This window comes from Cucurbita pepo, chromosome 12 (assembly GCF_057944985.1).
Source record: "Cucurbita pepo subsp. pepo isolate OVF chromosome 12, ASM5794498v1, whole genome shotgun sequence".
Lineage (NCBI taxonomy): Eukaryota > Viridiplantae > Streptophyta > Magnoliopsida > Cucurbitales > Cucurbitaceae > Cucurbita > Cucurbita pepo.
Window position 1 is genome coordinate 11,753,111 of NC_141809.1, and position 138,162 is coordinate 11,891,272.

At 35.9% G+C, this 138,162-nt stretch overlaps 17 protein-coding genes and 1 long non-coding RNA gene across 32 annotated transcripts; 9 read left to right on the forward strand and 9 right to left on the reverse strand.

Moving 5' to 3' along the window:
- The first annotated feature begins 1,913 nt into the window (after positions 1-1,913).
- LOC111807303 (uncharacterized) lies at positions 1,914-3,791 on the forward strand. Its single transcript, XM_023692970.2, has 6 exons — positions 1,914-2,209; positions 2,279-2,372; positions 2,457-2,524; positions 2,717-2,773; positions 3,188-3,403; positions 3,476-3,791. The coding sequence occupies exons 1-6, from the start codon at positions 2,024-2,026 to the stop codon at positions 3,542-3,544; spliced, it is 690 nt and encodes a 229-aa protein (XP_023548738.2). The 5' UTR covers positions 1,914-2,023; the 3' UTR covers positions 3,545-3,791.
- Positions 3,792-6,110: 2,319 nt separating this feature from the next.
- On the forward strand, positions 6,111-10,905 carry LOC147790008 (uncharacterized). The gene is made up of 3 exons (XR_015423157.1): positions 6,111-6,463; positions 6,690-6,762; positions 10,773-10,905. It is a non-coding gene; the product is annotated as an uncharacterized LOC147790008 (long non-coding RNA).
- Positions 10,906-11,658: 753 nt separating this feature from the next.
- Positions 11,659-13,309, forward strand: LOC111807149 (trihelix transcription factor ASIL2). Its single transcript, XM_087129033.1, has one exon. The coding sequence runs from the start codon at positions 12,046-12,048 to the stop codon at positions 13,174-13,176; it is 1,131 nt and encodes a 376-aa protein (XP_086985159.1). The 5' UTR covers positions 11,659-12,045; the 3' UTR covers positions 13,177-13,309.
- Positions 13,310-20,501: 7,192 nt separating this feature from the next.
- On the forward strand, positions 20,502-30,608 carry LOC111807650 (uncharacterized). Of its 5 annotated transcripts, none has more exons than XM_023693454.2 (12): positions 20,502-20,663; positions 20,762-20,896; positions 21,563-21,774; positions 21,861-22,037; positions 22,139-22,238; positions 22,372-22,402; positions 22,892-22,931; positions 23,416-23,568; positions 25,919-28,088; positions 28,235-29,627; positions 29,737-29,820; positions 30,123-30,608. In XM_023693454.2, exons 3-12 carry the CDS (start codon positions 21,716-21,718, stop codon positions 30,185-30,187), a joined length of 4,272 nt encoding a protein of 1,423 aa, XP_023549222.2. In that variant the 5' UTR covers positions 20,502-20,663; positions 20,762-20,896; positions 21,563-21,715; the 3' UTR covers positions 30,188-30,608. The 5 variants fall into 5 exon arrangements, with proteins under 5 accessions (XP_023549222.2, XP_086985195.1, XP_086985196.1 ...); XM_087129069.1 differs by having other exon boundaries at positions 20,507-20,688; XM_087129070.1 differs by having other exon boundaries at positions 20,507-20,896; positions 21,530-21,774.
- Positions 30,609-32,086: 1,478 nt separating this feature from the next.
- Positions 32,087-39,305, forward strand: LOC111807580 (ABC transporter B family member 19). Its single transcript, XM_023693362.2, has 9 exons — positions 32,087-33,363; positions 33,892-33,946; positions 34,026-34,201; positions 34,286-34,450; positions 35,062-35,357; positions 35,482-35,798; positions 35,985-36,208; positions 36,385-38,286; positions 38,866-39,305. The coding sequence occupies exons 1-9, from the start codon at positions 32,497-32,499 to the stop codon at positions 39,214-39,216; spliced, it is 4,353 nt and encodes a 1,450-aa protein (XP_023549130.2). The 5' UTR covers positions 32,087-32,496; the 3' UTR covers positions 39,217-39,305.
- Positions 39,306-40,184: 879 nt separating this feature from the next.
- Positions 40,185-44,464, forward strand: LOC111807604 (25.3 kDa vesicle transport protein SEC22-1). The gene is made up of 6 exons (XM_023693398.2): positions 40,185-40,374; positions 41,221-41,431; positions 41,973-42,133; positions 42,241-42,387; positions 42,716-42,792; positions 44,048-44,464. Exons 2-6 carry the CDS (start codon positions 41,244-41,246, stop codon positions 44,129-44,131), a joined length of 657 nt encoding a protein of 218 aa, XP_023549166.1. The 5' UTR covers positions 40,185-40,374; positions 41,221-41,243; the 3' UTR covers positions 44,132-44,464.
- A 1,622-nt stretch (positions 44,465-46,086) lies between these two features.
- LOC111807361 (uncharacterized) lies at positions 46,087-50,095 on the forward strand. Its single transcript, XM_023693059.2, has 9 exons — positions 46,087-46,351; positions 46,463-46,581; positions 46,957-47,071; positions 47,172-47,233; positions 47,468-47,519; positions 47,680-47,791; positions 48,185-48,283; positions 48,377-48,504; positions 48,612-50,095. The coding sequence occupies exons 1-9, from the start codon at positions 46,164-46,166 to the stop codon at positions 49,195-49,197; spliced, it is 1,461 nt and encodes a 486-aa protein (XP_023548827.2). The 5' UTR covers positions 46,087-46,163; the 3' UTR covers positions 49,198-50,095.
- A 1,004-nt stretch (positions 50,096-51,099) lies between these two features.
- On the reverse strand, positions 51,100-60,382 carry LOC111807159 (protein PHYTOCHROME-DEPENDENT LATE-FLOWERING). Its single transcript, XM_023692748.2, has 12 exons — positions 59,921-60,382; positions 58,338-58,407; positions 58,198-58,262; positions 58,021-58,104; positions 57,165-57,245; positions 56,103-56,255; positions 55,913-56,011; positions 54,502-55,832; positions 54,173-54,399; positions 53,938-54,083; positions 52,911-52,949; positions 51,100-52,803 (listed from the first exon to the last, which is right to left on the reverse strand). Exons 1-12 carry the CDS (start codon positions 60,074-60,076, stop codon positions 51,358-51,360), a joined length of 3,897 nt encoding a protein of 1,298 aa, XP_023548516.2. The 5' UTR covers positions 60,077-60,382; the 3' UTR covers positions 51,100-51,357.
- A 941-nt stretch (positions 60,383-61,323) lies between these two features.
- LOC111807700 (nuclear pore complex protein) lies at positions 61,324-74,338 on the reverse strand. Its single transcript, XM_023693532.2, has 24 exons — positions 74,108-74,338; positions 73,149-73,447; positions 72,962-73,031; positions 71,788-71,903; positions 70,992-71,023; positions 70,755-70,880; positions 70,225-70,383; positions 69,847-69,939; positions 69,586-69,753; positions 69,190-69,288; positions 68,579-68,811; positions 68,436-68,493; positions 66,558-66,646; positions 66,316-66,447; positions 65,788-65,910; positions 64,775-64,873; positions 64,480-64,668; positions 63,718-63,892; positions 63,460-63,616; positions 63,156-63,358; positions 62,593-62,734; positions 62,233-62,393; positions 61,647-61,763; positions 61,324-61,548 (listed from the first exon to the last, which is right to left on the reverse strand). Exons 1-24 carry the CDS (start codon positions 74,185-74,187, stop codon positions 61,483-61,485), a joined length of 3,186 nt encoding a protein of 1,061 aa, XP_023549300.2. The 5' UTR covers positions 74,188-74,338; the 3' UTR covers positions 61,324-61,482.
- A 1,343-nt stretch (positions 74,339-75,681) lies between these two features.
- LOC111807702 (oligouridylate-binding protein 1C) lies at positions 75,682-80,165 on the reverse strand. The gene is made up of 12 exons (XM_023693534.2): positions 79,919-80,165; positions 78,933-78,994; positions 78,479-78,581; positions 78,242-78,318; positions 78,104-78,165; positions 77,930-78,017; positions 77,661-77,736; positions 77,555-77,585; positions 77,183-77,302; positions 76,934-77,019; positions 76,390-76,566; positions 75,682-76,285 (listed from the first exon to the last, which is right to left on the reverse strand). The coding sequence occupies exons 1-12, from the start codon at positions 80,021-80,023 to the stop codon at positions 75,998-76,000; spliced, it is 1,275 nt and encodes a 424-aa protein (XP_023549302.2). The 5' UTR covers positions 80,024-80,165; the 3' UTR covers positions 75,682-75,997.
- An 863-nt stretch (positions 80,166-81,028) lies between these two features.
- On the reverse strand, positions 81,029-83,932 carry LOC111807701 (protein TIFY 10B). Its single transcript, XM_023693533.2, has 5 exons — positions 83,523-83,932; positions 83,199-83,346; positions 82,694-83,007; positions 82,536-82,593; positions 81,029-81,387 (listed from the first exon to the last, which is right to left on the reverse strand). The coding sequence occupies exons 1-5, from the start codon at positions 83,698-83,700 to the stop codon at positions 81,225-81,227; spliced, it is 861 nt and encodes a 286-aa protein (XP_023549301.2). The 5' UTR covers positions 83,701-83,932; the 3' UTR covers positions 81,029-81,224.
- A 6,471-nt stretch (positions 83,933-90,403) lies between these two features.
- LOC111806448 (uncharacterized) lies at positions 90,404-93,598 on the reverse strand. 2 transcript variants are annotated; one of them, XM_023691764.2, is made up of 5 exons: positions 93,199-93,598; positions 91,938-92,856; positions 91,288-91,383; positions 90,989-91,125; positions 90,404-90,909 (listed from the first exon to the last, which is right to left on the reverse strand). In XM_023691764.2, the coding sequence occupies exons 1-5, from the start codon at positions 93,429-93,431 to the stop codon at positions 90,732-90,734; spliced, it is 1,563 nt and encodes a 520-aa protein (XP_023547532.2). In that variant the 5' UTR covers positions 93,432-93,598; the 3' UTR covers positions 90,404-90,731. The 2 variants fall into 2 exon arrangements, with proteins under 2 accessions (XP_023547532.2, XP_023547533.2); XM_023691765.2 differs by having other exon boundaries at positions 91,938-92,872; positions 93,199-93,386.
- Positions 93,599-94,873: 1,275 nt separating this feature from the next.
- LSM1B (Small nuclear ribonucleoprotein family protein) lies at positions 94,874-97,735 on the reverse strand. Its single transcript, XM_087129255.1, has 7 exons — positions 97,660-97,735; positions 97,397-97,478; positions 97,245-97,320; positions 95,641-95,709; positions 95,434-95,549; positions 95,290-95,352; positions 94,874-95,155 (listed from the first exon to the last, which is right to left on the reverse strand). The coding sequence occupies exons 3-7, from the start codon at positions 97,303-97,305 to the stop codon at positions 95,078-95,080; spliced, it is 387 nt and encodes a 128-aa protein (XP_086985381.1). The 5' UTR covers positions 97,306-97,320; positions 97,397-97,478; positions 97,660-97,735; the 3' UTR covers positions 94,874-95,077.
- A 1,267-nt stretch (positions 97,736-99,002) lies between these two features.
- On the reverse strand, positions 99,003-110,990 carry LOC111806450 (protein DEEPER ROOTING 1). Of its 4 annotated transcripts, XM_087129083.1 has the most exons (7): positions 110,925-110,990; positions 102,032-102,099; positions 101,866-101,938; positions 100,485-101,002; positions 100,067-100,235; positions 99,368-99,435; positions 99,003-99,279 (listed from the first exon to the last, which is right to left on the reverse strand). In XM_087129083.1, exons 2-6 carry the CDS (start codon positions 102,035-102,037, stop codon positions 99,416-99,418), a joined length of 786 nt encoding a protein of 261 aa, XP_086985209.1. In that variant the 5' UTR covers positions 102,038-102,099; positions 110,925-110,990; the 3' UTR covers positions 99,003-99,279; positions 99,368-99,415. The 4 variants fall into 4 exon arrangements, with proteins under 4 accessions (XP_086985209.1, XP_086985208.1, XP_086985206.1 ...); XM_087129080.1 differs by lacking the exons at positions 99,003-99,279; positions 99,368-99,435 and having other exon boundaries at positions 99,845-100,235; XM_087129081.1 differs by lacking the exons at positions 99,003-99,279; positions 99,368-99,435; positions 110,925-110,990 and adding an exon at positions 104,374-104,401 and having other exon boundaries at positions 99,845-100,235.
- On the reverse strand, positions 104,395-113,805 carry LOC111806451 (Nucleoside diphosphate kinase family protein). Of its 4 annotated transcripts, none has more exons than XM_023691776.2 (6): positions 113,629-113,805; positions 113,291-113,381; positions 112,474-112,698; positions 111,168-111,275; positions 110,925-111,028; positions 104,395-104,418 (listed from the first exon to the last, which is right to left on the reverse strand). In XM_023691776.2, exons 1-6 carry the CDS (start codon positions 113,750-113,752, stop codon positions 104,414-104,416), a joined length of 657 nt encoding a protein of 218 aa, XP_023547544.2. In that variant the 5' UTR covers positions 113,753-113,805; the 3' UTR covers positions 104,395-104,413. The 4 variants fall into 4 exon arrangements, with proteins under 4 accessions (XP_023547544.2, XP_023547537.2, XP_086985210.1 ...); XM_023691769.2 differs by lacking the exon at positions 104,395-104,418 and adding an exon at positions 104,708-104,950; XM_087129084.1 differs by lacking the exon at positions 104,395-104,418 and adding an exon at positions 105,364-107,984.
- A 1,506-nt stretch (positions 113,806-115,311) lies between these two features.
- On the reverse strand, positions 115,312-121,407 carry LOC111807537 (uncharacterized). Of its 3 annotated transcripts, none has more exons than XM_023693296.2 (13): positions 120,834-121,407; positions 120,215-120,370; positions 119,914-120,126; positions 119,747-119,836; positions 119,503-119,619; positions 118,899-119,168; positions 118,613-118,769; positions 118,036-118,113; positions 117,566-117,666; positions 117,261-117,431; positions 116,798-116,872; positions 116,543-116,650; positions 115,312-115,725 (listed from the first exon to the last, which is right to left on the reverse strand). In XM_023693296.2, exons 1-13 carry the CDS (start codon positions 121,215-121,217, stop codon positions 115,378-115,380), a joined length of 2,268 nt encoding a protein of 755 aa, XP_023549064.2. In that variant the 5' UTR covers positions 121,218-121,407; the 3' UTR covers positions 115,312-115,377. The 3 variants fall into 3 exon arrangements, with proteins under 3 accessions (XP_023549064.2, XP_023549066.2, XP_023549065.2); XM_023693298.2 differs by having other exon boundaries at positions 120,215-120,348; positions 120,834-120,971; XM_023693297.2 differs by having other exon boundaries at positions 120,215-120,357; positions 120,834-120,971.
- An 8,237-nt stretch (positions 121,408-129,644) lies between these two features.
- On the forward strand, positions 129,645-133,862 carry LOC111807598 (proteasome subunit alpha type-6). The gene is made up of 9 exons (XM_023693389.2): positions 129,645-129,857; positions 130,598-130,692; positions 130,785-130,866; positions 131,249-131,345; positions 131,611-131,669; positions 131,806-131,888; positions 132,595-132,690; positions 133,208-133,267; positions 133,492-133,862. The coding sequence occupies exons 1-9, from the start codon at positions 129,782-129,784 to the stop codon at positions 133,582-133,584; spliced, it is 741 nt and encodes a 246-aa protein (XP_023549157.2). The 5' UTR covers positions 129,645-129,781; the 3' UTR covers positions 133,585-133,862.
- Positions 133,863-136,115: 2,253 nt separating this feature from the next.
- Positions 136,116-137,486, forward strand: LOC111807733 (uncharacterized). Of its 2 annotated transcripts, none has more exons than XM_087128903.1 (2): positions 136,116-136,489; positions 136,783-137,486. In XM_087128903.1, exon 2 carries the CDS (start codon positions 136,790-136,792, stop codon positions 137,252-137,254), a length of 465 nt encoding a protein of 154 aa, XP_086985029.1. In that variant the 5' UTR covers positions 136,116-136,489; positions 136,783-136,789; the 3' UTR covers positions 137,255-137,486. The 2 variants fall into 2 exon arrangements, with proteins under 2 accessions (XP_086985029.1, XP_086985028.1); XM_087128902.1 differs by having other exon boundaries at positions 136,117-136,489; positions 136,770-137,486.
- The last annotated feature ends 676 nt before the right edge of the window (positions 137,487-138,162 follow it).

Genomic DNA, 138,162 nt, shown 5'->3' on the forward strand with positions numbered 1-138,162 from the left:
TTTTATAAAATTGGAGAAAAATTATGATTGGTGTTGAGACCATAATTTGAGTGTGAAAATGACTAGAGAGAATGAAAGCTGTTGAATGGCGCAGGGATAAGATCCAGTACAATTTTGTTACTAAACATGACAGCTACTCATGGTCAGAAATACCCTCACACACCCGACTTTAAATTTTTAATATTTTTGTCGACAATATTTATTAAAAATATCTCTCGTTTCATGATATGATATTATCCCTTTTGAACATAAATTCGGGTCATACTCAATTTTAAATTTTATTTATAATAATATGTTATATTTTAAAAAGGAAACTGTATAATTGTCTGTTTTTTTAGTTTAAATAAATAGTGTAGAAATTGCAAATTTGTTTGAGAGCAACCGCACAATGATGATGTTTTACTATGTATTTTTCCTATTAATTTATTGATAAAGAAAACACGTCGCATAATTTATAAACATAGTACGACGTCGTTTTGGGGAATGGGAATATTTACAATAATTAATAAAAATAATAGTTAGTGTAAAATGTTTCTGAAAAAACTTTTAATATTAAAAAAGTTTTATTAAAAAGGAGTACACTATCTAAAAATGGATATTAAAATAAAATAATAAAAAAAAAGCCTAAATTAATAAAAACTCTCTTACACTTTACCCTTTACCTCAAAATTTTATTAAACTTTTTAAAAATTTCGAAAATATTCTTAAATTTTCAAAATAATATGTTTTTTTTTTTTTTTTTTTAATGTGAAACACTTTTTGAATTTTTAAAAAATTTATTAATATCTTCAAATTAATAAAAAAAAACTTTAAAAATTAAGAAAATACTATCTTCAAATTTACGAAGTAGGGATAGTTAATTGTTGTATTAACAATAATATATTTAAAAAAAATTATAAAAATAACTCTTAAAATTTTATGTAAAATATATTACAATAACCTAAAAATTAGTTTAAGAATATTTTAATTATTTTTATCTTAAAACTAAACCTAATTTCTTTTAGAGAAGAATATATAAAATTTATGGATATTTTTATTAATCGGGAACGAGTAGAAAAGTAACAGGCACGTGAGTTGGAGGACATTGGAACGTGAATTCACGTGGGCTTACAAAATTAGACCATTAATAAAATGGACCACTTTTGGTTCTCTTCTGACTCTCAACTTCTTCTTCTTTCTTCTTCCTCTACTTTTGGACTCATTTTTTGGGCCTTTCCTTCTCCCAATTAAATTTTAATTTTTAAATTAAATAAAAATAAAAATAAATACCTGTCCCCTATTTCTGGAATGCTGTTCTACGAACATTGCCATATATATATATATATCATTATTCCACTTCTCCTTTTCAGATATTATTTTTGTCCTGCTCACCGCCACAAACTCCATTTCCCTTTTTTTTTTTTCCTTTCTTTTTATATTAAAAATAAAATTTTAAATAAACTACTCGAACAATAATTATTTAATTATTTAGCTTAAAAAATTATATGTAATTATTATATTTTATTTTAAATGGATAGGTTCCATTTATTTATTTAATTATTTATTTATTTTATTGTATGGTAAAGTGGCAAGTTGATTAACCGAAAGCTAAAACCCGGAGGCAAATTGCAAGTGGGACCCACGAAGCGGCTTCCTTATATTATCCATCATATTCACAACTGGGACTAATGCCTTAAATTAAATAATTAAATAAATAATACGCGACCTTTTGGCAGTAAAAACAGAAGTTTCTGGAGACATTTAATTCATAAAAATAAAAATATCCAACTCTCAGATTCAGTCTCAGCCGCACATCTCCACCTTATCCCCCCTTCCTCTAAACCCCAATATTTCACACATTCTAATTATTTAATTCCCAAAAAATATTTTTAAAAAAAAAAAAAAAAAAAAAAAAAAAACTATAAAAGGGCCATGGTTCTGGAGTGTTCTTGAGCTGAGCCTCTAAGCCAATGGCCTTTCATCGCCTATGATTCTTCTCCTGAGAGTTCCGTTTTCGACATGTCGTTCTCTGCCATCACCATGAATGATCGTTCCGATTCGTCGTTTAACAGGTTTGGATTTCTGTAAACCGAACCAACCTGAGCTCTGTTTTGAAGGAAGAGATATGGCTGGTGAGAATCACAAAAACGACGATCTGTATGCCGTTTTGGGGCTGAAGAAGGAATGCACCGAAGCGGAGCTTCGGAATGCGTATAAGAAACTTGCTATGGTAATTAATTAAGCTTCTCATTCTTTGATCTATCAGTTTTTTTGAGGTTTTCGTTTGGTTCGGTGTTAGATATGGCATCCGGATCGGTGTTCGGCGTTGAGAGATTCGAAGTTCGTGGAAGAAGCTAAGAAGAAATTCCAAGCTATACAGCAAGCCTATTCTGGTAATTTCACTAATTTTAATTTATTTATTTAATAATAATTGTCGTTTTTATTTTTTGTTATTACGAGGCATTGATTTTGTACAGTTTTATCGGACGCGAACAAACGGCTGTTGTACGACGTTGGAGTTTATGACAGTGATGATGATGATAACGTAAGCTCCTCCACAGCTTAACTACGGTGCTCCTTCGGTTATTTATTTGATTAAAATTAAATTTGGGTTTGGTTCATAGTACAAAATAATTAAGTGTAGAAACTAATGAAGCGTTGAATTTGGGTCAGGGAAATTGGTGGGGCCATCATCCCTCAAATGTTAAGACTCTGTTTGGTTCACTTTCATTTGCAGGATATGGGTGACTTCTTGACCGAAATGGTTGCCATGATGGACCAAACTAAGCCTAGCGTAAGCTCCCTTCCTCTTTTTTTATAGCAAATTTTGATCGTAGAGACGTCAATTTAACTTGAGCTATAGAATTCCCGTTTAAACTGATAATCATAAAAGAGTATGATTTCAAATAAGGAGATAGAGACAGGAACGAAGACGGTAAAGGGTCTCTGTCTTTGCTCGGGTCCTTTAACATCAAAATGAGAAGAGAGAGACAAGTAAAAGAGAAAGGAAATGGGTCGTATATTACTTACTTATAAATTAATCATAAACAAAGTACACCATATAGCCTCTTCTGAAGTATATGGAGGCTTCAAACAAATTGACATGACTAAGTTAAAGACATAATTCTAATATTATGTTAGGAATTGCGATCCTTTTTGGTAGAAATTAGAATTATAATGATTTTATTGGACAAAATTAAAACGACAGGAGAACGGAGAAGAAAGCTTTGAGAAACTTCAGGAACTATTCCAAGAAATGTTCGACGATGACGAGGAGGAGGACGGTTTGGGACCGAATTCACCGACAAGATATTTCTCGTCCTCATCGTCCTCGTCGTACTCCGAATGTTCCAGTTCCGGCAACAACAAGCGAAACTCGTCGGATATGAACAACGTGAACTCATTCCAAAGCTTCTCCATGGGGGTTAGTAGTACTCTAGATTATAATTATACTCGTAAAACCTTTCTTAATTTCCTCTAAATTATTAAAATTCAGAGTGGAGGAGGCGGCGGCGGCGGCGGCGGCGGCGGCAACAAGGGCAGGAATTGGCGGAGGAAACGGTAGAAGAAGAAAAAACACGGCAAACGAAAACGACATAGGAAGTTGTCGTTTTGAATCAGCGAAGCGGCGCTGATGGTAAAATCTAGTGTCGTTGCCGAAGCCAAAAGGCAACAACATGGGCGGGACAATGATATGACGATGACGTAATCGTCATATTTACTGTTCTTTTTTTTTTTTTTTTAAATATTTATATTTCCATTTTATGTAATTGTAAACCTATATTTAATTTAATTTAGAACTTTTATTTTTATCTCCAAAATTTTATTCACGTCATAAATCATTAGAATTTCACCAAAAAAAAAAAATATTATTATTACGTTTTCAAGATGCGCACGTTTATAGGTGGCAGTTTTGTGGTTTTGAGGTATTGTAGGGGTAAAATTGGCATTTCAGGTCTAGAAGCACGTGGGTATGGGCCCCACATTATTAAATTTCAAAAGAGAAAAAATGAAAAGCCTTATTCGTTTTGACGATGGATTTTGGCGCAGCCGAAGCTGTGGTGGCCCACATTACTTTTTTGAGTTTGAAACATAGTGGGGCCCACCGCTCCCTGCAACTTGCAAACCAACTTAAACTACATTTATTAAATTTTTAAATAGTAAAATTACAATTTTATCCACCACCTTTTAAAAATGTCCTCATTCATTCATAAAAACTTTTCTATAAATTAAATTCAAAATAAACTTCTAATTATCTAATAAATATTTCAAACTCGATAATTAGGTTATGGATTATTTATTTATTTTATTTTATAATTATTTGATATGAACCAACCAACATCAATCATACAATATATTTCAACGAAGATGTGAAGAAAAGGTTGTCAAAATTATCAAAAGATGTTTCAATTCATACCACATTGAAGAAGAATGAAGTTTGATTGTTATAAATTTTGGGTGGGCTACAATTTAGAGTAATTCAGAGTTATTGTATTTCATTAATGTATTTTAACACATTTTATTTACTTTAGGTTACATTTACATCCTGACTAATTATGGTCATTAAGTATGAATGTTACAACTCTTGTAATGTTTTTAATAGACTTGGAAAATATAGTAAAATAAGTATTTGTGCTTTTCTTTTAACCCATGACTACGTTTATTTGCAATTCTATGTAGTTTAGGTTGCATGTAAAATCATTCAAGCTCGAAATGATCAATTTTACTTGTGGAGTGATTCGAATCTCAATCAAGTGTTCTTGCCTTGAGATATTTGATCAACAAGAATCATTCAAGGTAGACATGATCGATCTTGCTTGTGGAGTGATTCGAATCTCAAACAATGTTCTTGCCTTGAGATATTTGATTAACAAGGTAATCCGAATCTTACTCCCCTTGTAGTGATTCCTTATCTTATCATTATTTGTTCGGGTAATTTTTAAAAAATATATATTGAAATCGAGTCGTAAATTTTAACAGAATGTTTGCGTTAACTATCGATTTTGATTTTATTAAAAAAATTAAATAAATAATCCAAACAATTCGAACCAACTTTTGGATTGAAAAACATTAGGACCCGATCGTATAAAAAGGGTATAAAATTGGGAAATTAAATAAATAATTAAAAAGAGCAAATGGGTTATATTTGTGAATTTAGGGGTGTTTGAAGAATTGGGATAATGACAAGCTGGGGGACAAACAAAATCCTTCCAAAAGTGGACAAGTTGAGGAAAGTTCTTAATAATCAAATTGCAACTTCGAACTTTTTTTTTTTTTTTTTTTTTTTTTTTTTTTTTTTTCAAAATTACTCGATGTGGTTGTTGTTCCGTCCTCGTCTTATCTACTTTAAGAAATTTTTTTTAGGTGGATGTGGACGTGGTTTTATTTTAGTTCAAATCACTCGAAATCTTGAGTTGGCTGCGTCGGTGAACCGAGCAATACGAAAAGCATTCACAACTCAACCCGAACTAAATCTTCGATTGAGTTGTATTTTTTTTAATTGTTTAATAATTACAAATTCATAAAATTAAATGTCAAATATTTATAATTTAACAGTTCATCGTTAACAAAAAAAAAAATTAAAATTAAAAATAATAATAATAAATAAATAAATAAATATAAATATATATATATATATATATTAAATTTCGTAATAATCTTAAAAATAAAGTTGCTGTAACTTGTTTTTCAAAATTATGATTTTCTTTATTATTATTATTTTTATAAACTTTTATTTTTGTTTAAAAAAATACGTTAAAATTTTTAGCGGAATTTAAAAAATAAAGGATAATTTTTAAAAATTACAGATGAGTTTGATAATAATTTGGCTTCCTCACAAATTTTTAATGTGATTTTCAAATTTATTAATAGAAACATTAAAATTATTTTATAATTTAATTCCGTGAAATTAAAATTTTAATGTTTGATAATAATTTAAACCCTAAACCCTAATATCAGAACTATGTTCATGGGCCTCGTTTGGGCCTTTCTTGCAAACTCGAGCCCGTTCAAATGTTAATGGGCCTCAGAAATCTTTTGGAAGCCCAAATTTCTAATTCATCCAAACTCTAAACTTCACCAATATATATATACACATATATATTGTTTTTAAAAATAATTGGCTTATTCTTAGCCATAATTTTAATTTCGTGTTCTTGGCTTTTATTCTCTTGTAATAAGTGAATTTTATATAATTGTTTGGTTGCGCGTTCTGATTTCTTGTTGCAGAGGAAATCATGACTGCTTTTCTTCACAAGCTATAGGACGGAACGCTTGCAGGCCCTATGTCAGACACTGGCTTCGGAATGCTTCGCAAGCATGATTCCTTTTCGGTATCGGAATCGCCTCTGGTTAAGATTTCCGGTGACCTTCCTGTAACTCGGAGCATCTTCATTCTCAGGAGTAACTCCGATTTCAGGAGCTTCTTGGATGATCGTAATGGAAGGATGATTGATTCTCCCGCGGGAATAATCTGATTTCACTCGTGAGCTTTTCTGTTTTTGAATCTATTTGATTGATCGTTTTTTTTTTTTTTTTTTTTTTTTGTATACTTGCAGTTAAATCTATGCGTATTCTGAAATTTTTAAACCTCCTGCTAAGACTTCGTTTTCCGGAAAACTGAAGCGATAACGCTACTGGTGGAGTGAAATTTATTCGGACATTTGATCAGTTTGTTGTATGTGTAATTTTGTTTCTCTTATTTCCTGTAGCGGTGACGCCTGAAGGTGATCTGACGAGATTCACATGGAAAAGATCGGCTGAATTGGAACAAGACGGTTAGAAGTAATGAATTAAACTTTTAATTTCTTCGTTTCACATGCATCATTTACCTATCTTGATCGAAATACGATTTAAAATGATAAGGTTTCAATCGATTGAAAGGAAAAATGCTTGCAAAATGCTTTTTAGAAGTAAAGTAATTAGTCTTTAGGATGGCTTATTCATCTTTGAGTTAATGAATTCCTTCCTTCTAGTTTCTGTATGGAACATGAATAATAAAATCTGCTTCGATCTTAGAAGAAAAGTTCTGTTTCTTTGAGATCCTGTAGATTTCCTCTGTTGATGGAGATATCAAAGTGCATCGAAACTGCTCTATCTTTTGTGAATCATTATGGAATCCGTAGAAGATCAACGTTTAGTGTTTCCAGTTTCATATGTTGCAGGATCTCAATTAGCACAGTCTTTGTTGGAAAGAGGGATAGTGAAAGAGATAGGAATAGATAAAATAGATAGAAGCTGCAGTGCTTTATTAATGTCTACTGACTTGATGCTTAGAGGGTTACACAATTCCAGTATTTATAGCTAATACACTGAACCAGAAATAGTAAATCATGCAAATCTAGATAAATTCAAATCTACTAACAATCTTCTAAAATCTTGGTAGTTTGAATATTTGAATCATATCTCAACTACTTCAAATCATATCTTCATTTTGAATACTTTGAATCATATCTCAACACTCCCCCATGATTCAAAGTTGCAGATGTAAGTACAGAGCTTTTCTTCTGACAAGACCTTCGTAAGTATGTCTGCTTTAACCCGTACATTGTCTGTCTCAGCTTGTATACCTTTGTTTCTTTGTCTTCCTTTATGAATCCCTCTGGCGGTCTTACATAAACCTCTTCTTGTAAATCTCCATAAAACTTTTCGTTTGGTAGGTAAACCATATCCCATGTTTCATCTTTCTTAAAGGACTGCATCTCTACTGTCATGGCTTTCTTCCCGTCTTCAGTTGCTTCTTCATAATTCATAGGGTCTGAAACAGTAAGAGCAAATTGACATGATGCATATATGTCAGCTAAAGATTTATACTTCCTTGGAGGTGTCTCATCTGAAAGTTCTTCAAGAGAGGAATTGCTGTTAAGTGATTCTGAAGATGATGAATTTGACACACTTTGTGTTGCAGTGGATGCACTGGGAGATGCACTGGAGTTGACCCTTGTCTCTTCATTTGGGGAAACTTCAACTGTAATCTTTTGCTGCTCCTGTTCTTTACTCCAATCCCAACTCACGTTTTCATTAAATATTACATCCCTTCTAACTAAAATCTTTTCACTAACGGGGTTGTATAGTTTATATGCCTTTGATTGAGTACAATAGCCAATGAAAATGCATTTTTCAGATTTTTCATCAAGCTTTTGACGAGTTTGAGGATGTTTCAAAGCATAAACAACACAACCAAAGATTCGTAAATGACTTACAGATGGTTTCCTTCCATGCCATGCTTCATAAGGAGTTCGATTCATAACCGCCTTTGTTGGTGAGATGTTTAATAGATAAACAGATGTTGCTACGGCTTCGGCCCAAAATTGGTTTGGAAGTCTCCTTGCTTGTAACATACTTCTTGCCATCTCCACAATAGTTCGATTTTTTCGTTCAGCGATTCCATTCTGTTCTGGAGTGTAGGGAGCTGTTAATTCCCTTTGGATGCCCTCTTCTTCACAAAAGAGATTGAAATCTTTAGATACGAACTCGCCACCTCTGTCTGTGCGAAGAACTTTAATGTGACAGCCACTTTGGTTCTCTACCATAGCTTTAAAAATCTGGAACTTCTGAAAAGTTTCTGACTTATGTTGTAGGAAGTAAACCCAGCTCATGCGACTATAGTCATCAACGAATAGTAAAAAGTATATACTTCCACCCAAGGACTTCGTTTGCATTGGCCCACATAAATCAGCATGAATTAGTTCTAGATAATGTGAAGCTCTTTTAGCTTTTCCAACAGGAAAGAACTTCCTAGTCTGCTTGCCATAAATGCATCCTTCACATAAATTAGTTGAGTCAATTCTTGGTAATCCGAAAACCATACCTTTATCCCTGAGTATTTTCAGGCCGTTCATATGAAGATGTCCATATCTGAGATGCCATAATGTTGAATCATCTTTCATGCTAGCAGTAAGAGCAAAATCCTCCATGTTAGAAACATCAAGTGGAAACATCTTATTTGAAGTCATGGCAATTTCAACTTTATGGCCTGATTTCTTATCTGTGATGACACATGTGTTATCATCAAATAGAACTGAGTGTCCTCTGGTCATCAATTGTCCAACACTCAATAAATTGTACCCTAAATCAGGTACAAATTGAACATTATCTAATTGTTTTATCTTACCGTGACTGGTTTCGACTTTCACTGTACCTTTTCCTTCAACTTGCATCTCTTTTGTATTTCCAAGTTGCACCTTAATCTTTTGCGTCTCATCAAGCTCTTTGAATAAGGATTTGGTGCCTGTCATATGGTTCGAGCATCCGCTATCAACAAACCATAAGTTACCTTTTTCTGGATTAGTATCCATGCACGCCACAAACAACTTTTCTTCTTCTTCTTCATTCTCTGCTGCAAAATTCATTCGTTGATTTTTATACCAACAATCAGATTTTGTGTGACCATACCTTCTACAATGGTAACATTGTATGACATTCCTTTGTTCATTAAATTGTCTCTGTCCATCACTTCTCCACCTGTTATCACGACCACCATGGAAGTTGCGAAATCCTCCTCTTCCACGACTTCTACCTGCTAAATGAATATTTTCTCTTTCGTTATTGGTTGTCTCCTTCACTTGTAGTGCCTTTTCTTCGTTTCTTTCTGATGCTCTATTGATTCTTGCCTCATGAGCCTGAAGCGAGCCCATCAGTTCATCAACGGAGAGTATGGATAGATCCTTAGCTTCTTCTATGGCGGCCACCACATGGTCAAACTTTGGAGTCAAGCTTCTCAACACCTTTGCAACAATTGTTTCGTTTGAAATTTTCTCTCCATAGGTACGCATCTGACTGACTATTGCCATTGATCTTGACAAAAAATCAGCAATTGATTCGCCATTCGTCATGAGTAGAGTTTCAAAATCACGTCTTAGAGATTGCAATTTCACTGTCATGACCTTTGAGTCTCCTAGAAACTCCTTCTGTAGAATTGACCATGCCTGCTTTGATGTGGTTGCTGCTGCAATTCGTGAAAAAATAGTCTCATGAACTGCTTGCTGAATAATGAATAGAGCCTTGGCATCGTTTTTCTTGGTTTCTCTTAGTCTCTCCTTTTCTTCTATTGTGGGTTCTAATACATCAGCAAACCCGTGCTCCACCAAGTCCCATAGCTCCTGCGATCTGAGCAAGGTCTTCATCTTGATGCTCCACCACTCGTATTTCTCACCATTAAATATTGGTAACAACGGTGCAGAGGAAGAAAAACCAGCTACTGCCATTTTTGTTTTGTGAAAGAAAATAATCACTCGCCCTCGTGTCGAACGAACTTGGCTCTGATACCAAAATTGTTGGAAAGAGGGATAGTGAAAGAGATAGGAATAGATAAAATAGATAGAAGCTGCAGTGCTTTATTAATGTCTACTGACTTGATGCTTAGAGGGTTACACAATTCCAGTATTTATAGCTAATACACTGAACCAGAAATAGTAAATCATGCAAATCTAGATAAATTCAAATCTACTAACAATCTTCTAAAATCTTGGTAGTTTGAATATTTGAATCATATCTCAACTACTTCAAATCATATCTTCATTTTGAATACTTTGAATCATATCTCAACAGTCTTATGGCTTCGATCATTGAACGGGAAGCAGCCAAATAACTACTTATGAATTATGCATAATATTTTATTTCATTCAGATTGCAATTCTTCTTTGTTTGGTCTTCACTCTTCAAGCTTTGAATTAGTTTTGAACCACAAACAACTACTTGAGTTAAAGATGAACAAAGGCATAACAAACTGAAATGCAAAATTATTGGGATTTGAAGGTGTGAATGGATATGTTTCTGTTTGGTTTAACTTGCAGAGGTTGCCTTGAGTTTCTCGATCAGATCGGCGGTGCCCTCAGCTCCACCTTCTCCGACGGACACTCCAATCTTCTCTTTCAAAGCCATCAGGATCTGATCGCTCTCAACCTGTGAGTGTTCGTTTTAAGTTAATTACGAGTTTATAATTAAAAATGTCATATAATTGTTGTTAAAATATCCCAACAAATGATTTAGTTATTTCTAGATATTTTAGAAAATAATTTAATTATTTTAAGAGTAAAAATATCTACTTATTTTTTTAAAAATTAGATATTTTAAAAATAAATTGTCTAGATTATAATATATACTTATCCACCCGTCTAGATTTTCATATCAAGAAATCTAAAGCAAATACAGAATACAGAAATTTATACCGATTGTCTTGTAATATTTTATCTAATTTTTTTTTTGGTCTTAATAAGAAGTGTGAGTGTTTCTCGAATTATGTTCGACAATTGTAGTTTAAAATTTTGTGATCACTAATGGTAGATGGATAGGTGGAAGCTCTTATAACATATATATATATATATATATATATATATATATATATATATATATATATATATATATATATATATTTTGCAAATTTAGTCAATAATTTTTAAATTTTATATTTAATTGATTCATGTTTTGTTTTGTTTTGTTTTGTTTTTTTTAATTTTTTTTTTGTCTAATATCTGTTTAATTATAAATATAAACTTTATGTCTATTAAACTAAAAAAAAAAAAAAAAAAAAAAAAAAAAAAATCTATCTGGTGTTGGTAAGCAGATGGGGAGGGTAAAATTGTAATTAGACAGACATTAAAAACCGTACCACAAAAAAACAGCGATGCAAGGCTTTACCGGGAGCGTCATCACGGTCACTCCTAGTACAAAAACCCACCAATCACCTCCCGCCATGTATCTATCCCTCGGTTTACCGCCACGTGTCTCCTCCACCCCATTTACTCCCTCACCGACGCCGTCAGCTCCCGCTCCTCTGTTCTTTCCGTCAACCAAATTAAACGCCCCATTTTTTCTTGAAGAATTTATTCCATTTTCTCCGGTCAACTTCAATCCCTATTCCCAAACCCTAACACCCTTTGTTTCTCTCTCCCTCTCTTGAATAGGGACCTTCGCATTTCAGATCGCGGCACATTTCCTGCTCATGACGGTACCGGACCGATTCGCATGCGCCGGTGAACCAATATCTTGTTATATCCATCTACTAGCCAGATCGGTGCGCAACATTTTGGGATCGGCGATCTTTTGTTCAAGATTGGACCGGATTCCATGAAGGAAGACGATGAGATTCAGTCCTTTCCGTCGCCAGGGAGTGGATCTCCGGCTTCTCCGATCTCTAACGGCCGGATTACGACGGTTGCGGCGGCGGCGCCTCCTCCTCCGCCATCTGCTCTAAATACGATAACCTTGGCGCTGCCGATTCAGCAGTCCAAGGGCGGCGGCGGCGGCGGAGGAAGCGGAAGAGAGGATTGCTGGAGCGAAGGCGCGACGTCGGTGCTGATTGATGCTTGGGGAGAGAGGTATTTGGAACTGAGTAGAGGGAATTTGAAGCAGAAGCATTGGAAAGAGGTGGCTGACATTGTGAGTAGTAGAGAGGATTATACCAAGATACCGAGGACTGACATTCAGTGCAAGAATCGGATAGATACGGTCAAGAAGAAGTATAAGACTGAGAAGGCTAAGCTTACTGCTGGAGGAGGCCCCAGTAAGTGGCCATTTTATGATAGATTGGATCTATTGATCGGTCCGGCGGCTTCGAAGAATTCTGTTTCCATCGCCGGTGCAAATCCGCCTCTGCAGCCGAACCAGAAAGTTCCTCTAGGAATTCCGGTGGTGAATCGACCGGTGAATCCGTACCAGGCTCAGCAGAACCATAATCACAGTCAACAACAGCAACAGAAGGGGCCAAAAGCTCAGAAGATCCAGTACCACAAGCGGCCTCGTACTACAGATTCCGATTCCTCAGGCTCCGACAGAGAAACATCCCCAACTTCCAGTGATAGTTACCGGCAAAAGAAAGTTCAGAGCAAAAATGTTAGGGTTCAGAAGGAGGTGGTGAATCCGAAACTGGCTCAGGTGGGGAAAACTGAAAAGGGAAAGAACGGCTCGAGAGAAAAGGGATGGGTAAATGCAGTGAGTGAATTAACACAAGCAATTATGAAATTTGGTGAAGCGTATGAACAAGCAGAGAGTTCGAAGCTGCAGCAAGTGGTAGTAATGGAGAAGCAGAGGATGAAATTTGCCAAGGATCTGGAACTGCAAAGAATGCAATTCTTCATGAAGACGCAGCTGGAAATCTCGCAACTCAAGCATGGGAGAAGAGTTGTGGCTGCTGGTAATCATCATGGTAGCAGCAACAACAACAACAACAACCACAGTAACAGCGGTAGCAGCAACTAGATGAGATGCAGAACAAGGTACTATTTTTCTCATCTTTGGAAATTCTAGTTTGTGCCTGTTTATTACACTTAATCTGTTTCCTAATTTATCATTTTCTCTCATAATTTAACTTCATCAAGATGTTCAAATCCTAGAGATTAGTAGTCACTCTGTTTCCCATTAGAATTCTTCATCATCATCATCATCATCATCATCTACTCTTAGTTTCCTCATTGATGAAGTAAATCCTATTTGGAATCGGTGACTGTTCCTTCCTTCTGGTCCTCCTCTTTGGGAATTAAATGCCAAATTTTAGGTCGGACCCAGATTCTGAATTTGCAGAGATGCACTCGTCATCAATTGATTCAAACAACATATAATTAAAGAAAGAAAACAGAAGGGTCCAGGATAAATCATGCCCCGACTTTATATGACAAACGCAGCCCCTCTGATCCTCTCATTAGTTGTGTTTAACCTGAAATTAATTAATCATTGGATGGGATTTCAAATAAATAAACTATATTATTCTTTTGGCATTTGTTTTGTTGAAGAAAAGCATGCAATGATAAGATTGATTGATTGTCTGGTTGTTGAATCTGATCCTATAATCTTTTCTGTCAAATAATATATATTATATGTATATGAACTTTAGATAGGATCAAAATCCAAATAGGATGGATGTGTGAGAAAGGGCAATTCTTTTTATGTTTTACTGAAGTGACCAAAGTCAATTTTGATTGATCTAATGGGTCAATGCTTGTCTATTTTGTATCCTTCCAAAAGAAAGACCAAAGTCAATCTTAGATGGGTTTTCTTCCCTCCACAGCATTCCAACCGTAGGATTTGTAGCCACAGAAAATAGTTAGAAACAACTAGATCGTGTATTAAATCAAAATTCGTTATTTTTTTTAGTACAACAAAGTGGGGTATGAGTAGTAATGATATCTTTTCGACTAAGTTCGGGTAAGGAGGTGGGAGTGTGCTGTTTGGAACGCATTCTCAAAACTAGTTATTAAATTTTGTCAATGTTTTATAGATGTGTTTAAAGTTTATAGCTGGGTTAATTTTGGTCTAAATCTTGAGTGTTAAAAGATTTTGAATTTGTAAAAGAAATAAAATAAAAGAAAAGAAAATAAAAGGAAAAAGAAAGAAATTGAAATATGTTTTTGTCAATGATTGAATGTCTCTTTTTTTTTTTTTTTTTTTAAATTAATTAATTAAGGCGGGACTGAGGATTTGAATTAAAGAGACGGAAATTGGTTGGTTGACGTTTGAATTTTGCTTAAAACAAAAGTTTTAGTATTTTAAGGCAAATATTCAATATTCAATGTTCAATGTTTATATGATTGTGTTTGAATTTTAGTTTGTTTTTTTTATTAATTAACTTTTTTCCACCAACTTTATTGTTTATTATTATTATGGTATGAAGCGTAATTTAGCTTGGAAAAATTGGTGAAATTAAATCTAAACTATAGTATTAATTTTAGAATTGTACAATATATATGTGTATATATGGTTTCAGGTAAAGGATAAAAATTTAAAACCTAGTTTTATAACAACCTCGTAAAGCATATACTTGTGGGGTCTAAAACGGTCAAGCTAATAATATTTTAATTAATATTTATTCATTAATGGGTAAAAGACAAAATTATGTAAATATATCTAATTATGTAACTTTAGCATAACTCAATGTTATTTAAAATATACTTATTCTATTGAGGTCTGAAGTTTAGATTACAATGAATATGATATATTTTTAATTTAATCAACTTTCTCCTAAGCATAAGGATAGACTGTAATTAAACTCGTAAATATTGCAAGATGCATAAACCATGATCGGTAGAATTAAATTATTTACACCGAACTTTTTTGTTTTTTAAACTCGAAATTATTTAATTGTTAAGATTATACTTTTTCAAGTGATATATTATATAATTTCACAAAAAAAAAAAAAAAGTAAACGAAATTTGTTGAAAAAATGTACTTGCAGGTTACACGCCCAATGCTCGCTCCTTTCACTCGTGATGTCACCCATGAGACATATTATTTGACGTCGTTTTGGTCTTCAAATTGGACGTGGAAATTACGATGATTCTCCTTCCCCCATTTGGACCGTTAGATCTACCTCGAATTCCAAATCTCAGCTTCCCAACCATTGATTACCAAATGTCGCCTTTCCATCGGTCCCAGTCAACCAGCTTCCCAATCCTACGGTCTAGATCGCACCACGCTTAACACGATAACTTTTGATTTTGCAACGTAGTCTAGATTTAATTTAAACCTAATTAGAATATTTTTATTTTGTTAGTAAATTAATTTAATCAAATGAAAAGAAATTTAAAGAGTTTAACTTAGTGCAATTGACATACACTCAATTTTTAATGTCATAAGTTCAATTTTTTTTCGTAATTATTGTACTAAAAAATGGAAGAAGCGTAAAGGATATCTTTTGGACAAATCTAAATAGAGTATACACTCCACTTCAATTGTTTATTATTATTATTATTTTTATTTTTTAAAAAAAGATATATATTATTTATTTATCTTTACCTTAATAACTAAAATTTCATAAAACTTAAATATTAAATTTTACCCGTAATTATGATCCGTTACAAACATAAAAAATAATTAAATATTTATAATAATCTTAAAATAAGATAGACTTGAATTATATTATAACCTAATTTTCAAGTGAACTCGGTTAAGTTTTTGAAATATATAAATAAAAGTAAAATAATGAAATATAAATTTAAAAAGTAAATAATATATTTATTTAAAATGGACCACGGGGTGGGGCCCACGTGTTGAGAATGATACGTCATCACTATATTAGTGCAACGTGGCGACGTATGAGTGGTTGAGAGGATGAAATTTCGCAAAGTAAAAAAGGAGACGGTAGAAAAACAATGCAAAAGCTGACAAAGGAGAAAAGAAAGCGAGATGCTCCACACGTGTCTCAGCGTCCCACACGTGTCTCGTAATTCATAGTTCCTTGTCAGTTTTATTGATCTTAATCAATTCGTTTGATGTCCTATTCTCATTTAGGGGTTCGTTCCTTAGTATGGGCACTTCCCCGCTATACCCTAGACTTACTAATTTTATTTTCTTAGTTCTCGATCCTCCTATGAATATTCTTAAGTTTTCTAGCTCTCCTAGTTAGTCGTTTCTATTGTCCCTCTTATCATCATATCTCTAAGTCCTCGATGCGCGACCTCAGTATCAATTTCATAGTGTTCATACATGCTAAGACTCAACCAACTCTAAGATGCAATTGCATACCCGTGCCCCTCGTGACAGGTACACCAAAAGAAAGCTAACCGACAAACTTCCTAATATATTTGCTTTTAACCATGAATATTACATTTTTGTATAATCAAATTATATTTTGAATATGGAAGAACGTGTTCGAGTGATTTGATTGTGATAGATATACAAACTAAATCGATACTTCAACAAAATACACTACTAATTAATTTTAAATTTTAATTTTAATTTTCTAGAAGCTAAGAACAATTCTATATTGGGTGACCTTAAACGAGCTGAAATAAAGTAATAGTCATATGTAACGGTCCAAGTTCACCGCTAGCAGATATTGTCCTCTTTGGGTTTTCTATTTCAGGTTTCCTCTCAAAGTTTAAAAACGTGTCTGGTAGGGGAAGGTTTCCACATCCTTTATTTATAAAGGGTGTTTTGTTCTCTTCCCCAACTAATGTGGGACATCACAGGTCAAGTCATAGGAGAATATTAGGGTCATCGAGTACCAAATCTAGATTCTAAACATTCAGATGAATCTTAGAACGAACTTCAAAAAGTGAAGTTTAAATAAAATTTAATTTTTTTAAATGTCGAGCATATATATATATATATATATATATATATATATATATATATATAAAAGTTGTGAATTTATTAGATATAAATGTATTTAAAATTTGATGGAATAATAGGAAAATTAAGTCAAGGGAGTCTATAAATTATTGTGTATATGCAGATGAATGAAAATGAGGGCTTCAATTATTTCAAATTCAATTAGCTGTGACAACTACAAACTTAGAAAAATAAAACATAAAATAATGTCTTTAATTATTTATTTCCATCTTATAATTATTGTTTTTATTTTAGATTTTAAATTAAATTTGTAATTTTATCGTTTGATAATTATTTGATTGGTTGAAAATTATATAGCCAAAAATAATTTAAAAAGGTTTATTATTATTATTATTATTATTATATTTTTTTAATACTTATCTTGTTGATTTTGTTTACAGTAAGTAGAGTAGAATTTTTTTAAATGAAATGATTATAAATAGTCTTATAAATTTATTTTTGACAATTAAACTTTTTAGAACAATTATTTTTTAAAATCTATAATTTTGAATTAAAATAAAAAAGAGTAAGGTTAAAATGGTAATTTGGTCAAAATAATGGAAATTGAATGCCTCCTTGGTCTTTTCTAACGAGTGGCACCTAACGGATGAAGTGGAGTAAGGACAGGACAAAATCAGTCTTTTATGGAGGGGTAATATTGTACATTCACCTTAATATCTCAACAATATTATATAATTTAATATTTCCACTCATTTAATATTTGTAAGTATTTATGAGCTTAAAATTTAAACTAAACTCTTATTTTTATTTTAGTCTAATTATAAAGAGTACCTCTAAATATTATTATTTTTTGTGATGTTCCACCTTCGTCGGTTGGTGAGGAAAATAAAAAACACCATTTATAAGGGTGTGGAAACTTTCCTCTAGTAGACGTGTTTAGTCTTTAGGGAAAACCTAAAGAGGACATCTGCTAGCGGTGGGTCTGGATCGTTACAATGGTATAAGAGGACAATATCTACTAGTGAGGAGGCTGTTCCTTGAAGGAGGTAGACACGAGGCGGTGTGTCAGTAAGGACGCTGGCCCCAAAAGGGGGTGGATTTGGCGGGGGTCCCACATCAATTGGAGAAAAGAGCGAGTGCTAGCGAGGAAGCTGGGTCCTGAAGGGGGTGGATTGTGATGTTCCACATTGGTTGGGGAGGAGAACAAAACACTATTTATAAGGGTGTGGAAACCTTCTCCTAGTAGACGTGTTTAGTCTTGAGGGAAGCCCGAAAGGGAAAGCCCAAAGAGGACAATGTCTGCTAGCGGTGGGTCTGGATCGTTACAAATGGTATAAGAGGACAATATCTGCTAGTGAGGAGGCTGTTCCTTGAAGAAGGTAGACACGAGGCGGTGTGTTAGTAAGGACGCTGGCCCAAAAGGGGGGTGGATTTGGTGGGAGTCTCACATCAATTGGAGAAAGGAACGAGTGCCAGCGAATATCTCCTAGTGAGGAGGCTGTTCCTCGAAGGAGGTAGACACGAGGCGGTGTGTCAGTAAGGACGCTGGCCCCAAAAGGGGTGGATTTGGCGGGAGTCCCACATCAATTGGAGAAAGGAACGAGTGCCAGCGAGAACGCTGGGTCCTGAAGGGGGTGGATTGTGATGTCCCACATTGGTTGAGGAGGAGAACAAAACACTATCTATAAGTTTTAAAGCCTTGAGGGGAAGTCAGAAAGGGAAAGCCCAAAGAAGACAATATCACCAGCCCAAAGAAGACAATATCACCCTAGCGGTAGGCCTTAGTCGTTACAATTTTAATTTTAAAATACAAACAAAAATATTTTAATTATTAGTATATGGATGAAAATAATTATTAAAAATTGTGTTAAACTCACTCATTTTTTAGCTTTTAACTCAATATTTTTAATTTATATTTATTTTTTTATGCAAAAATAGAATTTATCTAAAATTGGAGTACAACAAAAGCATCTATTTATTCATTCATTGTCTTTTATCCAAATAAAATAATAATAATAAAACCATTAAATATCTATAAGGATAAGAGAGAATATGTTTTAATTAATGAGATAATATTTTTTTCTCTTAAAATCAATAAATGAACAAAAATTGGTGATGAATATAAATATTAATGAAAAAAAGACAAAATAAATATTAAGAAAATTAAAGAGAGAGAGAGAGAGAGTTATATAAATAGGAAATAAATAAATAAATAAATAAAAATTGGCCATGATTATTTTTTTTAATTTAAGTTTATTTTGGGGAGTTTAATTATCCTTCACGTTTGAGTATTTATTTATTTTTAAATAAAGTGGGCGATGTTTTAAAATTTAAAATTTAGTCATCAATATTTAAAAATTATTTTTTTGTTAGTGGATGTTAAATGGCTAATATAATAGGACTATGACATCATACCATACCTATTGAATTTAATAAATTATAAGAATTAAACAAATTAAAAGCCCAATTATTTTTAATAACTAACAAAATATTTAACTTATTATTAATAATTATTAAAATCTAAACTTTTAATTATGAAAAAAGTTTAATTATTAAAATGATAATAAAGATCTATTTCATAATTATTAAAATGTTTAATTATGAAAAAAATATTCTTGAAATATACTTATATTATTCAAAATTACAAGAATACCCCTGAATTTTTTTTAAGAGATAATTTTGAAATTTTATGTTAAATAAAGAGATAATAATAGTACGACCTCGAAAAAAGGAGTATTTTTATTTTTTAAAAAAGAAAATAATATTTAAGATAAAAAAAATTACATTAATGAAGGAGGATAGAATGGTAATTTGGGAGGGAGGGAAACAGTATAATTAACATATTAAAATCTAGAGTTTAATTATTAAAATGATAAAGATCTATTTTATAATTATTAAAATGTTTAATTATGAAAAAAATATTCTTGAAATATATTTACATTATTCAAAATTACAAGAATACCCCTGAATTTGTTTAAGAGGTAATTTTGAAATTTTTATGTTAAATAAAAAGATAATAATAGTACGACATCGAGAAAGGAGTATTTTTATTTTTATTTTTTCATAATTTTTGTTAAAAAAAGAGAAAATAATATTTAAGATAAAAAAAAAGTTACAAGGAGGATAGAATGGTAATTTGGGAGGTGAGGAATCTAAAGTTTAATTATTAAAATGATAAAGATCTATTTTATAATTATTAAAATGTTTAATTATGAAAAAAAAAATTTCTTGAAATATATTCACATCATTCAAAATTACAAGAATACCCCTGAATTTTTTTAAGAGGTAATTTTGAAATTTTCATGTTAAATAAAAAGATAATAATAGTACGACCTTTATTTTTATTTTTTATAATTTTTGTTAAAAAAAAGAAAAAGAAAATAATATTTAAGATAAAAAAATTACATTAATGAAGGAGGATAGAATGGTAATTTGGGAGGTGAGGGGGGCAGTGAGGAGGAGTCAGCCCCGTTTCTGTAAATAAAGGTCCGGAAATGAGTTTTAAAGTTTTTTTGATTTCGAAAATTGCAAACAAAAAGCATTGGGCGAAGCACAGTCCTCTCTCCAGTTCACATCTCTGCCTCTCTCTCTCTCTCTCTCTCTCTCTCTCTCTCTCTACTGTATCTCTTGTAGAGAGAGAATTATGAGAGAGAACGACATACATTCTTTCACAGCGACGAGTAAAGCAGAAATCATCTTCTCATTGTTGTGTTAGGGTTTTCTTGCAACCTAAATATAATTCTCCAAATTTGTTGTTTAGAAGTTTTTTTTCTCACAGGATACCGTAACCCCCAGAGAAAAGTAAAGGATATGGCGAAATACCAGCTAGTTGAATGCTGCTAATCTTCTCTGCTTTGGCTTGAATCGGAGGATCCGATTGCGTTAGCTGAGATCTTGGATGCGGACTTCACGGGTATGCTTCTGAAATAGACGATCGGTTGTGCATTTTGGCTTCCGCTTTTTGTTTTTGTTTTTTGGTTCGGTATGTAGATGAGCTTCTTTCGCTTTTTTTTTTTTTTTTTTTGTTTGTTTTTTTTTTCTGGCTGTTTTTGTGCAATATCCAGATTGTTTGTTATCTGTTTTTTTTTTTTGGGGGGCGGGTGGGTATGGCATTTGAATTTGCGTTTGTGGGATTGAATTCCATACGAGTCTGCTTCGGTTTGGCCATCTGATTTTATTTTTAATTGTTGAATCAGATCTAAGCGTATATATAACTTCATTTTATGAAGCTTGGGTTTCTATTTTTGGGGGGCGGGTGAATTTATTAACATTGGGTTTTCTAAAGGGCTGTGGGAGTGAGATCTGGGATGTATGTTGGGTGGCCATTTAGGAGAGAAGCTTGATGTTTTTTTTTGTGCTGGGCTTCTTCTATGAAATGAAATTTTCTTAGATAATCTTACTTTTATGAAATGTCTGGATTTTATTGTCTTCTATTACCATATCACTGTTGCAACCTCTTCTACAATCTGAATTGTGTTTTTGTAAATTTTCATTGAAGTTTAATATTGCTGAAATGAGAAATTCATTATGTAAATGCTCTTTAAAGGGGTTTTTCGTTTGTTCCCAATCTGTATTATAGCAGCGGTGCTTCTTGCTATATTTCTTCAAAGTTCTACGGTCATACCAAGCATTATCAGGAGCTAGAGTACTTTTCTTCCACGAAGAAAGGCTGGTTGGATGAAGTGCTTTGGGAAGAGATAAATACTTGGAAGTTCTGTGAAGTGAAAAGGAAATGAAACCGGAGACGCCTCTGGATTTTGCCGTATTTCAACTGTCACCTAGGCGTTCACGGTGCGGATAGCACACCTTGGCTGTTTAGATTTTGTACTGTAATCTTTTATTCACTAATTTTACTTGTTCTATCCCCCTTTGGACAGTTGCGAACTATTTGTTTCTAGCCATGGCAACACAGAGAAACTAGCATCGGGTTCAGTGAAGCCGTTTGTAACTCAATTAAAGGCTGCAGAAGAGCAGTTTGCTCATGCAGTCCAGACAATTAAGCTTGAAGTTGAGAGGGGTGGAGATGCTTGGTTCACGAAAGGAACCCTTGAAAGGTTAAAGTGTTTCCTACTTGGTTTTGACGATTCAATTTTTTTGATGGCAACTGGCCAGGCTCTCTTGGATTTTCTTGTTGATGTGCTTGGTTTATTTCCAGGTTTGTGCGTTTTGTTAGCACGCCTGAGATATTGGAGTTGGTCAATACATTTGATGTGGAGATGTCTCAATTGGAATCTGCTAGAAGAATATATTCTCAAGTAAGCTCTGCCAATAGTTAGTACCATTTAAGAGGAGCACAGTTATTTGTCTTGTTTTGCTGAATATATATATATATATATTTTTTACTTTTTTTTTTTTTTTTTTTTTTTTTTTTTTTTTTTTTTGTATTAGGGGGAAGGTGATCGGCCTTCTGGCACATCGGGTATGTTTAATTTCCTTTTATTTGCCTAGAATTTATTTTTTAACCTTACTAACATATTTGTTTATCTGAAAAACTCATAATGCATTTGGATGTTCTAAAGTTCATTACTTCGATAGTTCTTTGAAACTTCTGAAGTTCATTTTGATGTGTCATTTAGAGATTTTATGTTAAAATTCATAGCCGACCGCTAAAACATGTAAGCAGCAATGTAAATAGGTCAGGAAATTTGTGCATGGGTGAAAGAGAGATGATCAGATTTCCACGCCACTGATTGTGGAAAACTCCTTTATTGTCATCTCATTGCTCAGCTGCCATTTATTCTTGAATGAGGGCAATAGGTTTATTAGAGAAATATTTCAATAATTGTTTGTGAATTGCTTTATACAAAAACAGTTATTAGTACCTCTACATTTTTTGAAGATTACATTAATATTCTATTAACGATATATACTTATTATTATTACTTTTGTTTTTGATAATTTAACCTAGGTGGGGATGGAACAGGTACAGGCTCAACAGATGAAACCAAGTAATCCCTTTTCTTTTCATATTAATGTTTTTCATGTATTTGTCAAGTTAATTGTGAAAGCTGTTATCAGTGTCAGTTGAGGTATGCTGAAGTCGAAAATTTCTTGTCTTTCTCAAGAAACGTTTTGTAGTATGCTCAAGTTTTATGCCGAACTTTCAAATGAGGGTGAGATCTATGTGGTTTCACTATTAAAGAAATCGTCAGTATGTTTGGTTTGGGATGTCAGAAACATAGTATTTAATGATGTTGTGATTCATAGGTTGGTAGATATTGCAGGTTTTGGATAGGTAAAATATGACAGAATGGCTGTAATAATTTGATATTAAAGTTGGGGTGGCCAATAGATCAATCAGGTTTATGTTATGAGATTTTTTTTATTGTGATTTACAGCGCATTAATTATAACTGGACTGATAGTTCAAGTTTTCTGAGTTGTATTGTGTGTGGGTAGGTGTCTCATTTTAATAATTTGTCAAAATTTTCAGGAAGGAGCTTTTGAAAGCTATCGATGTACGCCTTGTTGCAGTTAAGCAGGACTTGGTCACAGCTTCTGCTCGTGCATTAGCTGCCGGTTTTAATCCCAGTACAGTGTCTGGCCTTCAATTATTCGCCGATCAGTTTGGTGCCCGTCGCCTCACGTAAGTACTCTACAAAAGTCTCATATTTGACTTATGTGTGTTAATAGCTACTAATAACCTCATATCTAGATCTTGATCTTTCTGCCCGTGGTGATTATTGTACATGGATGTCATAGAGTTGAACTTGAACTGCATATTTGGCAGTAATCTAGGTTTGTGTTTCAACTGCTGAGGAGGGTAAGGAAAGGATTTTCTTTTCCATGTCTGAGTGTCAAGCAGGGGGATTGACCTTCTCACCATATATCTTAGCAAGAGACTGGTTTCCTTGCTATTTCATGAATTTGTGTTTTACATTGGTTTCTGTCTAGAATTTGGTGATAGGGAAGTTGGTCAACATCTTATAGTGAGTGAGAGACTGCAATTCTATTTCCATTTCCGGAATTTGTGTTGTACTTGGTTTCTCATTTTAGTTTTGTGAAAACCCTGAGAGCCAAGAAGGGATAGTGACAAAAAGTCCTTGCAGAAACGCAAAGAGAGTCATTGAAGTGTTGGGCACCTTCAACTATCCCACTCAATTTCGTGAAAATTTCTCCTAGTTTTCTCAAGATATAGACTCTGAAGAGCAACAAAAAAGTTTACTTGCTGTGAACACTTCCCTCTTCCTCGAACTAGGGGACGCAAGAGAATCTCTATGACCATAACCAGTTGACTTTTTGTAGGAACAGGAACTCACAACCTGCCAAAAGATTGAAAATTAATGAACCATAGATTTTCTGTCGTCTATCTCCAAAGAAAACGATTCAAATCCTCTGGTATTTGTTTGAAATGGACACACCAACCACAGCATAGCACTATCACCAAAGAGGACCATTGAATTCAACATTGTTAGTCTTTTTCCATGAGAAAAATTGACATTCTAGATGTTGATCATGTAGACATTGGGAGGGGGGGCGGTGAGGGAGAGTTAATAGCAACCTGTATAATGGCTGGAAGAGTAGTCAAATCATTAACCCCTCGCTGTTGGATCACTCCTAATGGACAAAACTACGAGAAGATTTGACTTAGGAGTGGCTAGATAGACATATATTGGTTAATAGCAACCTGTATAGTGGCTAGATAGAAATATATTGCAAAGACTTGAACGAAAGAAGGCATTGTTGATCATATGTTAGTCCTCCCAGAATTGAATCTAAATCTCATCCTCGATAGCATGGTTAACAGAATTGAAGAATGCGGCCTGGCCATGAGTCGCTTTGCAGATTCCAGAGAGCGTCATTAACATCTACTACAGTAGCTCAACCATTAGTGGCTGAACACTATATCTGCTTGCCACCTTATGCTACAAAACGTAAAGTTCTACCGGAAACCACCACAACCACTTTGCTTAAGGGTTCTTCATTTTACAAAGTTGAATTCCCAATCTCCAAACATCCGTATCCCCCACCAAAGAAAACGCAAGCCACTAACCTCCCCCACCTCCTCTTTGCATAAAAATTTCCTCCTCACTATCTCCAACTTGGTAGGATTAGAGCCTGGGATTTTAAAAGTTGATGGGAAGTATGGAGGACCCCCACTTCAAATATAGAATTGAGGTCATCTATGGTCCAACTAATTTAGTCCACTTCAAAACCGAGGTACAAAATGGATGCGGAACAACTCAAATTATAGTCCAACTAGTTTCTTGCACAAAGAAAAAAAGAAATGAAAGTGTCGTACATGAAAAGGTGGGTCATCTTAACCATACGCCTCCCAATACGGTTGGCATGATAAATGGGATCGATTTAACTTATTGCTCAGGGTCATTAAGGCGATACCGTGCTGGTCTAGCATTTCTCACATTGCATGTCCAGGCGAGCACTGTCACCATGGTCCTTGCCTTTGTCGCCATTGTTGTTGTGCCTCTCGCTGCTGTGGAAGATGAGCGAGTCTAGTGGCTGATGAAGAAAGGCAACAATTGGCATTTTCATCCAATTTTTTCCCTTCCCTTTTTCTTTGAGAATGTTGTTCGAAATGGGGCAAGAAGAAAATTTATTTAAAGCAAAGAAAGAAGCAGCCGTTGCTTTCGTTCTCTGTCGTAGAAAGCAAAATTATTCTCCCACCATTGAACAAACTGAGACAACCGACTACCATGGCCTCAATCCTCGAAGTTCGCGTACTCTATTCAGATGTCTGTAATGACTAGAATTCAGATTTTTATGTTCTTCTCTTGATTGGGAAAACATAGATAAAACAACAGAGAGAAACCGAGTAAAAGTGACGAAGATGGAAGTAACATAACTAGTTGCGGGAGGTCATTTATTGGGTCACTTCCAAATTACATTGCATGACGTGCGTTCTCCACTTTTGTTGACCTCGGCTTTGCTCTGATAATGCTTCCTGTAATTTAACGTAGCGTTTCAATTTTTCGCAGCGAAGCGTGCTCTTGTTTCATTTCTCTTTGCCGGAGGAGGCCGGAACTTATTAACACGTGGGCCCCAGGTGTCGATGACCGAGCCATCAGATCTTCATGTGGGTCAGACATGTCAATCGATGACATCAGTGAAGATCCTGTTGGAACTCATATCAAGCCGCAAAACCAAACACAGAGTAAGCACGATCCACAATTTGGTACAACTTCACAAACTGAAGAACAATATTCCCAACTGGACGAATCAAGATCCACCACGTGTCAACCGGCCAAATCCTCTGCCACCTTCTCGAGCCGACGCAACGTAAACTTGAAAGACGACACGAAGGTGGAGACGGGCACCGAAAACTTGGAGAAAGAGAAGAAGGAAGAGGAGACTCCGACGGAATCGTCATCAACTCCTGTGGGTCGGCCTGCCAGGCGTCTCAGCGTCCAAGATCGTATTAACCTTTTTGAGAACAAACAGAAGGAAAATACCAGTGGCAGTGGAGGAGGCAAGCCCGTTTCTGGAAAACCTCCGGAACTAAGAAGGCTCTCTTCAGATGTTTCATCAGCGCCATCGGTGGTGGAGAAGGCGGTTTTGAGGAGATGGAGTGGTGTGAGTGATATGAGTATTGATTTCAGTAATGAAAAGAAGGACGTGGAGAGTCCATTATGTACACCTTCCTCATCTTCAATTTCTGATTCCAAGTCTAATATATTTTCTGGTGCAACCGAAATTCAAAGTGAGAAAAGCTTTCCTGATTTGGAGAGCAAGACTAAGCTTGAAAAAAGGGTCCATCTTGTTAGAGTTGGCGATGAGGAGGCCAAACAACAAGCTGAGGAACAAAATCCAGTTGAGGATTATACAGGTAAAGAGGCTGGGGTGTCAAAGGCACCAGTCGATTGGAAGGACCAATCAGCTTCTCAGGCCCAAGTCAGGTCATTCTCTGGCGGAGCAGACCCAGTTGGATTGAATGATCGAGGGGTTTCTCAAGTAGGTGCTAAGAATTTATCGAGCAGTGACGACAAAAGTACGGCCTTTAAAGGTGTATTAGGCTCTGAGACAAAGGGAAAAAGCTCTGCAGATCGAGCGGAAATCGATGGAGCCAAGAATCAAGTTTCGTCCCAGGTTGATGCTTTTGCTAAGACGGCAGGGGATACTGATGGTAGGTTAGGTAATAAGATGGATGATTCTGGACCAAGAGACTTTTCAGCACATCCGTTACGTCCTATGGGTCACCGGAGTCGTTCTCGTTCTTTTTCTAACCAATTTGAATACGGTGGAATAAAACTGGAATCCTCATCAACTCAGTTCAACGAAGGTGATGGCGGCCGATTACCTCAGCAACGGAGATCTTTTAAAGCCGAACCTGAGGCAGTGACTGGCAAGAACCCCGCATCATCATGTACGCATAATCTTAAAGTAGAAGATTTTGGAGCTCAGAAAATGAAATTGCAGAAACCTGATTCGGCTGGCCGTAAACAAGTGGATAAGTCACAAGTTGGCAGAGAAGAAAGCAGTTATCTTCATGAGAGAAGTAAAATGGATATGATTGGGAAAAGTGTTCCAGATGGCCAAGAAAGCACTCCTACAACCTCAAGCATACCAGGAGAGCGAGTTCCAAGAGTGAGGCAGACTAAGGGAAATCAGGAGCTCAATGATGAACTAAAAATGAAGGCAAATGAACTTGAAAAGCTTTTTGCAGAGCACAAGCTCCGTGTTCCAGGGGAGCACTCCAGCTCTGCGAGGCGAAACAATACTGCCGACGTGCAGCTAGAACATGCAATTGGTTCGCAGCATAGAACATCTTCAGCTTTAGACACTTCTCCTGCTCAAGTGGTGGAAAGATCTGCGGTAATAGAATCAACGGGGAGTTCAAATAAAATGGAAAATATTTATACAACGCCAGCAAAGTTGGTAAATAACTATGACTTCAGTGATGATTCTAGAGGAAAATTTTATAACAAGTATATGCAGAAAAGAGATGCTAAGCTGAGAGAAGAATGGAGTTCCAAAAGAGCAGAGAAGGAAGCCAAGATGAAGGCCATGCAAGACAGCCTTGAGAAAAGTAAAGCTGAGATGAAAGCAAAATTTTCTGATTCTGTCGACCGACAAGATTCCATAGCTAGTGCTCGGAGACGTACAGATAAACTGAGATCATTCAACTCTCGCTCTCAAACAAGAGACCAGGTATAAATTCTGTTTTATTTTTATTTGGGAAGTTAATGATGCTGAAGTCCTGGGTTCTCTCTTTTGCACTCATTTTATTTCTTGTTTCTAATCTTGCGTATTTTTCATTTTCACGCGTAATGATGTTAAATATTTCTGCATAACAGCCACTGATCAATTCAACTCAAAGTGAGGATGATGGGGACTTTCCTGAGGCTTTGGAGCAGAAATTTAATGGGAATGATAGATTGCATAGTGATTCATATGTATCGGATAGTGCTTCCAGAAGCAACCATAACAAGAAGGCTTCCACAGGTAGAAATTTATCATCTACCCCGCGTTCCACTGGGGTTTCAGCTCCATCCTTGTCACTTGCCAAGGTTTCCCACTCCAGTTCCGGGAAGCGAAGAGGACAAACAGAAAATCTTCTTGCACAGTCAGTTCCTAATTTCTCTGAACTGAGGAAAGAAAATACAAAACCTTCTGGTGGTGGCAAATCATCAGCACGCCCTCTGACGAGAACCTATTCTCGCGGTAAAACTAGCCATGAAGAGCCAGCCATTAAGGAGGAGAAGCCTCGTCGTGCACAGTCTTCAAGAAAGAACTCTGCTAGTGCTATTGACTTCAAGGATATATCACCTTTGATCATGGATAATGCTGTTTTAGCACCATTGATATTGGATGAAGAGCAGAACGATGAGAGTATTTATGATAAGTATTTGAAGGGCATAGAATCGAAGACTTTTCTGAGGAAGGGCAATAGCATAGGCCCTGGTGCTGGAACAAGTATAGCGAAGTTGAAAGCTTCTATGGAATCCGAAACTTTAAAAGATGATGAGGAATTTGATGAAGTTGCATTTGAGGGTTCAGAAATTATGCCCGAACGAGAAGAGGAAGAGGAGGAAGAGCATGAGAAAATAGAAATTAAACTTGCTCATATGGATAATGGAAAACTAAGATTAATCCAGGAATCGGGCAGATCAAGTAATTCTGGGTCTGAAATCGAGAATTCTATGAGATCTCACTCTCATTCTCAGGTGGATCATTCTACAAATTCTGAGCTTCCCTCCACATTGCCTTCGTTTCATAAAGCACCTCAGGATTCGCCTGGTGAGAGCCCTCGGTCATGGAACGCACGCATGAATCATCCATTCTCCTACCCACATGAGGCCTCTGATATTGATGCATATATGGACTCACCCATTGGGAGCCCTGCATCATGGAATTCACATAATATAACACAAGCAGAAACTGATGTGGCTAGAATGAGAAAGAAATGGGGAAGTGCCCAGAAGCCTTCTCTTATTGCTACCTCATCCAGTCAGTCACGCAAGGATGTGGCCACAGGGTTTAAAAGGTTGTTAAAGTTCGGAAGGAAAAGTCGCGGGACGGAAAGTATGGTTGACTGGATCTCTGCTACAACATCTGAGGGAGATGATGATACAGAAGATGGGCGAGATCCTGCTAGTAGGTCATCCGAAGACTTAAGGAAGTCACGAATGGGATTCTCAGAGGGTCATGATGATGGCTTTAATGAAAGCGAGTTGTACTGTGAACAGGGTAACCTATGTTTTTCTTTTTTCAATCAAACTCCTATGAATTTGACCTCCTTTTTAGCTAGGGATGATGACAATTAGGAGTCACTTAATCTTTGTTTTGCTCCCCCCAGTTCAAGAATTACGAAGTTCGATTCCTGCACCTCCAGCTGACTTCAAGCTAAGGGAAGATCACTTGTCAGGAAGCTCCTTGAAAGGTGAGTGCTCGTTGGTGTTATGTGCTTTGCTAATGACCTAAACGTAGTCTATACTCTCTTGCTCAAATATTACATTGGCTTTGGAAATATTGCGAAGTTCAAGAGGACTTTTTGCTAGTCTCAAACTTTCAGCCAAAGGGGCAACTTGGAAATGACTTTTGTACTTATTCCTCGATCTTCACATCTTTTGCCTTTTGTTTATGAGCTTATATATATATATTGATATCTTCCTTAAACAATGAAGAAAAAGATAGTTTGGAGATGAACTGCATTTCTAATGTTGGACAATTGAAATCTTACAGCTCCACGATCGTTCTTCTCTCTCTCAACCTTTCGCAGCAAGGGAACAGATTCAACGTCCAGGTAATAGAAACGACAGATTTCCATTTGAGATCACTGTCATGTTATCCTTGAGTAGGGTACAACAGTTTACTACTGTGTAAGATACAAGTGCTTGAAGATAATAGCAAAACAGACTCGAGGTCTGCAATTCGATCATGTACATGTTAATTCGATTCACAGAACCGACCGCCTACATCATTAGGTAGTTAAGTTACACCTGTTAGTTGTCTTGAATTAATCAAGTATACTATATTGAACGATGAGTTAACTGTTGGCAGAATGTCATTTTGATTTTGGTAGGCTAGGAGCATTTTTTTTCCCTTTGGCTCTGCTCTTCATTTGCTCTGACAGTTTAGTTTTGTGTGCTGTATATCTGAAGGAGCCCATGTCAAGAACAGAATTGTTGAGCGTGATATAATTATGCATAATAAAAGCTTTTTGCACCACTACTTTGTCATTTTCCATCATTGTTCATTAAGGTATCATTTCTTTTTCTGTAACTTCATCCATAACTTCATCCAAGTTTATGTGGCTCTGGGAAATTTGAGTTCATGGTTTGGTAATTCTTTGTTTTTATGCCCTTTTAAGTGGCCATTGTCAGTGTAATTAGACTTGAGATTTGCATACTGTTTTCTTACTTTGTTGCTTCTGATTGTTCCAATACATGCGCCGCCATCGGAAGATTGCTAGTCTTGTATCTTTGGGCTTTCCATTTTGGACTTCCCTTCAAGATTTTTAAAACGTGTCTGTTAGGGAGTCGAATTTTTCCACATCCTTATAAAGAATGTTTTGTTCCCCTCTCCAACCGATGTGGGATCTCATAAAACCCCTCTTTTTTAAGTCAAATTTAAGATAATAAGTTTCGAACAACCGATCTCAAGGGAAATACTTGCTGATTATGTTTAAGCTATGCTCATTTTTGACAAGAGATTGAGCAGATTTTCAGGTTGAGGTCCTATGATACTATGTAGCTCTAGCTGCCCAAGTTTTTCATATTATTTTCTATGTATTTTATATTTGATGATAGGTTTTTTTTCAAGAATCTAGCGTCGTTTATAGTGGGTTTGGGCGTGTTCAAGCAATCTTTCATTGAGGAATTAGAATGTTTTAGCCTATTTACTTTTAAGAAGTTATATGCATGTTTAAAGTAACCAAATGGTTCTTAATCTTGTAAGTAAATTTTGTTAAATCTTTTAATTTTTTTATATTAAAATTTGGTAACAAAAAGTTAGTTAAAAGTTAATCGTTAATATCAATAAGATTCTTGGACATGTAGCAAGTTATTCGACACGACCCAAAATTTTTGAATTGGTTGGGTTGGTGACCGAGACAATTTGAATAGAGTTTACGACAATACATGTTAGGTTAATAACTAAAATCTCATAAAACTCGAATATCTAACATTCAAGTCACAATTGTTAAACAGTCTTTATTTTCATAACAATTTGAGAATTATGATAGAGTTGAGAAGTTCCTGATGCCTCCCAAGAAAAATTTCGAATTGGATCCAAAATTGACGGGTTAGTGTGAGCTTATCCATGCACTTATGCACTCTTCGAATAGGAATCTATTTTTTGAAAGACTCTGGCTTTCATGCTTTGGTGGGTCTCCGAGATCCTTTCGATGACCTATGTTGTGTTGAAGGGATATCTATATGATCCGATTGATTGCGTAAAGCCCACGGTAGCAACGAAACCGGGGAAAGTATACAGAAAAGACAGTTCTTTTCTATTCTATTAGTATTAAACTAGTATTAGTTAGTGATCTCGGCTCAATGAATTCTTTCTTCCGTGATGAGTCGTTGGCATAATAAACCTAAGTTGGTGAGGTTGACTTGACAAAAAAAAAAAAAAAAAAAAAAAAAAAATATATAGTTATCAATCATTGTGTTCACCATGAAAATGAAGTAACCAACTTCTCCTTTTAATTTTGAATATTGGGGCGCTTCCCCATCTCACAAATGGATTCCCAACTCCACAAGAAACCAACCAAAACCACACTCCCTTCGCATATTTGAATATCACTAACAATTTGAGCAGCCATTTGGCCTGTTTACAAGCTCAAGAACATGGCAAGACGACCAAGCCCTCTCCCCATTCTCAATCGTCCCGCCGGCACCTTCCTCTGTATATGCATCCACAGCTTCCATGGATTCCTCACTTCCAACAGATTCGCCAATCTTCCATGTAAAATCCTCACCCCCAATCTTTCAATCCAACCTCTCCTTTCCTGTTTTGTTCTTCGTTTCTTCGTTTTGGGATAAGGACTCCCCGAAGTTTCGCTGGAATTCGTTTTTCCCCTTTTGTAATCCCATCCGAACCTCCATTTACGGTAATGTCCGCCGTTCCCGGCTACCGGCGCCACTATCCGACGCCGGCGAGTTCGACCGACGTCTCTATCTCTTTTTCCCAATTAGATTCCTCGAGAAAATCCACTCCAGAAACACGGTCTCTAAACCTTCATCCAGCCACTCCCTTCGCCACAGACGATGATAAATCATGGCAAGGGGAGCTCTCATGGCAGTTCGAGCCAACTGGATGGCGAGATTCTCGTAATTTCGGCGTAGCCCTAGGTCCCTGGGCTGCCTCTATTGCCCCATCTTCATTTTCAACTACCCACGCTTTACGCCGAACCGCCAATGATTACTATCTTTCTCCCTCTCGCCGCGTTCGCCGGAATGTTCCGAGCCCGTACAGCGACGGTTCCTGTTACGGCTATATTCCGGCTGGCAGAGTGGAACTACAGAGCTTTGTGGGTGGAGAAACAGAGAACTCATTGTTCATCGGAGAAAGCTATATTCCTAGTGAAACTAGCAAATTCGGCCCCTATTCCTGCCAGAAAAATGGAAGTAAAGGGCCTTTGGCGGATAAAGATGAGCTTAGCAAGAATTACCATGCTATTTCTGAACATTCTTTTAACTTTGAACATAGTAGGATGTATTCATCATATACTGATGATAGTGTTTCGGATGCCAGTGATGAAGAAGATGAAGTGGAGCCTGCCAAGGCAGTTGGGCTTTTTAGCTTGTTTAAGTATTCAACGAAGTGGGATTTTCTTCTTATAATATTGGGGTGTTTAGGAGCTCTCATCAATGGCGGATCTCTTCCTTGGTATTCCTATCTTTTTGGGAATTTTGTCAACCAGCTCGCTATAGAATCTTCTGAAGCTGACAAGACCCAGATGATGAGAGATGTGGCAAGGGTATGAACCGCATAGTTTACTCTTACTTGACTTTGCTTTCGACTTTATCCTGAGGCCTATGGAGCCCTCGAACAAAGTACACCCTTTGTTCGACACTTGAGGAACCCTCGTATAACTTCTCCTTAATCGAGGCTCGACTCCTTCTATGGAGTCCTCGAACAAAGTACACCCTTTGTTTGACACTCGAGAATTCTATTGACTTAGCTAAGTTAAGGGCATGACTCTACTACCATGTTAAGAATTACGGATTTTTACAATGGTATGATATTGTCCACTTTGAGCATAAGCTCTCGTGATGTTGCTTTGGGCTTCCTCAAAATGTCTCTTACCAATAGAGATGTATTCCTTATTTATAAACCCATGATCATTCCCTAAATTAGCAAAGGTTGGACCCCTCCCAACCATCCTCAACATTTTAAGTAATTTTGTATTGCGTTTAACTAAATATTGCAGAAATTTTATCCTCCCAGAAGTTACCTTAAACTTGAATACCTTTTCTTTTTCTACAACTTATGCTTGAATTTGCAGATATGCCTGTTCATGACTGGATTAGCTGCAATTGTGGTGGTTGGAGCATACATGGGTAAGTGGGAGAGACCTGTAAAATAGCATTCCATTAACTTTCCTGCAAACATAGGACTTTGAAGCTGTAATTTTGACAGAGATAACTTGTTGGAGATTGGTGGGGGATCGTTCAGCTCAGCGTATTAGAATGATGTATCTACGAGCCGTTCTACGACAGGATATCAGCTTTTTCGACACAAAAATTAGCACGGGTGATATTATGCATGGAATTTCCAGTGATGTGGCTCAAATCCAAGAAGTGATGGGGGAGAAGGTAATGCACTGATAATGTTTTTGACAACCTTAATACATTGTTTCCAAGTCATTTATTTAACGTCATGTCGTTCTGCGTTTGCAGATGGCTCACTTCATTCACCACATATTCACCTTCATATGTGGGTATGTAGTAGGTTTTATAAGGTCGTGGAAAGTTTCTTTGGTTGTCTTCTCAGTGACCCCTCTGATGATGTTCTGTGGCATAGCTTATAAAGCCGTTTATGTTGGCCTAGCTTCAAAAGAAGAGGTACTTTGATATAATCTTCAGAACCATCCTCTGAGATCCCACATCGGTTAGAGAGGGAAACAAAGCATTCCTTATAAGAGTGTGGAAAACTTTTCCTAGTAGACGCGTTTTAAAAATCCTTGAGGGGAAACTCGAAAGGAAAATCCCAAAGAGGACAATATCTGCTAGCGGTGGGCTTAGGCGGTTACAAATGATTGTGAGATCCTACATCGGTTGGAGAGGGAAATGAAACATTCCTTGTAAGAGTGTGGAAAACTTTCCCTAGTAGACACGTTTTGAAAACCTTGAGGGGAAGCCCGAAGGGGAAAACTCAAAGAGGACAATATCTGCTAGCGGTGGGATTGGGCTGTTACAAATGGTATAAGAGCTAAGCACCGGGCGGTGTGCCAGGCGAGGATACTGGGCCTCCAAGGGGGGTGGACTGTGAGATCCCACATCGGTTGGAGAGGGAAACGAAGCATTCGTTATAAGAGTATGGAAAACTTTCCCTAGTAGACGCGTTTTTAAAACCTTGAGGGAAAGCGCAAAGAGGACCGGTGGTGGGCTTAGGCTGTTACACACCCTTTTATATGTTGCGTTTTTTCAAGCCTTTTCCCATGTTTCCTTTGAAGGCTTCTTACAGGAAAGCTGGGGGAGTGGCAGAGCAAGCCATCAGTTCAATCCGAACTGTGTTTTCGTTCGTTGCAGAAGATAACCTTGGTGCAAAATATGCTGAGCTCTTGGAAAACTCTGTGCCATTTGGGAGGAGGATTGGATTCTCAAAAGGCGTAGGCATGGGAGTTATTTATCTGGTGACTTACTCAACCTGGGCTTTGGCTTTCTGGTATGGAGCTATCTTGGTTGCCCAGAAAGAGATCACCGGTGGGGACGCAATCGCTTGTTTCTTTGGCGTCAACGTCGGAGGAAGGTAAAGCAGCTTGAGTCAGCCATGACTTAGGCTTACTACATAATTTCTGCTTAAGCTCATTGTAATGGAAATGATACATTGGGATTTCCTTATCCAAATGAACATGATCTCATAATTGACACAGGGGATTGGCTCTGTCACTGTCATATTTTGCTCAGTTTGCACAAGGAACAGTAGCAGCAGGAAGAATTTTCACAATCATAGACAGAGTTCCAGAGATAGATTCCTACAGCCCAATGGGAAGAACCCTCCAAAACGTTCGTGGAAGAATAGAGTTCAAAGGCGTCAGTTTCACATACCCATCTCGTCCAGATACCATGATTCTCAAGTCACTCAATCTGGTGTTTCCAGCTTCAAAGACACTCGCTCTTGTTGGCGCCAGTGGCGGCGGTAAATCCACCATTTTGGCTCTGATAGAGAGGTTCTACGACCCCATTGAAGGTATGTACAAATCAAATCAAGCTTTTATCTGAAATCTGTCTGTGAGCAGTTAAATTGTAGTTTATAATGGTCCGACCTTGCCTTGGTTTCTGCATCTGATCGATCGAATTTACCTTCAGACAGTAGGCGAGGGAGCCATAGGATTAATGGCACCCGTAGCGTAACGGCTAACTACCTCATTTGCAGGGACGATCAGTCTGGATGGGTGTGATATAAGGACACTGCAAATCAAGTGGTTGAGAGATCAGATTGGGATGGTGGGTCAAGAACCAGTCCTTTTTGCCACAAGTATTATCGAGAACGTTATGATGGGAAAAGAGAATGCGACTGAAAAAGAGGCCATTGCTGCCTGTATTGCTGCAAATGCTGACAACTTCATCTCTGCCCTCCCACAAGGCTATAACACCCAGGTCCATTTACCAAGACCCCATTTGATCACATTTTTTAAAGAAACATTTAGATTTTTCATCAACTTTTAAAAACTTCTTTTGGTTTTTTAAAAGATTGATAGAAAGTTTATGAAAAAATAAAGAACTTATAGGTTGGTTTGGCTCTAGTTTGTTTCTGAACATGGGCGTCTGTGCAGGTTGGAGATAGAGGAGCTCTGCTCTCGGGCGGTCAAAAACAACGAATAGCTTTGGCACGAGCCATGATCAAAGACCCCAAAATTCTTCTCTTAGATGAACCAACAAGTGCATTGGACTCAGAATCCGAGTCTACAGTTCAAAAGGCTATCCATCAGCTTTCTTTAGGCCGAACAACAATTGTTATCGCTCACAGGCTTGCAACTGTGAGAAACTCCCATGCCATTGCTGTCATTGAACATGGCTCTGTTATCGAAATTGGTACTCATCGTCAGCTGATGGAGCGAGAAGGCGCCTATTATAACCTCGCCAAACTCGCATCTGAAGCAGTTCAAGTAACTCCTCCCAAACAAAATGATACTCAGAAATTCACTGATCTTTCATTCAATGATATCTCAAAGTCGGAGTACGTAGTTGAGTTTCCGAAGTCGAAGTACTTCAAATCTACGCTTGAGGATAAGCAAGAGGAGAAGAAAGAAGAGAAACGAAGAAACGTTCGGATTGCAGAAATCTTGAAACTACAAAAGCCAGAGATTCCCATCCTGATATTGGGATTTCTCATGGGATTGAGTGCAGGTGCAATTTTGTCGATTTTTCCTTTCGTTCTTGGTGAAGCCCTTCAAGTTTATTTTGATAGTGAAACTTCTAGGATGAAAGCCAAAGTTGGGCATTTGTGTATAGTGCTGGTTGGGCTTGGGATTGGCTGCATTGTGTTCATGACAGGGCAGCAAGGCTTCTGTGGTTGGGCTGGAACTAAGCTCACAGTGAGAGTAAGATATCTTTTGTTCAGATCAATACTGAAACAAGAGCCTGGTTGGTTTGATTTCCCTGAGAATTTCACTGGAATTCTCATATCTAGGCTATCAATCGACTGCATCAATTTTCGCTCGTTTCTTGGTGATCGAATCTCGGTCTTGTTGATGGGGTTGAGTGCAGCTGCAGTTGGCCTTGGGCTCTCATTTTGGCTCGAATGGAGACTAACCATGTTGGCTGCTGCTCTAACCCCTTTCACTCTTGGTGCTAGTTACATAAGTTTGATTATAAATATCGGACCAAAACTTGATGAAAAAGCTTATGCCAAAGCTAGCAATATTGCTTCAGGTGCGGTGTCAAACATACGGACAGTGACAACGTTTTCTGCGCAAGAGCAGCTGGTTAAAGCCTTTAATCGATCATTATCCGAGCCGAAGAAGAAATCGGTTAAAACGTCGCAGATTTTAGGCTTAACATTTGGCTTCTCCCAAGGTGCCATGTATGGAGCCTATACTCTTACTCTCTGGTTTGCTGCACACCTTGTTCAACAAGGCAAAACAAGTTTTGGTGATGTGTATAAGATTTTCCTCATTCTTGTTTTGAGCTCCTTTTCTGTTGGACAACTTGCTGGTTTAGCTCCGGATACTTCTATGGCAGAAACTGCGATTCCCGCAGTGTTGGATGTCATCGATCGGAGGCCATTGATAGGTGTCGATAAAGGAAAACGTACGAAGAACGAATGGAAAAGTTTTGGTGTTGAATTCAAAATGGTGACATTTGCATACCCATCTAGGCCAGAGATGATTGTGCTGAAGGACTTCTGCTTAAAGATTAAGGAATGCAGCACAGTGGCTTTGGTTGGTGAGAGTGGCTCGGGAAAATCGACGGTAATATGGCTGACTCAACGATTTTACGACCCGAACCGAGGGAAGGTGCTGATGGGAGGCGTAGATTTGAGGGAGATGAATGTGAAATGGTTGAGGAGGCAAACAGCATTGGTTGGTCAAGAGCCTGCACTGTTTGCTGGAAGCTTAAGAGACAACATTGCGTTTGCAAACCCAAAGGCCTCATGGACTGAGATAGAAGAGGCTGCTAGAGATGCTTATATTCACAAGTTCATCAGTGGCCTCCCTCAAGGATACGACACACAGGTAACTTCGTACAACAATCTATAAATGTGATATCCCAAATTAGTTGGAGAGGAGAACGAAATACCCTTTATAAGGGTGTAGAAACCTTTTCCTAGCAGATGCGTTTTATAGCCTTGAGGGGAAACCCGAAAGGAAAATCCCAATGAAGACAATATCTGTTAGCGGTGCGCTTGGGCCGTTACAAATGGTATCAGAGCCAGACACCGGATTATGTGCCAGCGAGGAGGCTCTTCCCCGAAGAGGGGTAGACACGAGGTGGTGTGCTAGTAAGGACGTTGGGCCCCAAAGGGGGTGGATTTGGTGGGAGTCCCACATCGATTAGAGAAAGGAACGAGTGCTCGCTGGGCCCTGAAGGGGGGTGGATTGTGATATCCCACATTGGTTGGAGAGGAGAACGAAACACCCTTTATAAGGGTGTGGAAACCTTTCCCTAGCAGACACGTTTGAAAGCCTTGAGGGGAAGTTCGAGAGGGAAAACCCAAAGAGGATAATATCTGCTAACAATGGGCTTGGGCTGTTACAATAAATTATTGGATTTGTCCAATGACCTGTTTGTCGGTTTCTATGATCCGATCCTAGGTCGGCGAAAGCGGGGTTCAGCTCTCGGGTGGCCAGAAGCAAAGGATAGCAATAGCAAGGGCGATTTTGAAGAAATCAAGCGTGTTGTTACTAGATGAAGCAAGCAGTGCTTTGGACTTAGAATCTGAAAAACATGTCCAAGCTGCACTTAGGAAGGTGTCAAAGGAAGCTACTACGATCATAGTCGCCCATCGGCTTTCGAGTATCCGTAATGCTGATACGATTGCAGTTATTAGAAATGGCTCGGTCGTCGAGCATGGCAGCCACGACACCTTAATGGCCAAAGCTCGGCTCGGTGGTGTGTATGCAAACATGGTTCATGCTGAATCTGAAGCCACTGCATTTTCTTGAGCTTAATTGCTCGGCTTTGTACTTAATATTGTTGATAAATATACAAGGATTGTGTATGTTAGACAAGGAGAAAAGAACGAAATTCGTGATGCCTTCAAAAGCGCCCTTGCTATTGCTAAATCAATAAGTTACAAGGGGACGAAGTAGAGTAGGGTTGGATTGAAACCTTATTTTCGAGTTAATCAGGTTGAGCCAATTAAAAAAATATCAACATGTAAACCGAACAAGAACACGACTCCACAATGGTATGATAGTCCACTCGACTCCTTTTCTTTAGGAGTCTTAGAGTCATTTCTTACTATGCCTTCGAAGACTTTGACTTCTTTTTCTTTGGGAGCCCTTTGTTCGACATGAGAGGATTCTATTGACCTGACTAAGTTTAGGGCATGACTCTAATATTATGTTAGACGAACACGACTCTCCACAATGATATGATATTGTCTACTTTGAGCATAAGCTTTCATGACTTTGCTTTGCTTTGGGTTTCTCTAGAAGGTCTCATGTCAATGGAGAGAGTATTTCTCGATTATAAATCTATGATCATTCCATCTATGATGAGTCCCTAAATTAGCTGATGTGGTACTTTCATCCAACAAGACTTAGTCGGATCATCCGGTAATAAATGCATGAATTTCATATTTAATATTAATAAATTGTATACCGAATTAAGCAATTATTTTAGCATTAAATAAAAATGTGAGAGTGAAAATTAAAATCAATAAAAAAAAAAGCAAATTATAATTTAGTCTCTAAATTTATAAATTATTTAAAAAATATATTTAATTTTTTAATTTTGATTTTGTATCTAAGATCTTTCATCCAAATTTTGTTCAATAAATCTGTGATATATGCTATTTTTTTTTTTAAAAAAAAAAGATTTAACTGATCGGTTAAATTTTATGTTTAGTGTTTATACATATTTAAAAAATAAATTTACAATATAAATCAAAATTTGAAGCACATTTTGCATATTTGACTTGTGGCTAGAGCAATGGCTCCATTTTAGGAGACTCGATCGGACCCTGAGCTTTACACACCGCGCGGACGGTAATCCAATTCCCATCCAATTCCTGTTCTTTCACGAACCCTACCTTCTCCTCCATCGTCATCACGGTTCCTCGGATCTTTGGAAGGGGAACCCCCCAATGTTATAGCCTGGTACTATCGCTATAATTTTTGTTCTCTCTCTGATTATTTTATCTTTTTTCGTTGTTTTCTCGAGGGAATTGGACATTTATGGGTTTTCAGTTTTCCGGCGATCTATGGGAGATTGATTGATCAGTTTATCGGTCAGATAGAATTCCTATTGTATTCCGTAGGAAATGTTGAACTCCTTTATTTTGGACTACGTTTTTGAATGATTGTTGGGATTTGGTTTCTTTTCGAATTCTGGCAGAAAAGAGTGGATCAATTCTCTGGGATCGGGTTTGCTTGATGTGAAACGTCTATTTCTAACCAAATTGGAGCGATAACGACGAGATCCACATCGATGTTCTCTTGCTTTGGTTTATTGTTATCTCTGTACGTTAATGGAGTCGCATTGTGGATTCGAAGGGTTACAGTACCGGTATAGAAATGGAATGTTTGAATTAGAATAGAGAAAATGGGCGATGGTTGGAAATTGGAATAACTTCTTTTTCGAATATTCTAACAGTGGTACTTTATAAAGTTTTTAAGGAGTTGTATATAACTTGTGGCCACGGTGGGTTCGACTAATTTTTAGAACTTGAATAATACGATAATTAAGAAGATGAGTTTGTAAATAAAGACCTTTTCGATCTTGAATATGAACTCATTTTGGAACAAATAATGTCTCAAGAAAACTACCTTATTGATAATTCTTTTTGCTAGTTACTAATTCTACAATGATTTTGAACCTTATCATTATTATATGCCTGATCCTTAGCTGAGTTATCTACATGGAAACACTCCGATCAGACTCGGCTTGTTTGCCATCTTCTGTAAGTTATCGTAGCTGACATAGTACAATGATTTTATCCTTAGTTGGGGGACGGATCGAACTGAAGATGGTGAAGCTTACAATGATTGCTCGTGTTACTGATGGTCTTCCTCTAGCAGAGGGACTGGATGATGGCCGTGATATGCAAGATGCAGAATTCTACAAGCAGCAAGTGAAGGCTCTGTTTAAGAACTTATCAAGAGGTCAAAATGAGGCCTCAAGAATGTCTATCGAGACAGGCCCATATGTTTTTCAGTATCCATACGTGATTGGCCTTTTACATTTAACTTATCGTATTCATTGGCAGTCTAGTTTGCTGTGTTTTGAATTTTTGTATCTGCATGTCCTTGATGCCATAGGGTCTATCTTACCTAATAATTTAGGAAAGAGCTTTGCTGTTTACTCCTCAGTCTTCACACCCATTCTGATTTGTTGTGGCATGTGAGAGGCTAAAATGGAAATAAGGTTATCCTTATTTCTGTTCGAACCTTGTTGTGGAAAAGAAACACGAATGATAGTTAAACTGACCCTGGGGCCTGGACAAACTAAATTTATCCTGTCATTTTGACGGTAGCTTGCTGAAAAAGTTTTGGGTTTTACAGACGAATGAGGTTGACATTGAATATGAAAACTTATTTGACTTTACCACTTGAGTTCAATGTGTATAGCAATCAACATATGAATGTCTTTTGTCAAGGCTTTGGAAATTATGGTTTATCACATTAAACTGTTTAGAAGATTGTTAGTTCAGAATTATGTTCTTGACAGACGGTATTTTACCTTGACGAGTTTTTAGCTATATAATTGAAGGAAGGGTCTGTTATTTGACTATGTGTGATCGCGCGTATCCAAAGAAACTTGCCTTTCAATACCTTGAAGACCTGAAGAATGAATTTGAACGTGTTAATGGGGCTCAAATTGAAACCGCTGCTAGGCCTTATGCGTTCATTAAATTTGGTATGCCTTGGATTTATATAAATAATTCATATGCAATTTGAACCTTTAAGCTTATTTACTTTCCTTTTGCCCTTGATTCCCACCTCCACCCCCTTTATGTTGAACAGATACTTACATACAGAAGACCAAGAAACTGTACCAGGATACACGGACTCAACGTAATATTGCAAAGTTGAATGATGAACTTTATGAAGTCCACCAAATAATGACTCGCAATGTTCAGGAAGTTCTTGGCGTTGGTGAAAAGTTAGACCGTAAGATTTTCCTTTTCCTTTTATTTTCTAATTTTATTAAAGTGTGGTCATGTATTATCCTATAGTAAAATGTATGTGATAAAGCATTATGGTTCCTTTGTTTTCTGACAATGTGAGTTGTTCAACTACCACTACAAACTAAATCACATTGTTCCCAGTTTCTAGGTGTGTGAGGATCTTTGCCATCTGAAATGATTAGCATGATTACATTAATTTATGTTGGGAGAGATAAATTGCCCTACGGCCTTCTTGAAGGGGTTTGCAGAATCATGATTCAGCAATGTCAAAGATGATAACTTTCTAATTTTAAACTATTTAAATTTTGCAGAGGTCAGTCAAATGTCAAGTAGGTTGACATCTGAATCCCGCATATATGCGGACAAGGCCAGAGATTTAAACCGACAGGTTAGTCATATTATTTGATTTGCTTTAAATTCTGTCGAAGTTGAATGATTGCCTTCAGAATGTGAACTTTTGCATGATTTCGATGTAAAATAATCTTTCGACAAGGGTTAAACGTATCATCATCAAGTAAAACTTTTGCATGATTTTGACGTTGCTCATGAAGCTATTTTCTGATAACATGGATTCTTTGTGTATGGTATCTCCCATTTCTATCTAAAACCTGAATCATTGAAGGTTGTACTGGTATAGTTGTTTAGAAAATAAGAAACAGAGAATACCATTGAACCAAAAAGCGTATACTGCTTAAAAGCCAGAGGGAACAGGAATCCTTTGCCTAGGAGGCTAGAAAAACTCCCCTCCAACCTACACTAACCAAAAAGCTTCAGTTATGAAAATCCTTACGTTTGGCACTCCAAGTGGAAGCTGTCTGCTGTCAATTTAGCCAAAAACCATCAAGACTTCAACAAAAATTATTAAAAATCCCATTATCTCTCGAACCAAATGGACCAGGAACTGGGTATACTTTCTGCAATCTTCTAGCATTGCCTTTAAGCCACCCTCTCGAACGCATCTCTGTGAGCTAGTCTACAACATCATCTTGGTTCTTGGAAACAGAGCCTAAAAATGTTACAGAGGAAGAGGTTTCATATTTGAATTCTATTTTGAGTGTTAGACACCTTAGATCAAATTTGAAGCTAAACTTTTTTAGCGAACTTACCCTCCTAATTGAGCTTTGATAATGGGATATCAGGCTGGTGGCCTTGGAGTTGAACTCGAAATTACCTGCTTCACTTGAAAAGATACCAATTCTTCAAGATTTCAAACCTCTCACTTCCAACGCCTAACCTTATAGGACGAAGCTTGATGGATGGTATCTTATGGAGTTCATTCTATGCAAATATGCATAAAGAAACAAAGAACTTGTATTCTATTTCACTGGGTGCCTTATAATCTGACCCTTGGTAGTTGAAAGTAGTATAGATACTGAATAAATAAATAAATATCAATGATTTATCCTGTTGTGAGGTCTCGTATACAGACCGACATCTTCAACAGAATTTTTTTTGTAAAATTTTCCAGTTTCACGAGCATTTGGACTGTAATCCAAAATTGTGCATGATTTTTTGTTAACTGACCTCATAAACATTGTCAGTATCTCTTAGGATGCTATCTACATGGAAAGTTTGTTGAAAACCTCATTTTAATTGACAGTTCTAATGCTTAATTTTTCATTTCTTAAAAATTTTGAACCCAGGCTTTAATTCGGAAGTGGGCTCCTGTTGCTATCGTTTTCGGAGTCGTATTCCTCCTATTCTGGTTCAAATCAAAGCTCTGGTGATTTGGTTGCCGTTCAACATAAACCTTTGACTCATTTTGAGGCTTCTCTTGCTTTCTACCTTTGGCTTATAATCGGCTCAGACATCAGAGACGTGAAACTGGGCTAGAGGTGACTTCTAGATTTACTTAATGGCTAAGATGGTAACTGAAAAATAGTGTTTTTGGTTATATAGCTCCAAGTGGGGGCGGTGCTGCCTGTACAACTGTAAGAGCGATGTTAAACCTAGTAATCCAGATTGAGTAGAGAAAAACATGTTTATTCACATTTTAGTTACCTCCTCCCAGTATACTACATTTTTTGTTCTTTATACATTAAAAAATACCGTTATATTTATTTTATTAGTCTTTCTTTGGCATAATTCAGGTTGACAACTTAAAAGATTTATGTCTTTCAGATTTTCATGCCTTTACTCGTACTTGTATATGATGCCGCACGGTTTGAAAAGTATGTCTGAACGAGTCCTTCCCTGTAAGCTGCTTGCAAAAAGAAAATTTTAGTGAAATAAGTGTAAGATGATGAACTTGAAGAATGTTCCTTCTTTTTTTCATTTTTAAGTTTGTCATGAACTATTGACTTACTGACTTCTTGGTTGAAGGCGTATGCTTTAACCAATTGAATTTTGCTCAAGTTGGCTCATGTTTGTTCGAGATAGGAATTCAAATAAGAATATTATCAAACTTGTAAGTTGTCGATATAAGTTAGGGCTAGCAAACCTGGTTAAGGTTCTAAGCTTTTGGTTGAAAGCTTCCTATAAAAGGACTAGGTAAAAGTAGATGGTCTATCTTCTAAGCTCGTAGTAGGATAATCTTGATAATGCGAATGGGTGTAAGCCTCACAACTTGGAAACACTCAGGGTTGACCACACCGAGAGATATGAGCCAGTTGGTGAAGTGGCATTAAGCATCCCTAGCAAAAGAGAGATTGTGATGATATCATCTACGTTTGTACTGCTCTTCATAGTGTAGATCTCGCATCCAACTAAGTCTTTGACCAGGGAACAGAGAATTTTCACTACCGCTGGTATGCTAGTCGAGCCATGAGCACAATAGGAACGGGCTTCCCAAAAAGCCAGCCCGAGGTCGAAATCAACATGAAATGAAGGGGACGACCCTAATATTGTGTTGGCAAAGCCATATTCTTGGGTTGCGAGCGGAGAAAAGCAGAATGGGGACTCGAATTAGGGTACAACATAATAACTAAGATAACCATTCTATTTAAGGCGAGCTTGTGTGGTTATGAGGGCAAATTATCCAAACACAGTAAATAAATTTTAGTAATATGCTCTTTAACAAGCATTTTTTTTTATATATATAGTTCTAACATAGAAATTGTATGGTTCAAGTTTACGGTAAGAAAATAAATGGTTAGATTAGCTTTTTATGACCGACAACTCAGAAACACTCAGTGCTGGCCAAACTAAGAGAGATGAAAGTGCAGGCCAGAGTGGGGTGGGAACGGACTTCCCAAAAAGTTAGCCCAAGGATGGAGTCGGCATAAAATTAAGGGGACTCACTAATGTTGTATTGACAAAGCCAACTTCTTGGGTTGTGGGCAGAGAAGAGTAGACATGAAGACCTCGGGTTAAGGCATAACAAGAGCCCTTCCATAAATTGTATGGTTCAAAGTTTAGTCGATAGTTTGGGCAAAAGATTGGATAAAGCAATCAATCATCTTCAAATTAATTTCAGTATTTTCCAAACTCATTTACAATAATAAACAAATACATAAATACAACCTATATATAAAAAATATATATATAAACTTAATAAGTAGGTCATTTTTTAATATTTCTGAAATGGGCTGATGTGCTACCAAGCCCATGATTCCGGTCCGGTCTTTGTTGTAAAGCCCAAAACCGTATTATCAGGCCCAATTTTCATTTGCCTTCGTCCTTGGCTACTAGCCGTTGCAATTTGAAATTTTTCCTTAATGTTTCTTTTTATTCATTCATTTCCCCCGTTATATACGATTGGGAGCAGAGCAAAACGATATCTATCCGAAACCGCATCGAACGGAGAAGTAATATATTTTGATGGCGTTTTCTGGGAGTTTCGTCACTGATCCGCGTCGCTTCGAACTAGAAGAATTTATCGATGAGCATGGAGAATTAGACGACCAGTGTGATTCTGATGATTCGGAATGTGATCCGAGTTACAGCTTTGAGGAAGATACCAATTCCAAGGTTTCAAGGATCTCGATCAGGAAGAAATCGAAGTCGTCGTAAGTATTTGAATCTTTTAACAGATTTCGAATCTTTTTCGCTGCGGTCAACTATTATATTTGATTAATCGATGTAGAGCTCGAGTTCATTAGGTTGTTTGCATTCTGCAGGGAAGTTGAAGATAGGGCACTGATCGCGCAAGAATACTTAGATTATGTAGCGCCAGAGGTTCTGAATGTAAATGAAAATGATGAAAAAGATATTAGTGAAGTGCTATCGATCATCAAAGGTCAGTCAAAGATTTTAAATGGTTACCTAATTTTTTTTCATATTTGGTTCATTTACGAACAGAGAACGCCATTAGAAATCGGGACTTGTAAGCTTCTTTCCTTCCGATTTTTGCGTTTCTTTTAAATAATCGATGTACTCTATCTGTTAGGTATTGTTGAAGTATTATGAATTTGTGTCCAGTTTAGAGTTACGTTTTCTTTCACCTACGGATTGCCGTTCCTCCTTAAATGTATCCATTAGTTGAGAGGAGAAAGCACTAGAAAATACTTCCGTTCTTTCTACCAAATGGACTCTGAAAACGGAAGTTGACATTGTTCTTTAGTCTCTCCTTGTTCCTCACATAACACATTTCTCTATCATCCTTTGAGCCCAGCTGGTAAGCTAGAGAAACTCAAGGTAGAGCAATGCAAGGCTTATCTAAGAAAGAATGGATTGAGACTAACAGGAACCAAAGATGTACTCATTCAGCGTATCAACGAGCATTTGGAGTAAGTTTGTATTGTATGTATGGTAGGATAAAAATGGATTTCAAAGGAGTCTATGGCTAACGGCAAATTTCTTTTCATTTTCCTTCTCAATTATTTTCAGGATTTTAAATGGTGGAGGGGAGAAGAAATATCCAGAGTACAGCTTTACAGTAAATTGTAAAGGTATGATCTCAGTTACATAGTGCGGATTCTATGGCTGTTTGAACAGCTTTACAGTAATATGTTGCTGATTTTTCTAGTGATGATTGATCATTAACTTTACTTCTAGTTTGTTTGATTTGTCTGCCGGACCAAGCATTCTTAAGAAATTCTTCTAGCTCGTCTTTTAGTGTCCAATATACTTGAATTGATAATAACTATCTCTGTTCTGTCGTTTCTGATATTCGTTTGATGCAGGTGATGCTTGCATGGGTGATGTTGTTATGTTTGAACAAAAAGTATACGAGATGTAAGCATTTAAATTTCATTAATCTCCTTTATTTCTATAACGAGCCGAGGACCAATAATTCAACAGCAAATTTTATCCGTGAGAATGATAAGAGGTTTTAATCTTACTTGGAACAATTGATTTAATGGATGGTTTCTTTATTGGGATATTCATCATTCAGGTACAATATAGCATCTAGGAGCTCCATAGGTCCTTCGTGTGGAACAAGAACTGTTGCAGGCCGCATTGTGAAAGAAAGTTATGGTGCTTCTAAACAACAACATACATTTACGGTGAGCACAGTGCATAACTTAGTAATTTTTTCACAAACCAGTGGAAAAAAAGTCGTAATCATGCGAAGAATATAGTACTTGAACTGTCAGATGATCTAGATTGCAAATAATATTGCTGGAACCACTGCTCAATAGCAAGGTTATTTGACTTTCATTTACTGTCTACATCCAATTTAGTCATTGGAAGTCAGCAAAATCTGTTCTTTAATTATTAATCAGATATATCTAATACTCTACTTTCTGCTATCGCCAAGGTGACTTTTAAAAGTCAAGTATGTTAATTGTCGACTAATGATGAACCATAGCTATTTTTTAGTAGTTGTCTTCTTGAGTTCCGTTACCTTTGAACAGTATTTATTATACAAACCTTTCCCTTTTCATTTTCTGAGCCAGATTGAAGTATTGTGGAGTAAGGGTGAGAAACCACTTCCTCCACTTCATCCCCTTTTAATCAAGGGTCGAAATCTTTATCGGATGAAGACTATGAGACAGGTTACAGTTGTTACATATTTTCTTCCTTTGGTTGGGGCCTTTCTCTTATAGTTTCAACTGTTCTTTAACATAACCCATGTTGTGAAATTGTAGACTTGGGAAGATGAAGGAGAAAGGCAAAAAGTTTTAATGGAAAAACATGCTAGGGGATCACTTGCAAGATCAACTAGGGAAGCACGTGTAGTAGAGAAAGAAAAAAGAAAAACGCACAATGAAAACAGGTATTATCATTTTGTATCAAACAAACAAACAAACAATCAACCTGTACTCCTATTTTGGTTAAGACAATAATAGTTTGATGAACTGTTCGGGTTTCTCTTTGCTTCAGGAAATCAAGGAGAGAAGGATTTAGTGAGAATCCCTCTCAGTCAAATCTATCTTCAGCAGGAACGATGTTAGCTGAAACCATGGTGAAGTTATCCGTTGATGCGAGAAAAGCGGTTCATCCACATCAGGAAAAAACTTTGTTCGGTAATTCAGGAGAACCTCCTCGTCAAAATAACCCAACAAAGCAATCAAAATCAGATGTGTTCATTGATCATAGTAGACGGCCATATCAACTTCAGCCCATGGTGAATCCAGTGCAAAACAATTACTTTAGCCAACCCCAAATGAAAGCCGATCCTCCTCCAGTAAGCTACAATATACATCCCAGCATTTACAGGGCTGATCATCCTGCTTCTAGACTGGCAATGGGCCAAATGAATCTTTATCCTAAAGTGAACCAACATGCGGAAGAAAGCTACAAGCAACAACGATGCCGTTATTATGCCGTAGGGAGGTGTCACTACGGGGAGAATTGTATATTCTCGCATGAAATGGCACAAGATTTTGCCGGAAGGGAGAAAGAAAGATTGGGCCGCCATCATCATCATCATCATCAGATGCATCAAAATGCTCGGCTTTGTCGGTAAGTATGTGTATATGCTCTGATAGAATTTGGGTTCTATTGAATTTTGTTTTGGCATTAAAAGGTAAGCGCATTGGTGGTTACTTTGATCACTTTTATGAAGGGAAGTTAGAGTGGAAATATGGAATACACCATCCTAGGAAGATTAGTAATCCAACTAGGCATGAAAGCAATGGTAACGCATGCTGCCTCTTCTTTGTTTGTATCTCTTATATTAGGAGAAAGAAAAGTTGGAGGGGAAGGCGTAAACCTTTTGAGAGTGTTTCTTGACAAGGGTTCATAATCCGGTTATTGCATCTAACCGCCCCACGACATAGTCACGTTTACCTACTTTTCTCGCTTCTTAATAGTGAAGATTATTTGCACATACCAATACAAGTCATTCAAGCATGTTTTGTCCTTACTCACCTGCATCCTAGATAATTTGTAAGAGTTTACCTAAACTAGAATTGTTCTATGCATGAGCACACATAATACGGGAGGTTCCAGTATTTTTCCATTTTCATTATCATTTAATACAACTCCGCTAGCGTTCTATACTTCTCATATCGTTTTTCATACATTTCATGTATCGTTCATCATTCATATTATCGTTTCTCATTTTTCAGTTCTCATATCATATATAATTTTAATGGGATATATTTCATGTCATTCATATTATGCTGTTTACATACAATTTGAGAGACATAACATAACTTTATATGCTTGTAACATAAACACTTCTTGGTTATATCGTCTCCTAACTTAACATAGTTTTAACGTTCTTATACTTATCAGTCATATCGTTACATGAACGTACCTTAGTCATATCGTTACAAGAACGTATCTTAATGCTGTCGTTCTATCAATCTATCGTAATCTTATCTCTTTCTACCAATAACCTAATCATATTCTTTTATCAATTGAGCGTGACCATATCGTTTTTATCAATCTCTCATATCCATAGCATTTCGATACAAACCCCAACCTTAACGTTCCATGAACGTACCTTAGTCATATCGTTACAAGAACGTATCTTAATGCTGTCGTTCTATCAATCTATCGTAATCTTATCTCTTTCTACCAATAACCTAATCATATTCTTTTATCAATTGAGCGTGACCATATCGTTTTTATCAATCTCTCATATCCATAGCATTTCGATACAAACCCCAACCTTAAAGTTCCATGAACGTACCTTAGTCATATCGTTACAAGAACGTATCTTAATGCTGTCGTTCTATCAATCTATCGTAATCTTATCTCTTTCTACCAATAACCTAATCATATTCTTTTATCAATTGAGCGTGACCATATCGTTTTTATCAATCTCTCATATCCATAGCATTTCGATACAAACCCCAACCTTAACGTTCCATGAACGTACCTTAGTCATATCGTTACAAGAACGTATCTTAATGTTGTCGTTCTATCAATCTATCGTAATCTTATCTCTTTCTACCAATAACCTAATCATATTCTTTTATCAATTGAGCGTGACCATATCGTTTTTATCAATCTCTCATATCCATAGCATTTCGATACAAACCCCAACCTTAACGTTCCATGAACATATCTTACTTTTGTCGTTACATTACGTTTAGTGCATCATTCTTGTATCCTATCTCAAACATATCATTGAACACATCGTACTGTAAGTATTATCATACAATCACATATTATAACATATACATAACATATTATAAGCATATCCATCTACAAACAATTCACACATATCAATATATGTGACACGTGCAGAACTACGGGACACGTGTCAACATACTTATATGAACCCATGACATCAATTTCAGTTTCTAAATTTTACAGTAATCCTTGTATTAGACTTCATATGAGCGTTAGAGAGTTTATGAAGAGTCTTGATGTGTGTGTGTATATATATATACTAAGATATTGTTACGAGACAAAATTTAATACCACATAGGTTCAATCCCTTCTTAAGCTCATTATCTCGTCTTGAATTCTTCTACAAACTTCCTAACAAATCCGTAAGTGTTAGAAAAGTTAATAAAAAGTGATAATATTTTTACAATTTTCACTATATGGATCACATAATCTAAAAACAAAACACTGCTAATACACATATTTTTCGTCCGTTAAACTGTACATATCTTGATAAGTTCTCAAGGATCTACTTCTATTGTTAATAGCCTCAAACAATTCTACTTCATGGATTATTTACAGAGTTACTCTTGTTGGCACCTTGCATGTCCATGGGAGAATTTGCAATACTACTGACTGAACCAAGGGTTTGCGAACTCAACTGTGGGCTCGCGGGGCAAACCTCCTGATTGCCAGCGCCAAGGGCATGGACTGCACCCGAGCTCATTTGCTGCGGGCTCATCGGAGTTCTCTGATTCGTTTGTTGTGGGCTAGCTGATTGCTGCTGTTGCTGCAGTTGTTGGACCACCACGGTTGAAGGTGAACCTACTTGCTGTGGAGAAACGACAGCCTGAAGTGGTGGTGTTGTTTCAGGCTGCTGTTGTAGCTGCTGCTGCTGCTGAGGTTGTTGTTGCTGTTGTTGCTGTTGCATTTGCTGCTGTTGCTGATTCACGTACGGGTTTATTCCCGGCGTCAACTTTGGAGGACCCATAGGTACTACTGCTCGTTGCATTGGGGTGAGGCTAGCACGGTTCAGAGCTTGTCCAAGCATTGAAAGTCCAGCTGAGCTTGAATGCATCTGTCTTGCTCCTGGGATTCCAGTTATTGTCGATTGAGAGGCAGCACCGAGCATGCCTCGGTTCTGCGCCATCCTGAATTTATAAGCAGCTTGTTGTGCCTGCGCTGCTGTTAACGTTCCCGCTCGAAATTGCTGACTGAGAGTGTTGTTAAAATTAGATGCCTGGGTTAAGTTCATTGGATTTTGACCTGCATTGCCCATGGCTGGAATAGAACCCATGGGGGGTGCTTGTAGTCCAGTTCCTCCTATTCCTCTGGTGGCTCCTACACCCATTGAACTGCCTAGGCTTCCAAGTCCCACCATGTTGTTGTTCATACCGCCCATACCCACAGCTCCCATAATCATTTTCCTCTGCATTTGTGATTGTTGCTGCTGCTGCTGTAATAGATGAAGCGGAATGGATGACTTGTTCGCCATGTTAGTACCCAATTGAACGTTCGAATTCGCACCAATGGCATTCAAATGCGAAAGCTGGCTTGTTCCGAGCATCATCGATCTCTGGAACTGTTGATGCTGCTGTGTTTGAATCAGGTTTTGCTGATTCTGCTGCTGCGATGCCTGTGGCGATTGCTGCAGCTGCTGTTGCATCGAAGGTTGGGCTGCTTCCATCTGTTGCGGCCTTACGGGTAACGAAACCCCGGCCAAAATTCCTTGAGACATCTGCATGGCATGAGCGTTTCCGGGAGGTAACATCCTTGTGTTTCCTAGAAGACTATGGGAGGCGTTGAGCAGAGACGCATTACTGTTACTGCTCGGCTTCGGAACTTCATTCGACGTTTGACCCGGAAAAGCTTCTCCATAACTCTGCATTTCCGCTGCTGGATTAATATGAGGATGACCAGCAGCATTTGAATGACTGCTGTGGGACGGGTTCATCCGGGTTGGCCTAACTTGAATGTTGTCTTCAATAAGATCATACCCTTCATGAACCATCTGCAGAATTACACAAATCTTATACCTTGGGCATCATCCATAAATTCTAAGGCATGTTTGATAACTACTTAATAATTTAAGAAACAAATAAAATTTTAGATTCATACCAACGAAGATAATTGCTCCGCAAGTAAATCTGCCGAAAGCTGTTCGTAAAACATACGTATACTCGTGTCAGAACAGAAAGATGGGATAGCCATATAGACACCAGATTCACAACATTTATTGCTTATAATGAAAGCATGTATTTATAGAAATCCAAAAGAAACATTTAAGCAAGCCGTGCTCAAGTATCTTCGTAACTTCGAGGTAGCTTGTGAGCCCCTCAACCATTCTCATAGAACAACCGTCTAACCCTACTACATTTGGTGTTAAAAAAAAACTCAAACGATATGATATTAAATCCTATGTAGTCAGTCCACCACTAGCAAATATTGTCCTGTTTAGATTTTTCCTTTCGAGCTTCTCCTCAAGGTTTTTAAAATGTGTCTGTTAGGGAGAGGTTTCCACACCCTCATAAAGAATGTTTCGTTTCCCTCTCCAACCAACGTGAGATCTCACAATCCACCTCCCTTCGGGGCCAAGTGTCAACAAGCATCCTCACTGACACTCGTTCCCTTCTCTAATTGATGTGGGAACTCCCAATCCACCCCTCTTCAGGGTCCAGCGTCCTTGCTGGCACATCGTCTCGTGTCCACCCCCTTCAGGGCTTAGTCTCCTCGCTGGCACATCGCCCGATGTCTGGTTTTGATACCATTTGTAACAGCCCAAGCCAATCGCTAGCAGATATTGTCCTCTTTTGACTTTCCCTTCCGGGCAAAATCAGCTTTAACAAGAGCCAAAGTCCTCCCAAGACTAAGAATCAATGATAAGTGCAGATCATGTGTACCTTAGTTGCCTACTTAAACGAAAAAAGAAAAAAAAACGATCCATTTACTTCGGTAGGGTCAAGTTCAAAGAGGTACAAGCCGAAGTTTCTGGGAGGCGGGTTGTTTTCTCCTCTTGAAGCACGTAATTCAATTACTTCGTCAATTATTCCTTATGATCTATTATAGTCATAGGAGAAGGATATAACTTAAAATGTGGTAACATAACAGAACACAAATTTGTTGACTGCAAAACATGATAGCTTACAGTATTTGGCAATGTCGGAAGAAGATCTTCAACATCAAAAAAAATGCTATCATCTATATCTTCGTAGGTAATTGCTACCGTTCCATCGTTAGGCTTTTCCGACAGGATTACCCGACATTGTAACCTAGTAGCATACGGAACCATTCCTGCAGCAGAAGAATGTGAAGAAGAGCTTCAAATGAAATGCAGAGTTAAACATAAGACTAACTATCTGAAAACTTACAAAGTTACAGACCTTGAGGTATACGGTCTTGCAACATAAAAGTTAACACCCTTCTTTTGCAGGCATTTAAGCTGCCGCCAGTTCGGGACTTCGACATCTTCCTCGCACAAGCGTCATCTTTTAAGTCGTTGTTAATCGATGAGTTTGCCAGATGGGTCGCAAGATTGTGAGCCGGGAATGTACTTGTTTTCCGGATAGGATAGTTGTTGACCTTACTCTTTTTAAGGTTGAGCTGATGCCTGCAGCGGTCGGTTTCGATTAAACAACAAAACAAATGCGTTAACGTCCTGTAGAGCATATGATAAGCCAAAACCTTGTAAAGGTGGATAGCCAAACTTTACCTTGCAGACACCATTTCAATCTTTGAGAATCTTTCAATCATGGTTAGACCAGCAAAAGGTGGGGTTCCAACTGAAGGACTATTTGCATTCAGGGGAACACTGATATTACCGACACTAGCAGGAGATCCAACTCCGCTCATTACTGGTGTTTTCGGGAGGGATTTTGATCGTTGCTTCGCAGCCAATTGGGCTTGATGTTGCCTTTGCATCGAATCATTAGCACTCGAAGTCAAGGATGGAGTTCCTCCAATATGAGTTATAATGCCAGGCTTATCCTTTTGTGCTGAAATATTTGTAGGCACTCCATACTGTGGTCCACCTGAGCCACTAGAGATTTCCCCCGATTTCGACATCGATGGTTGAGCCATAGCTCCTGCCGACACACGAGGACTTTGAACTGATTTTCTTTTCGATACTTGGTCCTCCTTTCTTGCTACCTTCTCCACATGCTGACCAAAACTATTCCAAGGAGGCTGAGAGAGATTAGATCTCACAAATGCTTGCTGTGGAGGTCGTTGATGAACCTGTGGATGCTGAGGATCTAGGTGGTTTTCGGTTTCCGTCATTTGCATATCGGTTTTGCTTCGACCGAGGTCAGGTCCGTCCATCTTTTCTAACTCAAACTGCTCTTCCTTGGCTACATATCGTATAGCCGATTGTCCAGTAGAAAACGGTATTTGCACGGAGTCCTGATTCAGGACTCCTTCAAGCATTTGCTGAGAACATTTTTGAACTCCTGGGTTTGAGTACTGCATACCTCTCGCTATTTCTTGCTGTTGCAACATATTCTTCCAATTCAGGTCAGTTCCATGGGGGCCATCCATCGAAGAAAATGGGTGCGATTGAATTCCATCGACGCCTATAAGAGATGGCCTTGGTCTCTTATTAAAACGGGACAACGGTGACGTTTGCCCATCTTGAGTTTCCCTCTTTCCATGAAGAGAGACATTAGCGTTCAAATTATCCGCATATGAGATCATTTCTTGCCCCGTAGGGGAAACACCAGACGGATTAAGAACTGACCCGGCTACTTGATCAAGCATACCTCTTGGAGTTCCACTGCCCACGGAATACCTAGATTGAGATATCGATACAGCCGATTGTGCTGGAAGAGAAGCATCCAAAGTAGTAAAGCTCTTTGGTCTTGATGATAACATCTCATTTAAACTCAAATTTCCAGAAACGGCTCCTGAATCTCCCAACCTGGTATTAAAACTTTCAGATACTCTGTCTATGCAAATCTTCTTCTCAAACCTACTATTAGATGAGACGGGTACTTCCGAAAGCTGTCTCGATCGCTTCCTCCGCTCAGCGTAATGAGAAACGTTGAGCTGCAGACAGCAACAATAAATGTTGAACACATAAAAGAGTGGAGATATTATCTTCATAAAACATCAGAAATTTGCATCACCTTCATAGGAACTGGGATGCTGCAGAGCCTATCGAACTTAGGAGCAGGGTTAAGATTAAGTTCCGGTTGCAACGCCTTAAGAATCCGGGACTCCACTTCCTTAAGTATTAAAAACAAATTAAAAAATGTATCACGTCCTCGAGATGTTATTAAAATTATTCGTTATAGATTATGAAGTCGTCGTACATACCATAAGATCGCCATAAGTCCATGAATTATCTGAAATTAATGGAATATCTTTTACCACATTTTCCAAGGACATCCTAAGATGTATCTTATTGACACTAGCAGTCGATCGAGCACCAGGCCCCTGTTCGGGTGGACATCCACGAAAATCTCGCACCTACAAGAACATAATTACGGTGAATTCTAAAATTATAAACTGGAAAGTTGCAATGAAACCATAGATAAACAGAATCGGGATAAATATATGTTTTTTTTTTATATAATCGACAATTTTATTGATGTTTGAAATTTCCGAGAGTGATGTGTTTATCCATGATGCTAACAAAAGACCTTCTCAATTTACAACGAGGGAGGTACAATGGTACAACTACAGAAAGTAAAAATATTAGACGATTTACACCAAGAAATAGCGTGGTAAACAACATTTTCAAAGAAGTTTAGGCTCAGTCTTCTCCATGAATACTCTTTGGTTTCTTTCTTTCCATAGACTCCAAAAGAGAGCCATAAAGAGGTTTGTCCATAGCAGAGCTTTTGCGTTCTTGAAGGAGTGGTACGTTAAGGTCATGTCCAATAACTTCTTTACATTCCTAGGAAAAATGAGATACCATCGGAAAAGATTGAGAATCTTTGACTAGAAATCGTAAGTATATATGCACTATATAAACAGATGGTTCTGGGATTAACTGTCTTTCGAAAATAGAGTCGTGTAGGGTATTCCTTTCTGTAGGTTTTCGCTCGTGTTAATAGCTTTATGCACCATGAGAAAAACTTTACCTTTTTAGGGTGATTTCCTTTCCGTATTGTATATTGTTTTTGTTAGTGTGGGGTTTATTACTTCTAACTTTTCCTTTATACCGATCATCAAAGATTTCATTGAGACGACCCCATCAAGACGGTGAAACATTTGTCAAAAGAAAAAACGACATGGTGAACCCTTTATAGACACGTAAGTACGAAGGGCTCGATCAACCGAAAATATACATAACATATGAACATACACAGTTTAAACCATCCTAACCATATTTTAGGCTTCCTAAAAGTAAATTCAGAATTCAAATAAACTCACCTCACAAACAATTGTGCCATCAACATATTTGCAAGGTATATCATCAAGAATATCTCCAGGCAATCGGCCACATTCAATAGCCTTGAAGCACATATAATAAAGAACAAAAGAAATGCCTGTTAGATACATTAAGGGACGTGACTAATGAAGATGAAACAACTTCGAAAACTGATAGAATAGAAGCGTCTCTTGAAAATTCCATGCTCGTGGCCTCGCTAAAAACACGATTTCACCACAAAATACCCTGAGGAAGTTAGATTCACCCTTTGGACTTCTTAGAGAGAAAAAAAACGTAACGACCCAAGCCCACCGCTAGTAGATATTGTCCTCTTCGAACTTTCCCTTTCGGGCTTTCCTTCAAGGTTTTTAAAACGCGCCTACTAGGGAGAGGTTTCCACACCCTTATAAAGGGTGTTTCGTTCTCCTCCCCAACCGATGTGGGATCTCACAAAAAATGTTTCTTCAAGATTTTAAAAAGCGCTAAACTATAGACGAGAAATCTGCTCAACACCAATTGTTTCGAAGTCTTCCGACCCGGGAAAAGATAAGTTTTCTTTTAATAAGAATGCCTCTAACGAACTTTGAAAACCTTAAGATCCCAAAAGAAAGAGAATGATGCAAACGATCTCAAGAGATGATTCGTTTTATATTATGAAACGAAAACATAAAATTCGTATTAACGACAAAAAGGGATAACTAGAAAGAAGGAACAAGGGTGTCCTCAGCACAGAACCTACTAATTACGTAGCAACAAGTAATCGATTTTAAATAAGAACATGAACTACAGTCTCGTAAACTAGTCGATATCTACAATGCCATAAACGAAGAGATATGAAGGAAAGCAGATGACACTTACAGAAAACAAGTTTTCGGATTTCCTGTCATAAGGAAGTACCAACTTTGAATTGTCCTGTAGAGTATTTGGGTGCGTAGGCACAATCTGAAGAACATGATTACAATTCTAAGCATTAGTTTTGATGTATTTTCCTTCCTATTTGCCACTTAAATGAAGTAATGCTATTTTCAAACCGACCTCCGATGGCTTTCCGATAGAATATCCATCTCGAAACAGGTTTAATGTGAAGGAAACTCCATTTTCTGAAAGAACAATACTCATTTGTTCATAAAGAATCCAAATCTAATAACATAACGCCTAAAGTCGATAGAAATTACCTGGAATTAGATGATGTAAAGAAGACCCAGTCACCCCATTTACATCCCCACTTCTTTCAGTTTCTTCACTCTGTTATATCAAGAACAAGTGTATTATGATACCAAGTAAACAGAATTGATATCATACTGACTTGCTTTAGGCTATACAAACTCACTAGAAGTTTTGGTATAACTTTCATTCTTGAGATAACAACAACAAGCAATCCACTATATCATCACCATCATTAGTATTAAGTTTTAAATTTCAATATGGTATATGAACTGTCAAAACATGTTCATTTAGAACTATGAATTTCGAAAGATCTATTTTGATCCTTAAACTCTACATAAATGTAACAACTCAAGCCCACCGCTAGCATATATTGTCCTCTTTGGACTTCCCCTTTCGAGCTTCCTTTAAGGTTTTTAAAACGCGTATACTAGGGAGAGGTTTCCACAACCTTATAAGAAATGTTTCGTTCCCCTCTCCAACCAATGTAGGATCTCACAATCCACTCCCCTTGGGGGCCCAGTGTCACAAGGTGATTGTGACACCCAGCGTCCTCGTTGGCACACTGCCCATTGCCTGGCTCTAATACCATTTCTAACAACCCAAAAACACCGCTAGCAGATATTGTCCTCTTTGGGTTTTCTCTCAAGGTTTTTATAACGTGTCTACTAGGGAGAAGTCTAGCCCTACTCCCACCAGTGCCACGTACCGTCTGTTGACTAGCTCTGATACCATTTGTAACAGCCAAAGCCCACCGCTAGCGGATATTGTCCTCTTTGGGCGTTCCTTTTTGGGTTTCCCCTCAAAGTTTTTGAAACATGTCTACTAGATTGAGGTTTCCACACCCTTATAAGAAATGTTTCGTTCCACTCTCCAACCGATGTGGAATCTCAAAATCCACCCCCTTGAGCGTCAGTGTCTTCCTTGGCACACCGCCTGGTGCCTGGCTCTAATACCATTTGTACCAGCTCAAGCCCACCGCTAGAAGATATTGTACTCTTTGGGCTTCCCTCAAGGTTTTTAAAACGCGTCTTACTAGGGAGAGGTTTCCACACCCTTATAAGAAATGTTTCGTTCTCCTCTCCAACCGATGTGGGATCTCACAATCCACCTCCCTTGGGGGGCCAACGTCCTCGCTAGCACACCACCCTGTGTCTGGCTCTAATACCATTTGTAACAGCCAAACCCCACCGCTAGTAGATATTATCCTCTTTGAGCTTTCCCTTTCAAGCTTCCCCTCAAGGTTTCTAAGACCCGTCTACTAGGGAAAGGTTTCCACAACCTTATAAGAAATGTTTCATTCCCCTCTCCAACCGATGTAGGATCTCACAATAAATGTCTACTAAATCTACTTTAGTCCCATCACATGAACTCGTGTTCAACACTACAAATTGTTGGACGCCAACACAAAACATCATTTGAAAACACAAACACTGAAACGAGGTAAGTACGAAAGTTTAGGGATTAAAATAAGGAGGATCATTGAGTTCATCTACAAAGGAACAAAATCAAAATCCCTCTAAACAACAACCAAATGCACTGAAATCAGATTTCCACATCAAGAACAAGGAAAAGCAAAATCGGAAGCACTTACGTCAAGTTTTGGAGCAAGAGAAGATTCGTTCTTCGATAAAACCCTCGACTCATCCTTAAGTTCGTCATCATCAACGGCAGTGCTCCTGGATCGAGTAATACACGGCTTTGAACGAAACCTTTTACCCTTTACCGAGATTTTGAAGGAGACGCCCATTTGTATTTAAGGGGTTTAATTAATCTTGTAATAATTTATGGTGTTCTTACGCTAACGGGGCGGGATCGATGAAAAGGGAAATTGTGGGGAAAGGGGAAGAGAGAGAGATTGGAATGGATTTGGCGGCGCGATTTGGGTTCAGTCCGATTACATGGGGAAAGTTTTGCAGTGCAATGGGTATTTTAATCGGAAAGTTTTGCAATGCAATGGGTATTTTAATCGGAAAGTTTTGCAGTGCAATGGGTATTTTGGTGCCACTCTCTCCCTCTACTTGTCAATTGCAGTGGATTTTTGGTGGGGAGCTTTATTGGAAAACACAAGACCGAAAGAAGAAAGAAATATAAAAACTTAGCAACCTTAAAACCAGAAGTGTGTATAATTTGGTTGGTCTTAAAACTTTTTGGTTTCTTGTGATCAATGTTTGATTATAGATATTATACCTAAAAATTTTAATTTAACTTAACACAATTATTTTTACATTAGTTTTCTTAAATGCAAAATTAAAACTTTAGAAGAAATATAAATTACAAACTAATTAGATTTGAATCTCATATAAACCAAAACATTAATTTTACCTAAACGAGAATAAGGTTCATTTATGCAACAAAATATTCAAAATACTTCTAAGGGGAGTTTCTTTATTCTTAGATCGTTACAAATTTATGATAGATAACTGAAAACTAAATTTATCATTAATGTATTTTAATTTTTTTTTATTTGTAACTTACATTTAATAGCCGAGTTACAAACTCTTAAAATGCTTGTGGAAGGTGGTATAAAGGTTACAAATGAAATGTTTCATTTTGAGGCTAATTTTGAGGCTAATTTTGAGGCTATAGTTTCATTTTGAGGCTATATTAAACCAAATGAGTGAGAACATTTTGAGGCTATAGTTTCATTTTGAGGCTTTTGAGGCTAATTTTGAGGCTATAGTTTCATTTTAAGGCTATATTAAGCCAAATGAGTGAGAACTCTAAGTGTAAGTGGTCGGAGGCCAAATACTTTGAACCTATATTAAGCCATGTATGAAATCATTCCTTTGACATTATCAATATTGCTTGGAATAATTCAAATCTCAAACAAGTGTTCTTGTCTTGAGATATTTAATCAACAAAGTAATTCGAATCTTACATCTCTTACCGTGATTACTTATCATTTGGAATTAGAACTTTCCCTCGAGTTGATTGATTTCTAATTATTTGATATCAAAAAAATTTCTTAGGTTGATTTCGTACAAAATTTATGAATTGCTTTCAATCATATTTTTCATTGATGATGATAACATATAATCTAAGTCAATACAAAGCATCCTATCTAACAGATATTTCCTTACATTAGAAATCAAAGAACTATCAAGTGTTCAAATTGCTGGTCGGAGATTTGAATATCGGATCCATATAGCGAAGTCAGGAAGAAGGCTCTCCAAGCTCCATTTTGCGTAATGTGTACTCTCTCTCAAGTATCAAAAATTCCTGCAAGTGACAATGTGATATCAAATTTTGATGTCAAAGCCCTCATTAACATTAGGTACCAGATTCCTCATATTATGACAAAGTTAACTGAGAGATACCTCGAATTGTTGCTGGCTGAACAAATCAGAAAACCCAGATTCAGAGCTCGCCACGAGTTCGATCAACTGATCATGGCATTTCGGTTCCAAACCCAACTCCTTCAGAGCCACAGAAACCTGAGAATGAGAATAAGATGATATAAATGAATAAAAAGAGTCCAAATTGTGTCTTGTTGAATATTTCATCCTCTAATGTTCAAAAATCGTGTACGCGAAAGTATCTATATACATATGCCAGAATGCTCCTACATCATTTTACTGCTGATCCAAGGAAAACAAACCACATTGGAAATATTTGCAGTTTGCACTATATATAAAACTCGTTGTTTTACTCATCCAAAGATGTTCAGGCCAACTTTTGCATATCTTGACAAGTCTCACGAGATGCCTCGCTACCCATACCAAATTTTATTTCATTTTATTTTACCAGCCCAAATGACAACCATGCTAACCCAAAATGGTTTTTACTGTATCCGTAGAGAGGGTAACTCAGATTATTCATGGAAAGTAGATGCTAGGTTGAATAATTAATGAGAAGTAAAAAGCAGCTCTAATATAAAGTCCACTAGCCTCAAAGAAGTATTACCTGCATGCATCGAAGAATAACTTCTGGAAGGCAGCACCTACGACATAAGCCTTGCACGATGTATGCCGCCGGGCATTCCAGTGAGCCATCTTCGTTTGAACACCATGCATCTAGACGCAAAACCTCCAAAGTGACTCCAGCTTGAAAACCGCGAAGCTCACCTACAACATATAAAAGTCATACTTGTTCAATGCACGTTCTTTTTCTGTTAAGAAGTGGGGTGAAGAACTAAGAGAGATATTCACATCTCAGATTTCATCATTTCAAAGGCCACAAGAACAAAACCCATATTTACACTAGACCTCCAATTAGTAACTGAAAAGTAGGATACTGTACTCAAAGTTGCATAGTACTTCTTACCCTTGAATCCAGCTGCCATGATGCCACTAAGAATGCCACCATCATTGCCTTCACAGTGCCCAAGCCCATCACCTGGTGTTGCTAAACAGCGAAGCACAATCTTAATGCAGAAACCTTCCCCAGATGCAATGGAGACATTCACCTGCATATTCGAAGAACATGTAAAAAAAATTTAAATAGTCTGGTTTTTTTATCCCTAATAAGAAATAAGGTGAAATTTGTAATAAAATAAAAGATAATAAATACAAAAAAATGGTAAAAAGTAATCAACAGAGGATAATAGGGCATCCCACTCTCCTTTCATCAGCCAGGCCAAAACTGAGTTCATTACATAATTTTAAATTTGAAAGGACAAGGACCCTACTTCATCTCGAGAACAAAGTATAATAGGCTAGTGAAAGAAAATCTGGGGTTTAGAATCTATCTATAGAAATGAAACAAAGACTAGAAGAACACACCAACGAACAAATACTTCAAAATAATAATAATAATAAATTATCTCTGATTCTTTGCCACAAAAAGTAATTAAAAAAACTATACGAGATCATGTTTAAGAAAAATACCACTAGTTTCCGATTTAATATGATCTCTTCAGTTACAGAGGAGTAAAGGGCACTTGTTAAGGTTGTGCATGTGGCGGCTTCAGGACATAAACATTCTCCTGAAGGTAAACAGAGCATGACAACGGCATGCAATTCAATATAAAGAGGTTCCATTGACTCATAGACGTAATCTTCTGTGAAATCCAACCACGGACTTTCTTTCCCTACAGAAAGGAAAATTATTTGCAGAAAGATCGTGAGCAATGAAGAGTAGTATGCCTGGGGTTTCTAATTATGAATGGGGAAAAGAATAGATAAAGCATACTAAGTAACAATGAAAACGACGAATCGAGTGTCTCATTAGCAGCTACAATGGATCTTTGTTTTTCTTCCAATGAGAGATCGAGGGAAGGCGCTTCATTATTCTCCAACTCAATTTTGAGCCAGTTGCGATATGTTGCATCACAGGCAAAATATTCACTCTAATGAAGATATAAATTCTATTAGATGAAAGTACACAGTAATCAAAACAGGTAGTACAGCCACAATGACCAACATGTAATTACAAGAATTGGAAGCATACCCAATCCTCGAACTCTTTTAGGTTCTCCAGAACACCATTATCCTCCAACGCACTAAATGTCTCTGAATTCTGCCTCAAAGGCTCAGCAAGAAGACTAAGTAACTTGTGTGCACCATTAGGAATTGATGGAATTCTCCACATGGATATCAGAGCAAATTCTCTGAACAGAATATTGCTATAAAACAGCAAACGATTGAAATTCAAAAGCTGTAGAAAGCAGCAGTATAGGAAAAAGAAAATATGCATTAACAATAGACCAAATCCAACATCCATATATTACCATTACAATGTAGGCATACAAATAATAAAATAGCCACTCAACCTACACTTGAACTAGTTTACAGAAAAGTGCAAGAGATCAGCGTTGCTTCGTTGCTCCATACAAAAAGGACTTGCACTATCAATTAACTTCAAAGTCAAATGTAACTCCAATAAAGTATCAAAAGCATCACCCCAGATTTGCAAGAATCAATCAACATTCATAATTTATCATGATATAGTCAGTCTTCCAGAAAGTGTGCCTAGGAGCCATGCCCTCCCAAGACACCTCGCTTCAAAATGCCTCATGTTTTCAAACAATTTCCTAACCCGGTTGCCAAAAAAAAAAACATTTAGGATATGAAATCCTAGTTATGTGGCCACCATAGTTTGAACCAATTTCCTCTAAGCCCTTTTTTTTAGAGTGTGGTTTATACTCTAGTGTGCCTTGCACTAAAAAGAAACATTGGTGGTTCTACAGCAACAGCGAACTACAATTATTACCTATGTGCCAATGCTCGGAGAAGAAGTTTAGTACTAACATCTTTGACATTAGCAATTGTGGAAGGAGGGGTAAAGCAGAGCCACTGGACAACCATAGCTTTCTGAAGACTCTGCAGGCGGTGTTGTTCTACAGCATCTGACAACTTGTCAGAACTACCAATTTTTGTCTCCCGAGATCTTGATAGTACACTGGTCAAGTACATCATATAAACACGTAATAACCATAAACAAAACCAGATCATGTGAATTTCAGGCTTGAATGTTGAAGAATTAAATCAAGTAAATGCAAAAGTACCTCTCAATAATCTCTTCAAAACTGCCCCTTGAATCACCGTCGGGAGAAAATGGTAAATATTCTATAGCAGAGAGAAAGATTTTATACTTGACTTGCACGCTGTGAACAAGCAAAAAGGTATAAAAATATAATCCCCTGAAGTAAATTTCCCTTATTCAAGAGAAACTAGGCATTGCAAGATGCAAAACTAATCAGAAAACTCGGATTGCAAGAACAAATTCCCGAAAATGCAGCAAGACCAGCTAGTAAATACAGAGTATTAGTTGAAAGGTGACTACGTACATTTCAAGGACCTTTGATAAAGAAGAAACTACTGTATTTCAAAAAAAAAAAAAAAAGTATCAAGTACAAATGGGTTTCACTTTTGTACAATTTTATTAACATTATTAGTCTTTCCATGATTCATATGTAATATTCTTTTCATGATGATTAGTTATTCTGTGGTCTCCATAAATAATACACGCAATGACGATGCCCTCAATGCAGTTTTTGTTTCCATTGTCATTCTCATTTTCATCTTTGTCATTGTCATACTCATCATCATAATTATGCTATTATTATTGATAATGAAAATAATATCATTTATCAACCCTAGAAACCATCTCTCTCTGCACATACATCAGTATTGCTTTTTTAGAATTATGCCGAATATTTGAGAACCTACTATGTATGGATTATATGACTTCTAACATCCACCAAAAAGATTATTCATATGATGGTGTCATCTCTTCACAGTTGGTGATGTCAAATCAGGAAGCTGGAAACGTGGTTAAATGAGATAGCAAAACATTTTGAAATTCAATATGGATTATATAACTTCTAACATCCACCAAAAAGAAATCCTCATGTTGAGAACATTTGTCTTAACAGCCAAATTTGATTAGTCAAAGGATCACCATTAACCTTCTTTGATTTAGATATAAAATCACATAAAGAACCTCAAATCCATACGCCTTATCTCAGCATGCAGATTCAAAAACCAAAACTATTTCGACTGTAAGGATTTCAGTCACCTGCTGTCGAGCCGAAGTTCCATCATGTGCACAAAGAGGTTGATGCATCGATGGCTTGCTAGCTGAGAAGCATATACACCAACCAGCTCCTCATGTTGCACCGAGAAGAGAAACATGGCATACCTGAAATCCACAGTAAATTATCTATATGGCACTAGTTTATAGCCTTGTCACATATTCTATCAATCTAATTCAAGATCAGGAACCTATCTAGAGGGGGGGAAAAAAGACATTTCTATTGTTTCACGAGAATGATGAGATAACTAGATAGCTTTAGAATTAATCTAGAATCAAAGCATATGGATGATTACAAAATATTTAGGACCAGCAGAAATTACAAGAATTTCATTTTTCTCAATGAAATAGCTGTTTCTTACCAAAATAAACAAATCATAAAAATATTCAAGAGAAGCAACCAAAAGCAAACATGGAAACAAATTTCATCCCACATCTATAATCCCTCTAGTCTTCTTTTGCCTAAATATTCTATGTTGTCCTCATCTAAAAAAGAACAAGCATTTTACCTACATGTGTAAAATAAGATCGCCAATATTCATGATCTTCTCTCTGAAGATATCCTTCATTTCTTCAGCAAGTAAATATCGAAGCACGAGCACTAAATGAGCACCAAACCGAATCATTTGAGGATCTCCATGAGGCCTAACAAAATCCAAACGTGCAAGCATTTTTGAAATGGCAGTATGAGCAAATATAACCATATCTGTCTTGAACATAGACATTTATCTGTAATAACAAAGACATTCCATGACCTGAAAGCATCTTGATCATCTTCTGAAGGTGCTATCCATGACCAGATTAGGTCCAAGAGACGAGGAATGTCTCCAAGCATCAAGATCATCTGGAAAAAATATTATAAAATGTAAGATGGAAGTTTTTTCCTTTTATTTCAACGTACCAACAGAAGACTAACAAAAAATTATGAACTTTGTTTCAAGTGAAAATCATCATGCGATGACTGATGAGAGAGCTATGAGAAAAAGGACAACAAACCCATTTCCTATCATGTAAAATTGTAAATAAAATACAGAAATTAAGTTTATTTGCACAATCCTAAGACTTATGGTTTAAAAGTAATGATTAGGTAAATGGATAAATAACTATTTTATAGGAGTAGTAGGCCCCCTTCGCTCATGCACGTAGGATAGTCCATGACTCTGGTACAAAGGTGAGAAGTGAGTAAAATGTGAATGGGGGAAGCTGAAGAAGGATGTAGACTTCTTTTGATATATGCAAATTCTGTTAATAACAGAATGCTTGTACTAGTGCATGTGTAGGGAAAGTTTCCTATGATGTAAATCATAACGGGAAAGTTTCCTATGATGTAAATCATAACGGGATGGCTGATGAGCAAGCTATGAGAAAAAGGACAACAAATTCATTTCCTACCTGTAAAATTATAAATAAAAGACAGAAATAAGGTTTATTTGCAATATCCTAAGACATATGGTTTAAAAATAAACATTAGGTAAATGGATAAATAATTATTTCACAAGAGTAGTGGGCCCCCTTTGATCATGCACGTAGGCAAGTCATGACTCTGATACGAAGGTGAGAAGCAAGTAAAATGTGAGTGGGGTAAGCTAAAGAAGAGTGTAGATTTCTTATGATATGTGCAAATTCTATTAATAACAGAATGCTAGTACTAGTGCATGAGTAGGGAGAGTTTACTCCGAAGGATGTTGTACAGAGAAGAAGTCAGGTATTCTGTAAGGAAGAACTGTGGAACTCTAGCTTTTGGAGATGAGTACAAACTGCACTGTAACATTAGTGGTATTAGAACTCTATCCCAGAAATGCCTATAGGGAATAAAGTAGACAGCCGTATGGAACTGGTCAAATCTCAAATAGGAGCTGTGATGGAAGAGGTTAAAAAGATACCGGCATCGGAGAGCATGTTTGTGTTGGTAGAGGGCATTGCAGCTGAACCAATTTTACAGAATGGAAACAAGGAAAACACTAAAGAATCTAGTAGCCAGGGAGAGAGAACTGACTGATGCAACAGTAACTTAACCAACTGGTGAGCTTCTATCAGACCCAAGCTCCAACTAAGGAGGATGATACCACATGGGTTCAACCACAGTTAAATAGCGAGAGTGACACCTTATTTAGTAAGGTGCCAACAGATGCTGAGCTAGTGTCAGATAAATATAAGGTTTGTGTTTCCATTCAGTGGAGAAATTTTCAGCAGGACACCACTTAAATACAAGGAGCTGAGAATGCATTTAGTTCAAGAGGATTTCAAAACAAAAAAAGAAGGGGAGTCAAATAAAAGTAATAAATTGTGCAATTTTGTAATGATCAACTCACTTTTCAATACAATCGCCGAAACTCTCTTCCTAACTTTATCACTCTACCATCATCAAATAAAAGCAATCAATCTTAGAGTTTTTCAATTTAGAAGACGGCACACAACTAGGCCCAATTCAAGCCCAGGCCACAAAACAAAAAGTCTTTTGACACCATCAAAATAGAATCTCTAAAATTAACCAGCCATCACAAAAGAAGAATTAATCATTTGAACAAGTTTGCTCTGCCACACATGTTTCCTCTTTGGTTAAGTTGCACCATTTAATAAGTAAAACCTCAGGGATAAAATTACCCTGGCCATTCAAATTAAATCTAAAATACCTGAATTTGCCGCTGCTGCTCTTTGCATCCACGATTTACATTTTCATGCACCATGTCGCTGAATCAGGAAAATGAATAGACCTTACATTGTTAACATCACATTACTCATCCTCATGTGTAGTAACATCTTATTGTATTCGTACCCTGAATGGAGTTTTTGAAGGAGGGCAGAAATTTGGCGTGGTTGTTGGCTCAGAACTGGAAGTGGCCAACTTTCTGGTCCATCAGAAGCCTGAAAGTTTCTACCACTTTGTCCTGGACTTTCATCTACAGTGTCCATAATGCTTTTGAAAAGATCCATCTTCCCTTGTGAACGAGTGAGTTCAAGATCTACTTGAACATCTAGCCACGACTTTGCCATTGCCCAGCATGCTGACTGCATGCAAATGGATAGTCTCAGAGCATTTGACAGTGTTAAAACAAATTGATATCATCAAAGGTCATCGGAAAAAAAATCTTAGGATAACTCTTTTCCATTATACTAGGTTCCTTGCATATAAGAATATAATTAGATAATTTATGCTTAATTGTGAGATCACCCAAACACCAACAGAAGACAATTAGTCAACACAAAACATTATAGCCAATATTATTGGCAAACAAATAACCACACTAAGAAACTCATCGACCTCCCAGTTCACACCAACTAAATTAGCAGTTCTGTTCATATGCATCCCTAATAGTGAAATGGACAGATCACAGAAGTTTCAGTTAAACATTCTAAAATTTGCAGGGATTACTGCCACAAGCATACCTCCCAATCTGTGCATATAGGAAGTACACGCTTCAAGTTTCCACATTGAGCAGCATATACAGCAGCCTCATACTTCCCACCATCTACTTCAGCAATTTTCTTCAACAATTGCACAGAGTACAAGTAGAATCAAAAATAAAATAAATGTTAAGAAAAATAATAAAATAATAAAGAAAAGAAGAACATAGAAAACATCTTCTATTCATTGTCCGCCCCAAAACATGTAATAGCATAATTGTTATTGAGCCCACCAGAAGTATACAATTATGATCATACATATTTACCATCAACCATCAGATAGAGATTGCACATGAAACATTGCTTAAAGAGTTATACAACCAACTTCGAAACAGAAAATAAAACCTATCTACTGCCCTTTGAAATAACAATGACTACCTCAGATGCACAATAAGAAGCCCATTTCCAAAGACGCCATTGGTGGCCAATGCCACTTTCAAGCTCAATAGCTTGTAGAATTCTGTTCTTTCCATTCCTTACCAAGGCATCAATGGAAGGAAAGTGTTCAAATCCACCAAAAGGACACAAAGTTGCAGCTCTCCACGGCTGCCAACATGTTATGAAATGTATCACAGGATGTAAGATGATAAACTAGAGCATTGGAAGGGAAGAAGCCATAGCTCTCAGAGATTTGTTTACCTGTCCTGCTGACCGGCAGAGATCACATGCTTCTTTCATTCTCCCAGCCTTTAGAAGAGTCCAGACATCTTCTAAAAGAGATTCATCTTGTTTCTGTTGAGAAAAACGTCAATTACTATACTGCCTTCTAAACTAAAGCGACTCATTGTAGTTATTTTCCAGTCTAAGTTTGTCAACCTTTCTTATATCAATTTTTGTAAAAGAAAACAGGTCCAAATCACACATAAACATCCCAAACTACATGTCCAATGTATGCAAGGATGATAAATAGAACATGAGATGTGGTCGTAAAAAGGAAAATAAAACATCACAAGGCACCAAAGGCTATATATATATATATATCATTCAAGGCCCAATTTAGCATAAATAAAACCATACTTTGTCATCTGCCAGCTGATGAGCATGCTCACGTGTTGGAGCGTCAAAATCCAAGTGATGAATAACATTTGTGTTAGAAGTCCCTTTCTTGAGAGAACGCTGAGTATTATGCCAAACTCCAGAAGATGGAAGATAGGTACCAACATGAGATCCACGAATCTGTAAAAACATATACAAAGCGTCAAAGAAAACTGGCTAACCCTAGTATAAGTTTTTAAAAGTCACAAAGATTTCACTTTCCAAGAGTTATCTCAGGCACTCGATAACCTGAATCTATAAAGTTTCAAGAGCTAAGGGTTTTAACTTATAGTAAGTCTGTTTAGCAATGTTGACCATTATTAAACATATCATGTCAGTGACAGCTATAACTAACAATCTGTGACTTGAGAGCTAGCATAAAACACAGTAGCGCTAGCAAGCAGGACACACAATTAAATACAACATTATTTTTGAAATATATCACAACCATAGTATAAGATATGATTTCTGGTAGTAAATTATCAAGTAAAGTTCTCAGAATAACTCATCACCTTAGTTTCCAAATCAAGTGCTTTAGAGGCTAAACCTTCCAGCCACTCAACAATTCGAAGACATAATTGAGCTGTATGGTCTTCAATGACAAACTGGCAGGCCTCCAAGTGCGATGTTGGGGGAAACTGCCACAAATTGAAAGCTTCATTTAGGTTTTTCACACTTGAGTAATGTTTAAAACCTTGTACAAATTCTTATTTTTATTTGGAAGAAAAGAACAAAAAAAAATACATAACCACAATTAGATCTTTAGGCGTCTCTCTCGTTGCTGCAAGAACAAGATACCAATATTAATCCCAAGGTCAAATGGTAAAATATTTTCAATAACAAGCAACAGCATGTATTATATATATGCGTGAGTGGGTTAGGTGGGTGGGTGAGTTAATCTCCTTCAACAATAGCAGAAAAGACACCGATCATGCTAGCCAAAATGCTAACAGAAAATATATTAATTGCCAATAGGCAGCAGTTAGAGAGTGGGAGAAAGAACAGAAGAAATAATTCAAGGAACACCAGAAAGACTTTATTATCTTTTTTTTATAGAAGAGACATCAAAGGCTATGAATTTATCATATAAAGGACAGCCTAGGGGCTGGGGTAGAGGAAACCCCTTCCCAAATAATTCTTTTGTGGTTTGAACTCCACCATGTTGAAGTTGTGTATTGTACATTGTTCTAAAAATTGATGCCAGCTACACATTGTTATTATCAAGAAGCGGCAAAAGACAATAAAACTCAGTCCACAGCTGTGCTAACGCTCATCATTGTCTAAACAAGCAAGCTTCACAATGAAAAAGAATGTTGTTGCAGGGAAAATTTTAATATACCAAAATTTCAATAACATGCAGCAAGGTTTAAAGATACACATTTGTATTTTTTTTTTTTTTTTTTTTTATAAGAAAAGATACACATTTGTTGCCATTTAAACGGAGAATTGAATCAGGATCCAAAATAACGTATATGAAACAGAAAACAGAAATTTGTACACAGATACAAAATACAATTTTTAAAAAGTTCGAGAAAGAGATATTTCCTTTCCCATAAAGGTACCACAAGAGGGACCAAGAGGCAGCTTCATCTACAAGAAATTGAGCCTTCTGCCTCACCAATTTGTCTTCAGAAAAGCGGTGCTGAATGTCAGAACCATACCTAGTGGTAAAAAACAAGAAGTTCAGAAACAAAAAGGGATATGACGCTTAAAGAATTAGTAACAATCAACAGTTCAGTCAAGTTTTCAGCGAACACAATTTTCTTTGCAGAATCAACTTCCTCTTATGCTCATACTGTCATACAGTTGGTTGCTTGTTCTCCCAAGCTCATTGTTTGGCTATGGTATATCGGTAGGTCAGTACTAGTGACCAAGTCGTTTTTCAAAAGAGACTCCTTTTTGGATGACTATCACTAGGATGTTGCCTACATATAAAAAAGATGCAGAACCTGAGGTAATTTCCTCAACGCTTGCTCTTTGTTTGAAATTTAAGGATTTTCTTACAACATAAAATCAAGTGGAAGATTGCTCTCCCGGTCAATATCTTTTTTATAAGAAAACAATTTCTTTGACGTATGAAAGTTACAAAATGGATCAAAGATCCATGAAGATTACAAAAGGTTTTTCCAATTGGCTAAAATGGAAGCATATGTGTAAAAAGTAAAGTGACCAGACGATTTAGACCAAGAGGTAGCATAATAAATAACTAGATAATTTACAAGAAGATATAGCATAAGGCTCTCCCTCTTCATATCAACAGCCTTCTATACTCATTTCTTGCCGGTCGTCCTTTTAAAGGGCCAGGAAAATCTTATGACTTAAATTTGTGCAAGCGACCCTTTAGTTGACGTGGCTCAATAGAAACAATAGTATTCAACAACAAAGAAAATTCTTCGGGGTTTCTTAAACAATGGAATTTCTCTAACTCTCAGCTTCAATTCTTTTTGTATCATCTGGAAGTGTTCTTTTTTTTTTTTTTTTTTTTTCCCTTTTTTTCTAACTGTCACCTTGGGTTTTGACTTTCCTTCCCCTTCTTTTTTATTTCATACCATCAACAAAAAAAATTCTTATCACCCAAAAAAATCTAAATAGATGATTAGATTTCAGAGAGAAACTATATAAAGACGAGCATAATGTAATCCATCCAACTTATTCGGAAAACCAACAACAAGATGTCTGTAAAATAAATGAAATGAGAACAGCATAGAGGGCAACGTACCTTATTGACTCTGAAACATTGCGACAAGAACTTTCAAATCTTAATATCAAGTCTGGGATAGACATCAATCCTGACAAAATATCTCGAGAGAATAAGACATGAAGTGTACACTTCTTCAAACAAACAGCCCATGCCCAAAGGGAGGACAAACATAAAGAGTAAGAAATATGTTCGACATAATTAGAACCTTGGATTGAAGAGTCCATCAGAGATGCAAAAAAGGGGTAAGTTGTATCTCCACTATTAGATAATGGGTCATTCTCATGCTTGCAAGCCTTCAGTGAGTAGCGAACTGAATCGGGACCTAGAGACGCTACTGAAACTGCCTGGCTATCGCCATCAAGACTTTCAGCGTCTTCTTTAAAAGTTTCAAGAGGTGTGGCATTTGTTGGACTATAGAAACTCTGTCCGTCATACAAAATCCTAGACTCACTGACTGGTGAAAATGAAACTTCCTTGTGAGGAGATATGCTTGAAGGCCTTTTCCTGCATAAGTTTCATGCTAAGTGTGGTATTGCATCAAAAAAATGATAAATTCAACAAATATGGGTAAGAAAGCTACGTAATAAATTTTTTTTAAAGTGAAAACCCCACTCCAATCAAGAAAAGCTGCAAGGACGAGGCAAGAACAGAGCAACAGAATGCATAGGCAAACAGCATAGCCCAACCCAAACAATGTACACCAAAATTCAAATATGAAATAATCAGCACGTTAGATATGATATGTGCCTTGTGCGTTTTCTTCCTTGATAGATAACAAAAGAATATTAAGGACAGGAATAAGCACAAAACCAATTTCAGATTAAAGTATAAGCCAAGAAGTGCTCTATTCCACAATTAATCATAAGATCCCCTTACAAAACCAATGACAGCCATCTAGATAGAGAAAGTAAAAAAGCAATGCATCCGGCTTGATCTTAATGCAATGAATGGAAATTGAGCATTAGAAAACATTCGAATCAAACAGATACCAAGTAGCAAACTAAGACCACATAGGTTGCTCTTACAAACCCAATAAACAGATTAGTTAATTGAAACCTCTGCTCAAGAAATTAACTTTAAACTGAGTAGATGACGCATTTTCTCGGCAGCATTCATATTTTACCCTGCCGAACGAATAAAGAGAAAGCAAACCGGAGAACGCACCTGTACCGACGAAATCGCTCTCGAATCGTGAGGTCTTCAGGGTCAAAGTAGGTGGGAGAGACGTCCATTTCTTCGTCCATGTTGGAATATGAATTCGGCTTTCCTCACGAAGCACAGAGGATTTTGCTGATTCGAGGGAGAGAGCGGAGAGCAGGCAAGCGCGGGAGTGTGAGGAAAAACCCCTAAGTTCAGTCACCAAAACCCTCGGGGCAGGAGCCTCGCCAATAAAGGCACGCCCAACCCAATTAAACCGCTAATAAACCGGACCAATTTCAAAGATTTATGAAGATATTTGTAACTTTATTTTTTTATTTTTTTATTTTTTTTTTAGTTCAAATGATTAATTCATTTCTTTTTTCTTTTTGCAATTTGTAAACCAAAAAGTAAAATAGTAAGTTTGTTAGAGTGAATACTTATACAAATTCAACCTGTGTCAAACATAAGATTTGAACTAACCTATTTGAACCGGTAATCTGAGGATTTTTCCGTCCTCTGTTCTACCATTCTACTTATTTTAGTAATCAGTTGCTCTACAATTAGCTCTGTTCTACCATTCTACTTATTTTAGTAATCAGTTGCTCTACAATTAGACTTAATCCTCCAGTCTGCTGCTCTATAATTAGACTTAATCCTCCAGTCCTCTACTCTACAATTAGACTTGGTTTTTCAGTCCTCTGCTCTACTACACTACACTGTTCTACCATTCTACTTATTTTAGTAATCAGTTGCTCTACAATTAGCTCTGTTCTACCATTCTACTTATTTTAGTAATCAGTTGCTCTACAATTAGACTTAATCCTCCAGTCTGCTGCTCTATAATTAGACTTAATCCTCCAGTCCTCTACTCTACAATTAGACTTGGTTTTTCAGTCCTCCGCTCTACTACACTACAATTAGACTTGGTTTTCCCGTCCTCCTCTGCTCTACTACACTACAATTAGTCTGCTCTACTACACTACAATTAGTCTGCTCTACTACACTACAATTAGTCTGCTCTACTACACTACAATTAGACTTGGTTTTTCAGTCCTCTGCTCTACTACAATTAGACTTGGTTTTCCAGTCCTATGCTCTACTGTTTTCCAGTCCTATGCTCTACTGTTTTTTCCAGTCCTATGATCTATTACAATTAGACTTGGTTTTCCAATCCTCTGCTCTACCATTAGATTTATTTTAATAACTAAGTTATACCGACCATTTCCGGCACAACAAATTTGAATCGATAACACAAGGTTTTTCTATACCATTAGACTTATTTTAATAATGAATCTATACCAACTATTTTGTACCAGTCATTTCCAACACAACGGCTAGTAATTAGCATATAAAAAATTAAAAACAAAAAATTGCAGCATTTAGAGAACAAAATTAAACAACAAACTTCGTCCAAATATATTGAAAATTCAGAAATTGATATTAAAAGGCACTACCCCAGATTGGGTGTCCATTAACACATTATTAACTTAGGTTTGTTATATTATATGATTCTTAATATATAAGGGAATATCATAGATCAAAATTATTTAAATCATTCTTTGTTACTCCTGGCATTAATAATGGCACAAAACAAGCAGTGATAAGAATATTGTACTCCAAATCATCATAAAAGGAACAGCAAATGGAAGGAAAACTAAGAACACCCAGCTAGTCCTCATATCCTTTTTTCTAAATTCAGATATACTCGGGTACACAATAATGACATTCCATTAACACAGCTCCCAGCAGCCTATTTTAAAAACTTTAACAATAAAGGAAAGGATATATCATCATATACTAAGGCTCAGAAGCTCTCCAAATGAGGAAAACAAGAAAAACATCCACATCTCTCAACAGAACTAACCACACTCCATTTTGTATACATCTCTCTCTCTCTCTCTCTCGTCATGAGACTTACTGATAATACATGAGCTGCTGAGCTGCCGCAACGTTCTGGAAACCACCATCATAGATGGCCTGACTTGAGCCAGCGGCACCCATCCCCCCCATGGCTGCCTGCTTTAAAGGATGTGGTATCTGAGGCTGCATAAGTGCATGGACGCCACCCATCTTGCTCATAGCCAGTTGCCGCTCATACGCTAAAATATCAGTTGCTGAGAGTCCTGGGATTGAACCTGCTGCCGGGGGAGGAAGCGGGTTCGAGATGGTTCCAGGTGGGGTTGGCTTGCTTCCCCAAGAGCACTGCAAACACAAACGGTACACAACCCCGCCGGTTAGAACTGACTTAAGAAAGCTACTCCACAAACACCTTCTAAAATTATATATACACAAGCAGAAAATGAAACCTTGATCTGTTTGCCACAAAGATACGACTGAGTGTTCCCCATCTGAATAGCCAAAGAAGCCTCAGCATGAGTGCTATATCTAACAAAACCAAAGCCCTTATCGCGCTGGATGCGAACCTCCTCAATCACACCAGCCCCAAGAGCATGAAAATGGCGATGAAGATCAACCTGCGTGGCCTGTATAAATGAAGAAAAATTATTCAAAAAAATCCAAAATGCCAGTAATCAAAAACACCCAAATATCACTGATATCAGACAACTAAGTAAACGCTACAAGATTATTCTTTGAGAAATTATTCTTTTCCTGCCAATTCCTGGAATAAAATTATAAATTAAACCAGAGAACACTTCTAGAGACAGGTAGAATTAAAAGAAACCTCATTTTATACAGCAACCTCAACCAAGTGTTACACTAGCAAAAACTTGGCAAGTTGAGTACCAAAAAAAGTTCATTGTGTTATCTTATCATTGGCAGCTTGGAGCAAGATAAATCATTAAAACATTCTAAAATAAAAATAACAAAGATAGGAATGAGGTATCTTACCTCTGGAGCAAGATTGCCAACATAAACAGTAGTGTACTGAGGGTTGTTCTCTGGAGCATCGCTATTGACCGTCTCTTTACCATCTTCTGCAGAAATGTCAAAATTCATGCAAGTATTGTCAAAAGCTCATTAAACATGGGGTATGAATGATTCTCAGGGTAAACAAAACGACAAACTGGAACAATCTAAACTTATAGTTTCTAATGAAAGAAATGAAAACCTCATTAAACATGGGGTATGAACACTCACCAGATGATCCATTTGTAAGTTCTGCAATGCTTTTCACATCTGAGCTCTGCTTGTCGTCATTGGATCCAGCACCTTTTGTAGCCCAGTTGCAACGAATCTGTCTACTCCCAAGCCACTTACCTGAAGGAGACCGTGCATGGTCAGAAATAGAGCAATATAGCAAAAGACTTTCAATTACAAAAGTTAAAGACAATATGCTACTCAATTTCAATGTTGTTATAGATATTTGATAACAATATACCACAAAATTAAAAGAAATCACGAATGAAGAGATCATCAATCTTTTCTTTTTTCAGCCAATGATTTGATTGTTCAACCAAATGAAAATCTAGTACAAGAAATTAAAACTATCAGAAGTAATTAAGTCCTTACCAGTCAGGTCATTTATTGCACTTTGAGCATCCTGGAAAGGGAGAAAAATTTAGTAGAGAGAGAAAAAATGGCAAAAGAATATATTTCAATTAGATGTAGTATGAACCTGTTGGTTGCGAAAAGAAACAAAACCAAATCCCCTGGAACGCCCAGTCTTCTGATCCCACATAACTCTGGCATCGCTGAAACCAATAAAACACAATATCAGATGTTGTACGTCAAAAAAGACAAACTACTAACATATCCATTCCAACCCCAATAGCTTTTTGAGCTGTGGAGTATTGCATACTTGTATTTTGCAGAACTAGAAATTACATGCAAAATTCAAAGGACAACAAACAAATTAAAAAATAGTTTCCAGGGGCTGAAGCTTACGAACAGCTTGGGAAAACAGAAAAGCATGCAAACAAAGTAGAATCAGTAACTTCAGGGCTAAGATCACCCACAAAGATGTTGAAATGACCTGTGCACAAAAGAAGCAGGTGAATATAGAAGAAATTATTTTAACAGTTGCAACTCACAGCTACTGATTCAGAACAGATCCCACACCTGATGTATCCTCTCTCTGACCACTAGCATAAGCCCAATTTACTTTGATAGGCTGCCCAAACCTGCAAAGCACATATTGAGACAGGAAACAGAAGTACAAACATGGAAAATGAAAAAAAAATACAGTTCTATACTTACAAATGCCTCCCATTAAGTGACAAAATTGCCATAGCAGCTGATCTGCGATCAAAATAGTGAATAAATCCATAGGATGACTGCATAAAGCAGTAGAACCAAGGATGTTAATATACAGGAAGGAAACAGAAGACCTTGAAATTATCAGTACTATAAACAATTAGATCTACTCCATTGTATGGGGAAATAAAAAGTAGAGTTAGAACAAAGGTTTCGTATCATAGGCTCCTGTGGACCAACCTTCTCCTTTCTAACAAGCTTGCAGCTTTCAACAAGGCCTGTACTCCCAAAAACCTCCTGAAGAAGTGGTTCAGTTACCTGTGTATGTACATTTCCTACGTACCTGCATTTCCTCAAAATTAAAGAAACTAAAAGTTTTAAAAAAGGAAAAGGAAAAAAAAAAAAAATACAAACAAAATATAAGTAATCGACAAAAGTCATATAGTATACATAAACAATAAAATTCAACTAAAAAAAGCTAGCTACTTGGTTGAGATTTGAGAAGGCGTCATTTTAAAACATAAGCTCAAATTAAATGATTAGAGATCCAGTCTCTTAGGAACTATAGAAACTAAAAGTATGAGAACTTGATAGTCGATGACAAATCTGTGACAGAGAGACATGACGACTGCAAGAAAACACAAGTTCACATAATGCAGAAAAAAAGAGGTAAAGCGTCTAAAAAATCACTCACACACTGCGACAGGTACTTGGATCAAAACCCGGTGGTAAATTTCCACTTGGAATTGGTTCGAGCTGCATAATGGAAACAACAAAATAAATAAAAAGGAAAATAATGGAATAGTATGTGAAAGAGAAGATGCATCTTTATGAAATGAGTGAAAAACAAAAAATATATATAATGGATGCAATCATGCAGATTAAACGAAATCTTGTAACCAAATGAAAAGCTAACCTCGATGGTATTTCAACCAGTACATTGGAGAAACAGAGATCACACAAGTAAAAAGGAAAGCAGTGAAAATAACATGAAAGACACGGACCAGCTACAGTAACTCAAGATTTCACGTCATAAGGAAATTCCAGTTCTATGATAATGTAAGCTGGTAAAACCTAACTGGGTTGGTGGAAGTCAACCGTCATCAACTAGAATGATAAATTATGTATAAAATGGTATAATCTGCCTGAACCCCAGAGCGGATTACATTATAAAAAAATAAAAAAATGATCCACAAACATTATGCATCGATAGCATACACGCCGAATGGAAAATATTAGCCCCAGAAGTGAGCCACTGCATGCAGGTCATACCATCATTGATGGCCCTAGAGCATCTAAAGGGATCCTGTTTCATGCTTTGTTAAGAAAAAAGACTTCAAGAAACCAAAAATTAATCCAAACGGGCTAAACATTACCCAGCAGATACCCACAACTAATAAGAACTATAAAAAAAAAAATACGAATACCCATCACAAACATTCAATCTCTCAACACGGGGGAAATCACTTCTTTACAAAAACTCAGAACTCGAAACCGTACAAAGCTATAAAAAAAAAAAAAAACACCGCTACGACAGACCGCACCGAATCGGTCATAACTTCACAAGTAATACTCATAGATCGACAGCCAAACCCCACAACAAAAATACAGCAATGGCGAAAGAAAAACGTGTAGATCATACGAATGTGAGCCGAAATTAAAACAAATAAGAACTCGAACCTGAGGGTGAGCTAAGAGACCAGGATGGTAAAGAGACTGTTGCTGAAGCAAAGCTTGCTGCATCAAAGCTTGTTGCTGTTGTTGCTTCAATCTCTGATGTTGCATTCTTATTCCCTCGATCAATTTTCCGCCAAAAAGAACGAAAAATTTTACCGGGAAGATGAGGGTTTTAGGGTTGAGAGTCGAACAAAGGCCAGAAAAAATTGGGGACGGAAAAGCTCCTCCGGGTTGGGGGAAAATCAATTAATGGTTGTAACTTAGAAGACTTATAAAATGCCGTTTCGGGCCCGGGCGAAGATATCATTACGTATTGGTTACACACGAATATACGACTGCCAATCTTATATTGACAAGTGTACATCTTCGTCAAATTCCTGACGATCGTTTTTAAAATTGTATCAAATAATACAAATATATTTTATATTTATGCTTAATATATCAGTTGACTCTTTAAATATTTATTTGAATAAATCTTCGGACACATTTTAATTCTTAAAATTCGTAAATAATTTATTCCAACCAATTGTTTATTAGGTTAAATGAAAATTACTTCACCACTCAACCGTATAAATTTGATAAAATAGACCGTCAAAATGTTAAAAATCCATCCATTTCATCATTTTATCACCTAATGATTTTAAAACGTGTCTATTAGAGAGAGGTTCTCACATCCTTATTAGTTCCCCGTTCCCCTCTCCAACCAACGTCGACACACTGCCCCATGTATAGCTCTAATACCATTTGTAATAATCTAAGCCCACCACTAACAAATATTGTCCGTTTTAGCCCATTACATATGGTCGTCAGCCTCACAGTTTTTAAAATGTGTCTACGAGGAAGAGGTTTTCACGCCCTTATAAGAAATGTTTTGTTCCCCTCTTCAACCGATGTGAGATCTTACAAATTGTAGTTTTTTTTTTATTATAAATAAAAGATAATCTCGCCGACCAAACTTTTTAGCTTTAAAAGGATAACACGCAAACTATATAATAAAGAGAGTCCTTTAGAATAACTTTGACCATAAATTCGATGCTATATGTTTACGTCCATTTACTTGACCATCAATATCTCGAATATTCATTTGTTAATATCATAAAAATAAGCACAAGGTCAACAAAAAAAACCTACTCTTTCATATTGCATCGAAAATTTAGTTAGAAAAAAAATACAAAATATGATTGGGATAATACTTGTATTAGGAAGGCATAGTTGTTGGAAGGGGGGATTAATTATATGTAATATATAACACAAAACAGCAAATAAATTTGGAGATAAAAACAATTGACCTATGTAATGCAAAACCATGTTATAAGTTGAGATCGAGATGCTTAGGGAAGCCGCCTTCTTCAGCTTCGACTTCCGGCTCACGCACAGGTTCAGGTTCAGGCTCGTTGGTTGAGCTACTTCCACTTCCTTTAAGAATACCCTCGAGTTGTTGGTTCATTTGGAACGGCTCTCTCGATACAGTCCTGATGATATAAACAATATTGTTCAATCAAACGAACAAAAATAAAACAAAATCCACTGTAATGACTATGACAATTGTTACAATTACACCCTCGAACTTTAAGTTTTACCGCTAAACTCTCGACCTTTTAGTGGATGTTAATCACATACCAAGCAAGCCTAACTATCTATGTCGATGTCCTGATAATGAGAGGTTCAAAGAGGGACACAAATGCAAAAGTTGAAAGTGCAAGGGTTGCGATGATATAATCCCTATAGTTCAAGGGTTCTTTTGCAAATTTCTGGAAAGAAATAAGAAGAAAAAACAAGGATAAAGAAGAAAGTTTGGGGATTCCTGCCTACAAATGGAATAATCTTTCTGATAATAATCTTTCAAATGTGTTCATCAATACTTTGTGAAGACCTTAAAAAGTAGTTCCCCAAGTTTTACAGTGCTCAGCTTTGGGTTACAAATTGTTACTGGGTTTTAAAAGCCTTCAGTTTCAAATACAAACAGTGATTCATCTTTGTGTGTAACAAGACAAACATCTACAAATTCACCCTTCAGTAACTTTTTTTTTCCATATTTTTCAACCACACCAGGTTTATATGGCTAAAATGTTGCCATATGAACTGAATTTTTCATTGGATTGTTCTCTTCTATGATATATCTGTATTGGGTAAGATTTTCGTTTCCAGCCAACTTACTTGAATTGTGTTTTAGTACTAAAATTAACAAGAGAGAAGGAAAAGAAACCTATTTAGAAAGCTTTAATCTTCAAGTAAAAGCTAAATGATGAGAAGTACTCATCCAAATCCGTTACAAGGATCGAACGAAATTTAAGACTTGAAATGATATGATAATGGTATGAAATGAAAACTAGAGTACGAACAACGTCATACCGTTCTAAAACATTTATGAAGAGTCGAAACTAAAATTGTAATGTGTTCTTCAATAAACCAATTTTACAAAACATTATTTCCAAGTAAATCTTATTTTGACATGTTTTCTGAAACCAATCAACATGTTTTGCTAAAAAAAGGAAGAAAAACCCAAATCAGGATCTAAATAACAGTTTTGGAGAAGCAAATAGAGAAAATCTTAACCAGAGAGCTCTGTTCAACTTCAAAAATCAAAGAGGAAGAAGAAAAACAATATGAAAATCAGTACCTGTCTTTTCTCTTCTCAAGAAATCGGTGAAGGGAAGCCCTCCTAGCAATAGGCAAATCTGCCCAATAAAAAAAAGGGGGTCAGAAAATCAAATTAAGAACACCAAATCAAGATAATCAACCAGAATCCATCATTGAATTTTCCATGGCGATTGTTACCAGAAGATTTTTTTGTTTCCGTTTGCGGTTTCAGTTGCTGCTCCGGTGCCGGCTTCACCGGAGCTTGAGTTTTGGACACCACATTTGGCTCACCGGCGGGAGCCTTACTGTAGGGTTTTTCCAAAGCAGGACCGAATCTGTTGGGGGAGGCGGCTGTGGGGGGAACGGCGGCGGTGGAGGAGATGCGTCTTCCCTTATCGGCCAAGGCCATGATCTCCTTGGCCCTTTCGTTTGGAAAATCATCGTACACCAAAACTTTCCCGGCGTAGAATATGGTCATTTGAGCGGTTGCAGGTTCCGGTGTGGCCGGTCTCCTAAAACAATCGCCGTGAAGATAATATCAGAAATTAGAACTCCATTTCATAGGGATATAATTTAACCTAATAATTATCTTCTTCGCTTTCGCACTTTTCTCTTGGGCAACAGCAGTGAGCAAGTAATTTAAAAAATTGTACTCAATTGAAAAGGGAAATTAGCCTAAAAGTTGAGGGGAATCTCTGAGCACCTGAACTCGCCCTTATTGATGGCGTTATTGGAGAATCCCGACGAAGGAAATCCGACGAACTTCGGCAGATTATCCTTTGGCTGCCGTGTAGCGTCGGAAGAAATGGCCGTATTCACCATCGGCGGCGGCTTGGCCTTTTCGAGTTCATCTAGATCGTATCCCAAAAAAGGGAGGGGAAAATCTCGAGTAAGTTCAAGGAGATTGGAATCCGATTATCTCGGCGAAGATCTAAAAATTCTGAGGGTTTCAAAATTCTTAAAAACAACAAAAACCAAAAACAGAACCAATTTATCCCTTCCAACCAAACAATAACCAAATCAATACCTCTCGGCTTCTTCCTCAGAGCCATATCGGAACTCAAATCGGCGAGACTCCGTTTCTCCTTCAAGAATTGGCTCAGCAGGTTACAGGCCTGAGAAAAGTTCGATTTCTCCAGCCGCTTCGCCAGCTGCTTCCGTTCGGGAAATCTCACGCCTCCGCCGGCATCCGATGGATTCGACATGACAAACAACAGCACCAGCAACAGCAAGAAATCAAAATCCCCAAAATCCACCCAGTGGTTGCTGAATCTACGTAGTGAAAAATGGATTGACGATGGTTCCGCCGGCTCCGGTGGACATAGACGGCGGAGATGAAGAAGACAGGAAGTATAACAGGTCAAGCTTCTTCACAGTTCCAATGAGGAAACGAATTGGTCTCTCTCTGCCTGCGGCTTTGAAAAAAAGTATTACTTAAGCAATAAAAAAAGTAAGGAGTTGAAGCACGTTTTTTTGGAGAGTTGAATAGAAAAAAACAAAATTCGTTTATTATTATTATTATTATTATTATTATTATTATTATTATTATTATTATTTATTATTGCAGTAAAACAAAAAAATAACTGTAACCAAGACCTTTTTCTTTTTTACCATTATTATTACCACAAAAGGTTATAAATAGTTTTCAACTTTTTAATATTTTTACTCCAAAATAAAAAATAAAAAATCAATTAAACCTTTGATAAAAATAATATTTACATTTTGTTAAGAAGAAATAGAATTAATATTAATTTATCTGTATATATTTTTTCAAAAATCTTAAATTTAATTATTATTATTTTCAAAAAAAAAATTATTCCATTTGAGGTATTTTATTATGTAAGGATTATTATTATTATTATTATTTAATAAATAAAAAATGAATTTTAAACTAAAATTATATTTTTAATCTTTTTATTAAATACCAACAAAATATTATTTGACGCGTATAAGAATTTATATTTTTTAAAAAGTGAAATTGAAATTTTTGAAATTTTAAAAATTTGTAGAGGGAATTGAGACTTAAATAAAATAATATAATTTGATATATATATTTAATTACAAGTGATTATATTTATCTCTCTCCCAAGCGTGTGAAAATAAGAAGCATGTGGGCAAAATATTAATTTTTAAAAAGTCCACCCCCACTTTTACTTTTATTGTATCTTCATCCCTAAACTTTCATAAAATTCTATTTAGTCCTTTAACTACGTCATTTATTTATTATAATAACTAATTAGTGGATTATTTTTTAGATTAAAATACTATATAATAAAAATTTAAACATCAAAATCAAACCTATTTAAGAGGAGAATGAAACATTTCTTATAAAAATGTGAAAACTTCTTCCTAACAGTCGTGTAATGTAGAAACTCATAAGGAAAAACGCAAAAATCTTAAGGGAAATACTGGAAGAAAACAACCAAGAGGACAATGTCTAGATGAATACCGATTTCGCTGTGTAACTCTGAAAGACACCGTTTAAAACAGTGAAGCTGACGGTGGTACATACCAGATTAAAACGAATAATATCTGCTAGCGGTGAGTTTAGGCTGTTACTAATGGTATTGGAGGCAGGTTTCGAAACGTGTGAGACACTGATCAAAGTAAAGCTAGAACCTCTCCGTAGCAAACGCACTTTAAAACTATGAGGCAACAACAACTGCTATTAACTAACTAACCCAACACTAAAAAATTGTTGGTTGAATTAGTTCAAGTTGTTTGGGTCATTTCTTAAAAAATATATATATGTAACGACTCAGATCCACCGCTAGCAGATATTGTTCTCTTTGGGCTTTTCCGGGCTTCCTCTCAAGGTTTTAAAACGAGTCTACTAGGAGAAGGTTTCCACACCCTTATAAACAGTGGTTTGTTCTCCTCCCCAACCAATGTGGAACATCACAATATATATATTATTTATTTATTTTTATTGTTTAAAATAGAAGTAAAATGTTAATTTGTGAAATAAACAAAAATATATATTTTAAAATCAACCATATATTCATATTTATTTGATTTAATCCAATTTAATTTTAAAAAAATTATAAATTAATTTAAATGAGGAATTGGCGCACGTGACAGTGAACGTGAAAAGCGGTTAATTTCGTTGGATATCAAATCTTGAGGATAACCTTAATTATAGAAATTAAATGAGTTAGTTTTTTTCATATTTTTTTCCAATTTAAATTGGGTTAAATTAAAAAAAAAAAAAAAAAAAAAAAAAAAAAAAAAAGCTAGGTAGTTGTAACATTCTTTTGTTCGGTGAACCGGAACAACACAAAACAAAACTACTACGGTTGAACATACCATATTCTACTTTTAAGATTATTACAAAAATTAATAATATTTAACATTTTTATCCGACGTTAGTAATGCATTGTGACTTATAAATGCTTAATATTCGAGTGAAACGACAGTCGACGTTCATAGACAAAAATCAGGTCAACGTTGGTAGTCTTTATTTTCTTATTGTCAATATCAATAACCAAATTTTCGTATAACTATATTTAATAAGATTCGACGCGACGTGAAGTGATCTAATAATTAATAAAATGGATGGTAAATTTTTTTATGAACTGATACCGAGTAATTATCAAATCTTCTTGTAATCGTGAAATTTTATTACTTATAATTTAATAAGTTAACGAAGTATTTAAAGTACATAAATTATAATTTTATCAATGGTTATATATTTTTTTACTTGAACACACGTGTATACATAAAATATAAATAAAGTTGGGTGTATTTTTCAATATATATATATATATATATATATATATATATATATGTTTTGGTGTATTTTTCAAATAAGCTTGTGAACTTAGTTTTCAACACAAAAATATTCGTTATTCACAATATAAAATTAGAAAAAGGTGGAATAAAATGTTTGAATCTAGGGTCAAAAAGGGAATAGAATAAAAATATGTGACTACTTCAGCAATATTCGATTTTATTCCCTTTATTTTTTTTATTATTATTTTTAAAATATTATCGAAACGGGTAAAGTTGACAAATAATTTTTTAAATAAAGAATAATCCTCTTAATGTTTTTTTTTTTTTTTAAATTTGTTACATAAATTTTAAAATATGCTTTTATAAGACAATTTATACCCTCGACATTTTAAATTATTAACCTTAAATTAGGTAGAGATTCTTACCAAGATGACGGGACGGGAAGCTTCATTCACTGTCCTCGTCATCTCGTTCTATTTTAATTACCATCCATTTTTAAAATATTTATTTTGGTTTCGAGAGATCGAGGTAGAAATTTCCTATTTTCGATCCATAAGAGATCGAAACAGAGATTCTTCGTAAGGAATTTGTAGAGATCAAGTTCTCTGTGCGAAAATTTTCTTCTTAAGGGAATGTGTAGGGACCGTATTCTTTATATACCCTACAAAAATTCTTTATTTGTTTTTTTAGAAGTCGAGGTCGAGATTCTACCTAAAGAATTTGTAAGAATCATCTTTATATAGAGTTTTTCTTGATATATATATATATTTATATTTATTATTATTATTATTTTCCTGGAAATGAGACGATATTTTATAAGGAATTTATACAGATCAAGTTTTCTATGCATAATTTTTCGATAAATCTAATAAATTTTCGTAAACAAAAATATAATACAATCTAAAAAAATTCAACTGAACCTATTACACAGGATACAAGACCGATAAGATTCAACAAGCATTCATTTTTTCACCTACAAAATCGTATAGACTTGGTTCAACCAGTTGATTCGATTGGAGAATGACTATTTTATCGTTTCAGAAGTAAATATTTATACGAAAGTAGCAAATAAAGTTGCAAAGATCATTTCATGAGTTGGTAGAAAACTTTTTAAGGTGGACTGAGAGAGCATTTTGTGTCTTAATTTTGATATTTTGATATATATATAAAGGGAATCGAGAAATATGATCTCACCTCGGTAGCATATCGATAATAATATTTTTTTTTTTAATTTAAATAACTTAAAAAAAGGTCGAAAACAATTAATTGAAAATGAAAAATAGCTACACATTTTTTAATTGTAAAAAAAAAAAAAAAAAAAAAAAAAAAAAAAAAAAAAAAGCGGCAAAAAGAGAGGAACGAGGAAGTGGGTGTGGTTGCCGACAGCGGGTGGTCGGGACATTCAAGAGGAGCAAGTGGGCCCCACCAAGAACACTCCTGGACTGATCGAAAATAAAATAATAAAATAATAGAAAAAAAAAACACGTTTTATTATTAAATATAATATAATATAATATCCTCTTCTCTCTCTCTCTCACTTGTAATTTATAAATCATTATTTATTTCTCTCTCACCTAAAAAAAAAATTAAAAAAAAAAAGAAAAGAAAAGGAAAAATCCTATTGGGTATTGAGTTGTCCTTTTCCCATCCTACCCCTGCCCGCTGCCCTAACATTAAATTTAAATTAAATATTGAAAAGTGATAGATGTAATGGTAGCACGTGTTTGGCGAGTTGGGTGGGCGGCTTATTCATAGTCCAACCCTCATAAAAGCAACTTTTTATTATTATTATTATTATTATTTTTTAATAATATTTAATTGTTTGCTTTTTAAATTTAATTAAGTAATCCTTCCATGCCTAATGTTAATGTTATTCTCGTGCGTTTCTCTCTCCTCTCCAAACTTATCCTAATTACTTCTTTTTTAATTTTGTCAACTTAACTTTTAATCCATATTAGATAATATAATAACACGCTAATTATCGCCTTTTCTTTTCTAATCTTTCAAAAATATTTATACAACATTTAATTTAGAGGGTTCGTATGATTTAAAAAACTTGATCAGTCAGGATTAATCAAACTCAAATCATAAATAATGGGTTCCGTTATATATATATTGCTTGAGTTGGGTTAAATTTTCTGGAAAAAAAAAAATTAGGTGGATGATGTTGGATGATATGAGTTTATAATCATAGAATACGATCTCCATTAGTATGAGGCTTTCTGGGAAGCCCAAAGCAAAGCCATGAGAGGTTATGTTTAGAGTGGACGATATCATATCATTGTGGAGAGTCGTGTTCATCTAACAAACATTTTATTTTTTGTAGGTTCAACCAGACTAAAATAGAGTTATAACTCAACCCTACCCTATTTCTAAAATTATTATGAAAATGAAGAATATTTTTGTTTGTAATGGGTTACTACTTGTAAATATAAATTTTAGTTATTAATGTAATGTGTGTGATAGTGTTAGGAATCACGATTCTCCACAATGGTATGATATTGTCTACTTAGAAATTTTAGTTATTAATGTAACGCGTATGGTAGTGTTAGAAATCATGACTCTCCACGATGGTATGCTATTGTCCACTTTGAGCATGAGCTCTCATGGCTTTGCTTTGGGCTTCCCCAAACGACCTCACACCAATGGAGATAGTATTCCTCGCTTATAAACCCAATTAACTAATGTGGGACTAGGTTATGGGCCCACCACGCCGTTGCATTATAAATAAACCTCCTTAAATAATAATAATTAAAAAAAATTCAATCCTCTATTTTTGTTGAGTTAGGTTGTGAAATTTATTTAAATGGGTACAATCACTCACTTTTTTTTTAATGTAGTTTTAGTTAAAATAATATATAATATAAAACATCGTGATAAATCTAATAATTCAACATAATTTGTAAATATTCAAATTTTAACAATTTCTTATACCTTAAAAAATGATTTACCAAGCAAGTAAATAGTTATACATAAAAAGTCGTAGGGTAGAGTTAAAATTGAGATAGAGATTGTGAATATATTATTTACCTCGGACCAGGTTGAGCTAAATGGACAACTCTACTTTCCACACGATAAGATAAACGACTCATTGTACGCTATTTAAATGGATTGAATTAAAGATGTGGACGCCGTAATTTCTCGTACGTACATAATTTTCTTATTGGAAATTAGTCCCCTAATTTCCAATCTAATTGGGATGGTAATTGAGAAAAATATAAATATAAATTAGTTAATTTAATTAATTTGATTTATTATAAAAAGTCGAAAGTGAGGGGTAAATGCGTCATCAAGTTACGTGAAGAGAATGAGATGCCCATAATTTAAACTTTATTACCTGTATCAAATAAGAAACATGTTTAAAATAGCTTTATACTTCTTCAATTTTGTTTACCTGTATCAATCATTTTCATTTTTTTTTTTAAAAATTTCCACTTTATTAATTGAAAGTAAAAAAAAAAAAAAAAAAATCAATTCTTAATATTATTCTACCATTTAAAATATTCACCCGTCCAATATTGGTTGATGCCCATGTCAATACGCTACAAATAAAACTAGGAATAATAGTACTAAAATAATTTCATAGACGAAGACAAAATTATAATTTTGTGAATTTAAAGATTAAAGTAGATATTTTAAACGTACATAAAAAAAACAACTTTAAATAGTGAACTACCAAATACGATTTTTTTAGTTAAAAATATTTTTTATGAACTATGGTTTCACTCCTATTACACTTGTAGTCTCTAAAGGTTGAGAACCAACATGTAGCATCTACATCGAAAATAAAAAAAAAATTAAGTATTGTATACGTCGTAAATCCGATCCTTTCTAGGAACTAGCCATAATAACAAACTTGCAAAATAAATTTGTTTATCAAAAGGATATTCGTTGTTCTGACCCTGTTTCACCTTAATTGTTATTTGAACAAGTAAAAGTTATCTCTTAGTCCGAGTGAGGATAGTATTTCTCTCCTGTCTGTTCATGAAGTTTTGAAAAATCTTACCATCTTAGAGATCGATAGAGAGGTAGGACTATCGAACGAACCGCACTCCTTCATATACGTCAGGAGTCCATTGATGAGAAAGATACAAAATAGAAAGTTTTGGGCTCTATTAGATACGAACAAAAAAGACTAAGGTATGATGAGATTCACAATAGAACTAGGAAATAATCTATAGAACAGAAACAGGATCTATCATATTGGAAGATATTATTCAAGAGTTCATCATATTGGAAGATTTTGGGAGGTGGGGGAGCATTAAATATCAAAATCACACACAGTTACAAGAAAGATTATTGTGGAACAAATGATCAAATACTATACGAGAGAAAAAGATTAAAAAAGAAGAAGAAGAAAAACTACATCACTCTAAGTCTATACTAACAGTAATTTCCCCGTGAAAATTATAGAAGATTTTCCCAGGAAATAGAGCTAGCAAAGTAAATGAGCTTATGGCTATGTATACGTACCAAAATGTAGGGAGTACCTCTGATTCCAATTCTACTCTGTTTTATCTTCTTCTAAATCACCAGCTGGATTGTCGTTTCCACGCAGCGGTTTAAAGTCCGGTACACTCCGAACGTCCTTTGAAGGTGAGGAAATTGGAGATGGTCTTATGAGTCTTAGATCTGTATCATCCTTGTCGAACTCTTCGTGTGTATCATCGGAGTATGCATACCTGAGAAAGATAGAGGATGAGGCAATGTACAATGGTTACGAGGGAGCGGGGCAGAGATATATAGAGTGTCGAAACTGACCGCATTGAGTTTTGAGAGGGAGCCCAGAGAGCACAAATGACACAGAGTAGAGAAAATGATAAGACTTGCCAGAAGGCAGGGATAATCCATGCATTTTTCCACTGCTCATTGTAAACGTCATTTGACTTGAAATAAAGCTGCAAGATTACATTTGAGAAATTGCAGTAAGTGACAATTGATGAGCGTTTGGGAAAAAGTCATAAAAAAAATGTTCATTTCTTTCCAAAGCCTATGCCTGAATGGCCCATGTTTGAACGTGTTCTTATGATAATGGAAAAAAGTCTTGATGCACAAATTACCTCATAACATATCCAACCCACAGATACAATAACAGTTACCACCAATGCATTTGTGAATTTTCTGTAAATGTCCAATTTAGTCGTCAACCTTCTAGCCTGTGGCATCAGCAATAATGAAGGAAAGCCAATCAACAGAAGTTACATCATAAACATGCAGAACAAAGTTACAGCATTAACATAAAACAGGGGCACCAACAAAAGCAAGCATATTTTAGAAGCAAATAGAATTGCTTCCATTGTTTCAATTGGAAGCTTCATTGAAAAGACCAGGCTTGCCCTGGTACTCTACTAGCCTACTCGGTTGAAATAGATTTTGATTAAAAGTGGGTTATTTTCACAATGTTCTTCAGAAACATAAAACAAAGGTAAAAATCAAACTAGACTTGGGCAGGGACGCCACCAAAAGCAAGCATATTTTAGCAGCAAATAGAATTGCTTCCATTGTTTCAATTGGAAGCTTCATTTAAAGGACCAGGCTTGCCCTGGTGCGCTACTAACTTACTTGGTTGAAATAGATTTTGATTATAAGCGGGTTATTTTTACAATGTTCTTCGAAAACAACTTGCTAGAAGGAAATCAATCTAAAGTTCAAACGAAAATAAGGAAGGCAGATGAAAAAAAAAAAAAAAATGTTATGAAAAACCAGATACCTGAAGCTTGCTTAAAGTTGCAGAGAGGGAGTTGAATATCCAAAGAATGAAGAAAGCATCCAAGATTGCCACAGGTAGAACCAAGAAAAGTCTTGCTTTTCCTGAAAGATCACTTACAGAACCTACGTTCTCAACCAATTCAAGAACTTCAGATGCCAGAAAGAAGGTTAATCCAAGCATGAGAACTTTTGATGTCAGTCCACCTAGAGTAGGTCTAACAACACCATAACCCATTGAAACCATCAAAAGGATCAGACGTGCAATTGTACGCTTAACAACTCCAAAGGTGACAGCCCACATAGTAATCCCTGTTGGTCTTATCCCAGTCTGGTTGAATTCAGCATACTCAAAATACCACAAAGCCATCTCAAACATCCCCAATGTGATGACAACCGTAATGCAGTTCTGCAATGGAAAAACTTCTTTCCAGAATCTAGCATACTGTGAGAACCAGAAGATTCCAAGCAACACATAAGCAAAAGACATATACAAATAAAACTTCATCAGAGGCGCCATTCTACCCGGCAGGTATCCAGAAGGATTTTTCCATATGGTTTTCCCCTCAACAACAACATTTTGAAGCTTTGGATCACAATGGATGAAATACAAGTTATACATCCCTGTTTTAGTAATCTGAATTGATTTTGTCGCCAGGGTTGCAACTTGCTCATCTGTGTTGAAGGAGACTCCATAAACTTGAGGCCAGCCAGAATTATTCGAGGATGGCCGGTAAATAACTTCTCCTTCTGAACAAACACCTAGTTTAGCAAGATCTACAGTACAGCAGATTGCCCTTTGGCCACCATAGGCCGAGCCTCCAATCATCTCTCTATCTTCCACCTCAAAAACAATTGCATGCAATGGTCCTGAGCTGAAGTTGGAAAACTCCTCGGGTCTCCGAAATGTAATTTTCTCGAAGCTGGTTTGACAGTACACTATAGAATAAGGTAACTATCACAACAAAGACAAAAGAAAAGATATACTGACGCCACGGCAGATAAACCAAATCCTAACAAATCTTATCGAGACTTCCCCCAAATTTGAGCTAACAGTAAGCCCAAAGCGTAATGATAGCAAGCAAGCTACATTCATAGGTTTTCGAAAATTACACTAAAAAAAAGCACAAATGTAAGCGAAAACGGAAACAGAAAGAACATTAAATTGCCAATTAACTCATCATTTCCCACATTCATTGAAATAAAAGCAACGAATGAAGTACGCAATCCGCAGCCCAAAAAACTCGGAATCAAGAAACACATACCGAATATATGAATCGCGATTGGAAGAAGAATCCGCATCCGCATCCGCATCGTTGCGGTCAGCTATGGAGGAGCGAATTCCCTCGCTACCTCCATGGACGACAAACGCATTTCCTTTGTTAAGGAATTTCTCAGCAGAATAGTGGTGGACTGAGGCGTGAATGCAGAGGGAGGAAGCACATAGTAGGAGAGTGAAGGAAAGCAGTACCTGATTAGAACCGCAAGAAAAAGACATGGATTCCAGTCCAAGTTACCAAGGAATGAAGCTTGGAAACCCTAAATTGGAAGAGAGAAGAAGATTGGCAGCAGCAAGAACGTGGATCTGCCAGATTCTTGCTTGCTTGTCGTAGAGAGTGAGAGCGAGATCTGTGACTGTGTCGCTTCTTCTGTGGAAAAGAAAGAAGCTTAGAAGCTGGACTATAGTTTCATTTTTATATTTAATTAATTGGATATTTGGAATTTTGTGCAGAGAGTCAAAATGTGGAAGGAACACGTGTGCGTCTTGGGGCCGTTTGATTAGATTCCCCTTTGCCTTTTCTGAGCCGTCAGATTTACTTGGGAATTTGGCTGGCTTTACCGTCCGTGTTAGTTACGGTGCATAACAATAAAATCCAAATAATGTAGGGCGCCATTTATGTTCCTTGAACTAAAATGTAAAATGTAAATGTGAGGGACCAAAGATAAATTTCTTCTTTTATCGGTTAAATCGGGTCAATTATTCGTTCCTGTAGCCACTCAGGTCCCACAGGAATCAATGAGGAATTGTAGCCACTCAGGTCCCACAGGAATCAATGAGGAATCGGGGTTACATACGAAAATTATATTATGCGTTTCTGTCTCTACCCACGTCCCACATACGAAAAATAGGAGAGAAAGCGAAAAGAGATTTTCTTCTTATCAACTAAACGGAGCCAAATATGAAAATTATATTATCCGTTCCCGTCCCCGTCCCCGTCCCCGTCCCCACCCACTAAGAATGAACGAGGAAATTTGTGGGATAGAGATTGAAATAAGAGATAAAGATATGTTTCTAGAATGCTCTATGGACATCTCTACTTTTACGTCGACAATATGGTCTCTCGAGAAGAACTTCGACTAATAGTTTCAAAGGCTACAACTCAGCAAAGTTGAGCTTGTAAGAGGTGTTCCGAGATTTCATCATCAATAAGACATATTAGGTTGAAATTTTAAACATATTCTCAAAATTTCATGCACTTGATAATACAAATAAAAATAAAATTATTTATTAGACATAAAATTAAAAATTCTAGTTTACTCAGAAGCCGTCCACAGACCTTGCCAATGGTGCCACCTAAATGGCTCATGCTATCTATGTTCTTAATAAGATAGAAGCACGGTACCCAAATTTAGCTGAAGTTAAAGAAGCTTCCGTGGTGAATGTCTAAGTACGTAATTCAACGAGGAATAATTTCCTTGTTCAAGTTCTAATGAATCAAGAACACCATTTGTTCTGGTATAAATAGTCATTATCGGTTCTTCTACCATAAGTGAAACTGATTGGGATTATTTGAGCTCCGGTATAAATAGTCATTATCAGTTCTTCTACTGTAAGTGGAGCTGATTGGGATTATTTGAGCTCCGGTATAAATAGTCATTATCAATTCTTCTACTGTAAGTACCGAGCAACTCAATCGTTGACCTATTGCCAACAGAGGATTAAGAGGAAAGGGTTTTTATTTATCGAATAAAATATTACACGAGAAAATTGAAGTTCATAACACAATGTTTAAGATTGTAGACACCAAAAATAGGCTCTGAATTGTCTAATAACAGAACCAACATGTGAGCAGAGCAGAGCAGAGATTGACATAGAAACAAGAAAGCTAAGCTAACAAATCCAAGATTTTGAAACAGCAATTATCAGTCCAGATCAAGAAACTCAAGCCTTTTCCTAATTGTACCTTTAAGATCTGTAGCCTCTCTCTCTGCCTTTTGGGCCTGTAAAAACATGTTCTACTTCGTAAATGCCAACAACATTTATATGCAGCTACACTAAGCAAATGGTGTATGCCAGTTTCCAACAGATATCACCAAGAACACAGAACACTAATCTCAGAGTTGGCATCACTTACCCTTTTGATCTCCACAGCAGAGACATGAGTCATGTGTGGAGGGAGCTCCTCCTTCTCCAAATCCTGTCGAGTCCAAAAGAAAATTTTTAAGAGGTGGGAAGGCAAATAATCAAGGAAACCAAGAGAATCTAAGATTCATCCTACCAGCTCGCCAAGTAAAACAACATTCTCCCCTCGAATTACGTAGAGGCCTAGAGGAATATCGCTGTAAAGGTCACCGACGATCACCCTTTCACAGGATCCTTCAAGGACGGCATTTGCTGAATACAGAAACAGTTAGTTCTTCAGGCTCCGGGAACATGTTAACACGACGAAGTATAAAATGAGATAAGGTTTTGAAAAGAACTATACCAAATTGATCGAATGAACGGAGTATCCCTAATAGCTTCCGACCATCTCGAAGGAGTACCAGAACCTTCTCTAAAGATTGAAATTATCATTAGATCAGCAACTCTACAAATGTAAGAGAACAAAATACAGATGCATGCTGAAATTCATAAACCATCATGCCATGAGGAGCAACACTTGCTTTCTCAATCCTTCTCCATACAATTTAAAGAATACAAACATGTTGAAATCTCTAAATAATATGGTTTTCTGGCTTTCTCCAATCATGCAATTGGTGGAAAAACTAATGCAATCTCTTACTCCGTTCTCAATTCTTTTACAGAGCTCTATACCCAAACAATCATTTAGAAGGAAGTCAGCTGTACAACAGCCATACGGCATTTAGTACGAGGAAGACCCGTGCTGATTGTTACACTAGCTCATTGATAAAATACTATCAACACAAGGCAAAGGTAAATTATCTTCTATCCTCTAAGATTCTCCCATTTGATCGTGTCAAATCAAAGTTTAAACGAACATTTTCAAGGCAGAGTTAAATTATCAACACAGGGCAAAGGTAAATTATCTTCTATCCTCTAAGATTCTCCTGTTTGATCATGTCAAATCAAAGTTGAAACGAACATTTTCAAGACAGAGTTAAATTATCAACACAGGGCAAAGGTAAATTATCTTCTATCCTCTAAGATTCTCCCGTTTGATCGTGTTAAATCAAAGTTGAAACGAACATTTTCAAGGCAGAGTTAATTTATCAACACAGGGCAAAGGTAAATTATCTTCTATCCTCTAAGATCCTCCTGTTTGATCGTGTCAAATCAAAGTTGAAACGAACATTTTCAAGGCAGAGTTAGACAATTGCATATGGTGATAGGCAAGGCGAGATGAGTCGCCTATGCCACCAGTTGACCATGGCAGCTCTTTCAAAGAGGTGCCACCTTGGTCATATCTTGGATACATTGGAGAAAAGGCTAATATTCATATTTAAGTACAATCTCACGGAGATGTACTCTTCTTATCCATTATCTCCAGAAAGAACGAGGGAACGAAAGCAATTCATCAAATAAGAACATATTTGTGCTAAATTCTCTTCAAAGTGCACTTAGACTCGAATGAATTCTTTTACATTGCTAAAATGTTCCCCAGAAAAGATAAATTGATGCTCATTCATGTATTTCAAGCCAAACAGTATTATGATTTATTCTCATATGTCTATATACCGTACTGATTTTAGAAAAATAAGCTTCAAATCAGGCATGCCTCAAATCAAGGTAAACAAAAAAATTGGTTGAATATATCATAATTTCTTAAGGAATTGCATATCAACAGACAGATCCCGATAATGGCAATCAGCAACGTCTCCGTAGGGTTACAGCATTACACTTGAAAAACAACAATCAAGTCAGAAAGCACTATCAATCAAAGAGTTGCGATACAGAACAAATTGACAGGAAAACCCTATGACGATCAAGAGCCAAATACCACATTCACAAAATAGCAAAACACACGAATCCAGTAGCAGTGAACTTCAAATAAAGAAAAACGCGTATTGATTTCTAATTTCCTGTTTATCTGACAAACAGAACAGAAGAATCGGTAGAGAAGCAACATACTGTCAAGGTAATTGGCAAGAGAAGTTGAAAGGTAGATATCTTCCGCGCTTGCCCAAGACATTGGCGAACTCCAACACTTTTCCGGTAGAAATAACAATAAAAATCACCGAAAATTTCTTTCAACTAAAAACGAAATCAGTAGCATTGGCTACCTAGATTCCCAGCCAATCCCTCAAAATCCTTGGAGAATTTCCTCAAAGACCCTGTCTTCACGTTCCAGAAAGTTCCTCAAAACTGGAAACAAACGATTGAAGGACGAAATTTGCGGACAGATTAAGAACAAGAAAATGCAAACAGAAACAAAACGAATCGAAAAGGGTAACGAAGCGCTCAGATCCAATTGAATTCGTAGCGTAAAAGAGAAGGAGAAATTGAAGAAGAAAAATTGAAAAAGAGTTGGGGCTTCGTGAGAGACGGCCTTCGACGTGGCGGAAGCCCGGAAGATTGAAGCTCCAGCTGCTGTGTTGGTCTGGTTTTGAGTTTGTACTTAGTATTTTAGATTCATCTCAATACTTCCAACATGTAGGGCTGAAAATTGTAAATATTTTGTTTTTAAAATATTATTAAATTTTTAAAAGTTTTATTAATACCGTTCAAATTTAAGAAAAAATATATCTGAAAATTTAAAAGTAGCTTTAACGCCATTTAAGTTTATAAAAAAATGCTCAAAATAATTCTTACCGTCAATATATGAATGAAAAGTCTATCGACATCTCATAGTTTATCTTCAAACTTTTTAATATTATTTTTGAAGTCTTGACATCTTTAGGGTATTTTTGAGACGAGATACTAACCATACTTTTAAGATTGTTACGAAGAAAATTAAGAATATTTGACGTTTGTAACCGATATTAGTGATGTATTATGACTGGTAAATATTTGATTTTTGAACCATAAAAATTTTTAGTTAGACATGTATAGTAGATAAAAGAGATTTTTTTTTTAAAATAATAATAATAATAAAAGAACGACCCAAAAATAGAAGTTGAGTTGAGTTGTGAACTCCATTTAAGTTGTTCAGGAATTTCGAGTCGGTCTAAATCAGTTCTTCAACCTAACTTGTGTACAACCCTAAGCTTTGAGGTCGAGTATGATATAAATTTGTTGAAATTAAATCAAATAATCACATAATATTTCTAACACTTCAAATAAATTCACAATTATACACAAAAGCTCAAATTTACCTACCTTTAATTATCTCAATTAAAAAAAAAAAAAAAACATAAAGTCATTAATATACTTGAACTACTTTGAGCTACAAATTCATATTACATATAGTTAACCAAAAAGCCAAGGGAGTGAAATTTGGGGGAAAATGGTTAGAAAATTGTCATAATTTTTTTTTTATTTAATTTAGTTATTAACTCTCAAGATTAAATAAATATTATTAATTTGGTTATTAATTTTGTAACTATTTTAATATTAATCTTATTTAATTCCATAACGATTCAAACCATTGTCCGTGTACAATGGGCTTGTCATGGAAGTTGTTGATATCGGAATTTGATAGAGTTTTATGTGTCACATTGTATTCTTGAGTGACATTTTGGTGAGAGTCTTTGTAATGTAAGAGTGAGGTATTCACCTATAACACTTTAATTATTAGTGATTGTTTGCTACCCGTAGAGGTAAGTGAACTTATTTCCGAACCACGTAAATATCTTGATGTCTCTTTGTGTAATTTTGTTCATTGTGGTTGTGGGTACATTTGTTCCGCTTTCGCTACAACCATCGGTATCATAATAAAATATGGGAAGCAACAGTGCCCAACACAACATTGTCTTGGAAACTTTATTACAATACAAAATGTTATTTGCCTCAAATATGTTACAAAGGGAAAGTGAAAAAAAAAAAAAAAAATGGAAGCCTCTGTTCATCACATGAACACTTTTTTGACGATGTTTCAAAACATGAGTTGCTCTGTTTCTGTAACATACAACCATGAAAAAAATGTAAGCACTGTCAATAAGATGTTTCGATGTGATGAACAACATCTCGACTGTTCGATCCGAGACGAAGGGTGGAGATTGAATATCTGCAAAGTCATGAATTTGAAGATTAGTCATTGATGTGTGAAATGAAATGAAATATACTGAAGAAAGTGAGGAAGGAGTTGTTGTTACCTTCTTCAAATCAGTTAGATGGAAGATTGATTAGGAAAGGAGACGGGATTATATCTCGAGAACTATATCTGTAATTGTGAAAGAAAGACGGGTTGTTAGAAAAGGCTAGATCTACTTCAACCCGTTATGAGGTTTTAAAATGCGTCTATTATGGAGAGATTTCTACACCCTTATAAGGTATACCGATGTGGGATCTTACAATCCACCCTCCTTGGGGGTCCAAGGAGGATGACACATTGCTCAGTGACTGGTTTTGATACCATTTGTAACAGCTCAACCCGTTACATAGCGCCGTTAGGGAGAGGTTTCCACACCTATATAAGGTATGCTTCGTTCCCCTCTCCAACTGTAATGACCCAAATCTACACTGCTAGCAGATATTATCATTTTTGGGCTTTCCCATTGGTCTGCTGGGGGAAAGTATCCACACACTTGTAAAAGATGTTTTGTTCTCCTCCCCAACCAATATGAACCAATATGAACCAATATGAATCAATATGGGACATCACACCCACCAATGTGGGATCTCACAATCCACCCTCCTTGGAGGCCCAGCGTCCTCACTGACACACCGCTCAGTGACCAACTTTGATACCATTTATAACAGCCTAAGCCCACCACTAACAGATAAATATCCATTTTGACCCACTCCCACTCCATATCGTTGTCAGCCTCACGATTTTAAAAAGTTTAACTTACATTCAGAATCAGTCTTGTCCCATTTGGATCCATCTTTGGCATCTTTTTTCTGCTCTTCACCATCGTTTCTATTTTTTGGTGACGGTTTTTCCTCTATATACCTCTTCAACGATGAAGATCGAGAGGCGTGTTGTGGGGAGATTTTTTTTAGGAGAATTGTTCTTAAAAGCTGCCATTGAAATGAAAAGAACATCAGATTCAAAAGCTAATTTGACCTTAAGGATGTAATAATGTAACGGCTCAGATCCACCACTAGTAGATATTGCCTTTTTTGGGCTTTCCCTTTCGGATTTCCCCTCAAGGTTTTGAAACGCGTCAGCTAGGAGAAGGTTTCCACACCCTTATAAATGGTGGTTTGTTCTCCTCCCCAACCAACATGGGACATCACAAGTAACGAATATACACAAAAATTACGTACCTTTTCCATTCTAGACTCTTGAAGAGTTTCTCTCAAACTTGGGGGTGGTAAAGGAGTGAAGCCATTACTACAAACAAACAACTTTTTGAGAAGAAAAGAGATGGATTTCTTCCCAATAGCTTTCTTTTTACCATCAGCCCAAATGTCTTTGCATTTCCCAATGATAAGACCAATGGTTCTTTCAATATCTTCATCTTTATCATCTAAATCACTGCAAAGTGGATTGCTGATTCTTCTGTCAACCTCCAAGCTTGAAGGACAGTTGAGAAATCTATCCAATGGAAGATCTGCAACCTGCTTTTCGGCGTTCGGTTTTCGAGATAAAAGCTTTGTTAACTCTTTCTGTAATTTACCAACTTCTTCAGGAGAGATATCAACTATCTCTTCTGAAGAAGATGGATCCTCCTCCTCTTGTATGTCTTGTTCATCTTTAATCTCATTGTTGCCAAAAGTTCCAATTGCTAGCAATCCATGAGGCCAATCGCTGAACTCTTCACGAGACTCTTGTTTTTTATGCTCTACAAAGTTGGAGAAGGAACATATTCAATTTGTACACAACCAAGTTTCAAGTGATATTAAATGTACAAAATCCTTTCATCACGTTGATTTGTACCCATGAAATGGACAAACAAAGGGAGGAAAATTTTGGGTATTGAATAATTTATTTTAAAGGGTCGAGGGAACAAGGCACATGGACCCAAGTTTGCAGGTTGGTGATTTGGGTTACCTTTTGAATCATGTCCCCGTTTGCATTGGGATCTTGATCCAGCTAACTAAATTTTGGATCCAACCAAAACCATTTCACTGAATCGATTCTCTACACCATTGTCTCTCTCTTTGGATGATTAAAGTCCCACGTCGGCTAATTTAGGGAATGATCACGGGTTTATAAACAAAGAATAGTCTCTCCATTGTATGAGGTCTTTTGGGAAGACCAAAGCAAAGCCATGAGAGCTTAGACTCAAAATGGACAATATCATACCATTGTGGACAGTCGTGTTCGTCTAACAGTCTCTTCACCAACCCCATTGAAACAATTAAGCCACATAGGTCCTATGTGTGAGATCCCACCGTTGGATGAAAGTCCCACCTCGGCTACTTTAGGGAATGATCATAGGTTTATAATTAAGGAATACTCTCTCCACTGGCTTGAGGCCTTTTGAGAAGACCAAAGCAAAGCCACGAGAGCTTATACTCAAAGTGGACAATATCATACCATTATGAAGAGTCGTGTTCGATTAACACCCACATCAATTGGAGAGGAGAACAAAGTATTATTTACAAGGGTGTGGAAACCCCTCACTAATAGATGCATTACAAGTGTTCGACTCTGTCCTATACCACTTCTAGACACCAGTTTGGAAAAGAGAGAAAAGCTTACGAGAAGTAGAGAATGTATGTGGGATTTTCTTCTCCTGTTTGCCGTTTAGTTTAGTCTGCATCCAGCTGAAGAACTGCATTCAACCAAGATCAATCCTTCATGAACTACACAAGATGAATGCCAGAACAGAACAAGAGAACAATGAATCAAGTAAAAACAAGCTCACCTTCATCTTCAACTAACAACACAACAACTTGAAGGTGAGTGAAGTTCAGAACCAGATCTTAAAAGCCACTGGGGGGAGTATTGGGAAGATGAAAAAACGTGAAGAAATTAGGCAAGTTTGATGCTGGAGCTTGGTCAGTGACAGCAAGTAAGAATTGGTTCAAGTTCCCAAACAGAGCTCTCTGATACGATCAGTGCCCACTCTAGACCCTCCACTCCTGAAACTAATGGCTGATTCTTCCTCTTATACACCTCAAATGCACATACACCACTAGCATGAAGAACATTCTCTAGAAAATTGAATAATTTAATTTCCTGTAATTTGAAAAGACTACAAAAGGAGGATTCTGCGGGTTCAATTCTGGAACATCCTCTATACAACCGACCGTGTCATAATTTGATCCGTTGGATCTTGAGATGCAAATCCTAAGACAACTGCTAAGTAGAAAAGGTGGAGTTGATCCCTATACCTCTTTAATCTAATGGTAATGACACTTACACGAGGTGGGCATTCAATATTCAGGCTCATTGTTCCAATAATACATCAATTCAACTCTCTAACCTTTTGATCTATTTTTTAACATTTATAGACCATCCGTCAATATCTACTCCTCAAAAGTGTGATAGATCTAAAGATATTATTACTCAACTAAACACTACAGAGAGTTAAGAATGAAAAAATAGAGTTGGGATCAAAGGTTCAATCTTGATTGATATTCACAAACGTTTAAATAGGGTACAAGATACCAACTAATACTTACGGATAAGGAAAATATAAATTAACTAAATCTTGAGAATAAAATAAAATATACTACAAATCAAATGAGAAAAATATTAACCATTACTAATATCTATATATTCTATAACTAATATATTCTCCAAATATTAATCTATCTTGACTAATTCAAACTAACAAGTTTCACTCAATTTTGACAGCCTCCCTTAGTGCAAGCTTATTTCTCAATAACTCCGAGAGCCTTTACGAAAAAACTTCAAACTTCACTTTGGCAAGTGCCTTAGTAAATATGTCTGCAACTTGCTCATTAGTATGTATTTTCTGCAATTCAACACTTTCTCTCGAACAAAATAATCTACGAAGAATTTCTCCTATTCGAGAGCTCCCCTGAGACTTATAGTGTACTTTGTTCGAGAGGAGGATTGTTGGAGATTATTGGGAGTGAATCCCACATTGGTTAATTTAGTGGAAGACCATAGGTTTATAAGTGAGGAATACTATCTCTATTGGTATGAGACCTTTTGGGGAAGCCCAAAGCAAAGCCACGAGAGTTTATGCTCAAAGTGGACAATATCATACCATTGTGGAGAGTTGTGATTCCTAACATTTGCTACATTTTGTATCACGTATAAAAGAACATGCAAATTAACATATCAATGATATAACCAATGATCATATAAACATTGTGAAGCTATTTCAACAAGGATCAGCAGTTTTAATGAATGGAAGAAAGCAAGATAATGTAGAATCAAATAAGATCGATACTTTAAACAATACACATTCTTTTCCTTTTGCGACTTTTGGCCTTCTTTCTATTAAATAATAATAGCCCATTTAAGCAAACTTGAATTTTAAAATTTTAAAATTATTAAGTGAAAGAAATAAATGAAAAATAAAGAAATCCACACTAATTTATAAATATTCACCGAATCGGAATTCGAAGACGTAGAGCGTCTTTTACCGAGAAATTGATAATATTACATTCTTTACCATTTTCCTAAGAAATCCTAAAAAGTCTATCTCATGCCTCATAGAGGAACAATTATAGCACAATTTTCTGAAAATTGGCCGAAGTTAAGGCTTCCTCATTTGGAAATACCAAAAAGATCGAGCCCAAGAAATTTTTCGAAATAGGGTTCATCTGGATGGATGCATCCTCAAAATTTATTATATTTGGATCTTTATTTTAATTTCTAATATTTTTAATATTCTATGCTAGTAGACTACAACAATTATTTCCCTTTAGCATAATCAATTAATTAATCATTTTAATAAAAATATCTAAATCTATTTGGAAACCGAACTTGTGGGTATGTATATACAAGGGTTGGATTGGATTGGGTTACCCAATGTTTGCAACCAGACCTAACTCAATCCCCAATTTTTTTTAGTTGGATTGAATGGTAAGTTTTTTTTTTTAAGTTAGATTGAATTGTAAGTTTTTTTTTAATTATTTAAAAAAATTATATTTATCCATACATCAATAACTAAACTATCATAAAACTCAAATATCAAATATGGCACCACATTACTAAAATTGATTACAAATGTCAAATATTTTCGATCGTCATAATACTTTTAAAAGTAGAATAGTGTTAGGTTGTAACCTTATTTTTGGATTGATCGGGTTGATTCGCTTAAAAACTATCAACCTGCAAAACAACCCAAATTTTCAAATTTTCAAAAATTCAACCAAACTTAAACTATATATATATATATATATAAAATAAAAAAATAAAAAAATCTAATTCAACAGACCTTTATGAGTTGGGTTGGATAGTCCAGATTGACCGAATTCTCGAGTCATATGAACACCCTCACATATACGGCTTGCATGCAATTGTAATATTAAAAAAAACATACATATACATGCCTTCCCTCATTACCTTTGCTCAAAATACATTTTTTTTTCCACCAAAATTTCATCGCGCATACAAACTGTCACAAATTATACTTTAAAAATTTACTCTGCAAAACTTGACAATTTCTATTCTCTACCCCACAATTTTGTAATTAATCTTTTACCCCAACACATTTTCTTTGCTAACCATATGAATATCCTTTCCTTAATACCAAAAGATTAATATTTTTGGAAACAATTGATATTATTTTACATTATCAAGGATTTGTATTGACGGACTTGTATACATTTCCCAGAGCAAATAAGGTAATATAATAATACTCCTGCACACATCATTTCAATAATATTAAAATGTTACTCCTAAATTGTGTACATTTAAAATACCTTAAAATTAGTGTTTTTATCAAACTTTAATAATAATCAAGAAAAAACACAACTGAATATGCTTCCTAAATTTAAAAAGTAAATAACTAGTAGAGACTAATTTTTTCAAAGAAAAGTTGGCAATAAACTAACCATAATACTAATTAGCATTTTGAAGATTTATTGGAAAGAACTAAATTCAATAATTTGAAAGTACACACACAAACTAAAATATAAAATATAAAGTAGACCAAAATGGTGCTTTATCTTGACCAATTAAAATTTTAAAAAGAAACCAACAGCAGCTAATGGAATCTGACAGTTTAGTTTACTACTGATCATGTCAACATGTTCCTTATTTCAACTATGTTTGTGTGTGTGCCTAACACGTTCCTGAAGGCCGCATAAACCAAGCACCTCCAACCCAATATCTATATTAGAGAACCACACGTACAGTGCTTAAAATAAGCATGAGAGGAAAAGTGTAACGATCCAAATCCACCGCTAGTAGATATTATTCCCTTTAAACTTTCCCTTTCAGACTTCCACTTAGGCTTTAAAACATGTCCGCTAGAAAAAGATTTCCACACCCTTATAAAGGGTTTTTGTTCTCCTCCCCACTAATGTGAAACATCATAAAAAGACAAGGATGGTTGCTTATCGAGAGAGAAAAGAAAGAGGGTAGAGTCCTAAAAATTTTGGCCAAGTTGGGTCTGCTATATAAAGCACCACCATGTCCGTGTAGACACGGCTACTGGATTTGTCCCTTAAGTTATTACCTCATACACATTGTTAGTCCAGTCGTGGAATGGAACCCTCTAATCGAAAACGGCCTAAGAAAAGAACTCTTTATAGGTCTACACAACAGAGTTATGATTGTAGGAACTCCTATCCTCATCAATAGAAATAGAAAGTGGGGTGTTCTCTTTCACAAGCCCTGTTTCTTATTCAACACTTATTATACTTTTCAAGCTTCTCACTCCAATATAAATTTGACCAAACACAGCATCGCACTAGCAGTCTTATTGGCAATCTTTTAATGACTTCAAAACTGTACAGTAGCGCTAGGAACTGTTTTCAAATCTAGACAGTGAACCCAGATCAAAGCCCGAGAAACACCCAGCAATGGCCAGTTTGAAACCTATTTGGCCACGTGTCACGACAAAGTTATTCACACAGTCGTACCAACCGGGTGGATTGAAATATTGTAGCTTTATTCTTTCCTCGGAGCCTTTGCTCCTAAAAAGATGCCACAAACCAAGCCAACTCTCGGATCTCTACACCTTCTTTTCAACGAAAAGGGAAAGTAACAGTTACCTCTTTGAATACCAGCCACAAACTCCTCTAACATCATAGAGTACTATCGTTTCTAATACCGATAATATCTTCTACTAACCAAGAGGCTTTAAAAATCCTCACCACTGTTGTTCTACTTAATTAGTGCTTACATACTTGGTTTAAAACGCTCTATCGTGTCCCTCAAGTATTTCGTACAGATTCTTATATTAAAATTTTAGAAAGAAATACACTATCTAAGCTAATTTAAACAACCTGGTTTAGTCAATACAACTCTTCAATAGACTTCTACAAACAGCCAAATAAGTCATCGGTGATCTCCCTTAGAGGCTAAAGATTATAATTCTGGCCTTGTAATGTTATGTATATAAACTTCAGTTTATAAATGGGTCGCCAGGAGTAAGGTTGACATATTAAAATGGATTCAAAATAATGAAGGGAAAGCAAAAAGAAAACGAGATGACTCACTCAATAACTCAATAACCAAACGGTTAAGAATGAGAAATAGAAGTGAGATCGAAAAGTGCTATCTATGTTCACAACGTTTAAACAACAGGACACAAGCTACCAACTAATACCTAAGAATAAGGGAAAAATATAAACGAACTAAATCATACTCTAATCAAATGATAATCAAATCCTAACCTAAAATTGAATATCTAAGATATATTCTATAACTAATTATTATAATATATTCTCCAAATACTATATCTTAATATAAACGGATAAAAAAGTATATATATATACATATATCCGAGGCTTAAATATCTTTACATCATAATCGTCACTAGGTTCGTCATTTTAGTCTCATTGCCCAAAAGTTCCTCGAGATGCAGGGAAAAGGAGGAGGGGAAAAGAAAATCATAAAAGTGGAATAAAATATGGAAGGGGTGGAGTCAGAAAAGAATCACTCCAACCAAGACACGGCTTATTTTAAAAGAAAGATAAGAAACCACGTGAGCGATGCATCTAGTAGGTGTCTAGGGCTTACAAACCCAAGCTAAAAGGAGAAACTATATGCTAAACTTCCCAATTCTGGAAGGCAAATATTGCGGTTGGCAACCATAAACTAAGCCTTGGTATTGCGTGGACTTGTATCATCCAATGGTTTGACCAGCTCGCTTTTCATTAAATCTGATCTCTTAATGGAAACTTCTAGCTATGATATCCATAATACCACCTCAAGAATTGGGGCAAAAGGCATAATAGAGTATCATGACTCTACAAAACTACTGTATTAATTATGAGTGTATTGTCTCAACGAGCCGAGAATAGATCATCCTCAGTTCCTTGCTGTTCATTAGGTTCTTAAATGTTTCTGTCATTCCTTGATAGGATTGGCAACTTGTAATTTTGGCATCTGGTTATGCTCATCTCAAGGAAGGCGTTGATAGTACTGACTAAAGGAACTAAATAGGCACTCCATAGCCAAAAACACGAATATCCGATCAACGCTAAAATGTTAATGAGATTAGTGTAAGAAATTGACACCTGATGGTTTATAAAAAACAAAAAGAAGCTAGCCATCATGGAGCTTAATCATCAGAAAGCCCATGAGAAAAGTTAGTTGAAGTCCAAATCAAATCAAACTGAAGCCCAAAGGTTCAAAAGATTATACCTCTTCAATGCCGAAGAGCAAGGCAAGGCATCATATACTGCTATGCTAACCGCCCAATAAAAAAAATAGGATCCATGCAACTGTGATCCAGAAAGTCAGAATCCAAAAATACATTCCAAGGAATAGTGAGACAGTTTGGTTCGACAAATTTATACTTGCATAAACTTGAGAAGTGCTAGCAAAAGAGGGGTTTTTAGAAAGAAGAAAAACTCCAAAAAATCGTCTTTTTTTGATAGGAAACTCCAAAAATTATCACTTAAGCCTATTCAACAATCTCACTAAGAAGGCTAACGCATTACAGACTCAGTTACCTTCTAATCAATAGATGCAAAACATAGGCTATGCATGGTGATACAAGGACGACTTTTGCCTATAAATAGAAAAGTTCAACTCAACTTTGGGTGCAATTATAATTAAGGGGCATAAAAGTTGGTACATAAGAGATAAAAACTGATAGTGTCAAAATATTAAAAGTTATCTCAAACATTAACCACCATTTTTAAGTTAAAAGGACATAAAGTCAGGTTTTGAAGTAAAAATAAAAACTATGTTAAAATGTATATGAGATTGAAAACAAAAACTATTTTAAAATGTATTTTAATTTTCAAAACTTACCTTAAATTTTAAAAACATGTTTATCAGATAAGACCTAAATATTCAAATGATTTTCAAATGCATCCTAGCTCCATATGCCTACTCATTCGTGAACAAGACCAGCCTTCCAAATGATGTCCAGTCACCAACTTAAGTGTAGATCCTCCCTACATGATTCAGTGAACAATTTTATCTCAAAGGTTGATTCAATCCTCATAAATTTATCACTGAAAAATTAGTAAGAAGACAGGACTGGGAAATTAATCGAACTTGGTTGTTCATGCCTTAGAGATATTTGTCTACGGAGAAAGGGGGTTGCAAAGGAAAACCTACTCGAAGATGGCTAATCTAATTCTCAATAACTAAGACGGCTAAGCTAATTCTCCATCTACGTATAAACTGCTGATTAGCTAAATAATCATGAACCCGCACATTTCTCTATCTCAACCGCACACCAGAGAGACCAACGACCAAAACAAAGATTGCCCAAGAAATCGAACCTGCTGATTAGCCAGAGTCATTAATTCTACATCATCTCGAATCATTAAAATTCTTATGATCACCTTCATGTCCTTTAGAAACATCAATAAAAGATCGTCACTAGCCCAATAGAGTCAAACTCAATAATTGCAAGTCCATTGTCTACAAGTTTTATAGAACGTTTTTTTTTTTAAAAAAAAAAAAAGTAAATATTTAGAAATTTTAAGAATAAATCAATAAGATAACGAGTGTGCAGTCTACATTGTAATTCTCCTCCACCAAGCTTTTCCAAGAAAAGCAAGGTGTAGTAGTATCGTAAAGAGTTTTTGTAATCTCTTATTGATTGGTCTTAGGTCTAGAGTGAGTGTTTCTGCAAAAGAGTTGTTTTCAACCCCATATCCCAGTAAAAAGAACATACAATACTATAAGTCAGACGGAATGTTATTCCAAAAAATTACTCAAAGAAAGAAGAGAGAAAGAGAAAGTAGAGAAAAGACGCTCACCGCTTAACGGGAAGGCATGTATGTGAAGGCGTGTTCGGTTAGGAATAACGACTTTCTACAATGGTATGATATTGTCCACTTTGGGCATAAGCTCTCATGGCTTTGCTTTGGGCTTCCCAAAATGGCATCATACTACTGGAGATGATGTATTCCTTACTAATAAACACATGATCATTCCCTAAACCCTAAATTAGCCAATGTGGGACTCCTTCCCAACAATCCTCAACATGTCCTAAAGTGTGAGTCAACATGTCCTAAAGTGCACGTTAGGCCTGTCTAAGGAAGAAAATCACAAGGATCGAGGAGAACTACACTTAATTTTTGGAATATTATCATTACCAACGGGTGAAGCACAAATATTGAAGTTTTTATTGAATGAAAAATTCTAATTGAAAAGCATTGCAGCCCATCATTTACTGCCCTACGTCTGTTACCAGGGCAAACAGGAACAATTACAGGTGTGCAGCATGTCTAACTAAAACTATAAAACAAATAAAAAACCTAAAACTTAATAAACTAAAGAAGCTACGGGATAAGATCACAATTGTACAACCTATAGAACAGATCCTGTTTAAATAAGGTCGTAAGAAGCCACAGACCCCTCATAACCAACCAATGGTTTTATCTTCCTAATAGTAGCATTTATGGATCGAAACAAATCCTTCTTAAAAGTAACAAAAGATAAATAAAACTGACAAACAGGTCATGGGAAAACAAGTTCTAAATTTCTAATACAGGCACTGATCATAATTGTAACATCCACAAATAGCACACAAATATCCAAATGAGCGCGTGAGATGTGCACAGTACAAGGTATCGGCTTGCCAACGTCCAGAAGAATTTTGGGTGGGGGCTGGCAGCAATGCATGTTTGGAATTTGAGAATATAAATATAAAGTCGTCCATAAGATCTAGTCATTCTTATACGCTGACTGCTTAATGATTATAATTCATCATGTTTTCCAACTATTTCACCTGTCAAAAGAAGTACAATAACAGAAAAGAGAGTACGCTTTTAAGGACCAAGAAACAGACGTGCCTTGTGGGAGAAGAATTGAAGAAAAGTTCCATTTTATCATTTTCTATGAGAAATATAATTTTAAAAAATCATTATAATCTAAAAAAATGGGTTTTGTTGTAAATGGCAGATAAATCTAGCCTCTGTCCGCTCCCAACCAGTAACCTCCTCCTCTCTAGAATTTACAACTTCTGATTCTAAAGGTACAACATTTATTTCTACATCAATCAATATTGCATTTTTACTTTCATTTATAGGATTTTGATATTAACGGATAGCTGCATGTTTGCCCAAATAGATCGCAAGATTGTGTGACACTATAAATATGACAGTAAAAAGTATTGCAGTAATAAAAAACGAAAGTAGAACGCGGACAAACAAATAATATGCATTTTATATATATGTGATAGAAGGAATAGAATTTACCAGTTTCTTCAAAGAAAAATGAGATCTCTCTTTGAGCTGATTGAAGAGAATCTGAACCATGAACACAGTTTTTCTCTGAATCCAAGCCACACATTGCCCTAATGCTGAAATCGTGCAAGAGACCATAATAAAAGCCAAAACTTAAAGTGAACTGGTAGCAAATGAATTGACATCAGTACGGAATTCATATCTCAAACTTCTGGAGGCAAAGTATATATAGAGACGAAGATAAAAATTTATGACCTATTAGGATGCGTAGCCCTAGCTTTCGTTGCATCTGTTGGCCCAATCATAGCACGCCAATCTGCAATGGCATTTTGTTTCTCCAAAACCATAACGCATACTGGGCCACTAATGAGCAGTGTTAGACAGAGGAAGAACACCATTATGCAAGAACTTACACAACCGCACAATTGAAGAAAGATTTCATGTTTGTTTAAAACCTTTACATATGGCTACAAAAAGATCAGATTAGAAGTCCAGATTGATTTTGATTGATTTTAATGTCTTCTGTTATACATAGACCCATATTTCAACTAAGTTAAACGATGAGAATATGGCTGCTCGAGGTGGAGAACCACACTGATGAACATCTGATAAGCTTGAGATACCTATCATGAACTTCTCTATGTTGCTAATGCATAACTGAAATTACTCGAAAAGAAAGTAAGATAAATATGTTAGGGGAATTACGAATCTCCACAATGGTATGATATTGTCCACTGTTCTCGTGGCTTTGTTTTTTTGGTTTTCTCAAAAGGCCTCATGCCAATAGAGATAGTGTTCCTTACTTATAAATCCGTGATCTTTCTCTTAATTTGCCAACGTGGGACTACTCATCTTAATAATCATCAACAATTTTCCCCTCGAACAAAGTACACCATAGAGCCTCCCCTAAGGCCTCCTTCTTTGGAGCTCTCGAACAACCTCCCCTTAATTGAGGCTCGACTCCTTCTTTGGAGCCCTCGAACAAAATACATTCTTTGTTCGACACTTGAGTCACCTTTGACACCACCTTTGAGGCTCACAACTTCTTTGTTTGACACTCAAGGATTATGTTGGCATGGCTAAGTTGAGCATGGCTCTGATACCATATTAGGAATCACAAATTTCCACAATGGTATGATATTGTCCACTTTGAGTATAAACTCTCATGGATTTGCTTTTGATTTCCCCAAAAGGCCTCATGTCAATGGAGATAGTGTCCCTTACTTATAAATCCATGATCTTCCTCTTAATTAGCCAATGTGAGATTACTCCTCTTAATAGTCCTCAACAAAATAGTCACGGAATGAATCAGTAATCTTGCAATATCAGCACTTTCAAATTTTTCTTTTTTCAGTACACACAGATGTGGTGTAATGGCTGCTAAATTGCATGGGTGACAAACATATTCATCACTTGCTAGCAAATTAATGCAGAGGAAAGCAGTTTAAATGCAGTAAAGTACACATCATTATTAATACACTAGTACCACGGATCATATGAAATTATGCAAATGAGTATTAGCAGAGGAAACTTGACAACATTTCAAAGATTTAATATGTACCTCGTCATGTATTTGACCAAAGTAGGAAAGAAGCTTTTAGACGAATGTTCGGCATAAAAGCGACTTGCTCTATCTTCATCCAATTCAACTACTCTTTCCTTCAAAATCCTGAATCCGGACTCCACAATGGCCCTTCTGATTCTATCGGTGTAGTTACCGCGCAAGCCATCTGGTTTTATCATAGCCAATGTTTTCTCCGTTTCCATACCTCCATTACTTGCAAATCTAAAATCAGGGCTTCAATATTTTAAGAATTATTTATCGTGCAAAAGAGAAAAAGATCTTCAAGAAACGAAAAACAAGTTACCATGAGTAGAAATGTCAGAGTAAGATCAAAGTAGATTGAGACAATGAAGTAGTGTCACTTCAAATATCGCAAATGTTAATATGATTGATGATAATAAGGAGAAACGGAGATTTCAATGCTCGTGACAAGATCTTCAAGACAACCAAAAAAAGTAAACTAAGTCAACTTAATGTCATTTAATTTAAATGTACAAATTAAAAAAAGAAATCAGTTCCGGAAATTGCTCAACAGAATCATCCATAGCTAAGAGAAATCTCCAACCAGGATTCTTTTTTCTTTTTTTTTTTTTTTTAATTTCCATTATTAACAATTGGATTTACGTCCGATTAGCTAAATAATCTAACAAGAGTTCTGTCTAAGATACAAGAAAACTTTCGCTACTATCTATAATCAAACGAAAACGGTATGATCACCGATGCTGATGAGAACAACTAGATTCCTCTACGCACACCTAAGCAACGAGATGATGAAAATTTTCAAAAGGAAACACGACGCCATAGCATTACTTACATGCCAGAAAAAGCGATAGAAACGAGGACGAAGAAAAATAGAAACCGCGAACCGAGCAAAACCAAACGGATCTTCATATCCTGGGAAGAAACTGCAACAACAACAACATCACTCAAAATCGCGTCAAGTTCGAAAAAATCCATTGGATTCAGAATTTCCGAGGCCCAAGGCCGAAGAACATCGAATACTTAAAGTATTTCAGCTAAACGAACTCACAGTCAGTAATTTCCACTGCTACAGCTAGGCATACAATCCGTTTCAACAAATATTCAGTAATTTCAAGAACGCTATCTAATCCTGCAGTTCCTTAACCTCTATAACCGATCGAAAACACGTACCTGCGATTCGCCGAATCGAGATTGAGAAGCTGCAACGGAAAGAAAGACAATGGAAACTCGAGCACTTGTAGATCAGTACAATGGCGGGAAAGTATGAAGCGCTACAAAATGGGGGCGCGGGCATTGTTTTAGGGGGAAGAGAGAGAGAGAGGAAGAATATCGCGGTAACTACGCGAAGCCGAAGGATCAGAGGATTTGTCCAAGAAACGGACCGGGTTTATCAAGTTAATTAAGGACACGTGGAGCGTGCTGGACTTTGATAGTCCCTGACGCCGTCTCCTTACTTGTCCTACACGTGTTAAAATTCGAAAATAGTTTGCCACGAACTTTAAATATTCTTATTTTTTTAAAAGTATGTACAACTTATTTTTAAAAAATATTCTGCCCCAAATTTTTAATTTTTTAAAAATTCAACCCAATTTAAAATTAATTTTTTAACCATCAAATTTAATTTAAAATTAAAAATAAAATTGCGACATTATATATATATTAAACTTTTTTTAGATAGTAAATGAATTAAACTACTCATAAAATATATATCTTTTAATTTTAATCTTAAATTTAATAATTTAATCTAATTATAATCTTAAAGAATACATATAAGCACGATTTTTAAGACTTACTATGGTTTTTTTTTTCAATCAAATTTATTTTTAATATTCTTGGGTTGGCTTCTAATTTAAATTTTTAATATGTAAATTGATCTTATTTTAAATTTTGACCGTTAGATTTTTGACACCTGTCATTTTAAGCTAAAAAATGATTTAAAAATTACATAAACTTCTTAATTCACCAAAAAAATAGAAAGTATGAAATTGTGATTTATTTTTATTTTTTAATATGGAGTGTAAATGAATGATCATAGGGTACGTATTGTTAGCCTACGAGAGATCTAATTACGAGCTACTAAAAAAAGTTATATATCATATTAATGTATGACTTTGTATTATTAAAAATGAAGAACGCTTTCAACTTTCAAACATCGAGGTCATAAGCACTCTATAAATATCTTGTGAACAAATATTTTAAATTATTAACAATCCTAATAATCTGAGGAATAAGTACTGTTATTTTCTTAAATATCATCACAATTGTGGAGCATGAGCTTGGGAAAGGAAATGAAAGATGCCAATATTATATTAATGAGCTACTACCAAACATATCTTCAATAAGAAACATTCGTAATTATGTAAAATCCAAAAAAATAAAGAAAGAAAAAAGAACAAATGAAAAACCTAACTTAAAGAGTCGGTTATAAAAAGTTGAGCTTGCAACCAGTCGTTCCCTCTCTCGATGCAACTCGAGGAATCGAGCACACCGCCGTTTAGAAGAGTAAACAAGTAGTTTCATGAAATTTGTTATTTCATTCCAATCTTGATTTTCGATGCGACGCATATGAATATTCACCTCTAAATGTAAAAATATAACAGTTGGGACACCATAGTGGAAAGTTCAACTTGCAAACCAACCAGCTTAAATAAACGAAGATCGGACTTTCAATCCCACTTATGTTTCTCATTCTTAACAAGGTTAGACATATATGTCATTGTCTAGTTCGACGATGTTTGCTAGCATATTTTACTGGTCATGGAAATATTATTTTTTGGGACGGTATATTGTCAAATCTATAACTAAGGATAAGCTAGAGTTAGATGATTCAATTCCTCTCCCCAAAAGGAATGATTGAGCTAAACAAAACAAGACCTCAATATTTCACCTTATAAAATATGATATAAAGTAGTATTAACATTAGAAGCAATCACATTCACATAATTCAAAGCAGCAATTAAAGATCTCACAGCAGGCAAGAGCGGCGGAGAGTTGTGTAAAAGCCACGATGCACCTGTCATTCATGTACATACAAGACTTTATGAAACACATGCAACAGAATCGGTCTATCAGTCGCCCACAGCAATTTGTAGCGGCTTTCACCAACATATCTGTTGCTTGAGTTGCCTTTATTTCCTTTCCTGGCTGCATATTCTCTGCGGTTGCTGTCAGGTTCCCAAATCCAACGCCTTGGTTCCCCAAGAAAACGATCTCTTGCCCCTTCCATTCTACCTTATTCGACTTCCACATGTCCATTCTCTTACGCATCTGTTTTATTTAACAAAATTAGCAATTTTCTTTGGGTAATGTAATGATTTGAAGGTAAACAAATGTTCGATTCATGGGATTTTTGAAGAATTTAATCTAAATGGTGCTACTCGTGTTTTCAAAAGGGGGGTGTTGGGAACCACAGACCTCCCCTTAATTAGCCAAAGTGGGACTCCCTCCCGACAATCCTCAATAATCTTCCGCTCGAACAAAATACATCATATAGCCTCCTCCCTCGAGGCCTATGGAGTCTTGGAATAGTCTCCCCTTAATCGAGTTTCAACTCCTTCTTTGGAGTCCTCAAACAAAGTACACCCTTTGTTCGACACTTGAGAATTCTATTGATATGACTCTGGTACAATGTTAGAAACTACGAACCTCCATAATGGTATGATGAACATAAGCTCTCATGACTTTACTTTTGATTTCCCCAAACGTTCCCGTACCAATGTAGATGTATTCTTTACTTATAAAGACATGATCCTCCCCTTAATTAGCCAAGATGGGCTCCCTCACAATAATCCTTCCATTTCAGTATTCTAGTGAGAATATGGGTAGTAAAAGAATCCCAAATGGTTACAATTTTACCAAGATTCTTGGACAGTGGAAAAAATTATTAAATGTGACTATTGATTGACTTGCTAAGGCCTAAGGCAGACCCAAAAAGCCAAAGGTTTCTAAACTCAAAACTATGAAATATATGGTTAATCATAGTTTTGCTCATTTATCAAAAGAACTGCTAGCAATAATCTTCCGGCCGCTCAAATATTCTCCTGAAAACAAGGGTAGATTCCAGAAGTTTAGAGGGAAATCTTACCTCCTGTACGATAACGGATGGTGGAGCTTTTTTCCCTTCCTTGGTCAGCATTAGAATCAAACGTGTATACTCGGACGGAAACGCAGTTTGTTTGCTCATACAAGCAATCTGGAAGAGGCAAATCAAACAGAATCAAACCGGGATTAGATAAACTATCATAGGATCCAATTCAATCTCAAAAGCTTAAGCTAATTGCAATTTCATCCACCGTGCTCATTATGGTTGACCCTAAACAAACAGCTATAAGCCACGAACCTTATCTTCTAGGTCCTTGCTTTCCAATAACCATGCATGTGAAGTCATTATATCAATTTGTCTTCTCCCAAGCACCTGCAGAATAAAGAATGAGTAAGAGAACGAAGGAGGTTAGGAATCAGACTCTCCACAATGGTATGATATTGTCATGTCATTTTGAGCATAAGCTCTCATGGCTTTGTTTTTTGTTTCCCCGAAAGCCTCGTACCAATAAAGATAGTGTTTTTTATAAACCCATGATCTTCCTCTATTTCCTTTTAATTAGCTAACGTGAGACTAATCCTTTCAATAAAAAACCCATGATCTTCCTCTATTTCCTTTTAATTAGCTAACGTGAGACTAATCCTTTCAATAATCCTCAACATGGTGGCGGAAGAAATCCCAAAAGCAAATTAGAGTAGATGATCCTTTGTACTAATTCATCAACAAAAAGTAATATTTAGCAGGAAGGAAGAACCAGTACCCTATCAAGAAGCAGTTCTTTAGCTCGTTGGGATTTGAGATGGATTGCGGAATCGCTCATATCCGCTAAGATGCCACTAACTTTGAACGACTCAGGAAAACTTCCATTGTATCGGCCTGATACTATCAATGGGCTTCCACATGCAAGGTCCGGAATTTGAGTTGGAAACAACTACACAAGAACATCATGTTGGAAAGGAATGTCAAGATTCAGTCAGAAAATAAGAGAGTAGTGTCTGTGGAAGAAAGATCGGGACTTCAAAAGTATGACTGAAAACAGAAAGAAGTTGTTCACGAATTGTTAACCTCAAGGGAAGCAAGATGCTTGAAAGCATCCACGGTGATGTTGGCGAGAAAGAGCGATGAGGCTTTTGTGAATAACATCTGGAACCGAGAATCAATCAAATCTGGCCAAAACAAGACGAAGAAATTAGATGGATGAACAATAAAACATAAACAGCTCTTACTCATTAAAAAAAAACCTTAAAAAACGGGGCTTATTTCGTGTGATGAATCTCTAAGATTTTGTAGTTTTTGTTTAGCTTACTGTTTAACTCTACCATATTAATTAAGGCTGCTACCTCAAGTTCATTCAAATCAGTCTAATGAACAACACCCTCCTATCAAAGTAAGAACCGATAGGAATTTTTACCTTGTAGTCATGGAGCCAAAAAAAATTCCTTTCGAAACGATTTATTGCTTCAATACAAGAAAATTACGGGAGTACCACAAGAAAATGGATCATTATAGCATCAGTCAGAGAAAGAGATATTCACCTACATCATAAGCAGCATCGTACACACCCCTTCCAATTTCTGATAGCATTTGTAAGAAGTAATGGTTGCAGTATGTACCTGGGAAAAGCTTTAAACATCAATAAACGTAAAATTTTAGATCGAATGCAAGTAACTGTTCACATTATAGATGAGCCAAATTAATGGGAAGCAGTTAATAAAGAGCAAAAGGAGACCATAAATACCATGGAGTACTATAATCAGGTTATGCCAGTAGAATTATTATCATGTTAACCCACATTGTTTGTGAATGAAACAAGTGTTGTTGTCTTTTCCCCCCCAAATTATGGTGTATGCTAAAATCAAAATAGTCTAGTCAGTTCAATAATCATAGGGCCCTGCCTTGATGAGTGTCCTAAAACGAGATCAATAATTGAAGCAATATAGCCTTCGATTTCATTCACATTTTTTGTGGGTCCTCTCAGACACTATTTCAGGGAGCGAACTCGTTTTCTTCAAGGATTTGAACTTAAGCAGAATTTAAACAATTGTTTTTATTTAAATTTTTTTACTCAGGACATCAAGTGTTTCTTGAAAGAACAGTAAGGCAAGGTCTTACCAATACCAAAAGTACATAAACGAGGAGAGATCGTCTTTCCACTCTTCAAAGAAGCTTTCACAAGATTACATATTTCTCTCTCATTATTAACAGAGCCATCTGTAATGAGAAAAATGAGGGGAATTGAATTTCCAGTTTCAGCCAACATCTTTATAGCCTGCAATAGAATAACACTGTGAACCAAAAACCTCTATGAAGATGACCAAATGAAAAGGGTTAACACACCTTAATTGCTAACTAAACACAATGGAAGGTAATGTAGTTAAGGCTTATGGGCTAAGGTTACCTGTTCCACGGGAAGCAGGATGTTAGTGCCACCATTAGCTACTAGATTAGCGTCAATCCATTCTGTTGCTCTAGTAATTGCTTCGTCGGTTGCTTGCTCCATCGATGATGAAAATAATTTAGTGTCTCCATTGAACGCTATAATGTTAAATGTATCTTCATGATTCAACTTTGAAATTGAAGCGAGCACTGCGCGTTTTGTACTCTCGAGAGGACCACCCTTCATGCTTCCACTTATGTCAATAATAAATACTACTTCCTTTCTGAAAACCTAACGAAGAAAAATAGTGAGACGTTAAAATAGGGTCTGCCAAATCAATGACACAAAATTAATTGGCTACCAACCAAAGAAAAAAGAAGGGCCCGAACTAGAGTGAGTGAGTGATATTGTCCACTTTGAGCATAAGTTGTAACTTTGCTTTTGGTTTCTCCAAAAGACCTCATACGAATAGAGATAGTATTCTTTACTTATAACTCATGATCTTCCTCTTAATTAGCTAGTGTAACTACTCTCCTAACAATTCTAGAACACTTTTTCCTCAAGTAAGAGGTTGAAATCTAATCCCACATATTTTTGTACTAAAAAAAGAAAAAGAACAACAAACCTTCCGGTTCTGGTTCTGGCCGGGGAAAATGTACAGACAAAACATCTCTCTTTGATCAAAATCATGAAGAGACGGCGATTGGAGAAGAACACCACCAAACAAGTCACTAGGAGAAATCTGCCAACAGGGTAGAAATGAACTTAAGCATGCAGCATTTCCCAACTGGGGGTGAAAGTTTAGCGTTTCTGAAAACAAGAAATTCTTCAAGTTTTCCTCAGAAAAGATTCAAATAAATGATACTTACAGAATACGAAAGCTCGAAATCTATATTTGACCATGCCGAGACCTCTGTCTCGTTTGAGAAACTTAAGCTGCCAACCTCTCGATTTAGTATCTAGAAGATAATACAAAAATTCAGTCATATTCGGTAAATTCTGAAACTAGTATTATCTCGTGAGACCTTTGCATTACCTTCATCGGATGGCTTGTATGTTTACATACAATTTCTGATGAAATACCAGAATTTATATGCAATAAGATCTTCTGAATATTCTTGACTTTTTTCCCAGGAGGAACTAAATATGCTGGAAAATTGAAAGGTACATTGAGACAGAAGAGATCATCAAGGTATGGTATTCTCTGGGACCAATTGATTCGAACTGAAAGAGTACAGCCACCATCGACCTGGAGAACAGCTGTATCTTATTTACCCTTGAGGTAGAATGAACAGCAGATCATGATGAAAAAATATACAGGATTAAAGCGATGTAACCTTGGGGATTTTTAATGTGTATATCCGGCGCCCTTTCAGAAACTTTCCATCTTCAGATTTTGCTAGTTTCTGTATAGCTTCCGCGTCTTCCATGGAGACTAATTGAGTGCGATATGACGTTCCAGTAACATCGACTTCAACACCTAGAAGTGAACCCTGTTAGCCACAATGTTTTTTTCAGAATGCAAAAATGGAAAGTCGAAGGATAGGGACTTATGCAGCTTGTCATGGAAACGCAAGTCCCAATCAATTGGATGAAGAATTTAACAATCGACTACACTTTAACATCCTTTCAGGCATACGATTAACAAAGAAAATCTCTGTTACGTTTGATTGATTAATTGACCTTGTAGAATCTCAATTAAAATAACACTGGAGTCAATTCGAAAGACAAAATTTCAAATCGATTGAGACTCCAAAGCAATTTCAGAATGCAAAACTTCATAGAGCATTTTCCAAATCGAGATTCGGATTTTCTTACGTAGCTACAGCTGCAGTACTAATTCCAGAACTCAAATAAACAACATCTCCCATAAGCGCGACGAATCACGACTACAGATTGACCAGTACGACCTATAAACTCAAGGTTTCAGAATATAATGGAGAAAAATCTGGCTACCTGCTCTCCCATCGGCACCGCTATAAGGCACTCACAGCCTTTCCCCGCCATCACGCAATGCACGCGCCACGTTCCGCTAACGCCAATGAACGCAGTATCGAAACAACAATCGATTTCCATGGCAACTCCATTCATATGTAGCGGAATCAACACCGGTGGTACGCAGCGCCCGTGCACGTAAGGTTGATAACTCGGAACATCCGGATTGTCCACAATCGTCGGGTCCGGTATAACGGCATACACCATCGGAGCCGTCGGAAGGTAATCCTCCGATACTCTAGACATCTGCCGCCCTAAAGCCGCCGGCGCCGATCCTTTGCCATAGTAAATTCGTTTCGACAAATGGAGACCGTACTCAACGCAGTTGGAAAACTCGCCGGCCATGGTCAATGAAAGCTGGTAGAAACTTGCAGAGCGAGATTTATATTTATATAAAGAAGAGACAGATGAGAGAAGCAAAAGATAAAGCGAAAAGGAGAGTAGATGAAAATATAATCCGTATGGTAGCCATTGATGGGAAGGTGAGATTCAGCTATACGACTTTGAAGTGAGAAACAGTGACCGACCATGAACATGAATTTTTCTTTTTGTAATTATTTTTTTTTTTTCTTCTCTTTATATGACGACAAAAACGGAGGGAAAAAATAGTGCCTTCAAATCTATTTGACCAATAGTTTTGCAACACGTGTACTATTTTAGAACTTATGTAATGCATAGCTTTTCTGTGATTATATTAATTAAAAAATTGGTAATAAAAATTCTGATTATTAGCCGCTATTAAATCATTTTCATTACATTATCAAAGCTTGACCAAATTAAAATAATAATAATAATAATATATATATATATATATATTAATAATCATAAATTTTTTAAAAAGATTATTTTTTGTACTGCTATCAACTATCAACTAATACCTGCCCATAAGAAAAATATAAATTAATTAAATATTAAGATATAATATCTAAGATATATTTTATAACTAATATATTTTTCAAGTATTATATCTCAACAATACTCAATAGAAATATTTATTTAATCGGTAGAAAGTGGCTCATTAAATAGCTATTTTGGTAGCTATTTTGAGAGTATTTATTTAAACGGGGATGAGATTGTAATCGTCCAAGCCTACTGCTCGTAGATATTGTCCGTTTTAGCATGTTACATATCGTAATCAACCTCACAATTTTAAAACGCATCTACTATGGAGAGGATCTATCTCTACTCCAACTAGTGCCTTGTACCGCTCAATGACTGACTCTAATACCAGTTGTAACAGTCTAAGCCTACCGCTAGCAGATATTATCTTTTTTGGGTTTTCCCTTCAGGTTTTCCCTCAAGGCTTTAAAACGCTTATAATAGAAGAGGTTTTCATACCCTCACAAGAAATGTTTTGTTTCCCTCTCCAACTGATGTGAAATCTCACGAGAATGAAATTACATTCTCCATCTCTATTCCCGACCCAGGTCTCGATCTCTACGCCAAGAATTTTACAAAACACGAATAGAGAGCCATAATCCATTAATAATCTTCTCCAAACGTCAGTTAATTTTCACTTAAATAATGACTCGAAATAATATATAATTTTTTAATAATCCGAACATTATTGAATTTAAATTCATTTAATATTTCACTGTCATTTATATTGACTTACGGAACACGAATAATTTGATAAGAAAACGAAAGGATAATTATTTTTATTTTATTTTTATTTCAAAACGCACCGTATGACGTGGACAGAATATTTTAAAATTGAGTTGTCTGCCACATAATTTTATTAATGTCAACCATTAAAAATATCCAAAATAATTACAAATATGAATTAAAAAAATAATTGTAACCGTAACATTTATTTATTTTATTTTTGAATATAAATAAAAATTGAGTCATTCGAATTATAACAGCACGAAACGTTTGGAATATTCAATACCTAAGGTCGTAAGTTTTGATAAAATAAAATTGATGCATGAAGTGTAAATGGCGACACGTCATTCAATCAAAGGATGAGATTCTTACTTTCAGCTGCAAGTCAACCGCATTTTTTTAAATGCTCACAATAAACAAATCAAGCAATTATAGATGCCAATTTAATTTTTATTCATATTTTTTAAATATATATATATATATATATATATATATATATATATATATATATATAATAAATACGAGGAATATAATTTATATTTACGTGTACCATCTCGAATTTTGAGGCACCGAAAGACCAAATGTGACTAACAAACTATGCTGTTTGTTATGTTCGTTTAAAGAGGAAATGGAGAATGAGATACAAATTTGTACTGAAAATGGCGAGTAGAAAATATATGGACTAGACAGACACCTCGAGGCAACGTTCCTCTATTACTACTGAGCTCTTGAGTGCCACAATTGCACTCTTGCTGCAATGGGATAACAATTGTATTGCACTTATTTTAACCTAATGAATTAGTCAGTCGTGTGAAATTTGCACCTTGTGGGACAATATTGGCATATGTTCGAGCCTTGAGTCACGGTTGAGAAAAACATGAGTGAGGAAATATGAAAGTAATGTTATAAGCTAAAAACGAGTACATTGGGTTAAAATAATATACAAATTTGTACTGAAAATTTGTGTTGAAAATGGCGAATACAAAATATGTGGACCAGACAGACGCCCCCGAGGCAACATTCCTATGTTACTACTGAGCTCTTGAGTGTCACAATTGCACTCTTGCTGCAATAGGACAACGATTGTACTGCACTTATTTTAACCCAATGAACGAGTCAGTCGTGTGAAATTTGCACTTCGTGGACAGTATTGACATATGTTCGAGCCTTGAGTCACGGTTGAGAAAAACATGAGTGAGGAAATATGAAAGTAATGATATAAGCTAAAAACGAGTACATGGGGTGAAAATAATATACAAATTTGTACTGAAAAATTGTGTTGAAAATGGCGAATACAAAATATGTGGACCAGACAGACGCCCCCGAGGCAACATTCCTATGTTACTATTGAGCTCTTGAGTGTCACAATTGCACTCTTGCTGCAATAGGACAACGATTGTACTGCACTTATTTTAACCCAATGAACGAGTCAGTCGTGTGAAATTTGCACTTCGTGTGACAATATTGGCATATGTTCGAGCCTCGAGTTACGGTTGAGAAAAATATGAGTGAGGAAATATGAAAGTAATGTTATAAGCTAAAAAGGAGTAAGCAACAATAACGGCTTTGATATCATATAACTTGGGTAGGAATAACATCATGTTATTGTACATTTTGGATCATTTTAGCCCTAATGGGGTGTAGACATAATTTTGGCGACCAATCATACAACCAGTTTTGATACAACAACAATAATAAAAGCTTACCTAAGACTACAGCAAGTAAAAGGGGCTTGGAACGAGCGTGTAGTCATGGACAACACGTCATAAACAAGAATGACCAGACATCCGACATGCGACTATAGACAACACGCCTTAGACAAGCATGATTGTGACAGTGAGGCACCCCCTTGCCTCAACTAGCATCATCACACACCTGAAAAATAAAAATATAGATAAAATATAGAAATGTAACGGCCTAAATCCACCGCTAGCAGATATTGTTCTCTCTGGGCTTTCCTTTTCGGGCTACCCTCAAGGCTTTAAAACGCGTCTGCTAGGGGAAGGTTTCCACACCCTTATAAATGGTGATTTGTTCTCCTCCCCGACCAATGTGGGACATCACAAGAAAAGATTGAGTATATAAATATACAGAGTAAGCAACCTACTTGTACGCTCTCATGACATATATTTTTGCTGTCTCCCATATTTTTGGTGCAAAATTGGATTCTCGACAAAATAATAATATAATAATAAACTAATTTTATTAATTTTTTTAGTAGGGGCAATTATGTAATTAGACAGCTTTAACAAACAACTAATTTAAATAAATAAATGAATGGGTCACAACTATGAATACTTCTGTCATGTGAGCTGAAATTGAGACAAATATTAGGAATTAAATGATGCCAATTCAGAGCTGTATCCCACTTTCATCATTTGGAAACCTTTTATTTAATCTATTATTTTCTATTTTTATAAATTAAAAAAAAAGGATTTAAATTATTGAAAATTCCAATAATTAAAATTCTTTGTGTTGTTCATTGTTGTTAAAAAGTAATTATAATTAAATTTGATCATAATAACAAAAATAAATTAAATTTTACTAACCTAAAGTGAGGTATCCAAAAATAAAGTGTATTAACCAAATAGTCTAGAACACACGAGCGGAACTTACCCAAAAAAACATTTATTTTTGGAGATATTAGATCAAGTCTAGCACCGTGTACGATAGCCTCGAGGGGAAAACATCAACAGTGCGACAAGTATTAGGACGACGAGCATAACATACTCAAAATCTTGTCCCTTCAAAATAGGAAGAAGATTTTCGCACTAAATTATAGATAATAAACTGTTATCACAAAGATTTTGTGTTGAGATGGACTTTTTTAAAAATTGAAAATTCAGTTCGGTCCGACGGTTGACATTTTCTTTACCGGATTAACGTGATCAGCTAAAAAATTTGATTACACGATGCATTACGACTTTTAAATATTTGATATTATATTTTTTTTTAAGATTTTAGTTAGTAATCTAATACTTATAGTAGGTACGTAAATTTTTCTTAATAATTAAAAAGAACACGAACCTCCACAAGTAGTATGATATTGTCCACACGAACCTCTACAAGTTTTTAGGTCAACCTGTGTTTTTAAGTTATTTGGATTTCCCGACAATCCAATCTCATCTGGTTAGGAACCACAAACCTCCTACTGTCCGCATCATGACTTTGTTTTTTTAATTTCCCAAAAAGTCTCGTACCAATGGACACGTACTCCTTACTTATAAATCGACGATCTTATTCTTAATTAGCCAATGTGCGACTCCTCTCAATATTCTTCAACAAAATCAACATGAAAATAGAGGGTGTGATTGAGTTGTGAACTCTATTTGGATTGCTCGACCTACCAACCTAGGTCAACGTGTATAAGCTCTAACAAGTTAGAATATCTTAGATTAAAATTATTAATTTTAATAAATTCCCATCATTTCCTAACTAAATGTCTCCATAAAAAAAACTTCACAAATTTATAAATAAAATATATAAACATCAATAATTATATATTTGGATAAATAAACTTTTAAAAAATTAAAAATTTAATTTATTCTTTAATTTTGAATATTTATAATATTAACAAAATGCAAATGATTTCTTAAAAAATAACCATATATATTGACATATTAAAAAAATGTTTTTTTAATTAAGATAAATAGAATATGATTGGTTGTGGGTAAAAGCTGACGGTAAATATTAAATAACCGAACTAGTAAATACTTTGGGTAACTTTTAACGTTTATAAATAATAACTCCAATTTAATTGACAAAATAATGTTACGCTACTACCAGTTACAAAAGCACGAGCGCAGAATTTGAGAATAGGCTCGGCTGCATGGGATTGTGCCCGTAAGCAAAGATTAAATACGCTTTAGCTTTAGGTAAAGCATGGAGCAGGTAATAAGAACTTATTCTTTAGCTCATAATGACCAAAATGGCCCCGCTTCTTGTCGCCCTACATGGGGTTTTGAGCTCTCCTTACCTTTTTATTATTTAATTATAATTCTATAAAAAAAGATTTCACTATTTTTAAAAATAAAATAATTAATTAGAAAACAGTTTATAAAGCGGCGATTAATTGAGAATACTTTTGGTTAGCTCTGATAATCCTCTAGAACAAGGACCACGGTGGTCCCATCTTGCGGTCCACCATTACTGAGTGTGGACCGTTGGATGGGCAATCATCAATCGTAGGACCATTGTAGCAACAAGTCCACGTGATGGCAACCCGGAGAAAACGATCGGTTGGACAAAGAAATCGCCGGGGAAATAAATGTCAATGCGACGTCGTAAAGAGGGTAAAATATAAAAACTCGACAAAAACGACTGTGGATCGTACGAGTAAGCTTGACTTTATTTTATTTTTTATTATTTATTTTGGACACGTCAATTATTACGATTTATGGGAAACTTAAATATCAAGATTTTACCCATTTCTTTTAAGAAAAAAATAATAATAAAAAATTAAAATTTGACCAAATGTGTACAATGTGCTAAGACGAAGGGAAATTACAAGGGGGCCCCTCTTTTGCTGCTTTGCTTCTATTGATGGGTTGGTTAGGAACAATTTTCACGTTAATTTATTGCTATTTGTTTTTTGTTTTAATTATTGTACACTTTTTATTATTTTTTTTATTTTTTTAAGGAAGCTTCCACCGAGTTTGCTTTCATTACCTGATTCGAGTTTGATTTTGAAATCGTGTATCGTTTCTATCTATGTAAATCACGTACTGATGTCGCGTGTGCTCTCTTTTTTAGCTCGTGATATCATATATGGTTGGTCAGACTTGAATCTCCTATATTTGTAATTTATAATACCATATTATTAATAAGAGCCCGGGTGTGTACGTGACTTGGGCTCAAGTCACGTAAAATTTTGTTTAGAACAATTTGAAATTTTGAGTTAGTTGACTCCAGCAACCTAAATAGATAACCCAACTGAAAAATTTTAGGGGTGAGTTGTTATTTTTTTAATTATATTAAAAAAAGCACGTAAATGTTACATTAATCATTAAAATTTCATCAAATATCCCGGCTAAAAAAAAAAAAGTCAAATATTCATCATTTTTATAATAATTTTAAAATTAAAGTAAAGTAAAGTTGGATTATCCGACAGACAAATGTTAATATTTAAATTGACTCAATTTTTTTAAAATTTAACTAAATCCAAACGTTAAAAATATCCGATAAAATAATTTAAATTTATTGAATTATCTCGTCATGACACGAGAATCAAAATTGACAAAGTGATAAAGTTGAAAAAAAAACAAATTCGAGATTTGGTATAATTTTGAAAATTTTAAAATGGATATATAAGACAAAAAAAAAATATATTAATTTAGTTTAATTTTCATCTAAAAAGCCATTAAAAATTTAATAATTGTCCCGTTATTTGCTCTTTAGATTGTCATTTTCAATCTCAAATTACAACAAGCAAAGCATTGATTTTATGGATTGGCAACAAAAAAGCTTTCGATTTTGTCACCATATTTAAAGCAGAGAGCCCAACCAATTTTGACCACGGAATTCAAATAAAAATAAAATAATAATAATAATAGTATTTTATTTTTTATTTTTTCCTTTTTTTTGCACAAAAAAAAAAAAAAAAAAAAAAATTTGATTTATGATATGACATTGGGTAACAAATAACCCCAAATGTATACTCTTTCCTCCTTCAAGGATAGGTCTCTATTTGTCCCATGCCTATCAATTATTTTATTGTTTTGTTTCAATGAATCTAAATTATTATTATTATTATTTTTTAATGTTCTAGGTTTTTCTTGACCATGTTGTATTTATTTGAATGGCCCCATTCAAAATTACGTTCGCTCGACAACGTTTTTTTTTTCGAGAAAATTTATAAGTTTTTTTTTTTATTTTTATTTTTTAAATTAAGAATAACGAGTGTAATTCAGATTGGGAAATTGTGAAGTGTTTTGAATGTAGAGCTAACTACGTGATAGTTAGGTTGTTGTCTAAAAATATCAAATGTGTATATAGATTAGGTTTGAGAAATCTTTTGGACCAATTTGAAATTTCAGGTTGGTTGTGTTAGTGACTCGAACAACTTGAATAGACTACCCAACCCAACCCAACACAACCCAACACAACACTCTATTTTTTGGTTGGGTTGATTCAGGTTGTTGGGTTGTATTTTTTAATTATTTTTTAAAAATAGTGTTAAACATTCCCTAGTCATAACATATCAATAACATCAGTTATAAACATGAAATATTTTTAATTTTAATAATAATCTTAAAAGTAGGGTAGGGTTGTAACTTTAGGTTGGTTGGGTTGGGTTGTTCGACTCAACCTTATTAACGTGTGACCCAATCTGAATTTTTTTTTATTTTTTGAACATTCAACTCGAACTAAACCCAAAAAAAAATCTAACCCAACTCAAGGCTTATGGTTTAGGTTGATTCTCGGATCATAGGAACACTTTTAAATATCAAAGTCGTTGATGATTAAGTTGTTCCTAATCACCAAACCAGCCACGTTTTGGAGATTCCCCAAGTTAAGCATTGTACACTTGTCCCAACCAAATCAATTGACCTAAATCAATTTAATAAAAACTATATATTTAGGTTAATCTATTGGTTTAAAACACGTATTTTCATACATTAAACGAACATGCATAGTTTGATATTAATTTTTATTTTAGAAGAAATCTAAGCCAAATTAACAACTATTAAACTCGATTTTGATAGTTTAATTTAGATGAACTGACATTTGTGGTTGTTAGATTTAAAAAAAGCGGGAATATTAAATTAATAATATTAATTTGATTACTATAAACCTATCACTAATGGACAAATAACACAAATTTTTATGATTAAAAATATGATTTAATCTTTAAAAGGAGTTGACATAAAAAAAATTATAATATGATTAAAAATTAGGCTAAAGCATGATACTTGAAACCACGTCTTATCCATAGAAATTGTTGCTTTATTTTATACCCGAAATTATTATTTTAATTGGGCCATGTTTTATGGGCCAAGAAATAATTGGGCCAGCTATTATGGGCTGAAGGACCTGAACCAGGCCCATATTCAAATAGCGGAAGGCGACGGGATGCAAATTGCGGGGATTTTACTATTGAGTCCTTGTAAATTTAATAATAACAAAATAGCGTAAAATGTAAAATAAAAGCTAGTTTCGAAGTCACTTTTGCCGGGTGCTGCTTGCTTGAGGGGTTTTCTTGGCGAGAAAGTTTTTTCGCGGCTCCGCTGCTACGAGCTCTCAATATCCATTTCCCACACAGATCCTGAACCCGTTCAAGCCCTAATTCATCTGAATCAGAAGCCATGAGCCGTGGAAGTGGAGGAGGATACGATCGTCACATTACTATATTCTCACCCGAGGGCCGCTTATTTCAAGTCGGTATGTATGCAATTCCTCTTCGATCTCGTTTTTGTTTCGATCGAACTAGTTGAACTATATGCTAGGGCTTGACCTTTTCAATTAATGTTCAAGAATCATTGTTTCTGAAGTGATTTAGCTTGACCGTATTAGTTTGAATGGTGAAAACTCTCGTTAAAAGAAAGAAATATCTCCCTTGTGAAGTGTGAAGGTGTTTTTGCTGGAAGTATGGATGAGTGTGGTGTGGTAGCGGTAGGGGCTCTGCTTTAATTAAATGTTTCGAGTGTTCATTTCACTTGGGATTACTGTCGAGTGAATGTGTTTAGTATCCATCGGACGGAATTTAGGGGAAACGCGGAATCTATATTCGTATTTGCTGCGGGGTAACGAAGGTTTTTTTTTTTTTTTTTTTTTTTTTTTTTTTTCTCTCTCTTAAAGGTAATTTAGTGTATTGCCTTTGATCTGTGCGAGTGTTAGCCTTTTCTTGAGTGCGGTGTATTTATTGAATATTTGGAAACCTTAGGCTGGATCGCGAGGATTAACATTTAACACGTCTAGGATGCTGGCTTTGGTTTTAGTGACTCCTTGTATTAGAAAAGATAGCACAAGGAATTGTTTCCAATCAGTAAACTGTTGTAATATTCCAGACGCCTACATTTTGAACGAAGTTATGCTTATCAAACATTTTTCCATTTGGTTTTGAGTTTAGCTTGTCAGCAATGTTATATCTTCATGAATTGTTCATTTTGATCATCAACTAGAGTATGCGTTCAAGGCTGTGAAATCTGCTGGAATTACCTCGATTGGTGTCAAAGGAAAGGATTCGGTTTGTGTTGTGACTCAGAAGAAGGTCCCGGTGAGTATTATTGGCTTGGCCATGCCATTTCCTCAGACTCTCCTGAGCTGAATATTTCGATTCACTTATAATAATGCCCATTGTTTTTGCAGGATAAACTTTTGGATCAGACAAGTGTCACTCACCTTTTCTCCATCACCAAGTATCTGGGCTTGCTCGCAACTGGCATTACAGGTTTCTTTTATGTCTTTTTGCCACTTATTGTTCAATAAAGAATCATGATTCAAGACAGATTTCTTGTCTTATGCTTGTATCAACCTCAGAATCAACTGATGGCGATGATGAAAGTGTACACATTGTGAGATGGCAGCTTATGATAAGTTGGTTCAAGAGGAATTCCTCGACTACATTCCCATATTAGTGTTTTTAGGTGTATGATACTCGTGTGTTTACTCAGGCTAGTGCTAATGATGTCTATCACAGCGATAATTTTTTTCTACACTACATTGTACTGTTTTTAGTTCAAAGTACCACATGCAGTTGCTTCATTGTAAAAATCTACTTTGCTCAAATTTGGACGATAGAATTCCTTATCCAATTTTTCTATACCACTCAGCTGATGCCAGATCACTGGTTCAACAAGCAAGGAATGAAGCAGCAGAGTTTCGATTCCGATATGGCTATGAGATGCCTGTGGATGTATTGGCTAAATGGTATTCTGATTATTTCTGTCTACAATATTTTCCTTGCCTTTTGAGTTATCAATTGCATAGGAAGTGCCGGTGATTTGTTTGTCTTCAGTTCTATGGCAATATTTAACTATGTTACGGTATTTCTTTTGAGTTTAGACAAGGCTTTTAAGCACAGACACTTTTGTTGATGTTACTTTCCAAGTTAGATACATGGACATCAATCATTGAGTTTTGGTATATCACAGCAGGCACTAGACTAATGATATCGGAATTAACTGTTTTGCAGGATTGCTGATAAATCACAAGTCTATACCCAGCATGCTTATATGAGACCACTTGGAGTTGGTTGGTTTCTGGTTTATTTCGTATTTTAGATCCACATAGTGCTTGCTTTAACCTATTATACTATTTGTCATCAGCTTTTGAACTGGTCATTATCCATCCTTTAAATTCTTTTCTCTCCCTTCTGAATTTTCTTTAGTGGCAATGGTTTTGGGGATTGATGATGAGTTTGGACCTCGCCTCTATAAATGTGATCCTGCCGGTCATTTTTTTGGTCACAAGGTAAGTAACCTTCTTGAAGAAAAATTATTGGGACAGGAATTTATTGCCAATTTGCAGCATGTACCTATGTTCTAAATTTTATATTTTCCTTGAGGTGGATGCCACATTGGCAAAGCTTTCCATTCAAATTCCTTTCCGGATGATGTTGCTAAAAAAAAAAAAAAAAAGAAGTCTTAGAATTATCGCTTTATAGACTTAGCTCATATTTAAATACATACAATTTGATTGGTGTGATTTCTTAAGCTACCAGAGGGTGGGTTGTGGAATATAAGGAAACAACTAGTTATTATATTGTCTTGCTTGTAGTTTGAAATTGTATTTATTTATATAAAAGTAGTATGGATATGTATTTTTTTATAAAAAAATTATTTAAATTATAATAATTTGCTTTCAAATGTAAAATTTGTTGATCATCATCATTATAGTGATGCGTAGAGAACCTTTGCTATTTAGAGTGCACTGCACTTGAGCTGCTACACAATCTACCCGATTCGATAGTGGATGAAGGCATGGGTTGACTTTTGAAAAATGACCAATTCTTTCTTAAGATCTGAACAAAGGATTGTTTTAATTTCTCATTTGCTTTTATATTACCAACTATACTTGTTTGTTATGTGCTCCCTTGCTGTAGTTTCTTTTACCTTTTAAACTTGACATTAATATTTGGTTAACCATGGGAATAAGAATTCACAACTATGTGATTTAGGCCACTAGTGCTGGACTTAAGGAGCAGGAGGCTATTAATTTCTTGGAAAAGAAAATGAAGAATGATCCTGCTTTTACTTATGAGGAGACAGTGCAGGTAGATCTCATTTAATTTCAAATGTTTAGACCTTGTACCAGTTACATAGTTTTGTCTTCTCTTTCTTGTTTTAATAGTTGGATGGCATCAATATATCTATGCATACTTCCCGAAAGAAATTTTTACTCTTAATGTTTTAGTTATTCAGAATTGTTAGACGAACATGACTCTCCACAATGGTATGATATTGTCCACTTTGAGCATAAGTTCTTTGCTTTGGGCTTCCCCAAAAGGCCTCGTACCAGTGGAGAGAGTATTCTTTGTTTATAAACCCATGACCATTCTCTGTGGGACTTTCATCATCCAACAAGAAAAACTCATATTTTTCCCCAACTGTTTTGCTTAGAAAGAGAACTGAGGACTTAATTTGAAATATTCTCTGAAATTACTTTGGACCTAATATTCGTCGTTATTTTCATTTCATGTTCCAAAGCGCGGTTTTGATACTGGTGGCAACATAGAAATGCAAATCTGATATGATTTTGACGATCTTTTTATGTGATAATCTTGTTTCTAGACTGCAATTTCTGCACTTCAATCAGTGCTGCAAGAAGATTTCAAGGCCAATGAGATTGAGGTACTTAAATTTCATCATTTCTTCTTCAACAATTATGCTTGAGATTCTATCAAATAGAATGTTTAATCCAAATTCTGATTTGACGCGCTAGCTTCCACTATGTTGTTGACCATTAGTTATGTTATTGTCTGCAAAGGGTCACTGTATTCCACTGTATATATGTTACTTAAGTAAACTGCACCATAGTTATGAACATAACACAAATGTATTTACAACGTTTACAGGTGGGAGTGGTTCGGTCGGAGAATCCCATCTTCAGAGTACTAAGTACTGAAGAAGTCGATGAGCATTTGACTGCCATCAGCGAGCGAGATTGATTGACGCAAACCTCTCTGGAGAAGCATATTGAGAACGTCTAACGACTTCGTTTCAGATGTCGGTTATCGCCGAGTTGCGTGCTTTATATATGCAAGTCCTTGAGGTAGTAGTTGTACTTGCTTCTGAATTGCTGTAGACGGTGACATTCCCATTTTACTTAAAACACTACATCAAAAACAGTCATCTTTAGAATTTGTATCTCAGAGAAACTCATCATGTTACATTATTTAACTCCCAATTCCCGTGTCTAATAACATGATGGTAAGTAGATTATGAACCCTCTTTCTCTATTTCTCATGATGCTAGAGATAAAAACTCGTAAAGCTTACGGTATTACATGGTAGTTTGTGTGATGTCCCACATTGATTGATTGGGGAGGAGAACAAAACACCATTTACAAGGGTGTGGAAACCTTCCCTTAGCAGACGGGTTTTAAAGCCTTGAGGGTTAGTCTGAAAGAGAAAGCCCAAAGAGGACAATATCTGCTAGTGGTAGATCGAATAGTGATGTGGTTTTAGAATTAGTGGGGCTTTGAATAGATACATAAGTTTATGTGGAGCATTCATTGATAAATTTAAATTATAGTCGTCGTTATCTGCATTGTATGGGGACAGCTGAAGCAATAATTTCAGCTCTTGTTATTGGCAGTCCCCCTGCTCCACCAATTTATCTTATTATTATTATTATTATTATTATTATTATTATTATTATTTATTAAAAGATATTAGTGGACACAGAGACCAGGTGGAGGTGGCCGACTATGCCCATAAAATTGGATCTTTTTTTTATTCAGAATAATCGCCCAGGTATATGCTCTCCTCTTCTTTCTACAAATATAACCCTATTTTTTTAAAATATCATTTATTAATTTATAATATTATTAATGAATATTTATGACATCATTATTCATACATTCCGTTGACTTTAGTTTTTGTTTACCTCAAAAAGAAAAAAAAATATATTAATTGTTTTTTTATGGCACGCATTTCGGTTTTGGGATTTATTATAATAGTAACTACCCGAGGGTCTTCTTGTTATGTTTTAAATTGATTGGTTGCTCAATTAATGGATTCCAAATTGACACGTTATTAAATAAATATGTTTTTATTTTCTAATAATAAATGTTAATTGTATATTAGTTTTATTTAATAAACCGTGATGTTGCGCACGTAATAAAGAAATTGAAGTTCTCTTAGTGAGGGCCTATTCATAGGTTGAATTGTGTTGTTTATCTAACCGTCCATGGCCCGACTCTTTGAGTTTTTCATTTTGGACATCTTCTCGAGGTTTTAAAATGTATTTATTAGAAAAAGTTTCCACACCCTTATAAATAATGTTTTGTTTCTTCCATTATTTCTCCCTCTAATTGATGTGAGATCTCATAATTTATTTTAAAATGGTCGTTTTGATTCTTGTGTGTAAAATTATTATAACACAAATTTTATACACAATTGAAACCGCTCCATACAAACTTATAGCTATTAAACATTTTGATGAAAAGAAAGAGCAAATGAAAAATAAAAAATGAAGGGACTGAAAATGTATAGGAACTCAAAATGAACAAAAATTGAAAGTATATTGATCAAAATAAACCAAAAGAATGAAATAACATTTAAAATTAATTTGTTACAAGAATTTTTTTCATTTGTTAGACCCTAAATTTACCGTTATTGTCTGTTTTAGTCGGTTACATATCCACAATTAACATATCCACAATTCTAATCCACAATTCTAAAGAAGTTTCTATACTAAGGAATATTTTGTTTCACTTTTCAACCAATGTGAGATCTCACAATCCACTTCCTTTGGGGGCTCAGTGTCCTCGTTGGCATACCCCTCGATGTCTGACTCTGATTTATTCGCTTTAGCTCGTCACGTATCACCGTTAGTCTCACGATCTTAAAACGCATATATTAGGAAGATACATGCTAAAATAGACAATATCAATTAGGGTGGATTTGGGTTGGTACACTATTATAACAAATAAAATTTACATGTTAGGGGCAAATTGAAATGAAATAAACAAGGGTGGATTTGGGTTGTTACACTATTATAACAAACAAAAATTGACATCCCGTAAATTTAAACATAAATCAATAAATAAAATACATTTTTTTATTGTCGTTATTTTCCGTTAAACTAAAAAAATAATTAAATAACTAATTCTTTGTAAACAAATTACAAATGATTAAAAGACCTTTTATTTTATTTTATTTTATTTATAATTTGTGTGAATTAATATGTAAATGTAATTGGAGTGAAATTAGAATCAACAAATTACATGGAGAAAATTTTCACACGTAGCCGCACGGGACGTGTTTAGGAGTACACGTGGTCGAATAGCATTGGTTGGTTAATTATAGAAGAAAGCCTTTCCAAAACCAAAACAGCACATATTTGCTAACATTAGTCTGAACTGGAATAGCTGCCTAGCTGGCAGTCCCAATTTTCAACGGCTCAGAATTACCGACAGCGAATTTGGATGACGTGGCCGAACCGCATTAGATCCTTTATAAGCCTTCATCTTCAAGTCTCATCTTCATGTCCATCTCTTCTCCATAACTCCAAACGCGCCCTTTCTCCTTCGTCTCTTTGCCTGCGATTATTTTCCCCGATTTTCAGTTCGACATCTGCCGGGAACATCGCGAAAAATCTGCCTCTCTTCCAAGATTCTGATCGTAATACAAGCGAGAGCGTTTGATTTTCTTGGCGAAGGATTCTGATCGAAACTGGTTGTCTTTGTATTGGTTGAATTTTGAATTTGAAATGGTTTTCATCTGTGAAATTTCGTCATCCGATGAAGATGAAGGAATCGGTGAGAAGGAGAGATAGCAATACAAGAAACCGCGAATTTAGGCGGAGGGAGAAGGAAATTATTTAATATCTGTTTTATCTGCTTTGTTGGTAAGATTTCTTCTCGATTTTCTCTTTTCGTATTCGAATTAGGAATTTCGAAATTTCTAGGGTTCTTCGTTGTTTATAGACAATATTGCAATCGTTTCGTAATATGGAACTCTGTTTTGAACATATAGTTCCAGATTCTGTTTGCAAAGTCGTGATTTCTGCAATCCTTCTCATCGATTCCTAAATTGGAATATCGAAATTTCTAGGGTTTTCTCGATGTTATAGATATGTAATACGGTCGTTTGGTTTGTGGAACGCGGTTTTGATATCATAATTTCAGTTTCTGTCTGCAGAATCGCCATGTCTGCCACCGTTCTTAGCGATACAATCCTAGAACCTCAAGCAGCATCGACGAAGCTAATCGCTCATATGGAGGTGGAGTTCGTTAAATGCTATTGCTGCGGACTCATAGAGGAATGCACACCAGCGTACATACAACGTGTTCGTGAACGTTACAATGAACATTGGATCTGCGGCCTCTGTTCCGAGGCAATCAACTACGAAATCCTCCGTTCTCGAAGCCTAATCACGGCGGAGGAAGCCATGGAAATACACATGAACCTCTGCAAAAAATTCACTGCGTTGAAACCACCTCCAAATCCTACGGTGCATTTGATATCAGCGATGCGACAGATTTTGAAGCGCAGTTTAGATTCTCCCTCAAGGGCCGTGAGGTCGATGCCAACAAGTCCGATGAAGAAAGCCTCTCGCCCGCCGCCACTCGCTCGCACGGGAAGCTGCCTATCTTCCCTCTCTGGTTCGTGAATCATCAAAGGTACAGGATTCCATGGACCAACAAAACTCAATCAAAACTGAACATATTGGGATCCAATAATACTTTATATTCCATAAAAATAGACCTTATCATAGGCTGAATTATACAATACGCTTCGTGATGCCTGGTTTTTTTGTTTTTGTCATAATTGGCAAAATTCTAACCATTTTCCTTGTGTAATTTAGCTTGAATATTAATAAAAGTTGAATTTCTGTGCAGTAATCTACTTGTTTTTTTTTTTTTTGTTTTTTTTTTTCATTACTCAATATCAAATGTTTTTTTCTTTATATAAATATAACATTACTATTATTATTATTATTATTGTTATTTGCTTAAATTATTGAATTGGTTGAATTTATTTTGAGAGCATATTGTTCATGTACTTGAAGCTTGGAAAAATCATTAAATTAATTACATTTTATGAATTTCAGTATCATTCTTTTAATAGTAGTAATAAACATCAAACAATTTCTAAAATTCTTTTGGAGAGATACCCTAAATAAAAATCCAGTCATGTTCCAGCGTCTTCACTGGCACATCGAGCTGCTCAGTGTCTGGCTCTAAGGGATCTCACAATCAACCTCTTGACGTCGTTGCTGGCAAACTGCTCGATGTCTAGCTTTAATACCATGTTAAGAATCAAAGACCTCTACAATGGTATGCTCGATGTGGAATCTTACCATCCACCCCTTGAGGTTCAAGATGTGGGATCTCACAATCAACCCCTTGGGGTTCAAGATGTGGGATCTCACAATCAACCCCTTGGGGTTCAAGATGTGGGATCTCACAATCCACCCCTTGGCGTTCAACGTCCTCGCAGCACACCGTTCGATTTCTGGCTCTAATATCATGTTAAAAATTAGAAACATTCACAATGATATGATATTGTCCAAGCCAT

Excerpts from the sequence above, each read along its gene's own strand:
- LOC111807361 (XM_023693059.2), top strand. The coding sequence starts at position 46,164 with ATGGCGTTTTCTGGGAGTTTCGTCACTGATCCGCGTCGCTTCGAACTA. Across the intron at positions 47,520-47,679 it reads GAACAAAAAGTATACGAGAT|GTACAATATAGCATCTAGGA; the intron begins GTAAGCATTTAA and ends TTCATCATTCAG. Across the intron at positions 48,284-48,376 it reads GGATGAAGACTATGAGACAG|ACTTGGGAAGATGAAGGAGA; the intron begins GTTACAGTTGTT and ends GTGAAATTGTAG.
- LOC111807149 (XM_087129033.1), top strand. The coding sequence starts at position 12,046 with ATGAAGGAAGACGATGAGATTCAGTCCTTTCCGTCGCCAGGGAGTGGA.
- LOC111806448 (XM_023691764.2), bottom strand. The coding sequence starts at position 93,431 with ATGTCTTTTTCTTGCGGTTCTAATCAGGTACTGCTTTCCTTCACTCTC. Across the intron at positions 92,857-93,198 it reads AATCGCGATTCATATATTCG|CTTCGAGAAAATTACATTTC; the intron begins GTATGTGTTTCT and ends CTGTCAAACCAG. Across the intron at positions 91,126-91,287 it reads TGGGTTGGATATGTTATGAG|CTTTATTTCAAGTCAAATGA; the intron begins GTAATTTGTGCA and ends GTAATCTTGCAG.
- LOC111807159 (XM_023692748.2), bottom strand. The coding sequence starts at position 60,076 with ATGGGCGTCTCCTTCAAAATCTCGGTAAAGGGTAAAAGGTTTCGTTCA. Across the intron at positions 56,256-57,164 it reads ATGGCACAATTGTTTGTGAG|GTGCGAGATTTTCGTGGATG; the intron begins GTGAGTTTATTT and ends ATGTTCTTGTAG. Across the intron at positions 55,833-55,912 it reads GCATCCCAGTTCCTATGAAG|CTCAACGTTTCTCATTACGC; the intron begins GTGATGCAAATT and ends TGCTGTCTGCAG.
- LOC111807702 (XM_023693534.2), bottom strand. The coding sequence starts at position 80,023 with ATGCAACATCAGAGATTGAAGCAACAACAGCAACAAGCTTTGATGCAG. Across the intron at positions 78,995-79,918 it reads GTCTCTTAGCTCACCCTCAG|CTCGAACCAATTCCAAGTGG; the intron begins GTTCGAGTTCTT and ends TCCATTATGCAG. Across the intron at positions 78,018-78,103 it reads TCAGAGAGAGGATACATCAG|GTCATTTCAACATCTTTGTG; the intron begins GTGTGGGATCTG and ends TTTTGTGCACAG.
- LSM1B (XM_087129255.1), bottom strand. The coding sequence starts at position 97,305 with ATGTCTTGGGCAAGCGCGGAAGATATCTACCTTTCAACTTCTCTTGCC. Across the intron at positions 95,710-97,244 it reads TCTTGCCAATTACCTTGACA|AGAAGGTTCTGGTACTCCTT; the intron begins GTATGTTGCTTC and ends TTCAATCTTTAG. Across the intron at positions 95,550-95,640 it reads CCGTTCATTCGATCAATTTG|CAAATGCCGTCCTTGAAGGA; the intron begins GTATAGTTCTTT and ends TTCTGTATTCAG.
- LOC111806451 (XM_023691769.2), bottom strand. The coding sequence starts at position 113,752 with ATGCCCGCGCCCCCATTTTGTAGCGCTTCATACTTTCCCGCCATTGTA. Across the intron at positions 113,382-113,628 it reads CTCGATTCGGCGAATCGCAG|TTTCTTCCCAGGATATGAAG; the intron begins GTACGTGTTTTC and ends TTGTTGTTGCAG. Across the intron at positions 112,699-113,290 it reads TCTATCGCTTTTTCTGGCAT|ATTTGCAAGTAATGGAGGTA; the intron begins GTAAGTAATGCT and ends CCCTGATTTTAG.
- LOC111806450 (XM_087129082.1), bottom strand. The coding sequence starts at position 101,944 with ATGCAGTTCTTCAGCTGGATGCAGACTAAACTAAACGGCAAACAGGAG. Across the intron at positions 101,003-101,865 it reads ACATACATTCTCTACTTCTC|AGCATAAAAAACAAGAGTCT; the intron begins GTAAGCTTTTCT and ends CCAACTTTGTAG. Across the intron at positions 100,236-100,484 it reads AAGAGTCTAGAATGGAAAAG|CTTTTAAGAACAATTCTCCT; the intron begins GTACGTAATTTT and ends TTTCAATGGCAG.
- LOC111807700 (XM_023693532.2), bottom strand. The coding sequence starts at position 74,187 with ATGGACGAAGAAATGGACGTCTCTCCCACCTACTTTGACCCTGAAGAC. Across the intron at positions 70,384-70,754 it reads CACTTGATTTGGAAACTAAG|ATTCGTGGATCTCATGTTGG; the intron begins GTGATGAGTTAT and ends ATGTTTTTACAG. Across the intron at positions 68,812-69,189 it reads CTATATGCACAGATTGGGAG|TCAGCATGCTGGGCAATGGC; the intron begins GTATGCTTGTGG and ends ATTTGCATGCAG.
- LOC111807537 (XM_023693296.2), bottom strand. The coding sequence starts at position 121,217 with ATGGCCGGCGAGTTTTCCAACTGCGTTGAGTACGGTCTCCATTTGTCG. Across the intron at positions 119,169-119,502 it reads GCCAGAACCAGAACCGGAAG|GTTTTCAGAAAGGAAGTAGT; the intron begins GTTTGTTGTTCT and ends TTTCTTCGTTAG. Across the intron at positions 116,651-116,797 it reads GCAAGGACCTAGAAGATAAG|ATTGCTTGTATGAGCAAACA; the intron begins GTTCGTGGCTTA and ends TGCCTCTTCCAG.
- LOC111807650 (XM_023693454.2), top strand. The coding sequence starts at position 21,716 with ATGAAACCGGAGACGCCTCTGGATTTTGCCGTATTTCAACTGTCACCT. Across the intron at positions 22,932-23,415 it reads GGCTCAACAGATGAAACCAA|GAAGGAGCTTTTGAAAGCTA; the intron begins GTAATCCCTTTT and ends CAAAATTTTCAG. Across the intron at positions 28,089-28,234 it reads GCTCTCAAACAAGAGACCAG|CCACTGATCAATTCAACTCA; the intron begins GTATAAATTCTG and ends TCTGCATAACAG.
- LOC111807303 (XM_023692970.2), top strand. The coding sequence starts at position 2,024 with ATGATCGTTCCGATTCGTCGTTTAACAGGTTTGGATTTCTGTAAACCG. Across the intron at positions 2,210-2,278 it reads CGTATAAGAAACTTGCTATG|ATATGGCATCCGGATCGGTG; the intron begins GTAATTAATTAA and ends GTTCGGTGTTAG. Across the intron at positions 2,373-2,456 it reads TATACAGCAAGCCTATTCTG|TTTTATCGGACGCGAACAAA; the intron begins GTAATTTCACTA and ends GATTTTGTACAG.
- LOC111807604 (XM_023693398.2), top strand. The coding sequence starts at position 41,244 with ATGGTGAAGCTTACAATGATTGCTCGTGTTACTGATGGTCTTCCTCTA. Across the intron at positions 42,134-42,240 it reads TTATGCGTTCATTAAATTTG|ATACTTACATACAGAAGACC; the intron begins GTATGCCTTGGA and ends TATGTTGAACAG. Across the intron at positions 42,793-44,047 it reads CCAGAGATTTAAACCGACAG|GCTTTAATTCGGAAGTGGGC; the intron begins GTTAGTCATATT and ends TTTTGAACCCAG.
- LOC111807733 (XM_087128903.1), top strand. The coding sequence starts at position 136,790 with ATGTCTGCCACCGTTCTTAGCGATACAATCCTAGAACCTCAAGCAGCA.
- LOC111807598 (XM_023693389.2), top strand. The coding sequence starts at position 129,782 with ATGAGCCGTGGAAGTGGAGGAGGATACGATCGTCACATTACTATATTC. Across the intron at positions 129,858-130,597 it reads GGGCCGCTTATTTCAAGTCG|AGTATGCGTTCAAGGCTGTG; the intron begins GTATGTATGCAA and ends ATCATCAACTAG. Across the intron at positions 130,867-131,248 it reads GCTCGCAACTGGCATTACAG|CTGATGCCAGATCACTGGTT; the intron begins GTTTCTTTTATG and ends TATACCACTCAG.
- LOC111807701 (XM_023693533.2), bottom strand. The coding sequence starts at position 83,700 with ATGTCGAATCCATCGGATGCCGGCGGAGGCGTGAGATTTCCCGAACGG. Across the intron at positions 83,347-83,522 it reads TCTGAGGAAGAAGCCGAGAG|ATGAACTCGAAAAGGCCAAG; the intron begins GTATTGATTTGG and ends GATACGATCTAG. Across the intron at positions 82,594-82,693 it reads GGAAACAAAAAAATCTTCTG|ATTTGCCTATTGCTAGGAGG; the intron begins GTAACAATCGCC and ends TTTATTGGGCAG.
- LOC111807580 (XM_023693362.2), top strand. The coding sequence starts at position 32,497 with ATGTCCGCCGTTCCCGGCTACCGGCGCCACTATCCGACGCCGGCGAGT. Across the intron at positions 33,364-33,891 it reads TGATGAGAGATGTGGCAAGG|ATATGCCTGTTCATGACTGG; the intron begins GTATGAACCGCA and ends TTGAATTTGCAG. Across the intron at positions 36,209-36,384 it reads CACAAGGCTATAACACCCAG|GTTGGAGATAGAGGAGCTCT; the intron begins GTCCATTTACCA and ends GCGTCTGTGCAG.